The following is a 142287-nucleotide window of genomic DNA, read 5'->3' as shown; positions in this document are numbered from 1 at the left end:
ATGATTATATTTAGGAATAACAGTGAAGAAAATGGTATTAGTGTCAAGAAGCAAAGAACACAGTGTACACTTTATTGATGTAAGGAATATGGGATCAATATAGCTCTTTGAGAATGAGGATTAGATGGAATGAAAGAAGGAAAATGAGTCGTGATGAATTCAGTAAAAAAAAGTATGATGCCCACAGACATGAAGCATGCACACAGACACAATAAGGAAAAACGGTTCCTCTAATTATTAGAACAATGAATCTCCACCATCCTGTCTGCTCAGGTTGAGTGAGTGAGAAGAGCAAGCGGTGTGAAAAAGTTATCCAGTGATTGTTTAGCAACAGGTAAGTTCGGAAACGCAAATAAATACACTGACACCTTTGGACATCCTTAAGGTTTGGAAGAAGTGCACTCAAAGAATGCCTCCCGCTTGAGGCATGATGTCACATAATTCTGTATTGTAAACAAAAAATATTTTAAAATGTTTATTTATTTTCAAAAATAATGATTCTCAGTGGGTTTCCACAAAACATTCTTATAATATTTGCATTTGTGTCATATGCCACACCTGTATTTAGCTGTGCTTCACATTGTGATGCAGCAAATACCAGCTCCTCATCATCATCTTCAGCAGTGGGAATGGAAGTGCCTGGAGCACAAATGTTAAAACTATTACTGTGATCAATACATGGAGACAAACATATGTAAGATGTTGCTTACTTACCAGTAGCGAAAATCTGCTTTGGGACCAAATGTTTGGCTGGGGGTTCTGCTGCCGGAGGAGGTAAAGTGGACTGCAGTAATGGATCTGGAAACAACAAGTGGACAAGTTTGCCATGACGATAAATGAATACATGTAGAACTGCTGTAGGGAAAATTCTATATTTACACTCCTACTCACAGGGTTTAACTGGTGACATTAGTTTTTTTGCCAGCTGTGAAGGTGACAAATGTTTGCCACGCGCCAACAGTGCTTTCACAGTGGCGGTCTGCTGTAAACCAGTTTGGATGGCTGTAGGTGGACGTGCAGAGGCACTAGAGGTTGCAGGTGGACGTGCAGAGGTACTGGAGGCTGCAGGTGGACGTGCAGGCTGATGTACACTGGTGCCCATATCAGAAGCCCGTCTTTTCAGGACATACGCCTTGAAAATGGCCATGTTAGTGTTGGGCCTGGCATCTGCCTTAACCAAGTACCTGATGAGGGATTCGGCCTCATTGCTCTGGTCTTCATAAACATCCTTCATGGACCGGCCCTGAAAGTCACCAAACTCCACCATCAAGCAGCCCTGGTCTCCAGTTGCCCGGGCTTCTGCTTGCATTTTCTGCTTCCTCTTATACTTCTCTACTTCTTCTGCCATCTCTCTAATATGAGAAGTGTACTGTAGGAACAGTTGTTTATTTTCTGACAGGGGGGTTGTCTGCGCTTTCTCACTGGAAATGCTGAGCACCAAATACACTGCGTACCCCAGAGAGTTTTCCAGGAGCCATCTAAATCTCTGACCCTGGTACATCCCAAACTGAAGTTTGCAGTGAGCCAGTACTAAAAACTGGTCACTGGGATCTCCACCGTTTGTGCAGACAAAAGTACTTGCCTCTGCCAGCACCTCCTCCTTCGATTTGGCCCTTCCAGACACCACATTTTGAAGTTGCTTCGCCTCCGCCGATGGCGCCATGAGGAGACGGTTTGATGTTGCTGACTGGCGACGAAAAACGGGGTATGCGTACATTTTCTGAAATGAAAATCAGAAAGAGACTATTACCTGTGTCAATCTAAAAGATACCTGTATGTTAAGTGTGATACAATAATTTAGCAAACTACACAGCAGGACTTAAATCATGTTTTTCAGGCATTTTGGGTGACAATATGGAAAGAAATTATATGAAATATTAGATATTATTATGAAAATCTTGGCAATTACTACTAACTCCCATTATTACACTTCTTTTTTCATTACATGTTGTCCCAAGAATACATTAATATGCAAATTAGATACATAGATACATTGTATAAAATGGGAAAACCCGCTTATGGCCATTTTACACACATATTGCATAAAGCAAAATGGAAGTCTATATCAAATCATTCTGTTATCTTTTATAACATAGTTGGGAATCATCTTCATACAAAGTTTGGTATATAAAATCCTGAAACCTAAACAATTTCAGGATATAAAACACTGATATAATTAAGCTATATCCTCCTGAGACCAAAAAAAGTGTAGTTAATTTAGTATTATGTGTGTCATTACATTGTTTAGAGCATAAGAAAGTTTTTTGCAAAAACGTTTTTTTTTTTTTATAATGTTCATATAGGTTATACTATGTCTTCTGTAGAGGACACTAGGACTCATTTTTTATTATTATTTTATTTAAAGACATGAATAGGCAAAAACAATGTTTTTTTTTTTAGATCACGTCTTTTTAAATAAAATAATAATAAAAAATGAGTCCTAGTAGTGTCCTATACAGAAGACATAGTATAACCTATATGAACATTATAAAAAAAAAAAAAAAACGTTTTTGCAAAAAACTTTCTTATGCTCTAAACAATGTAATGACACACAAAATACTAAATTATTAACTAAACTTTTTTTGGTCTCAGGAGGATATAGCTTAATTAGCGGCCGGCTAATTAACTTAACAGTAGCTACATGTTTTCTTTTCTGTATTTTATCATGGGAAAAGTTACAGGTTCACAGGTACTGAAGTAAACCTGTAATATACACGCTAGCTAGCTATATTGGCATGTCTAATTTTCCAAAAATACACAATGTATATGAATAAATATTAAACGATTATACAGTAATGAAGAATAGCCTTACCTGTTGCAAAGATGACAATAATAGGAGCCGCTGATTGGTCAAAAGTACGTCACAGAAGAGAAACACGATTGGTCAAAAGTAAGCCATGGGAGAGAAACGCGATTGGTCAAAAGTAAGCCACAGGAGAGAAACGCGATTGGTCAAAAGTAAGCCACAGGAGAGAAACGCGATTGGTCAAAAGTAAGCCACAGGAGAGAAACGCGATTGGTCAAAAGTAAGCCACAGCAGAGAAACGCGATTGGCTCACGTGGGCTTACTTTGGGCTTACTTTAGCTCAATCGGTAGGAAGCAGCAAGCGCAAGCGAGAGGTAGTGGGATCGATGCCTGCATTCTCCAAGGCTGTCCATCCTTTTTACGCCCCCCCTTCAAGGGGCACTACCTAGATGAGCTCTTGCGTCTCAGTGCTGCCGAAAAAGTTTTTTTGAACGAGGTACTGCACACATTCCTGGAAAAGCAGGTCCCACCGAGATTTGAACTCGGATCGCTGGATTCAGAGCCCAGATTGCTAACCATTACACCGTGGAACCTTGGCGTGTGTCAAATTTTCCCATGAGCAGCAGAGATTTAAGTCATTGAGTCCAGAAGCACGATAGCAAGGAGCAAATGAAGCCTTTGCTTTTTAAGCCCATGTTTCCCCGATTCCGACTCGGTTTGAGAGTGCCAATTTCACCGCCACGTCAGCAGTTGCGCATCACCTCTGTTTTTTCCCTCCCTTCCACAAAGAACCTAAAAAGGTTCCACCGAGATTTGAACTCGGATCGCTGGAGTCAAAGCGCAATTTTTTGATTAAATTAAATTAAAAGGTAGCCAGTGCAAAGTTGCCAGCACAGAGGAAATGCGGCCTCTTTTTTGTGGTCATTGGAAATCACGCTGCAGCACCTGCACACGTGCTAGGGATCGCGCCTCGTCTTTGTCTTTGAGAGCGATGGACACCTCTTCTCCATCATCGAGGGGAATTAGCTCAAATGGTAGAGCGCTCGCTTAGCATGCGAGAGGTAGCGGGATCGATGCCTGCATTCTCCAGTGCTGTACATCCTTTTTACGCCCCCCTTCAAGGGGCACTACCTAGATGAGCTCTTGCGACTCAGTGCTGCCGAAAATGTTTTTTCGAACGAGGTACTGCACACATTCCTGGCAAATGATGGTCCCACCGAGATTTGAACTCGGATCGCTGGATTCAAAGCCCAGAGTGCTAACCATTACACCATGGAACAAACACACCCTGATAGCTGGCTGTCTGAGAGGCAGATAACGATGAGGCTAGGTGGAATCAGGTAGATAAGAGCTGGCGTTTGGTCAATAGACCGCCTCGACTAAGAGAGGTACGGCCAGGTACTTGTGCGGTTTAGCCAGCAGTCATGTCTGGGAGACCGCCAGTCATTTTCGAGAAGAGCAGAGCGAAGGTCCCAGAGAGAAAATGAGTTGCCCGTACGGGGATCGAACCCTTGACCTTGGCACTATAAGCACCGCGCTCTAACCAACTGAGCTAACCGGCCTCTCTCTGGCTCATTTTATCCCCAATTTCTCATAAATATCCTGGTTGCCCTAATCAGGCTGAAGAGATTAAAAGCAAAGCCTGATAATGGGCTCGTCCGGCATTTGAACCCGGGACCTCTCGCACCCTAAGAGAGAATCATACCCCTAGACCAACGAGCCTAAACATACGTCCTCCCTGCTGCTGCCGGGCCGAAAACATTAAAGCTTGCATGGCTTAAAGCGCAATATTTTAATTAAATCTACAATTAAAAGGTAGCCAGTGCAAAGTTGCCAGCACAGAGGAAATGCGGCCTCTTTTTTGTGGTCATTGGAAATCACGCTGCAGCACCTGCACACGTGCTAGGGATCGCGCCTCGTCTTTGTCTTTGAGAGCGATGGACACCTCTTCTCCATCATCGAGGGGAATCAGCTCAAATGGTAGGGCGCTCGCTGCGCAAAAGAAGGGGCCCAATCTTTGCGCCCCCGCACACAAGCCAAAAAGACGCGAAAAACGAGAATTTGCCCACAAATTTCCCCTGCAACATTATTAGGGCTATATTTTAGTCACATTTAAAACAAGTCACCCTCCGCGGGCTGGATTCGAACCCGTGTTCTGCGTGTGATCAACTGCGCCTGCGTCTTCATTTATCTATGACATCATTATATTGATTTATATTTTTTTGTGTGTATTATTATTATTTTTAAATATTGCACATTACATGTTGTTGATTATTTAATAAAATGAATAAAAATGGAGGGATATGATTTGATTGACATGATTTATCAGATTTGTTTTAAGACACTTCAAATGTTTTATTAAATGTTTTTTTTTGTGTATATTATTTTAAAAAAAATGCTTATTAAATGTTGTTTATGATTGAATAAAATGAATAAAAATGTTTCTTCAAATATGTGTGTTTTTTGTGAGGGATATGATTTGAGAGATATGATTTATTAGATTACTTTAAGACACTTTAAATGTTTTATTAAAATGAATACACACAAATATTTCAATGGCACTTAAAATGTTTTATTAAAATGAATACACAAATATTTAAATGACACTTTAAATGTAAAAAACAAATATTAAAATGAATACACACAAATAATGAAATGAGTACACAGACACAAACACACAAATATACATATATATATATATATATATATATAGGACAATATGAAAGACTGGGTGGAACCATGTACAGTAATATATACAAAATATATACAGGAAAAAAGCTAATTGTTTATTGAGGAGGTGGAGTTTGGCTTGTATTTTGCTGGCGCTGTTCTGCCAACCAGTCATCTAAAGATTTTCCATTTGAGGCACGCAAGCAAAATGTGGCATTACCATATCGGCTATGGCCAAACTCTTTGGTTTTGGGCTGCCCACATTTGCTGCACATGTTAAAGGTTACCCCTCGCACATACTTCCTCTTATGGACTCCGCTTTCCGTCTCCTGGGCCCGCCGGCGCCTGTTCCTCTGGGTGTAACGGGCTGGGCCTGCACCGGATGTTGAAGCACCAGAAGGTGGAATCACCATTGACACGGTCATGTCTGGGTTAAGGACTAGTGACAATGACCCAGGTGCTGAAATGGGCTGCACAACTCCTGATGCTGTGGGGGCATTTGCAATGGGGCACACCATGGTGGTGGCAGCAGCAGGCCGTCGACCTGGTCGCAGAAGAGGAGCCTGTCCTTCTCGATTTGGCGGAAGGGTAAATGTATGTTTTGGGCGTGAGGTCGATGCCGCTTCATCCAATTTTTCCCTCGGTGGAGGAAGCTGCGTATCAGCCACAGCAATTGGGTCAGGTGGAGTCAGTCCCTGAGCGAGGACACTCATTTCCTGTTTTTTCTGCTGCCGTTGAAACCTGAAAATAAATTACATGTATTATATATATGTTTAAAAAAGTATTCAGTTAATTTGAAGAAAATAATGTGCCTTGCTTACCACTGAATGAGTGTCTTCTGGTTTAGCTCAAACAGCTGGATCATTGTTTCATCCATCAGCCTGTGATTGTTAAGCACCAGCTCTCGGATGTGGTGGTAATCCGAGAGGATTTTAGACCACCTGGGGCGGCAAACTCCAGCCTTCTTGGTCGGCGACTTGTGTAAAGCACACAGCTTTGTACAAATGGCCTCAACCAAGCGGCTGGTGCTGGGCCACTGTGCTGGTCCCCCGGGATGTCCAATCAGACACCGTTTTACACTCTCCACACCCGGTGTGACTCCGGACCGCTTTGGTGCCTTAAAGCGTCCATGTGTCAGCTGAGGCTGATGTCGAGGCTGATAGTTGACCCGCTGTTTGTCTATGTCATGGAGAGCTGTCCACAGCTGAATGGCCTCTGTCACCTGCAGGTCAGTGAGGTAAGGAGCCTCACGAAGAACAACCAGGTAACCTGCCATATCCTGGACCTTGTCCCACCCAGCAATGCCATCGGGCCCAATGACTGCTCCCTAGTAAATTCAGATTAATGTTAATATATGTGGAATAAAACGAGATTGAAATTAAATAAAGCCCTTAAAGTGTTTTACCTGAGCCTCGTCGGAGAAACTGCTTCCAGTGTCAGATGGCTGTGACAACACTGAAGGGGCAGGGGCAAGTTGGTGTCCTTCTCTAGTTGATGTGGATGGCTCAGCCAGTGACACGTCAGCCATTGATACATCAGCCAGTGATGCTGGGGACTGAGGCTGAGGCAAAGATGAGGGGCTGTTTGCGAGATCATGGCAGGGGTCATTCTCGTACAGCACTGGAACTGTGATGTCCTCCGTGATCTCTTCCTCAAACCCCTCATCTTGCAGGTCTTGGTCATCAATTTCCTCCACCAGCCTGTCTTCATCCTCTGGGTTCTGGAGCACTGGAGTCAGTGTTTTGCCAGTCTGGCTGTAAAGGTACTCTATTCCTAGCAATTCACCTACGAGAATAAAAGGGGAAAAAATATGTCTTAATATTTTGTCTAGTACATTTAAGGCTAAATTGATACTTAGTAGAGTATTACAAAATAACAAATTAATGAATGTCTTGCCTGTATATGCTCCAGGAGGGCGATAGCGCTCATCCCAGGGCTTCCCAAAGACTGTCTTGCTAAGCTGGTCCACAACCTCTCTCATGGCACTGCCATATGACCGGATGGAGGACGCTCCTTTTATGGCATCTTCCATCCGGTCATCATTCCAACGCATCAAGCCCTCAAGGAGATAGGCTTGAAAATGCGCATCACTGGCACTGGTTCCTAAAAGTAAAAAAAAAAAAAAAAAAAGGGTTTTATATGTCACATATGTACAATATATTTACTACACATGAGGTGCTATGAAGTAGCTGGTTACATGTAATAGAGTTATGTAATTACATAAAAAAATTATTGTCATTATAACCAGAGTTATTAGTGATTTGTGAGGCAAGACAGCTTTGTCAATGCTTTTATGACATCAGAAAAGAACTGTAAAAGTGTGACATTTATTAATGTGACATTAATTTAACGTAATGGAAGCAGTTACAGTGCTTATATTTTTTTACAGTAAATTACTAATCCATATGTATGTAATACCTGGAATAAAACGGTTCAGGTGGAGGTGGAATGACTCCAAGGAGGTAGAGCCTCGAGCACACCTGTAGCAGCACAGCTCCACACCGCCTTTCTTCAGTGTCCCCTTCTTTATGTAGAGCGGAAAGTGCTCTGGGTCTTGGATACACTGTACATGCTTCCGCTGTTCTTTCCATATCTGCTGGATCCGTTCATGGTTCAGAAGAGAACTCCAAGAGTATCCTTCCCGTCCGCACTGTCAAACTGATCAATCAGTGACCCAATCAATATGGTGGTCTCCTCCTCCCCCCTGGTCCTCCTCCGGCAGTGCAGTGCCAACTCCCTCTGGTTAATGCGAGCACTGACCGCCTTTTCTGAGATGTAGCCAGTCTTCTTTGCTGCCAGCTCACCCTCCTTTGCACGGCGAAGAGCAGCCACATCCTCTGAATCCCACTGGAATATGGACATGGATAGACGTGCCATGAAGATCCCATAGAGCGGATGAGCCTCTGTCGTGACACCTGCAGCAAATCGCCGCATGAAATGCCAGATGTCCAGGCGCACTTCAAGCTCATCCCACTCCGAAAACATGGCCTTCACCTGAGACTGGCCGTGTTGACTGCAGCAATCTCTGTCCACGTACATCACCTTTGGGGATGCCTCTCCTGCCTCTCGGTAGCGTTTCATTAGGCCAGCTGCCATGGGGTCCAGTGCATGTCCCTCGGCGGCTGTTAGGACAGAGACAAGGACTTGGCCGTGTTCGTTACCAACATTTGTGCACCAGGAAGCTGTTCCTGAAGCAGCACCGGCAAGTTTTTTTGTGACCTATTGAAGAAAAAAAAGATTTTTAAAAACAAAACAAAATAAAAACTCATAACTGTGCATTATGTACACACACACACACACACACACACATATCCATATCTGGACAATTTCTGGATATAAACAGGGCTGTGATACCTTTTTTGTGGAGTCCATCTTGAGAACCCAGCCAAATACAGATGTTATTTTGGCCTTGACCTCGTCCAGTCGCCCCAGAACATCCCTGGCGTACACAGCTAACAGCCACTTATTATTATTATTATTATTATTAGACTTTATTGTCCACCTTGGTGGAAATTTGTCTTTGACTTCTCCAAACATATATGCATCAGTGACACAACAGTTAAAATGACAAAATACACACAGTTTAAAAGTATGACACTACCACCGTCAACATACAACAACAGAAAATGGAAAGCAGCGCAGCCGATTAGAAGTTATATAAAACACAAAGACGCTTTCAGTTTAAATTAAGTTCCTGTATGGCATGGGGAATAAAGGATCTCTTATAAATGTTCCGGCTCGCCCTTGGGACCCTGAATCTACGGCCAGATGGGAGCAACTCAAACTCTGAGTTGAGTGGGTGTAGGGTGTCTGCTGATATCTGTCTGGCCTTCCTGAGTACCGCCCTATCATACACATCCCCAAGCTGCCTTTGTGACTTGCCAATCACCTTCCCTGCAATATTAACAATTTTGGAAAGCTTGTTTTTGTCTTTCACATTCAGATTGCCATACCAAGCTGTTATATTGAACTGTAAAATGCTTTCTACCAGACCCCTATATGCCATCTCAAGAATGTGTTGACTGACCTTGAAGCTCCTCAGCTTTCTAATTAAAAACAATCGCTGGTTAGCTCTCTTAAAAATACTCTCTGAGTTAACATTAAAACTTAAAGTGCAATCAATGATTGTACCCAAGTACTTAAAATTTTCCACTACTTCCACAGGCTGGCTGTTAAGTACAACAGGGGTGATGTTACTGGCCCCTCTTGGTTTCGTTCGTATTATAAGTTCTTTTGTTTTAGTCACATTAATTTCCAGTTTAACAGTCTGACACCAGTCCTGCAGTAAAGTGACTTGGCTAAAATAAGCTTCCTCATGTGCTGCATTATTTTCTGTGAGAAGTCCTACCAAAGCCATGTCATCAGCATACTTAAGTAAACTAACATTGGTGCTGTGCACAGTCATGTCATTTATATAGATTGAAAACAACAGAGGTGACAACACGCAGCCTTGTGGTGCTCCAGTATTTATGACAAGCTCATCTGAGTAGACCCCATTCATTAAGACTCTCTGAGGGCAGTCAGTTAATAAACTTCTAATCCAGTGAATGAGCCCACCATTCACATTCATCCTATGAAGTTGTTCTAAAAGAATATCAATTTGCATAGTATTAAAAGCAGATGTAAAATCAATAAAAAGAACCCGAGCAAGTGATTTTGGTTGTTGCAGATGTTTAGCTATTTGATTTACAAGAGTAAGAGTTGCGTCCTCTGTGCCCCTGTGTGACCTATAGGCAAATTGAAGGGGGTCAAGTTGATTCCCAACAGAAGCCATAAGATGGGTGCTGACCACTCTCTCCATACACTTGGCTAAGAGTGGAGTGAGTGCCACCGGTCTAAAGTCTCCAAGGTCTGTAGCCCTAGAGACCTTAGGCACAGGTATTATTGTGGACTTCTTCCATACGTTTGGAAAAACACCACAATTCAGCAAAATTTGGAACAGCTGAGTAAGAACCCCTTTAAGCTGTTGAGAGCATACCTTTAGCACCCTTCCTTGGAGGCCATCAGGCCCAGGGGCTTTGTTTGGTCTGATTTTAGAGAGACACATGGCTACTTCTTCTTCAGAAAGCTGTATATGTTCATAACTACCAATCTGATCACAGGTAATATTGCACCCTATTTTTGGGTCTCTCACATCGTATCTTCCATAGAAAATGTTTAATCATTAACAAATTTACCACAATCTGCCACGTTTACACTTTGTTTTTTTCTTTCCCTACCCATTATTGTATTTAATCCCTCCCATGCTTGTTTTGCATTGCCTGTACAAAATCTTTGCTCAACCTTATTCTTAAAATCTATTTTTGCTGTAAAAGCTTTACGCTTGAAATCCTTCTCTTTCTCCTTTACTAAGTCAGCTTCTCCTCTCAAAAATGCAGCCCTTTTCTCATTCAGACACATTTTAAGATCCTTTGAGAGCCATGGCTTGTTATTACTAAACACTTGAACTATCTTGGAAGTGATAACAGTTTCTTCACAGAACTTGATATAGCATGTGATTGTGTCTGTCAATTCGTGATGATCAGAGCATGCGTCAAAAAACATGCGCCAATCTGTAGAGTCAAAACAATCTCTTAGCTCCTCCTCCCAATCCTCAGTCCATTGAAGTACAGTTTTCAGGAGTGGTTTTTCACGCCTGACTTTCTGTCTGTATGTTGGAAGGAGATGAATGACATTGTGATCGGACTTACCAAGAGGAGGGCGACTCACTGCCTTATATGCGTCTGGGATGTTACCGAAGCACTGATCCAGTATGCGAGTGGAGCGAGTGGGCGTGGTGACATACTGCTGCAGAGTGGGTAGATGAGGTGACAGCTGACATGTGTTGAAATCCCCCAAAATAAACACCGGCTGATCTGCTGATCGGGAGAGAGCAGCATTGAAGCTGTCGGTTATTATTTCCGCAGCTTCTTTGTTATTAGGCCCTGGGACATAAACAAGAATAATGGTGATTTGCTCAAACTCCCGCGGAAGGTAAAACGGCCTGATAGATACAGACAGCAGCTCATAGTCTCTAGTGCACACTCTCTTGGGTACTTTGAATTGTGAAGCCCAAGCGCTGTCAATAAACATACAGAGTCCTCCCCCGATGGATTTTTGAGATGACACCTTATCACGATCTGCTCTTATAACTGTAAATCCCTCCATATCAATGCAAGTGCTGTCCTCGTGAAGCCATGTCTCTGTGAAGCAGAGCAAATTACTCCTCCGAAAATCCTCATCAAACCGGAGAAGTGTTGTGATCTCATCCAGTTTATTATTTAATGATCTGACGTTTGACAGAGTTATGATGGGAAGCGGGTGTCTGTTTCCTCGCCTTCTCAACCTGTTACGAACGCCCCCCCTCGAGCCTCTTTTTTTCGTTTTCCTACCTTGGGCTTTTCCATGAGGGGTTGATGATACGTGATTTAAGTCCACAGACACAGCTTTATTCCTTAGGGCAAGAAGAAATTCCCTCGAGTATGTAATCAGTGGCGACGTTTGTTCACTTCCTTCATTGTTCCCGGCTAGGGCAAAGTTCTCTCTAACGACAGCATATAGGATAAAAAAGATCACCACTGCGCGCAAGTAATCCATTTCCATGTTGCTTAACTCAAGGACATGAACAAAACAAAAGTTTACAACACGATTAACGCCAAAAATTCACAAACAACAAACAAACGAACGGAGAAGCACAGGGTCAGCAGCCGTGCCGCGCCCCCTAGTTCCACTTAGGTTTAGGAAGGGCAGGTAAAAGGGGAGGCTCAGCAAACACAGGAGGCTGCACAAGGGAGGACCTTGTGAATGGTTCACAGGCAGTCAGGTACTGCAGGACACGCTGTGTCCATGCCTCACTGTGTTGTTCCATCAGCTTCTTGTAGAGCTGAGTCACACTGTTGCCCAGTGTCCTCTCCCTCATCATCCTCACCACCCGGTTGTCACATGAGTATCTAAAGAAACAACAGTATAATCATGCAAATGCTTTGGTTGGAAAAAATAACACAAATAAAAGCGCCTGATAACGAATGATTGTCATTATGAATTACCTGTATGTCAGCAAAGCTGGAAACTGACTGCGGTGGCCCATATCCAGCTGTCCTAAGATGTCCTCATTCCAAGCTGGATACTTCTTTTTGCAGCGTTTGCACTCCAGATACTCAGTGGCAAGGTCATACCACCCATCAATGTCCAAGACCTTGCGCACGGTACGGTAAAGTCCTGCCGCTGTAAGTCTGTGCTTACCACAGTCTGGGCGAACGCAGACAAGAGGAAACAACCACATCTTTAGCGGCATCCATAAGAAAATGGGCCGACAGAAGAAGAGGTCAGGTGAGGCGGGTGGCTGGGTGTTTATTAAAGGGGGCTGAGGAGGATACCACCAAAGCTTCAGCTGGGACACTATTTCTGGCTTTTCGGTTCGCATGTTGGCCTTAAACAGTGTGTTCCGGATCCACTCATGCTGGAAAGGTGGAAGATGATCTCTCCAGTGACTAGGAAGCTCAGCTGGTGGCTGATGATGAGGAAGAGCTGGTGTCTGTGCTGTTTCCGCTGATGGAGACGGACCGGCACAGGCCTCTGAGTGAACAGTAACATAAACAATATAAGGATGACTGTTATTTGATAGTAATATGCCATAAATGCAGTCCACAAACAGCCGGCGAAGCAGTAATTTTAAACAAGTATTAATAATAATTATGATTATATTTAGGAATAACAGTGAAGAAAATGGTATTAGTGTCAAGAAGCAAAGAACACAGTGTACACTTTATTGATGTAAGGAATATGGGATCAATATAGCTCTTTGAGAATGAGGATTAGATGGAATGAAAGAAGGAAAATGAGTCGTGATGAATTCAGTAAAAAAAAGTATGAGTAAAAAGTATTCACAGACATGAAGCATGCACACAGACACAATAAGGAAAAACTGTTCCTCTAATTATTAGAACAATGAATCTCCACCATCCTGTCTGCTCAGGTTGAGTGAGTGAGAAGAGCAAGCGGTGTGAAAAAATTATCCAGTGATTGTTTAGCAACAGGTAAGTTCGGAAACGCAAATAAATACACTGACACCTTTGGACATCCTTAAGGTTTGGAAGAAGTGCACTCAAAGAATGCCTCCCGCTTGAGGCATGATGTCACATAATTCTGTATTGTAAACAAAAAATATTTTAAAATGTTTATTTATTTTCAAAAATAATGATTCTCAGTGGGTTTCCACAAAACATTCTTATAATATTTGCATTTGTGTCATATGCCACACCTGTATTTAGCTGTGCTTCACATTGTGATGCAGCAAATACCAGCTCCTCATCATCATCTTCAGCAGTGGGAATGGAAGTGCCTGGAGCACAAATGTTAAAACTATTACTGTGATCAATACATGGAGACAAACATATGTAAGATGTTGCTTACTTACCAGTAGCGAAAAGCTGCTTTGGGACCAAATGTTTGGCTGGGGGTTCTGCTGCCGGAGGAGGTAAAGTGGACTGCAGTAATGGATCTGGAAACAACAAGTGGACAAGTTTGCCATGACGATAAATGAATACATGTAGAACTGCTGTAGGGAAAATTCTATATTTACACTCCTACTCACAGGGTTTAACTGGTGACATTAGTTTTTTTGCCAGCTGTGAAGGTGACAAATGTTTGCTACGCGCCAACAGTGCTTTCACAGTGGCGGTCTGCTGTAAACCAGTTTGGATGGCTGTAGGTGGACGTGCAGAGGCACTAGAGGTTGCAGGTGGACGTGCAGAGGTACTGGAGGCTGCAGGTGGACGTGCAGGCTGATGTACACTGGTGCCCATATCAGAAGCCCGTCTTTTCAGGACATACGCATTGAAAATGGCCATGGTAGTGTTGGGCCTGGCATCTGCCTTAACCAAGTACCTGATGAGGGATTCGGCCTCATTGCTCTGGTCATCATAAACATCCTTCATGGACCGGCCCTGAAAGTCACCAAACTCCACCATCAAGCAGCCCTGGTCTCCAGTTGCCCGGGCTTCTGCTTGCATTTCCTGCTTCCTCTTATACTTCTCTACTTCTTCTGCCATCTCTCTAATATGAGAAGTGTACTGTAGGAACAGTTGTTTATTTTTTTGACAGGGGGGTTGTCTGCGCTTTCTCACTGGAAATGCTGAGCACCAAATACACTGCGTACCCCAGAGAGTTTTCCAGGAGCCATCTAAATCTCTGACCCTGGTACATCCCAAACTGAAGTTTGCAGTGAGCCAGTACTAAAAACTGGTCACTGGGATCTCCACCGTTTGTGCAGACAAAAGTACTTGCCTCTGCCAGCACCTCCTCCTTCGATTTGGCCCTTCCAGACACCACATTTTGAAGTTGCTTCGCCTCCGCCGATGGCGCCATGAGGAGACGGTTTGATGTTGCTGACTGGCGACGAAAAACGGGGTATGCGTACATTTTCTGAAATGAAAATCAGAAAGAGACTATTACCTCTGTTAATCTAAAAGATACCTGTATGTTAAGTGTGTTACAATAATTTAGCAAACTACACAGCAGGACTTAAATCATGTTTTTCAGGCATTTTGGGTGACAATATGGAAAGAAATTATATGAAATATTAGATATTATTATGAAAATCTTGGCAATTACTACTAACTCCCATTATTACACTTCTTTTTTCATTACATGTTGCCCCAAGAATACATTAATATGCAAATTAGATACATAGATACATTGTATAAAATGGGAAAACCCGCTTATGGCCATTTTACACACATATTGCATAAAGCAAAATGGAAGTCTATATCAAATCATTCTGTTATCTTTTATAACATAGTTGGGAATCATCTTCATACAGTTTGGTATATAAAATCCTGAAACCTAAACAATTTCAGGATATAAAACACTGATATAATTAAGCTATATCCTCCTGAGACCAAAAAAAGTTTAGTTAATTTAGTATTATGTGTGTCATTACATTGTTTAGAGCATAAGAAAGTTTTTTGCAAAAACGTTTTTTTTTTTTTATAATGTTCATATAGGTTATACTATGTCTTCTGTAGAGGACACTAGGACTCATTTTTTATTATTATTTTATTTAAAGACATGAATAGGCAAAAACAATGTTTTTTTTTAGATCACGTCTTTTTAAATAAAATAATAATAAAAAAATGAGTCCTAGTAGTGTCCTATACAGAAGACATAGTATAACCTATATGAACATTATAAAAATAAAAATAAACGTTTTTGCAAAAAACTTTCTTATGCTCTAAACAATGTAATGACACACAAAATACTAAATTATTAACTAAAATTTTTTTGGTCTCAGGAGGATATAGCTTAATTAGCGGCCGGCTAATTAACTTAACAGTAGCTACATGTTTTCTTTTCTGTATTTTATCATGGGAAAAGTTACAGGTTCACAGGTACTGAAGTAAACCTGTAATATACACGCTAGCTAGCTATATTGGCATGTCTAATTTTCCAAAAATACACAATGTATATGAATAAATATTAAACGATTATACAGTAATGAAGAATAGCCTTACCTGTTGCAAAGATGACAATAATAGGAGCCGCTGATTGGTCAAAAGTACGTCACAGAAGAGAAACACGATTGGTCAAAAGTAAGCCACAGGAGAGAAACGCGATTGGTCAAAAGTAAGCCACAGGAGAGAAACGCGATTGGTCAAAAGTAAGCCACAGCAGAGAAACGCGATTGGTCAAAAGTAAGCCACAGTCAAAAGTAAGCCGCAGCAGAGAAACGCGATTGGCTCACGTGGGCTTACTTTGGGCTTACTTTAGCTCAATCGGTAGGAAGCAGCAAGCGCAAGCGAGAGGTAGCGGGATCGATGCCTGCATTCTCCAGTGCTGTCCATCCTTTTTACGCCCCCCTTCAAGGGGCACTACCTAGATGAGCTCTTGCGGCTCAGTGCTGCCGAAAAAGTTTTTTCGAACGAGGTACTGCACACATTCCTGGCAAAAGCAGGTCCCACCGAGATTTGAACTCGGATCGCTGGATTCAGAGCCCAGAGTGCAAACCATTACACCGTGGAACCTTGGCGTGTGTCAACTTTTCCCATGAGCAGCAGAGATTTAAGTCATTGAGTCCAAAAGCACGATAGCAAGGAGCAAATGAAGCCTTTGCTTTTTAAGCCCATGTTTCCCCAATTCCGACTCTGTTTGAGAGTGCCAATTTCACTTTCACGTCAGCAGTTGCGCATCACCTCTGTTTTTTCCCACCCTTCCGCAAATAACCTGAAATGGTTCTACCGAGATTGGAACTTGGATCGCTGGATTCAAAGCCCAAAGTGCTAACCATTACACCATGGAACCAACACTTCCTGATAGCTGGCTGTCTGAGAGGCAGATAGCGATGAGGCTAGGTGGAATCAGGTAGACTAAAAGAGGCGGACGTGGTTCCTCTGCCGAAACCCGGGATATAAATATCCTGGTTGCCCTAATCAGGCTGAAGAGATTAAAAGCAAAGCCTAATAATGGGCTCGTCCGGGACTTGAACCCGGGACCTCTCGCACCCTAAGCGAGAATCATACCCCTATACCAATGAGCCGAAACATACATCCTCCCTGCTGCTGCCGGGCCGCAAACATTTCAGCTTGCATGGCTTAAAGCGCAATTTTTTGATTAAATCTACAATTAAAAGGTAGCCAGTGCAAAGTTTCCAGCACAGAGGAAATGCGGCCTCTTTTTTTGTGGTCATTGGAAATCACGCTGCAGCACCTGCACACGAATAATGAGAAGCTTACTTACAGGAGCCTGGTCTGCAACACTGGACCCAGTTGATGTTGCAGGAGCAGAGGCAGCACTTGGCTGGACAGAAGGCTGTGGAGGAGACTGCAGAGGAGGCTGAACAGGGCGCAGAGGAGGAGACTGCAGAGGAGGCTGGGCAGGGCGCAGAGGAGGAGACTGCAGAGGAGGCTGGGCAGGGCGCAGAGGAGGAGACTGCAGAGGAGGCTGGGCAGGGCGCAGAGGAGGAGACTGCAGAGGAGGCTGGGCAGGGCGCTGCAGTCCTGTGGGTGGCTGTAGTGAGGATGGTCCTGGTGCAGAGGGACAGGGGTTGAAGGCCTTGCTGGAAAGATGGGAGTTGCTCTTTCCAGTGGACAGGAAGCTCTGCAGGCGACTGGGACACCTGGCCAGGGGTCCACAATGCTGGAGGAGCAGGATAAGGGGCAGGAGCAGGGGCAGTAGCACGAGCCGGGGCAGGAGCAGGGCCTCTCGAGCCTGCAGTGGCTGGAGCGTAAAAAAACACAACAAAATTATCTTATTGTTTTAGACTTTCACTGCATGACTTTCTCAGCTCTGCTGGACAGCTACTGCGATTACAAGGTTTACTGCAAAGCATGTATGATTAGTAGAGAGATGACATGATGATGAAAAGATGGAAGGAAGCAGTGAAAATAATCCTGTTTTTCATCCAAGCACCATTAGAAGAAATACAAGAAGAAAAAAAGATGGGATCAGCCAAGTGTGAAGCGAAGCAGACCAAACACTACAACAGCCACTTATTCCAAGGGGAGTGGGGGAAGTGTGAGATGACAAGAATGAGCTTTAGTCAGTGATTACGATAAAAAATTAAATAAAACCTTTTACATACACCTTTAAATTATCTTTTTTCCTTTGAGGATGTTCACTCAAAGAGTGAATGTAGATTGACACCTGAGAAATGCCATTCCTCTGTGTTGTGAAATAAAATAATATGTCATTTAAAAAATACTGTTTTGTTTTATTTGTAATTGTTTGTAAAATATTGTTTAAGATTTACATACCTTGAGGAAGTTGTTCCTCAGCTTGCGAGGCTACAGTTGCCATCTCCAGGTCATCTTCCTCCTCAAAAAAATCCGTAGCAGCAGAGTCTGTAAAATAACATAAAACACTAAGCACATGTCACCAACACACTTGTATGCGTTAAGTGATACTCACCACATGTAAAGACCTGTCTCCGGGCTGCGGACTCAGACGCAGGATGTACACGTGGTCCTGCAGCTGTTGAACACGTATTTTCGTTAGACATATATACTGCATAATATATACTGTAATGATTTTAAAGCTTGCAAATCACTTACAGGGTTTGGCTGGAGCCAAAATCTTTTGTGCCAGCTGTGAAGCAAATAAATGCTTCCCCCGCGCCAACAGGGCCTTCACATTGGTCGCCAGCAGTGGCCTGTTCTTAGTGGCAGTAGGTGGAGGAGGAACAGACACAGTGGCAGTGGGCACAGCAGCAGTGAGGACAGATGCAGTGGGCACAGTGGTGGTGGGCACGTGGGCTGGAGCCTGCCTGTTCAGCACGTATGCTTTGAAAAGGGCCATATTGGTGTTAGGCCTGCCCTTTGCCTTCTTCAGGTAGGTGATGAGAGCCTGGGCCTCCTTGCTTGGGTCCTCATACACCTCCTTCATTGACCTACCCTTAAAATCCCCAAACTCCACCATCAGACATCCAGAGTCTCCTGTCCTCTGGGCCTCCTGCAGCATGGCCTGTTTTATATGATACACCTCCACAGCCTCGCCTACCTCCCTGATCTGCGAGGTGTATCTGAGGAACAGGTGTTTGTTGTCCGACAGCGGGTTGTCCCTCTCCTCCTCCCCCAAAATGCTGCTGACCAGATAGCAGGCATACCCCAGTGAGTTCTCCAGCAGCCACAGGAAAATCTGACCCTGGTGTTTCCCAAACTGGATCTTGCAGTGAGCCAGAACCAGGAACTGGTCTCCAGGATTCCCTCCATTCTGCCTCACAAAGGCAGTGGCCTCAGCCAGGACCTCCTCCTTATGTAGAAGATTTTATTATTTAGAAAACAAGTAATTTTGCTATATATATGGACACAATTATATTATAAAAGACCTTTACCCAAAACTATCTATAGTGTGTGTTACCTTCTTTGGAAGAAGAAGTATGTATATAACTCTGAACCAAAATGTACTCGGGAGCGCACTGGAAGGCCAGAGGGCCAGAGAGTGTTAGAGCGCCATTCTATGGAACGGGACGGCGTTCGAAAATAAAGTCTAATTATTTCTGGCATCAAAGATCTCTGTGAAGTTATTTTTCAGAAAGATTGAAAACCACAACATTTGGCGACCCCGGCAGGCCTTGGGTTGAGGCTGAAGGAACCACGAAAGGCAACACTGGTGACCGACACAGACAACAGTGGCCACTGTAATTTGAGGTGAGCAATTTTTGCTTTTGAAAAAGTATGTGTTGTCACCAGTGAGCCAGAGTGGTAAGACCCTTTAAAATGCTTCTCCAAGTTTAAAGAACTAAAAAATTGAAAAGAGGATCTTTGATTATAGAAATAAGTGTCTATTGTTGTTGATGATATCAAGTACTGTGTTATAGCGCGGCGGAGCTCCCGTTAGTGTTTGCCAGTGTTTATATAATCTGATGCAGGTTGTATGAATATTGGTACTGCTGACGTGCCGCTAAAGGTTTTGTCGTACGTATGTAAGAATCTGTGTTTGCTAAATCAAGAGGGCCTGGATGGATGATTAGCAAGAGTTTGAGTTTATTGGTAAAGGTTACCAACTTATTGTAGATTTTAATGGTATTGGGTATCATTAAGTATACTGGTAAAGGTTACCAACTTATTGTAGATTTTAATGGTATTGGGTATCATTAAGTATACTGGTAAAGGTTACCAGAACTCTGTGTTACTTATTAAGAGGGCCTTGAGGATAATAAGTTAATTGCATGTGCACGGATTAAGTTTGGTTTATTGTTACCGCCTTGTTATAGGTTAACAAGGGACTGGGTAAGTTTTATGTGGATTTCGCCAAGAGGGCCTGGAAGGATGGCGAATATTGCACAGATAAGTTTAGCTTTTGGTTACCGCCTTGTTATAGGTTAACAAGGGACTGTACGGAAAAGCTATGTAGTATATGACTCTGTTGTGTCGGAGGAAGTGAATCGCAGAGGTCTTATAGTTTAAAGTTATTGTATTGTCAATGTGTTGTGTGAGTAGAGTGAATGTAGGATCCTGTCCTGTGTGTCTGCTTGACTGTGACTGTGGTTAAAAATAGGTGACAAGGAATGTGTGAATGTGCTTGAGAGACAAGTACTTTATAAATGAGTATTAAAAGTAAAGGAAATAGTAAAAGAAAACAATTGTTTCAAGATATTAGTCTTGCAGATTATTGTAGTATAAATAAGTTAAAGTATAAAATATATATTAATAAATGGACTGATATATATTAATGGATAAATAAATAAGAATGCACGTGCTTAATATATTATATCTTATATCTGAAGACGTCTAAAATTTGTATCTCATTATCCCTGAAGACAAAGTGAGAAAAATGATTCCATTGTAGATAATTAAGGTTGTGCTAAGAAAAAATAACTTGTGCAGTGTGCTAAAAGTGAACAAGATTGAGTGACAAAGTTTCAACAGTCATAAATAATTTACAGCAATCTTAGAATTGTAGTAAATGGGAATTGTTGGGAATGGGTGAGGAAAAATGTATTCACCATGTTAGATTATTTTGAGCACAGCATGCAAATACAGAAGAACGATTGAAGGCTGATTTTATGATAGGGAAATTATTTAATTGTATTATACTCAGAAAATCAAAGTTAGATTATTGCTGATATTGCAATGAAGAAATAGCTTGCTTTTTCCTGCAACGAAGAACTTGCTTTACTAAAAATAGAATGGGAGAACTGCTGTTGTCAACCAGTGATTATTATATAGTAAAAAAGAACTAGGAAAAAGATGGTTAAAAGTGGAATTTAGATAAAGAGCTAATAGCTCAGGAACAAATATTTATAAAGACTAATTTGATCTATGCAGCTCTCTGAGTGTTCAAGTTTCAGATGGCTTCAGTGTCGAATGGAAGAGGTGAAAGGTCAAAGACGACTGCAGAGAGAAGAAGAAGAGAGGGTGAGGGGCTTTCAGCTCCCCTTCTGAAGATGACCACTTTCTGGCATGGAGAAAGACTGATTTAATGCTGGAAAAGGTGAAACGTTCACTATTTCACTGGAGACTTTTTCCTGAGGACAAGAGGAAAATCCTGAGATGCAAAGCTGTGGCAAAATCTATCAAAGCCCAAACTGAGAAGGGGCAGAGAAACAACAGAGCCTATATTCCTGTTTACACCAAGCCTTGAGTGACAGCTAGGCTGACGACACATGCAGAGCGACAGCCAAGAAGCTTCAACAGACTGATCATCTAAAAACAGAAGAACTGACCGAAACCCTTCCCTTACGGGCAACACAGGTGTGGCAACTTCAATGATCACTCTAGAGACTGCTTCAAATTTAGTTATTATATTAACTTTATTCATTCTGATTATTCACTGGTCTCATAAGCAATTCTTTATATTCTCTGCTAAACTAACCCTCTTTGCTTTTCCAGTAGGTTCAAGTCCAGCCATATAAAAAAGAAAGAGAATACACTGAAAGAGAGAAGTGGGTGCTCAACTCACTAGTTCAAACTGAGGTTGGATTTGTTATAGTGAGGGCTATTATATTAAACAATTATAGGGCTAAAAGCATGAAAAATTATTCTGTAGCAAAGAAAAAGATAGACGCAAAATGTCAAAGATTTATTATTATTGTTTGCAAAACAATGACACTGGACACTCCATTTTGTTTTGCTAAGTTTTTAGAGATATAGATTGGAGAAAAAATTACTCCAAAAGTCCAAGCTTATGAAATCGCAAAAAATGCTGTCAGAACTGGGATAATGAGATGGAAATGTTGTTGGCCATGGATCCAAGATTACGCAGAGATCTCCAATTTCTTAAAGCAGCTCATGAGCAAAAAAACAAAAAAAAAAGATTAGGAAAAATCAGAAAAACAAATGACAAAATGTATTTGAAAAATTACAATTGGCAGGCTTATTATTCTAAAATACTTAGTCTATTAGAATTTGTAAAAAGAAAAAAAGGATTATAACAACGGTGTTAAACTAAACCTTATGATCATTGACACTTCACAGTAGTGTTTGAGATAGCTGTGTTGACCTGATCAACCCTTGGCTAAAATTATAGGATGCCACATTTAGAGCACAACCTGTAAGAGTGTATGCTGGCCAGCGTGTGTGAGAGAGACACTGAGTGTGAATGAGTGAGAGATGGTGTCTGAAGAGACACTAAGGCAAATCAATTATTTTGCCAATACAGCTGTATTTAAAATTTAACATGTGGGCCCACAGGGCAAATTCTGCCCAATAAAATAATGACCATGGATGCATATGGTTAAATTTCCTGGTCAGGAACGGAAGTAACAATATGAAAAAACAAAGAATAAAAAGAGAAAAATAAAAATAGAAAAAACAGTGCCACATTTGCGCAGCGCATAACATATCTGACTTCCTTTGCAGCATAACACGTCTGCCTTTCTTTTCAGCATATCATGATGGAGCTGATCTTTGTCAAAAGTATGAAATATTGTCTTGTAACTTTTGTCAAAGTGGGTTGAGTATTGTCCAAGATGCCTAATAAATAATGTGCTTATAGTGGAACTCAAGACAAAGAGATAACTGAGTTGAATTGCCTAATTATAAGAGTACATTGAAATTTATTGTGAGAAAAATGCAAAAAGTTGCAAATAATGATCAAAAGTCAAATTTATGAAAAACAAATGAGAATATATGGATTAAAGTCCTGCTGTTAATGAAGGCAGAAAGGACACCACTCAGCCCACATGACCTTTCTACAGGTAACATCGAGAAGGACAATGGGACAGATGAGCAGATGATTGAAATTATATGTTGTTGTCACTAACAAAAATAATTAAGCTTTAATTTACAGATAGCAGCAGCTCAATTCCAGGAAGGATTCTGGGACGAGTCTGACAAAAAGAACCAGTAACTATGCTTTGTAATTTCAGAAGAAGTGATCAACAGTGTGACATTTGAGTCCATGCCTCTCAACTTAAAATAAACCAACTGACTTCAGCAAGCCCCCACAACTGAAGTGAGGGATCAAGGACATGCTGACAATGAGAGAAAGAGTCCATTGCAACGAACGACTCACTGGAGACACCCTGGTGAAAGATGTAATGATTGATGACAAGGTTAACAGAATAATCAAATCATGAATGGAAGAAAAGACAAACTTAACCAGAAACACAGGAATGAGAAGAACTGTGCAAAAGAGAGACTCAACAGAGATGAGTACAAGCTCAAACAATAGTCAACATCAACCAACTTTCCTATGATTGAATGTTCAGCCCTTGAATAGATTCAGTAGCAACTTAATAATAACCCCACCATAACAAAAATGATTGAAAGTAAAAATATATTAAAGCAACATAGAAAACAATGATAATGAAAAAAAGAAAAGAAACTAAAATAATGTTAACAATTAATTTAAGAAATTGATATAGCATAATGGGAATTAAGACAATACATGAAGGAAAATTTTAGAACTAAAAATAACTTTAAAATAAATCTTAATGGGTACTCAGATGTAACTTGTCAATACAAGGATATACTTAATTAATTTAAGGCTACAGTTGAAATTAAAGCAAGTATTAACACTGGGTATTAACAAATATTCAATGTCAAAATTGAATTTATAAGATTTGATTCAATATGCAATTGACTAATATTAAGTAGTACTTATAGAAAGTTTATAGACTTACAAGAAGTTATTGAAATTCAGTAACAAACAAGCCCTTGTGAACAATCTAAATGGCACCAGAGGGGGGTCAAAAATAGATATTTGGCATTTCACATGAAGGACAGATTGTCGAACCAATGAATACTTTTGAATATTCTCATTCAATAAAATTCAATAAAATTAAAGGCATTTTAAATTAAAAGGCATTTTTGCAAAGTTTTGTGAAATTTGTGGCAAAAACAAAGTTAAGAAAAGAACAGCGACAAAAATAGGCCATATATCAGTATACCATGTGGACATGATATAGATGGGTAAAAGCAATGAAATCAACAGAGGAGGGCAGGAACAGAAATTAAATCTCTGACAGAGAAGTAATCCTTAGATTGGAAGTCTAAGCAAAAATAACGTCAGATAATGGGTCAACTAAACAGAAGTATTGAAGATTGAAAATAAATTGCATACGAATACAAGGAAGTTTTAATAATAATTATTATTTTATTAGTTATAATGCTAATGGTTTAAAAGGATGATAGACAAACTTTTAGATTGTTAGATATAAAGAAAAAGAAATGTACATATAAGGAATATGTAAGAGTGCAAAAAGTTGTTCTCTAGAGTTATTTTTCTAATTGTCTAATAAGTTTATTGAATGACTTTTATGAGATAAATGTAAAATTGCTCTGAAGCTTTCTTAGTTAGAGTGATTACATGACACATAATTAGTTTATTCATGATAGTTTATTTAGAAATTAGTAGAAACGAAGAAAATGTATTCAGTTTAGTCTTGAACTGAGGAGCTACAATGAGAATGAGAAGCAACACGCAAGATTAAAAAGGTCAAAATGGAATTTATTGTTTAAATTTGGTAATAAAATAGAAAGTAAGTGAAATGTATTGCAATTTATTAGATGGGTGTAAAGTGTTCTGTTCACTAAAATTGACTGACTAAAAGATGGATTCTTCGAATCTAAGAAATGATATTCTCTCATAAGAAGTGATAAAAATGAGAGAGTTATGTTTACCCAGCCATATTTGGAATTAATAGTCATATGGATCAAGTAGAACAAAAATGCATAATAAATCAATTAGACTACTATAATAAGCAGATATTTATTATAATGCTTTGTCTGCATTAGGAGAAAAACAATTATATGAAAAAAGTAGAATGACTTATTTTTGGTGATCAGTGTTGCACTTTTACTAAATAATATTGCGCAGGGAGGAAAATTTAGCGATTATGATCATGTTAAAAAACCTTAAGAGCAAAAGTTAAGGAAAACTTAATGTAAAGTCTGGAAAATTATGATTTTCTCAATTAGAGATATTGAAAGTGGGTTATTATTCTGTTGTGTACTTTGTATATTAAGATCACTAGTTGGAAAACCACGGTTAAACGAATGAAAATGCGGAAAAAAGATAATGAAAACTAATTTGAGAGGGCAACCGAATTGATATTTACAAACCCTGGATGTTGATTCCATTAAATGAGGAATTGAGGACGAAGAAGATAATTGATGAGCCAGACCCTAGAGGACATCTGCACCGCAAGAAAACTTTCAATAGTATAAGAGACTTTTATGTTTGATATAGTCTACATAACTGTGACAATAACATGCAATGCAAGAACAAAGGTATACACACACTTATAACAATGTTTCAGTTTGTCTGACTAGGAGACCTCGATTCTTTTACTTTTTCCAATAAACAAAAAAGAAAGAACAACTAAAAGAAATAAAATGTATGGAAGAAGATGTTTGGCTCGAGTGCTCCTCCGGAGTGTGGTGGCTTAATCCAGTAATTGGAAAGGAGAATGAGTGACTCAAATTGAGTCACCAGGTAGCATAACTGAGGGAGCTGGATTTTGAAATTACACTCTGGAAAAAGCTAGTGAAAGTGAGGCTTAGATAAGCCTCAGAGGAGGGAATGTAGAAGATTTTATTATTTAGAAAACAAGTAATTTTGCTATATATTTGGACACAATTATTTCTTCTGTCTGTGACTTTGGATTTCCTCTGTGTATGTGAAAGACCTTGAATGGAATGTTGTTTGCTGCAGAAAATTCTATTCTGAGAAGTCACATGGTAAAAGACCTTTACCCAAAACTATCTATAGGGTGTGTTACCTTCTTTGGAAGAAGAAGTATATATATAACTCTGAACCAAAATGTACTCGGGAGCGCACTGGAAGGCCAGAGGGCCAGAGAGCGTTAGAGCGCCGTTCTATGGAACGGGACGGCGTTCGAAAATAAAGTCTAATTATTTCTGGCATCAAAGATCTCTGTGAAGTTATTTTTCAGAAAGATTGAAAACCACAACATTGGCCCTCCCTGCCAACACGATCTTCCTCCTATTGGCCTCCTCAGTTGGCCCCATAAGGAGTCGACCCTCAGAGGTTCTTCGTAAAACCGGGTATGCATACATAATCTGAAAGGACACAGGCATAAACAGAATGTTACATAGCTGTCATATTCCTACTGAAAGTATTTTACTACAGCATTTCTTTTTTATGTAATTAATTATTATAATATTATAATAATTAATGAATATTATTATTATTATTATGAGCATAAGCATTATTTTTTTTTATACAATTGTGAATCACTTTGAATTGCCTTGTGTACAAATTGTAAATAGTGTGATGAACTTATTAATAAGAAAATAAATAACACTTCTTGGTACAATCTTGCTGGTATCATGCCATGCTTAAATCGTTTTGTTTTGTTTAGCTTTTGTGGCAGAGATTACTAAGAAACACCAAATATAACATAAAGGCGTTTATGACAATTCATAATAATATGATCATCAAACAGATCTAAAACTTAAAATGGTATATCAAATCGTTTTGGTATATCTTTTATAACATAGTTGAGAATCATTTGTTGAAACAAAAAAACACTTGTTTTTGCCTATTCATGTCTTTTTAAATATGTATAACATAGTATTTAAAAAGATAACATAAATATGTATACTGGTGTATAACATAGTATAGTATAACATGAATTAAACTTTTTTTTTTAAAGGTTTTAGTAAAAATCTTCTTGTGGTCAAAATAATGTAATGAATGACACAAAAAAATACTAAATTAACAACAACAAAAAAATGGTTTAAGGAGGATATAGCTTAATTAGCGGTCGGCTAATTATCTTGACAGTAGTGGCATGTTTTTTACTGTATATCATGGTAAAGTTGCAGGTTCACATGTACAGAAGAAAACGTGTGCTATTACACGCTAGCTAGCTTTATTGGCATGTTTAATTGTCTAAAAACAAACACTGTTTATGAATAAATAATGATCGATTATACAGTCGTGAAGAATAGACTTACCTATTGCAAAGATGACGATAATTACTACTGATGACGACTACTTCCTGCTCAGCTACTGTTCGGACGCTCTCGCTTACTGCTCCGCGCTTTGCTCTATTGCTTTTATATTTCTATAATTTATCTCCTTTTATCACCTAATTTTAACTTCAGCAAATCAGCACAGTGCTCAAACGCTTGGATTACTACAAAAAAAGCAGAATTATTTAATTCGACCAGCCTCCCACTGAAAGCTTACATTCCGGGGAAGAGAAAACACAACTGCCTACATTCATAAGGATAAGAAAATGCCTCCTCTGGAATCTACTTGCTGCTCCAACTGCCACAGACTTTTACAAAGGATTGCAATTCTTGAAACAAAGTTAATTGCGGGACCACCAAACCAGACGGAACACACAACAGAGCTTCGTCATGGACGTCCTCAGCATACAGCCGGTGAGTCCCATGAATCTAGTGCTTCTCGACAGGCCATACTGAGTGTAGAGAAACAAGCCGATCGTTTTACTAATCGATGGCACAAACAGGGTGCGAGACCCAAAGGCACTCGAGACATCAGATTGTCACGAGCATCACATATTACTGCAGTAGCATCCTCTACCCCAGATACGGCTCTGACAAGGACTGCAAACACTGGTCTCCTACCACCGCCTATACATCTTGAGAACAGATTTGAAGTATTAATGAATGAGGAATCCCCAAATTTGATGAATGTGATCGCACACAGACAGAATCAGCCAGTAGCTAACACTGATGCTAACTGGGGCTCAAGGTCGAGCAGACAGCGGCACTCAGCTCACAGTGCAGCCGAGCCCAGGACTCTGATAGTGGGCGACTCCGTAATCAGAAACATTAATAGCAGGGATACAACAACGTGCTGCCTTCCACAAGCAACAACTTCTGATGTAAACAGGGAACTTCAGAACATTCTGATGAAACATAAGACTGCAAATCGACTCATCATTCATGTGGGGAAGAATGATATTCATAAAGAGCAGTCGGAACTTCTTAAAAAGGATTTCAATGAACTTTTTGAAACACTTAAAAGACTGAAAGTTCAAACATTCATCAGTGGACCACTCCCAGCAAGAGGAACAAACAGGTTTTCACGGTTGCTTGGGCTTAATACATGGCTGCAAAAAACCTGCAATATAAAAGGAGTGAACTTTATTGACAACTTCAATCTTTTCTGGAGTCAGAGGCAACTGTTTCAACAGGATGGCCACCACCCAAACAAACTTGGTTCAAGAGTGCTAAAGGACAATATCTACTTCTCCCTCCGTCATCCTTCTGCAATGTGTGCCAATCCACTCAACCTGAATGGCACACACACACCTGGATACAGTATGAATGACCACAGGATTTCACTTCAGCACCTGAATGGACATGCGGTTGACACATCACACAAGGACAGTGATAACACCACTCAGCCACAACAACCTCTGCTCACGGACACAATCTCACCTGAGCCCTGCCCACAGAGCTCACCACAGACAGACTGTGACATACCAGCACTGCTCCAAGATACAGCACCCATAGACGACTTTCTGGAAAACAGCCAGGGAAACCAGGACAGCATATTACAGCCTCCAATAACACCAGAGCAAAAATCCCTCTCACCGGAAACATTATCACTCTCTCCAGCATCTCCACTTCTGTGCTTCTCAGAGAAAATGGAACAACTGGTGCATGCTGGAACTAGACTATCCCACTCTTTTGCTGCGAGCTCCCAGATACCAACCAAAAAACGCCAGGCCCCACAACCACCAAAGCCTGCGGGCCCAGCTCGCCCTCCCCCTCCTCCTGTGAGAGCTCTTCGGCCTCTGCCACAGCGCCAGGGCCCACACCCTCCCCCAGCGGCTCGAGGTGAACCAAAAACAACTGATACCAGCTCTCAGTGATATGTGTCGGGTCCCCGCTATGATAACAATAACTTTCTCAAATGTTTACAGAACAAGCGGGAACCCAGTGTGCCTGTATCTTTTTCTATTGCTGTTCGATTACATGATAGAAAGTCTAAGGCCTTCAAAAGCCGTACAGCAAACCCATCTAATCTGGTGCCTATTACACGACATACCAAGATTGCTGTGGGGACAAAAAGTAAGACTGTTAAGTTAGCACTTTTAAACATCCGCTCACTTAAAAATAAATCACTTTTAGGCAACGACTTAATAACCACATACAACCTGGAATTTATGTTGCTAAATGAAACTTGGCTAGAAGAAAGTTGCAGTGCAACAGTCCTCAATGAAACAGCCCCTCCTAACTTTACTTTTATGAGTGTCTGCAGAGCTGTCAGAAGAGGCGGAGGTTTAGCTGCTCTTTATAAAGATGTCTATCAATGTAAGCAAATATCATTTGGGAATTACCCGTCTTTCGAGTATCTCGGTATTGTGTTAAAAGGTGCTCCACGCATTTTACTTATCAATGTTTACAGGCCTCCAAAATACTCTCCAGCTTTTGCTGAGAACTTAACAGAACTGTTATCAACAATTTCCTCAGAGTTTGACTGCTTTGCCATTGCAGAGATTTTAACATTCACATAGATAATGCAGAAAACAATATGGCAAAAGAAATCAAAACTGTTTTAAAAACTTTTGATCTGACTCAGCATGTACATGGACCCACACATAATCGTGGACACACTCTAGATTTACTTATCAGTAAGGGTCTAAACTTTTCATCAATTGTTATTAAGGATGTAGCACTGTCTGATAATTTTTGTATTTTCTTTGATATATTGATCTCTCCTGCCATTGAAGCTAGATCTGTGTCTGTCAAGAAGAGATGCTTAAATGAGAACACTAGTGTACTATTTATGAAGGCTATATCTTTAACACCAAGCATATCTGCTGACTCTGTTGATTTTCTCCTTGATTCTTTTAACTCAAAAGTTAAGAGTGTAATTGATGATATTGCTCCTGTGAAAGTCAGGAAGAAGAGTGGCAGACAAAAAGCACCTTGGAGAAACTCAACAGCAGTGCAAAATATGAAAAGACAATGCAGAAAAGCAGAGCGCATGTGGCGGAAGACAAAACGTGTAGTCCATTATAACATCTACAAAGACAGCATCCATGCTTTCAATAAGGAACTAAGCAAAGCTAGACAGACTTTTTTCTCGAATATTATAAACAGCAATATAAACAACACGCGCACTCTTTTTGCTACTGTAGAGAGACTGACAACCCCCCCAAGCCAGATTCCCAGTGAAATGCTCTCAGTGAGAAAGTGCAGTGAGTTTACTTCTTTCTTCTCTGAGAAAATCAATAATATCAGAAAGGTGATCAGCTCATCCTTGAGTTGCGCTGGGGTCAGGCAGATCAGACAACAGCACGAGAAAGTAGCCACTATGTCTGATTTCGAAGAAATTGATGGCAAAATTTTGGAAGAAACCGTACAGCAACTAAAAACATCAACCTGCGCCCTTGACGCACTTCCCTCATCTTTTTTCAAAAATGTGTTACACAGCTTAGAAGCAGATCTCCTGGAAGTGGTAAATGCCTCACTTCTCTCTGGGAGTTTTCCGACCTCCCTGAAAACTGCTGTCGTCAAGCCCCTCCTGAAAAAGAACAATCTGGATAAGACCATATTAAAAAACTATAGACCGATATCAAATCTTCCTTTCATAGGCAGGACATTGAAAAAGTTGTCTTCAATCAGCTGATCAAATTCTTACGCTCGAATGGATACTTTGACCATTTTCACTCTGGTTTCCGACCGCACCACAGTACAGAGACCGCGCTCATAAAGATAATAAATGATATTCGATTAAATACTGATACAGGCTAATTATCAGTGCTGGTACTACTCGACCTCAGTACTGCATTTGACACTGTCGATCACAAAATACTTCTTGACAGGCTGGAAAACTGGGTCGGGCTTTCTGGGATAGTCCTAAAATGGTTCAGGTCATACTTACGAGGCAGAGGTTATTATGTGAGTATAGGAGACCATAAGTCTGAGTGGACATCCATGACATGCGGAGTCCCTCAAGGCTCAATTCTTGCGCCACTCCTATTCAACCTGTACATGCTCCCAATGAGCCAAATAATGAGAAAGAACCAAAATCGCTTACCATAGCTATGCAGACGACACACAGCTCTACTTATCCCTATCGCCTAACGATTACAGCCCCATTGACTCCCTTTGCCAATGCATTGATGAAGTAAACAATTGGATGTGCCAAAACTTTCTTCAGTTAAACAAAGACAAAACTGAAGTCATTGCGTTTGGAAACAAAGATGAAGTTCTCAAGGTGAACGCATACCTTCAGTCTAGGGGTCAAACAACTAAAAATCAAGTCAGGAATCTGGGTGTGTCTCTAGAGTCAGACCTTAGTTTCATTAGTCATGTCAAAGCAATAACTAAATCAGCATATTATCACCTGAAAAATATTGCAAGAATTAGATGCTTTGTTTCCAGTCAAGACTTAGAAAAACTTGTGCATGCTTTCATCACCAGTAGGGTGGATTATTGTAATGGACTTCTCACTGGCCTTCCCAAAAAGACCATAAGACAGTTGCAGCTCATACAGAACGCTGCTGCTAGGATTCTGAGCAGAACCAGAAAATATGAACACATCACACCAGTCCTCAGGTCTTTACACTGGCTGCCAGTTACATTTAGGATTGATTTTAAAGTATTATTACTGGTATATAAATCATTCAATGGCCTAGGTCCTCAATACATTGCAGATATGCTCAGTGAATATAAACCCAACAGATCACTCAGATCATTAGGATCACATCGGCTAGAAATACCAAGGGTTCACTCTAAGCATGGCGAGTCTGCTTTTAGCTACTATGCCAGCCGCAGCTGGAACCAGCTTCCAGAAGAGATCAGATGTGCTCCTACAGTAGTCACATTCAAATCCAGACTCAAAACACATCTGTTTAACTGTGCATTTACTGAATGAGCACTGTGCCACTGTTCGTCCGACTGTTTGCACTGTATTTTATTTTATGTTTTAATTATTCTGATTTCATTTGATTATTTCTGTATTTTATCTTTTATTCCAAACTGTTTTAATTATTCTGATTTCTTTTGATTATTTTAATTTCTTCTATGTAAAGCACTTTGAATTACCATTGTGTATGAAATGTGCTATATAAATAAACTTGCCTTGCCTAATAATAGCGGTCGCCGATTGGTCAAAAGTAAGCCACAGGAGCAGAGCCAGGAGAGAAACGCGATTGGTCAAAAGTAAGCCACAGGAGAGAAAGGCGATTGGTCAAAAGTAAGCCACAATAGAGAAACACGATTGGTCAAAAGTAAGCCACAGGAGAGAACGCGATTGGTCAAAAGTAAGCCACAGCAGAGAAACACGATTGGCTCACGTGGGCTTACTTTGGGCTTAATTTGGCTCAATCGGTAGGAAGCAGTAGGCGCAAGCGAGAGGTAGTGGGATCGATGCCTGCATTCTCCAGTGCTGTCCATCCTTTTTACGCCCCCCTTCAAGGGGCACTACCTAGATGAGCTCTTGCGGCTCAGTGCTGCCGAAAAAGTTTTTTCAAACGAGGTACTGCACACATTCCTGGCAAAAGCAGGTCCCACCGAGATTTGAACTCGGATCGCTGGATTCAGAGCCCAGAGTGCTAACCATTACACCATGGAACCTTGGCGTGTGGCAACTTTTCCCATGAGTACCAGGATTTAAGTCATCGAGTCCAGAAGCACGATAGCAAGGATTTAAGTCATTGAGTCCAGAAGCACGATAGCAAGGAGCAAATGAAGCCTTTGCTTTTTAAGCCCATGTTTCCCCAATTCCGACTCGGTTTGAGAGTGCCAATTTCACCGCCACGTCAGCAGTTGCGCATCACCTCTGTTTTTTCCCTCCCTTCCGCAAAGAACCTAAAAAGGTTCCACCGAGATTTGAACTCGGATCGCTGGATTCAAAGCGCAATTTTTTGATTAAATCTACAATTAAAAGGTAGCCAGTGCAAAGTTGCCAGCAGAGAGGAAATGCGTCCTGTTTTTTGTGGTCATTGGAAATCATGCTGCAGCACCTGCACACGTGCTAGGGATCGCGCCTCGTCTTTGTCTTTGAGAGCGATGGACACCTCCTCTCTATCATCGAGGGGAGTTAGCTCAAATGGTAGAGCGCTCGCTTAGCATGTGAGAGGTAGCGGGATCGATGCCTGCATTCTCCAGTGCTGTCCATCCTTTTTATGCCCCCCTTCAAGAGGCACTACCTAGATGAGCTCTTGCGGCTCAGTGCTGCCGAAAAAGTTTTTTCGAACGAGGTACTGCACACATTCCTGGCAAAAGCAGGTCCCACCGAGATTTGAACTCGGATCGCTGGATTCAGAGCCAAGAGTGCAAACCATTACACCATGGAACCTTGGCGTGTGTCAACTTTTCCCATGAGCAGCAGAGATTTAAGTCATTGAGTCCAAAAGCACGATAGCAAGGAGCAAATGAAGCCTTTGCTTTTTAAGCCCATGTTTCCCCAATTCCAACTCTGTTTGAGATTGCCAATTTCACTGCAACGTCAGCAGTTGCGCATCACCTCTGCTTTTTCCCATCCTTCCGCAAAGAACCTAAAAAGGTTCTACCGAGATTGGAACTTGGATCGCTGGATTCAAAGCCCAAAGTGCTAACCATTACACTATGGAACCAACACTTCCTGATAGCTGGCTGTCTGAGAGGCAGATAGCGATGAGGCTAGGTGGAATCAGGTAGACTAAACGAGGCGGACGTGGTTCCTCTGCCGAAACCCGGGATATAAATATCCTGGTTGCCCTAATCAGGCTGAAGAGATTAAAAGCAAAGCCTAATAATGGGCTCGTCCGGGATTTGAACCCGGGACCTCTCGCACCCTAAGCGAGAATCATACCCCTATACCAATGAGCCGAAACATACATCCTCCCTGCTGCTGCCGAGCCATTTCAGCTTGCATGGCTTAAAGCGCAATTTTTTGATTAAATCAACAATTAAAAGGTAGCCGGTGCAAAGTTTCCAGCACAGAGGAAATGGGGCCTCTTTTTTTGTGGTCATTGGAAATCACGCTGCAGGACCTGCACACGAATAATGAGAAGCTTACTTACAGGAGCCTGGTCTGCAACACTGGACCCAGTTGATGTTGCAGGAGCAGAGGCAGCACTTGGCTGGACAGAAGGCTGTGGAGGAGACTGCAGAGGAGGCTGAGCAGGGCGCAGAGGAGGAGACTGCAGAGGAGGCTGGGCAGGGCGCAGAGAAGGAGACTGCAGAGGAGGCTGGGCAGGGTGAACAGGAGGAGACTGCAGAGGAGGCTGGGCAGGGTGCAGAGGAGGAGACTGCAGAGGAGGCTGGGCAGGGCGCTGCAGTCCTGTGGGTGGCTGTAGTGAGGATGGTCCTGGTGCAAAAGGACAGGGGTTGAAAGCCTTGCTGGAAAGATGGGAGATGCTCTTTCCAGTGGACAGGAAGCTCTGCAGGCGACTGGGACACCTGGCCAGGGGTCCACAATGCTGGAGGAGCAGGATAAGGGGCAGGAGCAGGGGCAGTAGCACGAGCCGGGGCAGGAGCAGGGCCTCTCGAGCCTGCAGTGGCTGGAGAAAAAAGAAAAAACTTACCCACTTACAGGGTATGGCTGGAGACAAAATCTTTTGTGCCAGCTGTGAAGCAAATAATTGCCTCCCCCGCGCCAACAGGGCCTTCACATTGGTCGCCAGCAGTGGGCTGTTTTTAGTGGCAGTAGGTGGAGGAGGAACAGACACAGTGGCAGTGGGCACAGCAGCAGTGAGGACAGATGCAGTGGGCACAGTGGCGGTGGGCACGTGGGCTGGAGCCTGCCTCTTCAGCACGTATGCTTTGAAAAGGGCCATATTGGTGTTAGGCCCGGCCTTTGCCTTCTTCAGGTAGGTGATGAGAGCCTGGGCCTCCTTGCTTGGGTCCTCATACACCTCCATTATTGACCTACCCTTAAAATCCCCAAACTCCACCATCAGACACCAAGAGTCTCCTGTCCTCTGGGCCTCCTGCAGCATGGCCTGTTTTTTTCTGATACACCTCTACAGCCTCGCCTACCTCCCTGATCTGCGAGGTGTATCTGAGGAACAGGTGTTTGTTGTCCGACAGCGGGTTGTCCCTCTCCTCCTCCCCCAAAATGCTGCTGACCAGATAGCAGGCATACCACAGTGAGTTCTTCAGCAGCCACAGGAACCTCTGACCCTGGTGTTTCCCAAACTGGATCTTGCAGTGAGCCAGAACCAGGAACTGGTCTCCAGGATTCCCTCCATTCTGCCTCACAAAGGCAGTGGCCTCAGCCAGGACCTCCTCTTTACACCTGGCCCTCCCTGCCAACACGATCTTCCTCCTATTGGCCTCCTCAGTTGGCCCCATAAGGAGTCGACCCTCAGAGGTTCTTCGTAAAACCGGGTATGCATACATAATCTGAAAGGACACAGGCATAAACAGAACGTTACATAGCTGTCATATTCCAACTGAAAGTATTTTACTACAGCATTTTTTTTATGTAATTAATTATTATAATATTATAATAATTAATGATTATTATTATTATGAGCATAAGCATTATTGTTTTTTATACAACTGTGAATCACTTTGAATTGCCTTGTGTACAAATTGTAAATAGTGTGATGAACTAATTAATAAGAAAATAAATAACACTTCTTGGTACAATCTTGCTGGTATCATGCCATGCTTAAATCGTTTTGTTTTGTTTAGCTTTTGTGGCAGAGATTACTAAGAAACACCAAATATAACATAAAGGCGTTTATGACAATTCATAATACTATGATCATCAAACAGATCTAAAACTTAAAATGGTATATCAAATCGTTTTGGTATATCTTTTATAACATAGTTGAGAATCATTTGTTGAAACAAAAAAACACTTGTTTTTGCCTATTCATGTCTTTTTAAATATGTATAACATAGTATTTAAAAAGATAACATAAATATGTATACTGGTGTATAACATAGTATAGTATAACATATATGAATTAAACTTTTTTTTTTAAAGGTTTTAGTAAAAATCTTCTTGTGCTCAAAATAATGTAATGAATGACACAAAAAATACTAAATTAACAACAACAAAAAAATGGTTTAAGGAGGATATAGCTTAATTAGCGGTCGGCTAATTATCTTGACAGTAGTGACATGTTTTTTACTGTATATCATGGTAAAGTTGCAGGTTCACATGTACAGAAGAAAACGTGTGCTATTACACGCTAGCTGGCTTTATTGCCATGTTTAATTGTCTAAAAACAAACACTGTTTATGAATAAATAATGATCGATTATAGAGTCGTGAAGAATAGACTTACCTGTTGCAAAGATTGCAAAGATGACGATAATAACAGTGGTCGCCGATTGGTCAAAAGTAAGCCACAGGAGCAGAGCCAGGAGAGAAACGCGATTGGTCAAAAGTAAGCCACAGGAGAGAAAGGCGATTGGTCAAAAGTAAGCCACAGGAGAGAAACACGATTGGTCAAAAGTAAGCCACAGGAGAGAACGCGATTGGTCAAAAGTAAGCCACAGCAGAGAAACACAATTGGCTCACGTGGGCTTACTTTGGGCTTACTTTGGCTCAATCGGTAGGAAGCAGTAGGCGCAAGCGAGAGGTAGTGGGATCGATGCCTGCATTCTCCAGTGCTGTCCATCCTTTTTACGCCCCACTTCAAGGGGCACTACCTAGATGAGCTCTTGCGGCTCAGTGCTGCCGAAAAAGTTTTTTCGAACGAGGTACTGCACATATTCCTGGCAAAAGCAGGTCCCACCGAGATTTGAACTCGGATTGCTGGATTCAGAGCCCAGAGTGCTAACCATTACACCATGGAACCTTGGCGTGTGTCAACTTTTCCCATGAGCAGCAGAGATTTAAGTCATTGAGTCCAGAAGCACGATAGCAAGGATTTAAGTCATTGAGTCCAGAAGCACGATAGCAAGGAGCAAATGAAGCCTTTGCTTTTTAAGCCCATGTTTCCCCAATTCCGACTCAGTTTGAGAGTGCCAATTTCACCGCCACGTCAGCAGTTGCGCATCACTTCTGTTTCTTCCCTCCCTTCCGCAAAGAACCTAAAAAGGTTCCACCGAGATTTGAACTCGGATTTCTGGATTCAAAGCCCAGAGTGCTAATCATTACACCATGGAACCAACACACTCTGCTAGCTGGCTGTCTGAGAGGGAGATAGCGATGAGGCTAGGTGGAATCAGGTTGACTAAAAGAGGCGGACGTGGTTCCTCTGCCGAAACCCGGTATTGAACCAGGGACCTTTAGATCTTCAGTCTAACGCTCTCCCAACTGAGCTATTTCGGCCAGATACTTGTATGGTTTAGCCAGCAGGGATGTCTGGGAGACCGCCCGTCATTTTCGAGAAGAGCAGAGCGAAGGTCCCAGAGAGAAAATGAGTGGCCCGTACGGGGATGAAAACCCACCACCTTGGCGTTATTAGCACCACGCTCTAAGCAACTGAGCTAACCGGCCTCTCTCTGGCACATTTTATCCCCAATTTCTCACAAATATCCTGGTTGCCCTAATCAGGCTGAAGAGATTAAAAGCAAAGCCTAATAATGGGCTCGTCTGGGATTTGAACCCGGGACCTCTCGCACCCTAAGCGAGAATCATACCCCTAGACCAACGAGCCGAAACATACATCCTCCCTGCTGCTGCCGGGCCGCAAACATTTCAGCTTCCATGGCTTAAAGCGCAATTTTTTGATTAAATCTACTATTAAAAGGTAGCCAGTGCAAAGTTTCCAGCACAGAGGAAAAGCGGCCTCTTTTTTTGTGGTCATTGGAAATCACGCTGCAGGACCTGCACACGAATAATGAGAAGCTTACTTACAGGAGCCTGGTCTGCAACACTGGACCCAGTTGATGTTGCAGGAGCAGAGGCAGCACTTGGCTGGACAGAAGGCTGTGGAGGAGACTGCAGAGGAGGCTGAGCAGTGCGCAGAGGAGGAGACTGCAGAGGGGCTGGGCAGGGCGCAGAGGAGGAGACTGCAGAGGAGGCTGGGCAGGCCGCAGAGGAGGAGACTGCAGAGGAGGCTGGGCAGGGCGCTGCAGTCCTGTGGGTGGCTGTAGTGAGGATGGTCCTGGTGCAAAAGGAACAGGGGTTGAAGGCCTTGCTGGAAAGATTGGAGTTGCTCTTTCCAGTGGACAGGAAGCTCTGCAGGCAGTGGTGGTAAGTAACGAAGTAGAAATACTTCGTTACTTTACTTAAGTATTTTTTTCGGGGATCTGTACTTTACTTGAGTATGTTTTATTTGCATCTACTTTTACTCTTACTCCACTACAATATTAAAGACAAAGTTTACTTTTTACTCCGTTACATTTCCCAATGCTCGCTCCAAGTATTTAATACACTGGCTTTCCAAACCAATGAAAAACTTGGTTTTATTTTGAAAAAAAAAACGCACGAGCTCTTTGCAAGCATACACTCTCATTAGCAGTCAGTTCGCCATTGTGGAAGATGACCGCAGAAACAGGTGAAGGTGCAGCTCTGCCCAGCAATGATCCTGAGATCCCTTGTATCTTGCACATCTTCTGTTTGATGCAGCTAATGTTATGGAACATGTCTATTGCAGAGCTGCCAACTCTCACTCATTCAGTGTGAGACTCACGCAATTGACACTTTCCACACGCTCTCACGACACACATCCATTTTCTCACACAGAGAAAAATCGCGAAGCAAAGAGGACATTGACACCGACAGACAGGACAGAGTGGGTTACTTTTGATATGAAATAAATTCTCAGCTCTCAGATTCTGTCAATTTTATTACGAAATTCAAACAATAAATACCATTTTGGAGCTTTTAAATGTGACGTGACAGATAGCTAGCGCCTGCTATGGGGTGCCGTTAATCTCTTTACTACTAGTTAATTGTAAATAAAAGCAAATGAACAATAATAGGTAGCCTGTGTTGAAAGATACAGTACAACTTACCGAAATGTATATACCTTATGCATAATATCAATAAATCAGTGTTTTTCAACCGCAGGAAGAGGTCAGTAAAACAGCTGGAGAACAATATATTACATAACGTTACATTTACCTCAGAAAAAAAAAAAAAAAAACATTTAATGACCATAGCACGTTAGTTTGCTAGAAAAATTTGTATTTTATAATATATTTAATATTAGTATAAATTAGTATTTTGCTAAATATGTGCACTATATATTTATTATATTTTTTACTTATATCATTAAAATATTATAAAGTTGTTATTATAATAAAAATCACATGTATTTTTAACATGTAATAATACCAGCTGACAGGGCTCTCTGTAGCCTATGTTTACAGAATTAGGTGAGATTTTCTTAATTTAAAAATTAACATGCATCTACTGTACCAAATATTTATGAAAATGAATCTATATTGAATCAAGATCGGAATCAAACCACAATAATTGAATTGAAATTGTAAAATTTGTATCAAAGAATGGCCTACCAGTCATTGCACCATAATATGCTGTCACTAAACTTAATGAAATTGTTTAGAATTGATGCAAGGTGCTTCATTGTCTCTTATGATTGCAAATCTAACAAATTCTTAATTGCAGTATCTAATAATTTGTTCAATTAAAACATTGCATATCACTCCCAAAACAATTGATCTGTTTAATTATTTATATTTATAGTTTGAATATTTACTTTTTACTTTCGGTACTTAAGTACGTTTTAAATCGGATACTTTTGTACTTTTACTCAAGTGATGTTTGAATGGAGGACTTTCTACTTTTACTGGAGTAATTTTTTATTTAGGTATATATACTTTTACTCGAGTATAATTTTTGAGTACTTTTACCACCCCTGTCTGCAGGCGACTGGGACACCTGGCCAGGGGTCCACAATGCTGGAGGAGCAGGATAAGGGGCAGGAGCAAGGGCAGTAGCACGAGCCGGGGCAGGAGCAGGGCCTCTGGAGCCTGCAGTGGCTGGAGAAAAAAGAAAAAACTTACCCACTTACAGGGTTTGGCTGGAGACAAAATCTTTTGTGCCAGCTGTGAAGCAAATAAATGCTTCCCCCGCGCCAACAGGGCCTACACATTGGTCGCCAGCAGTGGCCTGTTCTTAGTGGCAGTAGGTGGAGGAGGAACAGACACAGTGGCAGTGGGCACAGCATCAGTGAGGACAGATGCAGTGGGCACAGTGGTGGTGGGCACGTGGGCTGGAGTAATGTATATAATAATGTAATGAATGACACAAAAAAATACTAAATTAACAACAACAAAAAAATGGTTTAAGGAGGATATAGCTTAATTAGCGGTCGGCTAATTATCTTGACAGTAGTGGCATGTTTTTTACTGTATATCATGGTAAAGTTGCAGGTTCACATGTACAGAAGAAAACGTGTGCTATTACACGCTAGCTGGCTTTATTGCCATGTTTAATTGTCTAAAAACAAACACTGTTTATGAATAAATAATGATCGATTATAGAGTCGTGAAGAATAGACTTACCTGTTGCAAAGATTGCAAAGATGACGATAATAACAGTGGTCGCCGATTGGTCAAAAGTAAGCCACAGGAGCAGAGCCAGGAGAGAAACGCGATTGGTCAAAAGTAAGCCACAGGAGAGAAAGGCGATTGGTCAAAAGTAAGCCACAGGAGAGAAACACGATTGGTCAAAAGTAAGCCACAGGAGAGAACGCGATTGGTCAAAAGTAAGCCACAGCAGAGAAACACAATTGGCTCACGTGGGCTTACTTTGGGCTTACTTTGGCTCAATCGGTAGGAAGCAGTAGGCGCAAGCGAGAGGTAGTGGGATCGATGCCTGCATTCTCCAGTGCTGTCCATCCTTTTTACGCCCCACTTCAAGGGGCACTACCTAGATGAGCTCTTGCGGCTCAGTGCTGCCGAAAAAGTTTTTTCGAACGAGGTACTGCACACATTCCTGGCAAAAGCAGGTCCCACCGAGATTTGAACTCGGATTGCTGGATTCAGAGCCCAGAGTGCTAACCATTACACCATGGAACCTTGGCGTGTGTCAACTTTTCCCATGAGCAGCAGAGATTTAAGTCATTGAGTCCAGAAGCACGATAGCAAGGATTTAAGTCATTGAGTCCAGAAGCACGATAGCAAGGAGCAAATGAAGCCTTTGCTTTTTAAGCCCATGTTTCCCCAATTCCGACTCAGTTTGAGAGTGCCAATTTCACCGCCACGTCAGCAGTTGCGCATCACTTCTGTTTCTTCCCTCCCTTCCGCAAAGAACCTAAAAAGGTTCCACCGAGATTTGAACTCGGATTTCTGGATTCAAAGCCCAGAGTGCTAATCATTACACCATGGAACCAACACACTCTGCTAGCTGGCTGTCTGAGAGGGAGATAGCGATGAGGCTAGGTGGAATCAGGTAGACTAAAAGAGGCGGACGTGGTTCCTCTGCCGAAACCCGGTATTGAACCAGGGACCTTTAGATCTTCAGTCTAACGCTCTCCCAACTGAGCTATTTCGGCCAGATACTTGTATGGTTTAGCCAGCAGGGATGTCTGGGAGACCGCCCGTCATTTTCGAGAAGAGCAGAGCGAAGGTCCCAGAGAGAAAATGAGTGGCCCGTACGGGGATGAAAACCCGCCACCTTGGCGTTATTAGCACCACGCTCTAAGCAACTGAGCTAACCGGCCTCTCTCTGGCACATTTTATCCCCAATTTCTCACAAATATCCTGGTTGCCCTAATCAGGCTGAAGAGATTAAAAGCAAAGCCTAATAATGGGCTCGTCTGGGATTTGAACCCGGGACCTCTCGCACCCTAAGCGAGAATCATACCCCTAGACCAACGAGCCGAAACATACATCCTCCCTGCTGCTGCCGGGCCGCAAACATTTCAGCTTCCATGGCTTAAAGCGCAATTTTTTGATTAAATCTACTATTAAAAGGTAGCCAGTGCAAAGTTTCCAGCACAGAGGAAAAGCGGCCTCTTTTTTTGTGGTCATTGGAAATCACGCTGCAGGACCTGCACACGAATAATGAGAAGCTTACTTACAGGAGCCTGGTCTGCAACACTGGACCCAGTTGATGTTGCAGGAGCAGAGGCAGCACTTGGCTGGACAGAAGGCTGTGGAGGAGACTGCAGAGGAGGCTGAGCAGGGCGCAGAGGAGGAGACTGCAGAGGGGCTGGGCAGGGCGCAGAGGAGGAGACTGCAGAGGAGGCTGGGCAGGCCGCAGAGGAGGAGACTGCAGAGGAGGCTGGGCAGGGCGCTGCAGTCCTGTGGGTGGCTGTAGTGAGGATGGTCCTGGTGCAAAAGGAACAGGGGTTGAAGGCCTTGCTGGAAAGATTGGAGTTGCTCTTTCCAGTGGACAGGAAGCTCTGCAGGCGACTGGGACACCTGGCCAGGGGTCCACAATGCTGGAGGAGCAGGATAAGGGGCAGGAGCAAGGGCAGTAGCACGAGCCGGGGCAGGAGCAGGGCCTCTGGAGCCTGCAGTGGCTGGAGAAAAAAGAAAAAACTTACCCACTTACAGGGTTTGGCTGGAGACAAAATCTTTTGTGCCAGCTGTGAAGCAAATAAATGCTTCCCCCGCGCCAACAGGGCCTACACATTGGTCGCCAGCAGTGGCCTGTTCTTAGTGGCAGTAGGTGGAGGAGGAACAGACACAGTGGCAGTGGGCACAGCATCAGTGAGGACAGATGCAGTGGGCACAGTGGTGGTGGGCACGTGGGCTGGAGTAATGTATATAATAATGTAACGAATGACACAAAAAAATACTAAATTAACAACAACAAAAAAATGGTTTAAGGAGGATATAGCTTAATTAGCGGTCGGCTAATTATCTTGACAGTAGTGGCATGTTTTTTACTGTATATCATGGTAAAGTTGCAGGTTCACATGTACAGAATAAAACGTGTGCTATTACACGCTAGCTAGCTTTATTGGCATGTTTAATTGTCCAAAAACAAACACTGTTTATGAATGAATAATGATCGATTATACAGTCGTGAAGAATAGACTTACCTGTTGGAAAGATTGCAAAGATGACGATAATAATAGCGGTCGCCGATTGGTCAAAAGTAAGCCACAGGAGCAGAGCCAGGAGAGAAACGCGATTGGTCAAAAGTAAGCCACAGGAGAGAAAGGCGATTGGTCAAAAGTAAGCCACAGGAGAGAAAAACGATTGGTCAAAAGTAAGCCACAGGAGAGAACGCGATTGGTCAAAAGTAAGCCACAGCAGAGAAACACGATTGGCTCACGTGGGCTTACTTTGGGCTTACTTTGGCTCAATCGGTAGGAAGCAGTAGGCGCAAGCGAGAGGTAGTGGGATCGATGCCTGCATTCTCCAGTGCTGTCCATCCTTTTTACGCCCCCCTTCAAGGGGCACTACCTAGATGAGCTCTTGCGGCTCAGTGCTGCCGAAAATGTTTTTTCGAACGAGGTACTGCACACATTCCTGGCAAAAGCAGGTCCCACCGAGATTTGAACTCGGATCGCTGGATTCAGAGCCAAGAGTGCAAACCATTACACCATGGAACCTTGGCGTGTGTCAACTTTTCCCATGAGCAGGAGAGATTTAAATCATTGAGTCCAAAAGCACGATAGCAAGGAGCAAATGAAGCCTTTGCTTTTTAAGCCCATGTTTCCCCAATTCCGACTCTGTTTGAGATTGCCAATTTCACTGCCACATCAGCAGTTGCGCATCACCTCTGCTTTTTCCCACCCTTCCGCAAAGAACCTAAAAAGGTTCTACCGAGATTGGAACTTGGATCGCTGGATTCAAAGCCCAAAGTGCTAACCATTACACCATGGAACCAACACTTCCTGATAGCTGGCTGTCTGAGAGGCAGATAGCGATGAGGCTAGGTGGAATCAGGTAGACTAAAAGAGGCGGACGTGGACGTCATTGGAAATCACGCTGCAGCACCTGCACACGAATAATGAGAAGCTTAGATACAGGAGCCTGGTCTGCAACACTGGACCCACTTGATGTTGCAGGAGCAGAGGCAGCACTTGGCTGGACAGAAGGCTGTGGAGGAGACTGCAGAGGAGGCTGAACAGGGCGCAGAGGAGGAGACTGCAGAGGAGGCTGGGCAGGGCGCAGAGGAGGAGACTGCAGAGGAGGCTGGGCAGGGCGCAGAGGAGGAGACTGCAGAGGAGGCTGGGCAGGGCGCAGAGGAGGAGACTGCAGAGGAGGCTGGGCAGGGCGCTGCAGTCCTGTGGGTGGCTGTAGTGAGGATGGTCCTGGTGCAGAGGGACAGGGGTTGAAGGCCTTGCTGGAAAGATGGAAGTTGCTCTTTCCAGTGGACAGGAAGCTCTGCAGGCGACTGGGACACCTGGCCAGGGGTCCACAATGCTGGAGGAGCAGGATAAGGGGCAGGAGCAGGGGCAGTAGCACGAGCCGGGGCAGGAGCAGGGCCTCTCGAGCCTGCAGTGGCTGGAGCGTAAAAAAACACAACAAAATTATCTTATTGTTTTAGACTTTCACTGCATGACTTTCTCAGCTCTGCTGGACAGCTACTGCGATTACAAGGTTTACTGCAAAGCATGTATGATTAGTAGAGAGATGACAAGATGATGAAAAGATGGAAGGAAGCAGTGAAAATCATCCTGTTTTTCATCCAAGCACCATTAGAAGAAATACAAGAAGAAAAAAAGATGGGATCAGCCAAGTGTGAAGCGAAGCAGACCAAACACTACAACAGCCACTTATTCCAAGGGGAGTAAGGGAACCCAGGCTGTTCGTGGTATTTTGCCCATTAATTTAAGTTGCCATTGTCAGCACCGACACTTCGAGGTCCGCGTGCTCGAAATGGACGACACGAGCTGCTTATTCAGCGGTGCCGTGTCACTTTTCCAAAATCGCATATAAAGTGGCCGAGATTAGCATATATTACCATAGGCTCTCTGTGGACGCCTCTGGGGGTGCCATTGCACCGCGTGGGAGTCCACCAAGTGCTTTTGGGGTCCGCCAACTACCTACTCTTCACCATAGTCCTCCTCAGTACCACGAAGTGCCTATTTTGACCCCTAACCACCTATTTTCTTCTTCATTGCCACGAAGTGCCTATGGGGTCCCCTAACCACCTAAACTTCACCATAGTCTTCCTCAGTGCCACGAAGTGCCTATTTTGACCCCTAACCACCTATTTTCTTCTTCATTGCCACGAAGTGCCTATGGGGTCCCCTAACCACCTAAACTTCACCGTAGTCTTCCTCAGTACCACGAAGTGCCTATTTTGACCCCTAACCACCTATTTTCTTCTCCATTGCCACAAAGTGCCTATGGGGTCCCCTAACCACCTAAACTTCACCGTAGTCTTCCTCAGTACCACAAAGTGCCTATTTTGACCCCTAACCACCTGTTTTTTGTCTCAAGTCACTGTGTCTCTAACTCTGAGCCGAAAAGTCACAGGGCCTCGAAATTCGGCGTGAGGGTAGCCCAGCGGGCCCCGGGGCGAGATCCTTAGTTTCAAGGTTCTACGTGGTTCCCAAGTGTGCGTTTCGGCGGTTCGGCCTGATCCACACATGGTTCAGCTTTCTCCATCCCCCAGGGTCTTTCTGGGCCCCAGTGACAGCAGGCAGATCAAGTTTGGGGCCGCCAGGGCCCCCGGGGGCCGAACGGCAAAGCGTCCCACGTACAACTTATCCCATTGATTTTCATAGGTGTTCTGTGGACATTGGGCCACAAGTGGTTTTTTTGTGTGACTAGACGCTCCCCTCTCTGTGTGCCTTCCGGGGCCGAGTGACGCAGCTTTCCAAGAAGTTTCGGGCCCCTAGCACCTCCAGGGGCCGAACGAGGTTCAGTGACACGTGCAACTTATTCAATGCGATTTCACAGGTACTTGGTGGACGGTGGTCCGATCGGCCCGAAATTGACACGTACGTCCCGTCACGGGCCCCTGGGACGGGTTCTAGAGTTCCGCGTCCCTCTGACCTTTTTTCGCGCTAATTGGCCACCAATAGCCCCATGGAACAAGTTGCACGTGAGACGTCAAAAAAACAGGGGCCAAAAGGGGTCGAAAGGCACGGCGGTGGTCCGGGGGCCCCGGGTTCTAGATCACGGGTTTGGTGGTTCTAAATCGGTTCCGAGTATGTGTTTCAGCAAAACGGTTCGAAGGAAACGCCCGATCGGCCCGAAACTGACGTATGCGTCCCGTCACGGGCCCCTGGGACGGGTTCTAGAGTTCCGCGTCCAGAGCTGCTCGTTTGGCCAAAAAACACCCCCTTGACCTGGAAGCGCCTGTGAAGTTTGAACTGAACAAGTTGCACGTGGGAGGCCGAAAACACAGGGGTCGAAAGGTCGAACCGCCTCCAAATTCGGCGCCCTGGTAGTCGAGGGGCCCCCGGTTCTAGATCCCGGATCGCAGGGTTCTAGATCGGTTCCAAGTGTATCGTTTTTTTGTGCAAAAATCTCCTCACTTTTGGTTCTACAGAGCATATGTCTTTCTGTGTGTGCAAGAGGGCTGCCATTCATTGGACCATGTGCTCGGTGAAGGGTGGACAGAAAGGTCCGATCGGCCCGAAACCGACGTATGCATCCCGTCACGGGGCCCTGGGACGGGTTCTAGAGTTCCGAGTCCCTCTGACCTTTTTTCGCACTAATTGGCCACCAACAGCCCCATGGAATAAGTTGCACGTGGGACGTCAAATAAACAGGGGCCAAAAGGGGTCGAAAGGTCGCAGCGGCCCCAAATTCGGCACGACGGTTGTCCGGGGGCCCCCGGTTCTAGATCACGGGTTTGGTGGTTCTAGATCGGTTCTAAGTATGTGTTTCAGCAAAACGGTTCGAAGGAAACGCCCGACCGGCCCGAAACAGACATATGCGTCCCTTCACGGGCCCCGGGGACGGGGTTCTAGAGTTCCGTGCCCAAAACTGCTCGTTTGGCCGAAAAAAGCCCCCCTTGACCTGGAAGCGCCTGTGAAGTTTAAACTGAATAAGTTGCACGTGGGAGGGCGGAAATACAGGGGTCGAAAGGTCGCACCGCCTCCAAATTCGCCGCCCTGGTAGTCGAGGGGCCCCCGGTTCTAGATCCCGGATCGCAGGGTTCTAGATCGGTTCCAAGCGTATCATTTTTTAGTGCAAAAATCTCCTCACTTTGGTTCTACTGAGCATATGTCTTTCTGTGTGTGCAAGAGGGCTGCCATTAATTGGGCCATGTGCTCGGTGAAGGGTGGACAGAAAGGTCCGATCGCCCCGAAACTGACGTATGCGTCCCGTCACGGGGCCCTGGGACGGGTTCTAGAGTTCCGCGACCCTCTGACCTTTTTTCACGCTAATTGGCCACCAACAGCCCCATGGAATAAGTTGCACGTGGGACGTCAAAAAAACAGGGGCCAAAAGGGGTCGAAAGGTCGCAGCGGCCCCAAATTCGGCACGGCGGGGGTCCGGGGGCCCCCGGTTCTAGATCACGGATTTGGTGGTTCTAGGTCGGTTCTAAGTATGTGTTTCAGCCAAACGGTTTGAAGGAAACGCCCGATCGCCCCGAAACCGACACACGCGTCTCGTCACGGGCCCCGGGGACGGGTTCTAGAGTTCCCCGTCCCTCTGACTTTTTTTGGCGCTTATTGGCCACCAACAGCCCCATGGAATAAGTTGCACGTGGGACGTCAAATAAACAGTCGCCCTAAGGGGTCAAAAGGTCGTAGGACCTCGAGATTCGTCACGGACGACCGCCACGGGCCCCCGAATCGGGCCCCAGAGTATCGTGGCTCTAGATGCTCCCTGAGCCTAGTAGGCCCTCTAATCCTAACTGCTGAATTAACCCTAGCAGACACATGCTCCCATAGAGATCAATGGGAGACAGAGAGGTGCATAAAAAATAGCTAAAAATAAACTTGGCATGTCTCAACCTAGCCCGCTCGGTCTGTCGCAGAGGGCCACGCGACGCAACTTTATGCCGAGTTTGGGGCCCCTCGGACCCCCGGGGGCTGCGCGGGAGCCACTGACACGTGCAACTTATCCCATTCATTTTCATAGGCGTTTGGTGGACATCCGCACGTAACGGTCCCAATAGCTCCGAATGGCTCCAATTTGAAATCTGTGGCCCCTCAGGGTCCCCTCAGACGGTCCGCAAAGACTGGGGTCCGTAGTACCCCGTTAAGTGCGTTAGAGTCAAAAACAGCATCCCACCTGTAACCTATTTGACTGGTGCCCTAAATGCTGTCCGTGGACAGTCCATTTTTAGGCTAATTATGCATAATTAATAGCTTTAATGTACATCAGTGTGTTGTATTGTGGCCCCTGTGTGGTGTACAGTAGGTTTCACCTAATAAAACCACTGTAATTATGAAATATGACCTATTAATGCATTGACCACGGGCAGCCTATTTGGACCCCGTCAAATAAGTTGCAGGTGGGACTTCACCACATGTGATGAAATCGCCTAATCTTTACGGGGATTCACCCGCTGAAAATGTCTAAGTAAAAAACAGCATCCCACCTGTAGCTTATTCGACAGGGTCCAAATAGGCTGTTCATGGACAGTCCATTCGTGATCACATATGCGGTCAGTGGGACGAATAGGCTGTCCATGGTCAGTGGGCAGGGCCACGGGCTGTCACTTAGATTGGCCGTGGACGAACAGGCCGTTCGTGGTCACACAGGCTGTCAGTGGGATGAATAGGCTGTTCGTGGTCACATATGCGGTCAGTGGGATGAATAGGCTGTTCGTGGTCACATAGGTGGTCAGTGGGATGAATAGGCTGTTCGTGGTCACATAGGCGGTCAGTGGGATGAATAGGCTGTACGTGGTCAGTGGGCAGGGCCACAGGCTGTCATTTAGATTGGCCGTGGACGAACAGGCCGTTCGTGGTCAAATAGGCGGTCAGTGGGACGAATAGGCTGTCCATGGTCAGTGGGCAGGGCCACATGCTGTCACTTAGATTGGCCGTGGACCTAACAGGCCGTTCGTGGTCACATAGGCAGTCAGTGGGATGAATAGGCTATTCGTGGTCACATAGGCGGTCAGTGGGATGAATAGGCTGTCCATGGTCACTGGGCAGGGCCACGGGCTGTCACTTAGATTGGCCGTGGACCTAACAGGCCGTTCGTTGTCACATAGGCAGTCAGTGGGACGAACAGGCTGTTCGTGGTCACATATGCGGTCAGTGGGATGAATAGGCTGTTCGTGGTCACTTAGGTGGTCAGTGGGATGAATAGGCTGTTCGTGGTCACATAGGCGGTCAGTGGGATGAATAGGCTGTACGTGGTCAGTGGGCAGGGCCACGGGCTGTCATTTAGATTGGCCGTGGACGAACAGGCCGTTCGTGGTCACATAGGCTGTCAGTGGGACGAATAGGCTGTCCTTGGTCACTGAGCAGGGCCACGGGCTGTCATTTAGATTGGCCGTGGACGAACAGGCCGTTCGTGGTCACACAGGCGGTCAGTGGGACGAATAGGCTGTCCGTGGTCACACAGGCGGTCAGGGGGACGAATAGGCCGTTCGTGGTCACATAGGTGGTCAGTGGGATGAATAGGCTGTTCGTGGTCACACAGGCGGTCAGGGGGACGAATAGGCCGTTCGTGGTCACATAGGTGGTCGGTGGGATGAATAGGCTGTTCGTGGTCACACAGGCGGTCAGGGGGACGAATAGGCCGTTCGTGGTCACATAGGTGGTCGGTGGGATGAATAGGCCGTTCGTGGTCACACAGGCGGTCAGGGGGACGAATAGGCCGTTCGTGGTCACATAGGTGGTCGGTGGGATGAATAGGCCGTTCGTGGTCACATAGGTGGTTAGGGGGACGAATAGGCTGTTCGTGTCAGTGGGCGGGGCCCCGGGCCGTCACTTTGGTTGGCCGTGGGCGAAAAGGCCGTTCGTGGTCACACAGGCGGTAAGGGGGACGAATAGGCTGTTCGTGTCAGTGGGCGTGGTCAGGGGGCGGTCCCAGGCTGTTCGCAGGTCACAGGTGGGACGAACGGGCGCTTCGTGGTCAGTGGGTGTGGTCAGGGAATTGCGCGAAAAGGCGGTCAGGGGGATGCGCGTGCGCTCCGTGGACGCCCGCCCGCAACCTGTTCGCCGCGCGTCGGATCGACTGCGGGTGGTCGGCGAGTCGCCCCCTTGTGGCCGATGCCCGGATTGCGAGCGAGGGGGCCGGATTTCGTCGTCCTCCCGCGGGGCCCCCGAGGCCCCCGGGCCCGAGGCGACGCCTCTGGCCCGCCCCGTCGGGCCCCCCCTGCGGCCTGGCGCCGTCGGCCGGGCCCCGAAAAATCATCTAGGGGGCGTCGCGCGGGGGTCCACTAACCTCCTACCACGAACTACCTTTTAAGCTGTCCGCGGACCCCTTCCCTAACGTGGTGGCCTAAAGAGAGTGGGGGAAGTTTGAGATGACAAGAATGAGCTTTAGTCAATGATTACGATAAAAAATGAAATAAAACCTTTTACATACACCTTTAAATTATCTTTTTTCCTTTGAGGATGTTCACTCAAAGAGTGAATGTAGATTGACACCTGAGAAGTGCCATTCCTCTGTGTTGTGAAATAAAATAATATGTCATTTAAAAAATACTGTTTTGTTTTATTTGTAAATGTTTGTAAAATATTGTTTAAGATTTACATACCTTGAGGAAGTTGTTCCTCAGCTTGCGAGGCTACAGTTGCCATCTCCAGGTCATCTTCCTCCTCAAAAAAATCCGTAGCAGCAGAGTCTGTAAAATAACATAAAACACTAAGCACATGTCACCAACACACTTGTATGCGTTAAGTGATACTCACCACATGTAAAGAGCTGTCTCCGGGCTGCGGACTCAGACGCAGGTGGTACACGTGGTCCTGCAGCTGTTGAACACGTATTTTCGTTAGACATATATACTGCATAATATATACTGTAATGATTTTAAAGCTTGCAAATCACTTACAGGGTTTGGCTGGAGACAAAATCTTTTGTGCCAGCTGTGAAGCAGATGAATGCTTCCCCCACGCCAACAGGGCCTTCACATTGGTCGCCAGCAGTGGGCTGTTCTTAGTGGCAGTAGGTGGAGGAGGAACAGACACAGTGGCAGTGGGCACAGCAGCAGTGAGGACAGATGCAATGGGCACAGTGGTGGTGGGCACGTGGGCTAGAGCCTGCCTCTTCAGCACGTATGGTTTGAAAAGGGCCATATTGGTGTTAGGCCTGGCCTTTGCCTTCTTCAGGTAGGTGATGAGAGCCTGGGCCTCCTTGCTTGGGTCCTCATACACCTCCTTCATTGACCTACCCTTAAAATCCCCAAACTCCACCATCAGACATCCAGAGTCTCCTGTCCTCTGGGCCTCCTGCAGCATGACCTGTTTTTTTCTGATACACCTCTACAGCCTCGCCTACCTCCCTGATCTGCGAGGTGTATCTGAGGAACAGGTGTTTGTTGTCCGACAGCGGGTTGTCCCTCTCCTCCTCCCCCAAAACGCTGCTGACCAGATAGCAGGCATACCACAGTGAGTTCTTCAGCAGCCACAGGAACCTCTGACCCTGGTGTTTCCCAAACTGGATCTTGCAGTGAGCCAGAACCAGGAACTGGTCTCCAGGATTCCCTCCATTCTGCCTCACAAAGGCAGTGGCCTCAGCCAGGACCTCCTCTTTACACCTGGCCCTCCCTGCCAACACGATCTTCCTCCTATTGGCCTCCTCAGTTGGCCCCATAAGGAGTTGACCCTCAGAGGTTCTTCGTAAAACCGGGTATGCATACATAATCTGAAAGGACACAGGCATAAACAGAACGTTACATAGCTGTCATATTCCAACTGAAAGTATTTTACTACAGCATTTTTTTTATGTAATTAATTATTATAATATTATAATAATTAATGATTATTATTATTATGAGCATAAGCATTATTGTTTTTTATACAACTGTGAATCACTTTGAATTGCCTTGTGTACAAATTGTAAATAGTGTGATGAACTAATTAATAAGAAAATAAATAACACTTCTTGGTACAATCTTGCTGGTATCATGCCATGCTTAAATCGTTTTGTTTTGTTTAGCTTTTGTGGCAGAGATTACTAAGAAACACCAAATATAACATAAAGGCGTTTATGACAATTCATAATAATATGATCATCAAACAGATCTAAAACTTAAAATGGTATATCAAATCGTTTTGGTATATCTTTTATAACATAGTTGAGAATCATTTGTTGAAACAAAAAAACACTTGTTTTTGCCTATTCATGTCTTTTTAAATATGTATAACATAGTATTTAAAAAGATAACATAAATATGTATACTGGTGTATAACATAGTATAGTATAACATATATGAATTAAACTTTTTTTTTTAAAGGTTTTAGTAAAAATCTTCTTGTGCTCAAAATAATGTAATGAATGACAAAAATGAGGATGGAGGAATCGAATGAAAGCTTTTTTATACATTGGAATACTTGATCACTCGAGCGTCACTTCATAGCGTCATCAGCAGCGCACAAAGGATCTGCCCTCATGTTGTTGCAGTTTGTTTATTTAAGAAATTCATAATAAATAATAATAAAGCAAGATACCCTGTTGAAATATGTGTAATGTGTGGTTTATATAAACTGCAAAGGTAAAGTATACTTTAAAACAGATTGTGACCGATGTGAAGGGGGAGGAGAATGTATACGTGCGTCACGTTTAGTCAATAAAACACTTCCGCATAGGATACACCTGTGTATCCTCGCTCATGACTCCTCTGAAAGCCTCCTCACTCCTCGATCCTCGCCTCCTCGCGGTGCAATTAGGTAATTGAGATGTCCTTCAAGATGGCTGAGCTCGATCGGTTTCCGGGTCATAGGATGGAGGACAGAGGAACGAGGAGACGAGGAGGGATATTGAGAAGCACCCTATGTTTCCCCAATTCCGACTCGGTTTGAGAGTGCCAATTTCACCGCCACGTCAGCAGTTGCGCATCACCTCTGTTTTTTCCCTCCCTTCCGCGAAGAACCTAAAAAGGTTCTACCGAGATTTGAACTCGGATCGCCACCTAGCCCAGAGTGCTAACCATTACACCATGGAACCAACACACCCTCCCAGCTGTCTGTCTGAGAGGCAGATAGCGATGAGGCTAGGTGGAATCAGGTAGCCTAAAGGAGGCGGGCGTGGTTCCTCTGCCGAAACCCGAGATTGAACCAGGGACCTTTAGATCTTCAGTCTAACACTCTCCCAACTGAGCTATTTCGGCCAGGTACTTGTGCTGTTTAGCCTGGCAAATGAAGGTCCCACCGAGATTTGAATTCGGATCACTGGATTCAGAGCCCAGAGTGCGAACCCTTACACCATGGAACCTCGGCGTGTGTCAACTTTTCCCATGTGGTGCAGAGATGTAAGTCATTCAGTCCAGAAGCGCGATAGCAAGGAGCAAAAGAAGCCTTTGCTTTTTAAGCCCATGTTTCCCCAATTCCGACTCGGTTTGAGAGTGCCAATTTCACCGCCACGTCAGCAGTTGCACATCACCTCTGTTTTTCCCCTCCCTTCCGCAAAGATCCTAAAAAGGTTCCACCGAGATTTTAACTCGAATCGCTGGATTCAAAGTCCCAGGAGTCCTGTGGGTGGCTGTAGTGAGGATGGTCTTGGTGCAGAGGGACAGGGGTTGAAAGCCTTGCTGGAAAGATGGGAGTTGCTCTTTCCAGTGGACAGGAAGCTCTGCAGGCGACTGGGACACCTGGCCAGGGGTCCACAATGCTGGAGGAGCAGGATAAGAGGCAGGAGCAGGGGCAGTAGCACGAGCCGGGGCAGGAGCAGGGCCTCTCGAGCCTGCAGTGGCTGGAGAAAAAAGAAAAAACTTACCCACTTACAGGGTTTGGCTGGAGACAAAATCTTTTAAGCCAGCTGTGAAGCAAATAAATGCTTCCCCCGCGCCAACAGGGCCTTCACATTGGTCGCCAGCAGTGGGCTGTTCTTAGTGGCAGTAGGTGGAGGAGGAACAGACACAGTGGCAGTGGGCACAGCAGCAGTGAGGACAGATGCAGTGGGCACAGTGGCGGTGGGCACGTGGGCTGGAGCCTGCCTCTTCAGCACGTATGCTTTGAAAAGGGCCATATTGGTGTTAGGCCCGGCCTTTGCCTTCTTCAGGTAGGTGATGAGAGCCTGGGCCTCCTTGCTTGGGTCCTCATACACCTCCTTTATTGACCTACCCTTAAAATCCCCAAACTCCACCATCAGACACCAAGAGTCTCCTGTCCTGTGGGCATCCTGCAGCATGGCCTGTTTTTTTCTGATACACCTCTACAGCCTCGCCTACCTCCCTGATCTGCGAGGTGTATCTGAGGAACAGGTGTTTGTTGTCCGACAGCGGGTTGTCCCTCTCCTCCTCCCCCAAAATGCTGCTGACCAGATAGCAGGCATACCACAGTGAGTTCTTCAGCAGCCACAGGAACCTCTGACCCTGGTGTTTCCCAAACTGGATCTTGCAGTGAGCCAGAACCAGGAACTGGTCTCCAGGATTCCCTCCATTCTGCCTCACAAAGGCAGTGGCCTCAGCCAAGACCTCCTCTTTACACCTGGCCCTCCCTGCCAACACGATCTTCCTCCTATTGGCCTCCTCAGTTGGCCCCATAAGGAGTCGACCCTCAGAGGTTCTTCGTAAAACCGGGTATGCATACATAATCTGAAAGGACACAGGCATAAACAGAACGTTACATAGCTGTCATATTCCAACTGAAAGTATTTTACTACAGCATTTTTTTTATGTAATTAATTATTATAATATTATAATAATTAATGATTATTATTATTATGAGCATAAGCATTATTGTTTTTTTATACAACTGTGAATCACTTTGAATTGCCTTGTGTACAAATTGTAAATAGTGTGATGAACTAATTAATAAGAAAATAAATAACACTTCTTGGTACAATCTTGTTGGTATCATGCCATGCTTAAATTGTTTTGTTTTGTTTAGCTTTTGTGGCAGAGATTACTAAGAAACACCAAATATAACATAAAGGCGTTTATGACAATTCATAATAATATGATCATCAAACAGATCTAAAACTTAAAATGGTATATCAAATCGTTTTGGTATATCTTTTATAACATAGTTGAGAATCATTTGTTGAAACAAAAAAACACTTGTTTTTGCCTATTCATGTCTTTTTAAATATGTATAACATAGTATTTAAAAAGATAACATAAATATGTATACTGGTGTATAACATAGTATAGTATAACATATATGAATTAAACTTTTTTTTTGAAGGTTTTAGTAAAAATCTTCTTGTGCTCAAAATAATGTAATGAATGACACAAAAAATACTAAATTAACAACAACAAAAAAATGGTTTAAGGAGGATATAGCTTAATTAGCGGTCGGCTAATTATCTTGACAGTAGTGACAATTTTTTTTACTGTATATCATGGTAAAGTTGCAGGTTCACATGTACAGAAGAAAACGTGTGCTATTACACGCTAGCTGGCTTTATTGCCATGTTTAATTGTCTAAAAACAAACACTGTTTATGAATAAATAATGATCGATTATAGAGTCGTGAAGAATAGACTTACCTGTTGCAAAGATTGCAAAGATGACGATAATAACAGCGGTCGCCGATTGGTCAAAAGTAAGCCACAGGAGCAGAGCCAGGAGAGAAACGCGATTGGTCAAAAGTAAGCCACAGGAGAGAAAGGCGATTGGTCAAAAGTAAGCCACAGGAGAGAAACACGATTGGTCAAAAGTAAGCCACAGGAGAGAACAAGATTGGTCAAAAGTAAGCTACAGCAGAGAAACACAATTGGCTCACGTGGGCTTACTTTGGGCTTACTTTGGCTCAATCGGTAGGAAGCAGTAGGCGCAAGCGAGAGGTAGTGGGATCAATGCCTGCATTCTCCAGTGCTGTCCATCCTTTTTACGCCCCACTTCAAGGGGCACTACCTAGATGAGCTCTTGCGGCTCAGTGCTGCCGAAAAAGTTTTTTCGAACGAGGTACTGCACACATTCCTGGCAAAAGCAGGTCCCACCGAGATTTGAACTCGGATCGCTGGATTCAGAGCCCAGAGTGCTAACCATTACACGATAGAACCTTGGCGTGTGTCAACTTTTCCCATGAGCAGCAGAGATTTAAGTCATTGAATCCAGAAGCACGATAGCAAGGATTTAAGTCATTGAGTCCAGAAGCACGATAGCAAGGAGCAAATGAAGCCTTTGCTTTTTAAGCCCATGTTTCCCCAATTCCGACTCGGTTTGAGAGTGCCAATTTCACCGCCACGTCAGCAGTTGCGCATCACCTCTGTTTTTTCCCTCCCTTCCGCAAAGAACCTAAAAAGGTTCCACCGAGATTTGAACTCAGATTTCTGGATTCAAAGCCCAGAGTGCTAATCATTACACCATGGAACCAACACACTCTGCTAGCTGGCTGTCTGAGAGGCAGATAGCGATGAGGCTAGGTGGAATCAGGTAGACTAAAAGAGGCGGACGTGGTTCCTCTGCCGAAACCCGGTATTGAACCAGGGACCTTTAGATCTTCAGTCTAACGCTCTCCCAACTAAGCTATTTCGGCCAGATACTTGTATGGTTTAGCCAGCAGAGATGTCTGGGAGACCGCCCGTCATTTTCGAGAAGAGCAGAGCGAAGGTCCCAGAGAGAAAATGAGTGGCCCGTACGGGGATGAAAACCCGCCACCTTGGCGTTATTAGCACCACGCTCTAAGCAACTGAGCTAACCGGCCTCTCTCTGACACATTTTATCCCCAATTTCTCACAAATATCCTGGTTGCCCTAATCAGGCTGAAGAGATTAAAAGCAAAGCCTAATAATGGGCTCGTCTGGGATTTGAGCCCGGGACCTCTCGCACCCTAAGCGAGAATCATACCCCTAGACCAACGAGCCGAAACATACATCCTCCCTGCTGCTGCCGGGCCGCAAACATTTCAGCTTCCATGGCTTAAAGCGCAATTTTTTGATTAAATCTACTATTAAAAGGTAGCCAGTGCAAAGTTTCCAGCACAGAGGAAATGCGGCCTCTTTTTTTGTGGTCATTGGAAATCACGCTGCAGGACCTGCACACGAATAATGAGAAGCTTACTTACAGGAGCCTGGTCTGCAACACTGGACCCAGTTCATGTTGCAGGAGCAGAGGCAGCACTTGGCTGGACAGAAGGCTGTGGAGGAGACTGCAGAGGAGGCTGAGCAGGGCGCAGAGGAGGAGACTGCAGAGGGGCTGGGCAGGGCACAGAGGAGGAGACTGCAGAGGAGGCTGGGCAGGCCGCAGAGGAGGAGACTGCAGAGGAGGCTGGGCAGGGCGCTGCAGTCCTGTGGGTGGCTGTAGTGAGGATGGTCCTGGTGCAGAGGGACAGGGGTTGAAGGCCTTGCTGGAAAGATTGGAGTTGCTCTTTCCAGTGGACAGGAAGCTCTGCAGGCGACTGGGACACCTGGCCAGGGGTCCACAATGCTGGAGGAGCAGGATAAGGGGCAGGAGCAGGGGCAGTAGCACGAGCCGGGGCAGGAGCAGGGCCTCTCGAGCCTGCAGTGGCTGGAGAAAAAAGAAAAAACTTACCCACTTACAGGGTTTGGCTGGAGACAAAATCTTTTGTGCCAGCTGTGAAGCAAATAAATGCTTCCCCCGCGCCAACAGGGCCTACACATTGGTCGCCAGCAGTGGCCTGTTCTTAGTGGCAGTAGGTGGAGGAGGAAAAGACACAGTGGCAGTGGGCACAGCATCAGTGAGGACAGATGCAGTGGGCACAGTGGTGGTGGGCACGTGGGCTGGAGTAATGTATATAATAATGTAATGAATGACACAAAAAAATACTAAATTAACAACAACAAAAAAATGGTTTAAGGAGGATATAGCTTAATTAGCGGTCGGCTAATTATCTTGACAGTAGTGGCATGTTTTTTACTGTATATCATGGTAAAGTTGCAGGTTCACATGTACAGAATAAAACGTGTGCTATTACACGCTAGCTAGCTTTATTGGCATGTTTAATTGTCCAAAAACAAACACTGTTTATGAATGAATAATGATCGATTATACAGTCGTGAAGAATAGACTTACCTGTTGCAAAGATTGCAAAGATGACGCTAATAATAGCGGTCGCCGATTGGTCAAAAGTAAGCCACAGGAGCAGAGCCAGGAGAGAAACGCGATTGGTCAAAAGTAAGCCACAGGAGAGAAAGGCGATTGGTCAAAAGTAAGCCACAGGAGAGAAAAACGATTGGTCAAAAGTAAGCCACAGGAGAGAACGCGATTGGTCAAAAGTAAGCCACAGCAGAGAAACACGATTGGCTCACGTGGGCTTACTTTGGGCTTACTTTGGCTCAATCGGTAGGAAGCAGTAGGCGCAAGCGAGAGGTAGTGGGATCGATGCCTGCATTCTCCAGTGCTGTCCATCCTTTTGACGCCCCCCTTCAAGGGGCACTACCTAGATGAGCTCTTACGGCTCAGTGCTGCCGAAAATGTTTTTTCGAACGAGGTACTGCACACATTCCTGGCAAATGCAGGTCCCACCGAGATTTGAACTCGGATCTACAATTAAAAGGTAGCCAGTGATCGCACCTCGTCTTTGTCTTTGAGAGCGATGGACACCTCCTCTCCATCATCGAGGGGAATTAGCTCAAATGGTAGAGCGCTCGCTTAGCATGCGAGAGGTAGCGGGATCGATGCCTGCATTCTCCAGTGCTGTCCTTCCTTTTTACGCCCCCTTTCAAGAGGCACTACCTAGATGAGCTCTTCCGGCTCAGTGCTGCCGAAAATGTTTTTTCGAACGAGGTACTGCACACATTCCTGGCAAAAGCAAGTCCCACCGAGATTTGAACTCGGATCGCTGGATTCAGAGCCAAGAGTGCAAACCATTACACCATGGAACCTCGGCGTGTGTCAACTTTTCCCATGAGCAGCAGAGATTTAAGTCATTGAGTCCAAAAGCACGATAGCAAGGAGCAAATGAAGCCTTTGCTTTTTAAGCCCATGTTTCCCCAATTCCGACTCTGTTTGAGATTGCCAATTTAACTGCCACGTCAGCAGTTGCGCATCACCTCTGCTTTTTCCCACCCTTCCGCAAAGAACCTAAAAAGGTTCTACCGAGATTGGAACTTGGATCGCTGGATTCAAAGCCCAAAGTGCTAACCATTACACCATGGAACCAACACTTCCTGATAGCTGGCTGTCTGAGAGGCAGATAGCGATGAGGCTAGGTGGAATCAGGTAGACTAAAAGAGGCGGACGTGGTTCCTCTGCCGAAACCCGGGATATAAATATCCTGGTTGCCCTAATCAGGCTGAAGAGATTAAAAGCAAAGCCTAATAATGGGCTCATCCGGGATTTGAACCAGGGACCTCTCGCACCCTAAGCGAGAATCATACCCCTATACCAATGAGCCGAAACATACATCCTCCCTGCTGCTGCCGAGCCGCAAACATTTCAGCTTGCATGGCTTAAAGCGCAATTTTTTGATTAAATCTACAATTAAAAGGTAGCCAGTGCAAAGTTTCCAGCACAGAGGAAATGCGGCCTCTTTTTTTGTGGTCATTGGAAATCACGCTGCAGCACCTGCACACGAATAATGAGAAGCTTACTTACAGGAGCCTGGTCTGCAACACTGGACCCAGTTGATGTTGCAGGAGCAGAGGCAGCACTTGGCTGGACAGAAGGCTGTGGAGGAGACTGCAGAGGAGGCTGAACAGGGCGCAGAGGAGGAGACTGCAGAGGAGGCTGGGCAGGGCGCAGAGTAGGAGACTGCAGAGGAGGCTGGGCAGGGCGCAGAGGAGGAGACTGCAGAGGAGGCTGGGCAGGGCGCAGAGGAGGAGACTGCAGAGGAGGCTGGGCAGGGCGCTGCAGTCCTGTGGGTGGCTGTAGTGAGGATGGTCCTGGTGCAGAGGGACAGGGGTTGAAGGCCTTGCTGGAAAGATGGGAGTTGCTCTTTCCAGTGGACAGGAAGCTCTGCAGGCGACTGGGACACCTGGCCAGGGGTCCACAATGCTGGAGGAGCAGGATAAGGGGCAGGAGCAGGGGCAGTAGCACGAGCCGGGGCAGGAGGAGGGCCTCTCGAGCCTGCAGTGGCTGGAGAAAAAAGAAAAAACTTACCCACTTACAGGGTTTGGCTGGAGACAAAATCTTTTGTGCCAGCTGTGAAGCAAATAAATGCTTCCCCCGCGCCAACAGGGCCTTCACATTGGTCGCCAGCAGTGGGCTGTTCTTAGTGGCAGTAGGTGGAGGAGGAACAGACACAGTGGCAGTGGGCACAGCAGCAGTGAGGACAGATGCAGTGGGCACAGTGGCGGTGGGCACGTGGGCTGGAGCCTGCCTCTTCAGCACGTATGCTTTGAAAAGGGCCATATTGGTGTTAGGCCCGGCCTTTGCCTTCTTCAGGTAGGTGATGAGAGCCTGGGCCTCCTTGCTTGGGTCCTCATACACCTCCTTTATTGACCTACCCTTAAAATCCCCAAACTCCACCATCAGACACCAAGAGTCTCCTGTCCTGTGGGCATCCTGCAGCATGGCCTGTTTTTTTCTGATACACCTCTACAGCCTCGCCTACCTCCCTGATCTGCGAGGTGTATCTGAGGAACAGGTGTTTGTTGTCCGACAGCGGGTTGTCCCTCTCCTCCTCCCCCAAAATGCTGCTGACCAGATAGCAGGCATACCACAGTGAGTTCTTCAGCAGCCTGAGGAACCTCTGACCCTGGTGTTTCCCAAACTGGATCTTGCAGTGAGACAGAACCAGGAACTGGTCTCCAGGATTCCCTCCATTCTGCCTCACAAAGGCAGTGGCCTCAGCCAAGACCTCCTCTTTACACCTGGCCCTCCCTGCCAACACGATCTTCCTCCTATTGGCCTCCTCAGTTGGCCCCATAAGGAGTCGACCCTCAGAGGTTCTTCGTAAAACCGGGTATGCATACATAATCTGAAAGGACACAGGCATAAACAGAACGTTACATAGCTGTCATATTCCAACTGAAAGTATTTTACTACAGCATTTTTTTTATGTAAGTAATTATTATAATATTATAATAATTAATGATTATTATTATTATGAGCATAAGCATTATTGTTTTTTATACAACTGTGAATCACTTTGAATTGCCTTGTGTACAAATTGTAAATAGTGTGATGAACTAATTAATAAGAAAATAAATTACACTTCTTGGTACAATCTTGCTGGTATCATGCCATGCTTAAATCGTTTTGTTTTGTTTAGCTTTTGTGGCAGAGATTACTAAGAAACACCAAATATAACATAAAGGCGTTTATGACAATTCATAATAATATGATCATCAAACAGATCTAAAACTTAAAATGGTATATCAAATCGTTTTGGTATATCTTTTATAACATAGTTGAGAATCATTTGTTGAAACAAAAAAACACTTGTTTTTGCCTATTCATGTCTTTTTAAATATGTATAACATAGTATTTAAAAAGATAACATAAATATGTATACTGGTGTATAACATAGTATAGTATAACATATATGAATTAAACTTTTTTTTTAAAGGTTTTAGTAAAAATCTTCTTGTGCTCAAAATAATGTAATGAATGACACAAAAAATACTAAATTAACTACAACAAAAAAATGGTTTAAGGAGGATATAGCTTAATTAGTGGTCGGCTAATTATCTTGACAGTAGTGACAATTTTTTTTACTGTATATCATGGTAAACTTGCAGGTTCACATGTACAGAAGAAAACGTGTGCTTTTACACGCTAGCTGGCTTTATTGCCATGTTTAATTGTCTAAAAACAAACACTGTTTATGAATAAATAATGATCGATTATAGAGTCGTGAAGAATAGACTTACCTGTTGCAAAGATTGCAAAGATGACGATAATAACAGCGGTCGCCGATTGGTCAAAAGTAAGCCACAGGAGCAGAGCCAGGAGAGAAACGCGATTGGTCAAAAGTAAGCCACAGGAGAGAAAGGCGATTGGTCAAAAGTAAGCCACAGGAGAGAAACACGATTGGTCAAAAGTAAGCCACAGGAGAGAACAAGATTGGTCAAAAGTAAGCCACAGCAGAGAAACACAATTGGCTCACGTGGGCTTACTTTGGGCTTACTTTGGCTCAATCGGTAGGAAGCAGTAGGCGCAAGCGAGAGGTAGTGGGATCGATGCCTGCATTCTCCAGTGCTGTCCATCCTTTTTACGCCCCACTTCAAGGGGCACTACCTAGATGAGCTCTTGCGGCTCAGTGCTGCCGAAAAAGTTTTTTCGAACGAGGTACTGCACACATTCCTGGCAAAAGCAGGTCCCACCGAGATTTGAACTCGGATCGCTGGATTCAGAGCCCAGAGTGCTAACCATTACACGATGGAACCTTGGCGTGTGTCAACTTTTCCCATGAGCAGCAGAGATTTAAGTCATTGAGTCCAGAAGCACGATAGCAAGGATTTAAGTCATTGAGTCCAGAAGCACGATAGCAAGGAGCAAATGAAGCCTTTGCTTTTTAAGCCCATGTTTCCCCAATTCCGACTCGGTTTGAGAGTGCCAATTTCACCGCCACGTCAGCAGTTGCGCATCACCTCTGTTTCTTCCCTCCCTTCCGCAAAGAACCTAAAAAGGTTCCACCGAGATTTGAACTCAGACTTCTGGATTCAAAGCCCAGAGTGCTAATCATTACACCATGGAACCAACACACTCTGCTAGCTGGCTGTCTGAGAGGCAGATAGCGATGAGGCTAGGTGGAATCAGGTAGACTAAAAGAGGCGGACATGGTTCCTCTGCCGAAACCCGGTATTGAACCAGGGACCTTTAGATCTTCAGTCTAACGCTCTCCCAACTGAGCTATTTCGGCCAGATACTTGTATGGTTTAGCCAGAAGGGATGTCTGGGAGACCGCCCGTCATTTTCGAGAAGAGCAGAGCGAAGGTCCCAGAGAGAAAATGAGTGGGCCGTACGGGGATGAAAACCCGCCACCTTGGCGTTATTAGCACCACGCTCTAAGCAACTGAGCTAACCGGCCTCTCTCTGGCACATTTTATCCCCAATTTCTCACAAATATCCTGGTTGCCCTAATCAGGCTGAAGAGATTAAAAGCAAAGCCTAATAATGGGCTCGTCTGGGATTTGAGCCCGGGACCTCTCGCACCCTAAGCGAGAATCATACTCCTAGACCAACGAGCCGAAACATACATCCTCCCTGCTGCTGCCGGGCCGCAAACATTTCAGCTTCCATGGCTTAAAGCGCAATTTTTTGATTAAATCTACTATTAAAAGGTAGCCAGTGCAAAGTTTCCAGCACAGAGGAAATGCGGCATCTTTTTTTGTGGTCATTGGAAATCACGCTGCAGGACCTGCACACGAATAATGAGAAGCTTACTTACAGGAGCCTGGTCTGCAACACTGGACCCAGTTGATGTTGCAGGAGCAGAGGCAGCACTTGGCTGGACAGAAGGCTGTGGAGGAGACTGCAGAGGAGGCTGAGCAGGGCGCAGAGGAGGAGACTGCAGAGGGGCTGGGCAGGGCGCAGAGGAGGAGACTGCAGAGGAGGCTGGGCAGGCCGCAGAGGAGGAGACTGCAGAGGAGGCTGGGCAGGGCGCTGCAGTCCTGTGGGTGGCTGTAGTGAGGATGGTCCTGGTGCAGAGGGACAGGGGTTGAAGGCCTTGCTGGAAAGATTGGAGTTGCTCTTTCCAGTGGACAGGAAGCTCTGCAGGCGACTGGGACACCTGGCCAGGGGTCCACAATGCTGGAGGAGCAGGATAAGGGGCAGGAGCAGGGGCAGTAGCACGAGCCGGGGCAGGAGCAGGGCCTCTCGAGCCTGCAGTGGCTGGAGCGTAAAAAAACACAACGAAATTATCTTATTGTTTTAGACTTTCACTGCATGACTTTCTCAGCTCTGCTGGACAGCTACTGCGATTACAAGGTTTACTGCAAAGCATGTACGATTAGTAGAGAGATGACATGATGATGAAAAGATGGAAGGAAGCAGTGAAAATCATCCTGTTTTTCATCCAAGCACCATTAGAAGAAATACAAGAAGAAAAAAAGATGGGATCAGCCAAGTGTGAAGCGAAGCAGACCAAACACTACAACAGCCACTTATTCCAAGGGGAGTGGGGGAAGTGTGAGATGACAAGAATGAGCTTTAGTCAGTGATTACGATAAAAAATGAAATAAAACCTTTTACATACACCTTTAAATTATCTTTTTTCCTTTGAGGATGTTCACTCAAAGAGTGAATGTAGATTGACACCTGAGAAGTGCCATTCCTCTGTGTTGTGAAATAAAATAATATGTCATTTAAAAAATACTGTTTTGTTTTATTTGTAATTGTTTGTAAAATATTGTTTAAGATTTACATACCTTGAGGAAGTTGTTCCTCAGCTTGCGAGGCTACAGTTGCCATCTCCAGGTCATCTTCCTCCTCAAAAAAATCCGTAGCAGCAGAGTCTGTAAAATAACATAAAACACTAAGCACATGTCACCAACACACTTGTATGCGTTAAGTGATACTCACCACATGTAAAGAGCTGTCTCCGGACTGCGGACTCAGACGCAGGTGGTACACGTGGTCCTGCAGCTGTTGAACACGTATTTTCGTTAGACATATATACTGCATAATATATACTGTAATTATTTTAAAGCTTGCAAATCACTTACAGGGTTTGGCTGGAGACAAAATCTTTTGTGCCAGCTGTGAAGCAGATAAATGCTTCCCCCACGCCAACAGGGCCTTCACATTGGTCGCCAGCAGTGGCCTGTTCTTAGTGGCAGTAGGTGGAGGAGGAACAGACACAGTGGCAGTGGGCACAGCAGCAGTGAGGACAGATGCAGTGGGCACAGTGGTGGTGGGCACGTGGGCTGGAGCCTGCCTCTTCAGCTCGTATGCTTTGAAAAGGGCCATATTGGTGTTAGGCCCGGCCTTTGCCTTCTTCAGGTAGGTGATGATAATAGCCTGGGCCTCCTTGCTTGGGTCCTCATACACCTCCTTCATTGACCTACCCTTAAAATCCCCAAACTCCACCATCAGACATCCAGAGTCTCCTGTCCTCTGGGCCTCCTGCAGCATGGCCTGTTTTATATGACACACCTCCACAGCCTCGCCTACCTCCCTGATCTGCGAGGTGTATCTGAGGAACAGGTGTTTGTTGTCAGACAGCGGGTTGTCCCTCTCCTCCTCCCCCAAAATGCTGCTGACCAGATAGCAGGCATACCCCAGTGAGTTCTCCAGCAGCCACAGGAACCTCTGACCCTGGTGTTTCCCAAACTGGATCTTGCAGTGAGCCAGAACCAGGAACTGGTCTCCAGGATTCCCTCCATTCTGCCTCACAAAGGCAGTGGCCTCAGCCAGGACCTCCTCCTTACACCTGGCCCTCCCTGCCAACACGATCTTCCTCCTATTGGCCTCCTCAGTTGGCCCCATAAGGAGTCGACCCTCAGAGGTTCTTCGTAAAACCGGGTATGCATACATAATCTGAAAGGACACAGGCATAAACAGAACGTTACATAGCTGTCATATTCCAACTGAAAGTATTTTACTACAGCATTTATTTTTTATGTAATTAATTATTATAATATTATAATAATTAATGATTATTATTATTATGAGCATAAGCATTATTGTTTTTATACAACTGTGAATCACTTTGAATTGCCTTGTGTACAAATTGTAAATAGTGTGATGAACTTATTAATAAGAAAATCAATAACACTTCTTGGTACAATCTTGCTGGTATCATGCCATGTATCATGTATCATGGTAAAGTTGCAGGTTCACATGTACAGAAGAAAACGTGTGCTATTACACGCCAGCTAGCTTTATTGGCATGTTTAATTGTGTAAAAACAAACACTGTTTATGAATAAATAATGATCGATTATACAGTCGTGAAGAATAGACTTACCTGTTGCAAAGATGACGATAATTACTAATGATGACGACTACTTCCTGCTCAGCTACTGTTCGGACGCTCTCGCTTACTGCTCCACGCTTTGCTCTATCGCTTTTATATTTCTATAATTTATCTCCTTTTATCACCTAATTTTAACTTCAGCAAATCAGCACAGTGCTCAAACGCTTGGATTACTACAAAAAAAAGCAGAATTATTTTATTCGACCAGCCTCCCACTGAATCTAGTGCTTCTCGACAGGCCATACTGAGTGTAGAGAAACAAGCCGATCGTTTTACTAATCGATGGCACAAACAGGGTGCGAGACCCAAAGGCACTCGAGACATCAGATTGTCACGAGCATCACATATTACTGCAGTAGCATCCTCTACCCCAGATACGGCACTGACAAGGACTGCAAACACTGGTCTCCTACCACCGCCTATACATCTTGAGAACAGATTTGAAGTATTAATGAATGAGGAATCCCCAAATTTGATGAATGTGATCGCACACAGACAGAATCAGCCAGTAGCTAACACTGATGCTAACTGGGGCTCAAGGTCGAGCAGACAGCGGCACTCAGCTCACAGTGCAGCCGAGCCCAGGACTCTGATAGTGGGCGACTCCGTAATCAGAAACATTAATAGCAGGGATACAACAACGTGCTGCCTTCCACAAGCAACAACTTCTGATGTAAACAGGGAACTTCAGAACATTCTGATGAAACATAAGACTGCAAATCGACTCATCATTCATGTGGGGAAGAATGATATTCATAAAGAGCAGTCGGAACTTCTTAAAAAGGATTTCAATTAACTTTTTGAAACACTTAAAAGACTGAAAGTTCAAACATTCATCAGTGGACCACTCCCAGCAAGAGGAACAAACAGGTTTTCACGGTTGCTTGGGCTTAATACATGGCTGCAAAAAACCTGCAATATAAAAGGAGTGAACTTTATTGACAACTTCAATCTTTTCTGGAGTCAGAGGCAACTGTTTCAACAGGATGGCCACCACCCAACCAAACTTGGTTCAAGAGTGCTAAAGGACAATATCTACTTCTCCCTCCGTCATCCTTCTGCAATGTGTGCCAATCCACTCAACCTGAATGGCACACACACACCTGGATACAGTATGAATGACCACAGGATTTCACTTTAGCACCTGAATGGACATGCGGTTGACACATCACACAAGGACAGTGATAACACCACTCAGCCACAACAACCTCTGCTCACGGACACAATCTCAGCTGAGCCCTGCCCACAGAGCTCACCACAGACAGACTGTGACATACCAGCACTGCTCCAAGATACAGCACCCATAGACGACTTTCTGGAAAACAGCCAGGGAAACCAGGACAGCATATTACAGCCTCCAATAACACCAGAGCAAAAATCCCTCTCACCGGAAACATTATCACTCTCTCCAGAATCTCCACTTCTGTGCTTCTCAGAGAAAATGGAACAACTGGTGCATGCTGGAACTAGACTATCCCACTCTTTTGCTGCGAGCCCCCAGATACCAACCAAAAAACGCCAGGCCCCACAACCACCAAAGCCTGCGGGCCCAGCTCGCCCTCTCCCTCCTCCTGTGAGCTCTTCGGCCTCTGCCACAGCGCCAGGGCCCACACCCTCCCCCAGCGGCTCGAGGTGAACCAAAAACAACTGATACCAGCTCTCAGTGATATGTGTCGGGTCCCCGCTATGATAACAATAACTTTCTCAAATGTTTACAGAACCAGCGGGAACCCAGTGTGCCTGTATCTTTTTCTATTGCTGTTCGATTACATGATAGAAAGTCTAAGGCCTTCAAAAGCCGTACAGCAAACCCATCTAATCTGGTGCCTATTACACGACATACCAAGTTTGCTGTGGGGACAAAAAGTAAGACTGTTAAGTTAGCACTTTTAAACATCCTTTCACTTAAAAATAAATCACTTTTAGTCAACGACTTAATAACCACATACAACCTGGATTTTATGTTGCTAAATGAAACTTGGCTAGAAGAAAGTTGCAGTGCAACAGTCCTCAATGAAACAGCCCCTCCTAACTTTACTTTTATGAGTGTCTGCAGAGCTGTCAGAAGAGGCGGAGGTTTAGCTGCTCTTTATAAAGATGTCTCTCAATGTAAGCAAATATCATTTGGGAATTACCCGTCTTTCGAGTATCTCGGTATTGTGTTAAAAGGTGCTCCACGCATTTTACTTATCATTGTTTACAGGCCTCCAAAATACTCTCCAGCTTTTGCTGAGAACTTAACAGAACTGTTATCAACAATTTCCTCAGAGTTTGACTGCTTTGCCATTGCTGGAGATTTTAACATTCACATAGATAATGCAGAAAACAATATTGCAAAAGAAATCAAAACTGTTTTAAAAACTTTTGATCTGACTCAGCATGTACATGGACCCACACATAATCGTGGACACACTCTAGATTTACTTATCAGTAAGGGTCTAAACATTTCATCAATTGTTATTAAGGATGTAGCACTGTCTGATCATTTTTGTATTTTCTTTGATATATTGATCTCTCCTGCCATTGAAGCTAGATCTGTGTCTGTCAAGAAGAGATGCTTAAATGAGAACACTAGTGTACTATTTATGAAGGCTATATCTTTAACACCAAGCATATCTGCTGACTCTGTTGATTTTCTCCGGGATTCTTTTAACTCAAAAGTTAAGAGTGTAATTGATGATATTGCTCCTGTGAAAGTCAGGAAGAAGAGTGGCAGACAAAAAGCACCTTGGAGAAACTCAACAGCAGTACAAAATATGAAAAGACAATGCAGAAAAGCAGAGCGCATGTGGCGGAAGACAAAACTTGTAGTCCATTATAACATCTACAAAGACAGCCTCCATGCTTTCAATAAGGAACTAAGCAAAGCTAGACAGACTTTTTTCTCGAATATTATAAACAGCAATATAAACAACACGCGCACTCTTTTTGCTACTGTAGAGAGACTGACAACCCCCCCAAGCCAGATTCCCAGTGAAATGCTCTCAGTGAGAAAGTGCAGTGAGTTTACTTCTTTCTTCTCTGAGAAAATCAATAATATCAGAAAGGTGATCAGCTCATCCTTGAGTTGCGCTGGGGTCAGGCAGATCATACAACAGCACGAGAAAGTAGCCACTATGTCTGATTTCGAAGAAATTGATGGGAAAATTTTGGAAGCAACTAAAAACATCAACCTGCGCCCTTGACGCACTTCCCACATCTTTTTTCAAAAATGTGTTACACAGCTTAGAAGCAGATCTCCTGGAAGTGGTAAATGCCTCACTTCTCTCTGGGAGTTTTCCGACCTCCCTGAAAACTGCTGTCGTCAAGCCCCTCCTGAAAAAGAGCAATCTGGATAAGACCATATTAAACAACTATAGACAGATATCAAATCTTCCTTTCATAGGCAAGATCATTGAAAAAGTTGTCTTCAATCAGCTGAACAAATTCTTAAGCTCGAATGGATACTTTGACCATTTTCAATCTGGTTTCCGACCGCACCACAGTACAGAGGACGCGCTCATAAAGATAATAAATGATATTCGCTTAAATACTGATACAGGCAAATTATCAGTGCTGGTACTACTCGACCTCAGTGCTGCATTTGACACTGTCGATCACAAAATACTTCTTGACAGGCTGGAAAACTGGATCGGGCTTTCTGGGATAGTCCTAAAATGGTTCAGGTCATACTTAGGAGGCAGAGGTTATTATGTGAGTATAGGAGACCATAAGTCTGAGTGGACATCCATGACATGCGGAGTCCCTCAAGGCTCAATTCTTGCGCCACTCCTATTCAACCTGTACATGCTCCCAATGAGCCAAATAATGAGAAAGAACCAAATCGCTTACCATAGCTATGCAGACGACACACAGCTCTACTTATCCCTATCGCCTAACGATTACAGCCCCATTGACTCCCTTTGCCAATGCATTGATGAAGTAAACAATTGGATGTGCCAAAACTTTCTTCAGTTAAACAAAGACAAAACTGAAGTCATTGCGTTTGGAAACAAAGATGAAGTTCTCAAGGTGAACGCATACCTTCAGTCTAGGGGTCAAACAACTAAAAATCAAGTCAGGAATCTGGGTGTGTCTCTAGAGTCAGACCTTAGTTTCAGTAGTCATGTCAAAGCAATAAATAAATCAGCATATTATCACCTGAAAAATATTGCAAGAATTAGATGCTTTGTTTCCAGTCAAGACTTAGAAAAACTTGTGCATGCTTTCGTCACCAGTAGGGTTGATTATTGTAATGGACTTCTCACTGGCCTTCCCAAAAAGACCATAAGACAGTTGCAGCTCATACAGAACGCTGCTGCTAGGATTCTGAGCAGAACCAGAAAATATGAACACATCACACCAGTCCTCAGGTCTTTACACTGGCTGCCAGTTACATTTAGGATTGATTTTAAAGTATTATTACTGGTATATAAATCATTCAATGGCCTAGGACCTCAATACATTGCAGATATGCTCAGTGAATATAAACCCAACAGATCACTCAGATCATTAGGATCACATCAGCTAGAAATACCAAGGGTTCACTCTAAGCATGGCGAGTCTGCTTTTAGCTACTATGCCAGCCGCAGCTGGAACCAGCTTCCAGAAGAGATCAGATGTGCTCCTACAGTAGTCACATTCAAATCCAGACTCAAAACACATCTGTTTAACTGTGCATTTACTGAATGAGCACTGTGCCACTGTTCGTCCGACTGTTTGCACTGTATTTTATTTTATGTTTTAATTATTCTGATTTCATTTGATTATTTCTGTATATTATCTTTTATTCCAAACTGTTTTAATTATTCTGATTTATTTTGATTATTTTAATTTCTTCTATGTAAAGCACTTTGAATTACCATTGTGTATGAAATGTGCTATATAAATAAACTTGCCTTGCCTTGCCTAATAATAGCGGTCGCCGATTGGTCAAAAGTAAGCCACAGGAGAGAAACGCGATTGGTCAAAAGTAAGCCACAGGAGAGAAAGGCGATTGGTCAAAAGTAAGCCACAGGAGAGAAACACGATTGGTCAAAAGTAAGCCACAGGAGAGAACGCGCTCAATAGGTTGGAAGCAGTAGGCGCAAGCGAGAGGTAGTGGGATCGATGCCTGCATTCTCCAGTGCTGTCCATCCTTTTTACGCCCCCCTTCAAGGGGCACTACCTAGATGAGCTCTTGCGGCTCAGTGCTGCCGAAAAAGTTTTTTCGAACGAGGTACTGCACACATTCCTGGCAAAAGCAGGTCCCACCGAGATTTGAACTCGGATCGCTGGATTCAGAGCCCAGAGTGCTAACCATTACACCATGGAACCTTGGCGTGTGTCAACTTTTCCCATGAGCAGCAGAGATTTAAGTCATTGAGTCCAGAAGCACGATAGCAAGGATTTAAGTCATTGAGTCCAGAAGCACGATAGCAAGGAGGAAATGAAGCCTTTGCTTTTTAAGCCCATGTTTCCCCAATTCCGACTCGGTTTGAAAGTGCCAATTTCACCGCCACGTCAGCAGTTGGGCATCACCTCTGTTTTTTCCCTCCCTTCCGCAAAGAACCTAAAAAGGTTCCACCGAGATTTGAACTCGGATCGCTGGATTCAAAGCGCAATTTTTTGATTAAATCTACAATTAAAAGGTAGCCAGTGCAAAGTTGCCAGCACAGAGGAAATGCGGCCTGTTTTTTTGTGGTCATTGGAAATCGCGCTGCAGCACCTGCACACGTGCTAGGGATCGCGCCTCGTCTTTGTCTTTGAGAGCGATGGACACCTTCTCTCCATCATCGAGGGGAATTAGCTCAAATAGTAGAGCGCTCGCTTAGCATGCGAGGGGTAGCGGGATCGATACCTGCATTGTCCAGTGCTGTCCATCCTTTTTACGCCCCCCTTCAAGGGGCACTAACTAGATGAGCTCTTGCGGCTCAGTGCTGCCGAAAATGGTTTTTCGAACGAGGTACTGCACACATTCCTGCAAATGCAGGTCCCACCGAGATTTGAACTTGGATCGCTGGATTCAAAGCCCAGAGTGCTAACCATTACACCATGGAACGAACACACCCTGCTAGCTGGCTGTCTGAGAGGCAGATAGCGATGAGGCTAGGTGGAATCAGGTAGATAGGAGCTGGCGATTGGTCAATGGACCACCTCGACTGAGAGAGGCAGACGTGGTTCCTCTGCCGAAACCCGAGATTGAACCAGGGACCTTTAGATCTTCAGTCTAACGCTCTCCCAACTGAGCTATTTCGGCCAGGTACTTGTGCGGTTTAGCCAGCAGGCATGTCTGGGAGACCGCCAGTCATTTTCGAGAAGAGCAGAGTGAAGGTCCCAGAGAGAAAATGAGTTGCCCGCACGGGGATTGAACCCTTGACCTTGGCGCTATTAGCACCACGCTCTAACCAACTGAGCTAAACGGCCTCTCTCTGGCTCATTTTATCCCCAATTTCTCAGAAATATCCTGGTTGCCCTAATCAGGCTGAAGAGATTAAAAGCAAAGGCTGATAATGGGCTCGTCCGGGATTTGAACCCGGGACCTCTCGCACCCTAAGCGAGAATCATACCCCTAGACCAACGGGCCGAAAACATTTCAGCTTGCATGGCTTAAAGTGCAATACTTTAATTAAATCTACAATTAAAAGGTAGCCAGTGCAAAGTTACCAGCACAGAGGAAATGCGGCCTCTTTTTTTGTGGTCATTGGAAATCACGCTGCAGCACCTGCACACGTGCTAGGGATCGCGTCTCGTCTTTTTTATTTTTAGAGCGATGGACACCTCCTCTCCATCATCGAGCAGAATTAGCTCAAATGGGGCACTACCTAGATGAGCTCTTGCGGCTCAGTGCTGCCGAAAAAGTTTTTTCGAACGAGGTACTGCACGTATTCCTGGCAAAAGCAGGTCCCACCGAGATTTGAACTCGGATCGCTGGATTCAGAGCCCAGAGTGCTAACCATGACACCATGGAACCTTGGCGTGTGTCAACTTTTCCCATGAGCAGCAGAGATTTAAGTCATTGGCTGCGTTCCAAACCGCATACTCAATGAGTAGGTACTTAATTTCAATGAGTACTTACTTAACGAGCGCTAAAAGAGTAGGTACTTTATAGCCAAATCTCGTTGAGTATGGCTGCGTCCGAAACCGCATACTCAATGAGTAGGTACTTAATTTCAATAAGTACTTACTTAACGAGCGCTAAAAGAGTAGGTACTTTATAGCCAAATCTCGTTTAGTATGAATGCGAACCGGACATCTGCCATGTTGACGTTATCATGTGACCTACGACGCGTTATCACAAGTGCAACAACTTAAAAGATATGAACGACACGTTTAATTAATCTCTGTAATATCTTGATATTGATTAAACCTGCTTATTTTGTGATTGTAGTATAACCAATACATTTAGGGTCGATTTAAGTTCTTATTTGTAACGCTTCTAATGTGACCCACAGTTTAAATATGCTATATATATATATATATATATATATATATATATATATATATATATATATATATATATTAATACTTATATATAACACCTTAAATATATAATTTTTCATTACAAAAAACCTAAATCGTCATCTCTTGAATATGTTTTTAATTTCTTTATTTTAAATCCAAAATGTTCACCCACAAGCAAAAAGCCCTTTTGGGCCCCTAAGGGCTGTCCTTTATGTTTTCCTCTTTTTCTTGTTGAATGTTTCATCCCTCTGGATTATAAATAACAACAACAACATCAGTTTGTTTGTACCGCTATTATTCAAAGATATTTAAACTTGTCATTGTTCTTTTTTTCCTGTGTATATAATATCATATTATGATGGATGCAAACCCATATTTATGTTTTCTGTCATTATGATTGTTCATCCTGATCTTGTATGTAACTATAAGTTCTGCAATAAAAAATGATATGAGCGACAGGTGCACTAACACCTCATAACATCAGTAACTCGACAGCCATACCTAGAACAGTTTTCCTCAGCGTTTGTAATGTCTGCACATTGCTCACAGCACACGACTGCTCGAAGATCTCACCTTTGGAGAAGACTGTTGATTTTTATACTAGAAAAATGTAAGTATCACTCCTTAAAAAACAAGATTACCCCAGAATGAATTGCATCGCTAGCCCACCCCAAAACTTACACAATAATAATGATAAATGCTGACCAAAACTTGTTTTTACTGAAAATTGTATATTTTAGTAAAAACAAGCAAAATGTAATTTGTTTTGTCATATGACATATGCATGAATACACACTAGATAAATGCAGTAAATACAGTTATAGTCAAACAATGAATTAAAGCATAAATATATTAAATAATTGTATTTTATTTACTGACAACAACAATAAGAAACATGGATAAGTAAAATAATGAATAAAAGTAACCATCAGAATAAACAAATGCATATACAAGTCAACAACACAAACAAAGCTTTATTCAAACTACAAGCATGTATTTACAGGCGCTGAACCCCACATCCTACTGCCATCTCCACACAGCGGTTCTCATTCTGTGGCTTTATTCTGATGAATCAGCTGACCACCAGGTGACCGTGCCTCCGTGCCGGAGGTTGTTCTGAGGCGATAAGGGCCGGTGGAGTGATGGAGGGTCTCATCCATGGCACCATTTCCAGGATTCAGCTCCGGGCTCTCCATCCTCAGTGCTCACACCAGTCTGCAGACATTTCAGATCCGAATGAGAAAAGTGCTGTAATAACTGTGTTTGAAATTACAATAATTAAAATAAACTACAACTTAAGATTTAAATAGATTTTGTTATTCATTTCTGTAGTATACTCATTCAAAGCCTTTGATGCAGCATTCAGCTTCATGAGCCACTCTCCTCTCCCCCAAATGTTCCTAAATTTATCAACAGTACTAATGGACAAATAAAATAGATAACATGTTTAGTTACTTTATAGATTTGTGTATTTACCTTACTTACAGCACATTTATCTAATGTAAACAGTGTTGCCACAACAGTAAATTCTAAAATAGCACACATACATCAGATGTCTATTTCATGTTGTGATGTGCTCATCTGCAATACTTATAGAAGATTTTCCTGTCAGATGTAAATAGACATTTAAAATAAGCATCTTTAAGAGGTATATGGTTTATGTACATCTACTTTGGAGATGTGTGCTTACTGGAGCTCTCCTGATAGCAATACACAATAACGTGTTTTTACAGCAAAATCACAACTATACTATACTGTCTAACGTCTTTAAACCTTCAACAATTCGACAGTTTACTCTAGTCTTCTGTATTTCAACACGTTTTAACACAAGGAACCGTGTTTACTCACATTTGAAAACACCCGCGTCGCTGATCGTAATGTTGGATAATGACGTATCCTCTCCCGTGGCCTCCTGGGATAGAAAAGTATCCGTCGATGGTTGCTTCAGAATCTGGGCTGAAGCAGTAAGCCATCCGGGAACTTCTCGCCTACTCTTTTATGAGTACTGAGGTTTCGGACATACTACTCCTTTCAAATACTGTTTTCGCCTACTATATAGTAGGAAAGTAGGAATATTCGGACGCACTATAAGTATACGTGAGCCGAATCTCGCGATAATTAGTATGTCACTCTGGTAATTCTCGCCTACTCTTTTATGGATACTAAGGATTCGGACATACTTATTCGCTCGCCTACTGCTTTTTCCCTACTACATAGTAGGGAAGTATGCGGTTTCGGACGCAGCCTATGAATGCGATCCGGACATCATCCGCCATGTTGATGCTATCATGTGACCTACGACACGTTATCACAAGCGCAACAACTTAAAAGATGAACGACACGTTTAATTCATCTATCTGTAAACATCTTGATATTGATGAAACTTGCTCATTTTGTGGTATTGTTGAAGAAACAGCTGCCAATTTATTTTGTGAATACATTTAGGGTTGATTTAAGTTGTTATATTTTAAACCCTTCTAATGTGACCCACAGTTCCTTATAACGATTTTTTTAAGAAACCCCAAAATCGTTATCTCTTGAATATGTTGTTAATTTCTTTATTTTATACCCAAAAAGTTTCTCCTTCAAGTTTTCCTCTTTTCTTGATGAATTTACCTCTCGTTTCATCCCTCAGACAATAACAACAAAACTATTTTTTAATGTATTATGAAGAACTATTTATATTTAAAGATATTTAGCCTTGTTATTGTTCTTTTTTCCTGTGTATAAATATCATATTATGATGTACACAAACCAATGATCTTTATGTTTTCTGTTTTGTCATTATGATTGTTCATTGTTAGATACAACTAGTATCTTTCCATGATCTTTATGTAATAAGTTTATAAGTTTAAATTATATGAGCGACAGGTGCACTAACACTTCATAACATCAGTAACTCGACAGCACAACCTAGAACAGTTTTCCTCTGCGTTTACTGTCTGCAGTGCACAAGGAGACGGGCCGCTGCTCGAAGATCTCCTTTGGAGAAACTGTTGACTTTATGCTCGAAAAATGCAAGTATCGCTCATAAAAAATTAATATTACCTCAGAATGAATTGCATTGTTAGCCCACCCCAAAACTTAAACAAAATAATATTAAATGCTGACCAATACTTAAGTATATTACTTTTTTTTATATACTAAAAATGATATAATTTAATAAAACAAGCAAAATGTAATTTGTTTTGTCATATGAGTTATGGATGAATACACGTGAACATCTCAATTGTCAGTCAAGCAATGAATTAATGCATACATTAAATAATTATATTTTATATACTGACAACAATAAGAAACATGAGTAAATGAGTAAAAGAACAAATAAAAGTAACCATCACACAATAAACAAATGCATGCACATGAAACAAATCTTTATTCAAACTACAAGCATGTATTTGGGCGCTGAAGCCCACATCCTACTGCCATCTCAACACAGCGGTTCCCATTCTGCGGCTTTATTCTGATGAATTCACCAGAGGTGACCGTGCCTTCGTGCCGGAGCTTGTTGCTGCTCTGCGCATCACAATCTGAGGCGATAAGGGCAGATGGAGAGATCTTATGACAGTCTCATCCATGGCACCGTTTCCAGGATTCAGCTCTGGGCTCCTCATCCTCAGTGCTCACACCAGTCTGAATAAAAACATGTTTAGTTACTTTATAGATTTGTTTATTTACCTTATTTACAGCACATTAGTCTAATGTCAACAGTGTTGACAACAGTGAATTAACGTTATCCTATCCTATGATAATGCCACACATACATCACTCAGATGTCTTTTTCATGTTGTGATGTGCTCATCTGCAATATGTCAATACTTACAATATTTTCCTTTCAGATGTAAATAGACATTTTAAATAAGCGTGTTTAAGATGTATATGGTTATGTAAATCCACTTTAGAGACGTTACATGTGCTTAGAGCTCCCCTGTTAGCTAGCTATACAAAACATGTTTTTACAGCAAAATCACAACTATACTATACTGTCTAACTACTTTACACCTTCAACAGTTAAAACGTCTACTCTATTGTAGTTTAACACATAAGGAACCGTGTTTACTCACATTTGAAAACCCCCGGCGTCGCTGATCTCCGTGATGTTTGATAATGACGTATGCTCTCGCGTGGCCTACTGGGATAGATGAGTACAAGCTGAAAAGCACTCAAATGTCTGGGCGAAAGCAGGAGATCATCCGGGAACTTCTCGCCTACTCTTTTAGGAATACTGATGTTTCGAACGTACTGCTTCTTTCACGTACTGTTTTCGCCTACTATATAGTAGGAAAGTAGGCATATTGGAACGCACTATCGTCCAAATCTCGCGATAATTAGTACGTCAACCAGGTAATTCTCGCCTACTCTTTTATGAATAGTGAGGATTCGAACTTACTTTTTTTGCTCGCCTACTCTTTTTCCCATACTATATAGTAGGGAAGTATGCGGTTTGGAACGCAGCAATTGAGTCCAGAAGCAAGATAGCAAGGAGCAAATGAAGCCTTTGCTTTTTAAGCCCATGTTTCCCCAATTCCGACTCGGTTTGAGAGTGTCAATTTCACTGCCATGTCAGCAGTTGCGCATCACCTCTGTTTTTTCCCTCCCTTCCGCAAAGAACCTAAAAAGATTCCACCGAGATTTGAACTCGGATCGCTGGATTCAAAGCCCAGAGTGCTAACCATTAGACCATGGAACCAACACACTCTGTTAGCTGGCTGTCTGAGAGGCAGATAGCGATGAGGCTAGGTGGAATCAGGTAGACGTGGTTCCTCTGCTGAAACCCAGGATTGAACCAGGGACCTTCAGATCTTCAGTCAAACGGTCTCCCAACTGAGCTATTTCGGCCAGGTACTTGTATGGTTTAGCCAGCAGGGATGTCTGGGAGACCGCCCATCATTTTCGAGAAGAGCAGAGCGAAGGTCCCAGAGAGAAAATGAGTGGCCCGTACGGGGATCGAACCCGTGACCTTGGAGTTATTAGCACCACGCTCTAACCAACTGAGCTAACCGGCCTCTCTCTGGCACATTTTATCCCCAATTTCTCAGAAATATCCTGGTTGCCCTAATCAGGCCGAAGAGATTAAAAGAAAAGCCTAATAATGGGCTCGTCCGGGATTTGAACCCGGGACCCCTCGCACCCTAAGCAAGAATCATACCCCTAGACCAACGAGCCGAAACATACATCGCCCCTGCTGCTGCCGGGCCGCAAACATTTCAGCTTGCATGGCTTAAAGCTCAATTTTTTGATTAAATCTACAATTAAAAGGTAGCCAGTGCAAAGTTTCCAGCACAGAGGAAATGCGGCCTCTTTTTTTGTGGTCATTGGAAATCACGCTGCAGCACCTGCACACGAATAATGAGAAGCTTACTTACAGGAGCCTGGTCTGCAACACTGGACCCAGTTGATGTTGCAGGAGCAGAGGCAACACTTGGCTGGACAGAAGGCTGTGGAGGAGACTGCAGAGGAGGCTGAGCAGGGCGCAGAGGAGGAGACTTCAGAGGAGGCTAGGCAGGGCGCAGAGGAGGAGACTGCAGAGGAGGCTGGGCAGGGCGCTGCAGTCCTGTGGGTGGCTGTAGTGAGGATGGTCCTGGTGCAGAGGGAAAGGGGTTGAAGGCCTTGCTGGAAAGATGGGAGTTGCTCTTTCCAGTGGACAGGAAGCTCTGCAGGCGACTGGGACACCTGGCCAGGGGTCCACAATGCTGGAGGAGCAGGATAAGGGGCAGGAGCAGGGGCAGTAGCACGAGCTGGGGCAGGAGCAGGGCCTCTCGAGCCTGCAGTGGCTGGAGCGTAAAAAAACACAACAAAATTATCTTATTGTTTTAGACTTTCACTGCATGACTTTCTCAGCTCTGCTGGACAGCTACTGCGATTACAAGGTTTACTGCAAAGCATGTATGATTAGTAGAGAGATGACATGATGATGAAAAGATGGCAGGAAGCAGTGAAAATCATCCTGTTTTTCATCCAAGCACCATTAGAAGAAATACAAGAAGAAAAAAAGATGGGATCAGCCAAGTGTGAAGCGAAGCAGACCAAACACTACAACAGCCACTTATTCCAAGGGGAGTGTGAGATGACAAGAATGAGCTTTAGTCAGTGATTACGATAAAAAATGAAATAAAACCTTTTTACATACACCTTTAAATTGTCTTTTTTCCTTTGAGGATGTTCACTCAAAGAGTGAATGTAGATTGACACCTGAGAAGTGCCATTCCTCTGTGTTGTGAAATAAAATAATATGTCATTTAAAAAATACTGTTTTGTTTTATTTGTAATTGTTTGTAAAATATTGTTTAAGATTTACATACCTTGAGGAAGTTGTTCCTCAGCTTGCGAGGCTACAGTTGCCATCTCCAGCTCATCTTCCTCCTCAAAAAAATCCGTAGCAGCAGAGTCTGTAAAATAACATAAAACACTAAGCACATGTCACCAACACACTTGTATGCGTTAAGTGATACTCACCACATGTAAAGAGCTGTCTCCGGGCTGCGGACTCAGACGCAGGATGTACACGTGGTCCTGCAGCTGTTGAACACGTATTTTCGTTAGACATATATACTGCATAATATATACTGTAATGATTTTAAAGCTTGCAAATCACTTACAGGGTTTGGCTGGAGCCAAAATCTTTTGTGCCAGCTGTGAAGCAAATAAATGCTTCCCCCGCGCCAACAGGGCCTTCACATTGGTCGCCAGCAGTGGCCTGTTCTTAGTGGCAGTAGGTGGAGGAGGAACAGACACAGTGGCAGTGGGCACAGCAGCAGTGAGGACAGATGCAGTGGGCACAGTGGTGGTGGGCAAGGGGCTGGAGCCTGCCTCTTCAGCACGTATGCTTTGAAAAGGGCCATATTGGTGTTAGGCCTGGCCTTTGCCTTCTTCAGGTAGGTGATGAGAGCCTGGGCCTCCTTGCTTGGGTCCTCATACACCTCATTCATTGACCTACCCTTAAAATCCCCAAACTCCACCATCAGACATCCAGAGTCTCCTGTCCTCTGGGCCTCCTGCAGCATGGCCTGTTTTATATGATACACCTCCACAGCCTCGCCTACCTCCCTGATCTGCGAGGTGTATCTGAGGAACAGGTGTTTGTTGTCCGACAACGGGTTGTCCCTCTCCTCCTCCCCCAAAATGCTGCTGACCAGATAGCAGGCATACCCCAGTGAGTTCTCCAGCAGCCACAGGAAAATCTGACCCTGGTGTTTCCCAAACTGGATCTTGCAGTGAGCCAGAACCAGGAACTGGTCTCCAGGATTCCCTCCATTCTGCCTCACAAAGGCAGTGGCCTCAGCCAGGACCTCCTCCTTACACCTGGCCCTCCCTGCCAACACGATCTTCCTCCTATTGGCCTCCTCAGTTGGCCACATAAGGAGTCGACCCTCGGAGGTTCTTCGTAAAACCGGGTATGCATACATAATCTGAAAGGACACAGGCATATACAGAACGTTACATAGCTGTCATATTCCAACTGAAAGTATTTTACTACAGCATTTCTTTTTTATGTAATTAATTATTATAATATTATAATAATTAATGAATATTATTATTATTATTATGAGCATAAGCATTATTGTTTTTTATACAACTGTGAATCACTTTGAATTGCCTTGTGTACAAATTGTAAATAGTGTGATGAACTTATTAATAAGAAAATAAATAACACTTCTTGGTACAATCTTGCTGGTATCATGCCATGCTTAAATCGTTTAGTTTTGTTTAGCTTTTGTGGCAGAGATTACTAAGAAACACCAAATATAACATAAAGGCGTTTATGACAATTCATAATAATATGATCATCAAACAGATCTAAAACTTAAAATGGTATATCAAATCGTTTTGGTATATCTTTTATAACATAGTTGAGAATCATTTGTTGAAACAAAAAAACACTTGTTTTTGCCTATTCATGTCTTTTTAAATATGTATAACATAGTATTTAAAAAGATAATGTAGGATTACAAATTTATTTAAATGTTTAATTTAGATTGCCAATACAATAGTATTTTATATTGAGAAAGTTTAGAAATGATGAGACCAGGAAATCTCTGCAAACGGTAGGGGTTCTCAGCGGGATATTCCTGACTGTCCCATCTCAGTACGAGAAGGCTAGGCTTTTCCTGTTCTCGTTGTTTACCGGGGGAAGAGTCATGCTGAGCAAGTTTGAACACCTGTTATTTTATTACTGAGACCATTTGTCTCATCTCAGTACGAGAAGTCTATGCCTTTTCCTGTTCTCGTTGTCTCAGCTCATTTACATCACAATGTAATCCCTCCCCCTTGAAATGTATATATGAACTCAATGTATACTGCCTTAGTTAGACTTCACTTGACTTGGGTCCGGAGCAGACTACAGCAAATAAAGAATCCTGCTTAAATAAGTCTCCTGGTTTTCGCTTCTGAGTTTTTCTACACTGAAGAAGGAAGAAGTTTACAACAGATGGTGCCTGTGACCCGGATGGAGAAACTGAAACTCAACAAAGAATGAACTTTTGAAACTTCAAAGCTCAAAGATCTCAACAAAGATCTGACTTTCCAGTTCCAGACTGAATCTTTTGAATCCAGAAAGATCTCAACAAAGCTGCCTGAGTTCGCGAACTGAATCTCAACAAAGATCTCAACAAAGCTGACTGTGTTCCAGAACTGAATCTCAACAAAGATCTCAACAAAGCTAACTGAGTTCCAGAACCAAGCTCAACAAAGATCTCTGACTGAGTTTCCAGACGGAATTTTTTCCATACAACAATAATTTGGTGAGTTTCACTCCATTCAAAGAACCGTTGAAAAACCAGTAAAAATTATCCTCTGTGCCGTCAGAGAAAGAGTTATCAGACAGCTGTAGTGTTTGATTACCTAAAGTTATCCTTTAAAAGTTGTCTTTTAAAGATGAAAATATATCCTCTGTTCAGGCAGGGACGTTTTTAACATCACATGTTAAAAAGATATCCTCTGTGTCAGGCAGGGAAGATTAGTATTATTTTGCTAATTATTTGTTTTGTTGTTTGTTACCTTGTGGTGTTACCCTCTAAAAAATTTCTTTTAGAGAAGAGAGTTTGATCCTCTGAATAGTCAGGGAAGTTGTTGGTATCCTCTGTGCAGACAGGGAAGATTTTAGCATTCAAGTTAAAATATTGTTAGCCTCTGTGCAAGCAGAGAAGAGGTAGTCTTACAGGCTATTTATTTTGGTTACCCTTTTAAAAGTTTTTCTTTTAGAGAGGAAAGTTTGATCATCTGTTTCAGGCAGGGAAGCGTTAGCAATACATGCTAGTAATTTTGTTTTATCCTCTAAAAAGTTAGGAAGGTGAAAGATCCTTTCCGTTTCTTTCAGGGAAGATTAGCGTAACGTGCTAATATTTTGTGTTTCATCCTCTGTTTCTGGCAGGGAAGTTAAATGTGATGTGTTGGTAACAAGGAAGGTTTATCAACAGTTTGATCTGTGACATAAGTGTAGACCCTCTGTAATCAGAGAAGTTTAGTGTTTGTTTGTGTGGTAACAAAGAAATCCACAAAATGATTAAGAAAAGTGCTAGACCAATCTCCACAACTAAAAAAGGTGGTCTTGCTAATCCTTTGTGGTCAGATAGCGAATTTAAAACACTGTTAGGAGAACAGATGGATCTAATAGTCACTGAAAAAGTTAGACAAGAACTAACACAGAAATATGAGATTCATCCAGATAAGATTTGGTCTATTGAAGAATGCAAGAAGGTGTTAGGTGCATGTATCAGAAAGAAAAACATGAAAGGCATAATCTGTTGCCATAGGGAATTTAGCTTATCCATTGCACAAGAACAATCTAGGTGTATAGCTAAATTAAAAGAACAGAACAAACAAATGCACACTAAGGTGGGCCATAACAAGGCCTCAACCAAATGTGACTCAGAAGACCAACAGTCAGATGAAACTTATCCTGACTTAAAAGCATTCTTTGAAACAGATGTAGACATCCCATCAGTAACTGATAAGCCTGTAGATTCAGTAAAGGTTTGTGTTGCAAGAAGATCTCAGGGAATTGAGGGAACTGAAAGTGTTCCTACCTACTCTTCTGTTGTCCAAAACCAAACTGTTGCCAAAGCACTCGGACCTAGAGATATAGAAAGACTATCCCAAAGCTTACCTTCAGTACGCACTGATGTTTCTGAATTTAGAAGGGCATTGATCAGTAAAATGCGTCTTTACGACATGTCGTTGGCAGAAGTCACACAGCTGATGTCACAAATTCTAACTGAATCTGAATTCAACAGTTTTGAGTCTGCTGTTACTTCTGAACTACAACATGCCAGAAAAGATGAATTGAGAGAGGGAGTTCTGAAAGCGTTGAAGAACATTGTTGGACCTAAAATTGACTGGTCGAAGATCACTAGTTCTTTACAGAAGAAGGGTGAAACTGTTAGTGAATACACTCAAAGATTTTGCCAGTCAGCAGCAGCATACAGTGGTATAGCTGGCACTTCAGAGAAGGTGCTAGAAGATAATGGTCCCCTAGTTCGCACATGGTTTGATGGTCTGTTGTCAGAACATAGAAAAGCATTGCCTTTCTTAGACTTAACATGGTCCACTAGAACCATACAAAACAACTTAGACAGTTTGGCTGCATGGGAAAGAGACTCTGATGTCAAGGAAAGAGTAAAAATTGCAACAGCATCCTTTAAGGTCAACACAGAGAATCAACAGAAACGCAAATGTCCTAAGAGAGAGGGCAGTAGTTGTTATTATTGTGGTAAACATGGACATTGGGGAAAAGAGTGTAGGAAAAACAAAAAGAACTTTAAACAAGTTAACAATGTTACTCAGCTCCTACTCAGTCTGCTTGCTACTATGAAGCAGCCCCTCCCCTCATCATTAAACTGGGGCAGCTGGTTGACGTGTTAACCATTTGGGCTGTGAGTGCTTTATTTCCCCACTAACTTGCAACAGAGATAAAAGACTTCTGTTTTTGTTTAATAGAACAAAAGGGAAGTGACTATCTCAGTTTTTCCTTTGAGGGACTCTGGTTAAAGTAGACTCACAGCCTTAAATGTTATTTTACAGCACAGGCCTTTCATCATTAATAGTGTTAGGTCAGACTGTAAATGTAAAAAAGCCCTCATGCAGTGTCCACAATAATGCCAAATATTGTCTTACAGCGTGCACCTGTCACAAATCCGTCCTCATGTATGATGTCTGCTATGACTGAAGTTTTGTTAGAGGATGAAGGAGAAATAACTCACAATTGTGTTACGCTTACATATACACCTATGAGTGAAGTAAAAGAAAAAGGTAACAGACGAGCAGGTTATGCAGTAACGTCCACCACGGAAGTGTTAGCTTCAGGACGTCTTCCAGATCATTTTTCAGCTCAAGCTGCAGAACTAGTAGCCCTAACAAGAGCATGCATGGTAGCTTCAGGATCAGTTGCTAATATCTACACAGATTCCAGGTATGCTTTTGGGGTAATTCATGATTTTGGTGTCATTTTGCAAACCAGACAGTTTCTAACTTCTGCTGGATCCCCCATTAAGCATGCTGAATTAGTGAAAGATCTAATGTTTTCCATGAAACTTCCAAAGAAATTAGCAGTGATCAAAGTGAAAGCACATCTCACAACTAATACTACAGAAGCTAAAGGTAATGCTCTTGCTGATATGGCAGCTAAACAGTCTTGTTTCTATGCAACTGTACAAGTGTGTTCAGGTAGTGAAGCACAGAAGAAAATGATGCCTCCTGAATCAATAATTGATCTGTACAAAGACGTTTCCTCCATTAGAACCAAAGTGACATGGGCCACATCAAGTGATGTTGATTACAGCAGCTGCAGTATTGTGTCAGGGAAGGAAAACCTAGACTCATGTGTCACACTGTAAGGTTGTTCCTGCACCAACAGGGATAGGTTAGGACACAGAACCAGTGAGGAGCCCCAGGAAGAACCGAATGCAATAGGCTTCGGGGGTTAACCCTGGGGTGAAGACTTCCCTCATAGGCCCTATCCTAGTCCATCCTTACCTCACTGTTCTTTAGATGTCAAAGGAATTAAGAAATAGGGAGAGATGGAACGACAATAGCAGACAGAGAAAAAGTTTACAACCCTAGTGTTTGAACAAATACTGCTCTACTGCTTAGCAGACTCGGAAGTTTACAACCCTAGTGTTTGAACAAATACTGCTCTCCTGTCTTTTGTTTTCTTTCTTACTCTGTGCAGATACCACTGATGACTTCCCGAGACCCATACGCACTGACCTCGTCATCTGCGTATGAAGCCACAAGAAAACCTCAAGAAACAACTTGACCCTCTTCCGAGCCAACTATCACAAAAGGATAAAGAAAAGAAAAAGAAAAAAATACACAACGCAGAGACTCACATACGAAACCTTCAGTCATCCATCAACATGATCAAGATTGTCGTACCAGTAACATCACAGACACTCTCGCTTCGCACAAGATAATGATCTTACAGAACAGAGTGGCCTTAGATTACATTCTAGCAACGGAAGGAGCCTGCACCATCATCGGACCTGAGTGCTGCACCGGGTTTTAATGGATCCAACAGAGAACTTGAACAAAATCCAACAAGACATTCTTGATCTTTCAGCAAAATTACACCAGATGACTGAAGTACATTTTTCATGGTTCGGAAACTTGATTGGGAAACCCTGGCTGTGGATAAAGGAAATAGCAATTCTGCTGTTATTTCTTCTAATAGCGTACTATCTATGCGTCCACAGTATCAAGTGTTTCATTCAACAAATGACTCACGCCCCTCACAAAGAAATGACAGTCCCAAACAGAAAAGACTATTACCCTTAAGAACTTAACGGACCCTAAATTTGCATGTTTGTTTCTGTGTCAGCATGCAATTGCAGAAACAGCAACACAGAAGCATGAGCCTGTAATGATCACAAGTTACAAGAATTTAACTTTTAAGTGTCTAAATTTGTATTTTGTGAGAGTTATTTAGAACTCTCAAAGGGGGAAATGTAGGATTACAAATTTATTTAAATGTTTAATTTAGATTGCCAATACAATAGTATTTTATATTGAGAAAGTTTAGAAATGATGAGACCAGGAAATCTCTGCAAACGGTAGGGGTTCTCAGCGGGATATTCCTGACTGTCCCATCTCAGTACGAGAAGGCTAGGCTTTTCCTGTTCTCGTTGTTTACCGGGGGAAGAGTCATGCTGAGCAAGTTTGAACACCTGTTATTTTATTACTGAGACCATTTGTCTCATCTCAGTACGAGAAGTCTATGCCTTTTCCTGTTCTCGTTGTCTCAGCTCATTTACATCACAATGTAATCCCTCCCCCTTGAAATGTATATATGAACTCAATGTATACTGCCTTAGTTAGACTTCACTTGACTTGGGTCCGGAGCAGACTACAGCAAATAAAGAATCCTGCTTAAATAAGTCTCCTGGTTTTCGCTTCTGAGTTTTTCTACACTGAAGAAGGAAGAAGTTTACAACAATAACATAACTATGTATACTGGTGTATAACATAGTATAGTATAACATATATGAATTAAACTTTTTTTTTAAAAGGTTTTAGTAAAAATCTTCTTGTGCTCAAAATAATGTAATGAATGACACCAAAAAATACTAAATTAACAACAACAAAAAAAATGGTTTAAGGAGGATATAGCTTATTAGCGGTCGGCTAATTATCTTGACAGTAGTGGCATGTTTTTTACTGTATATCATGGTAAAGTTGCAGGTTCACATGTACAGAGGAAAACGTGTGCTATTACACGCTAGCTAGCTTTATTGGCATGTTTAATTGTCCAAAATCAAACACTGTTTATGAATGAATAATGATCGATTATACAGTCGTGAAGAATAAACTTACCTGTTGCAAAGATTGCAAAGATGACGATAATAATCGCGGTCGCCGATTGGTCAAAAGTAAGCCACAGGAGCAGAGCCAGGAGAGAAACGCGATTGGTCAAAAGTAAGCCACAGGAGAGAAAGGCGATTGGTCAAAAGTAAGCCACAGGAGAGAAACACGATTGGTCAAAAGTAAGCCACAGGAGAGAACGCGATTGGTCAAAAGTAAGCCACAGCAGAGAAACACGATTGGCTCACGTGGGCTTACTTTGGGCTTACTTTGGCTCAATCGGTAGGAAGCAGTAGGCGCAAGCGAGAGGTAGTGGGATCGATGCCTGCATTCTCCAGTGCTGTCCATCCTTTTTACGCCCCCCTTCAAGGGGCACTACCTAGATGAGCTCTTGCGGCTCAGTGCTGCCGAAAATGTTTTTTCGAACGAGGTACTGCACACATTCCTGGCAAATGCAGGTCCCACCGAGATTTGAACTCGGATCTACAATTAAAAGGTAGCCAGTGATCGCGCCTCGTCTTTGTCTTTGAGAGCGATGGACACCTCCTCTCCATCATCGAGGGGAATTAGCTCAAATGGTAGAGCGCTCGCTTAGCATGCGAGAGGTAGCGGGATCGATGCCTGCATTCTCCAGTGCTGTCCATCCTTTTTACGCCCCCCTTCAAGAGGCACTACCTAGATGAGCTCTTGCGGCTCAGTGCTGCCGAAAAAGTTTTTTCGAACGAGGTACTGCACACATTCCTGGCAAAAGCAGGTCCCACCGAGATTTGAACTCGGATCGCTGGATTCAGAGCCAAGAGTGCAAACCATTACACCATGGAACCTTGGCGTGTGTCAACTTTTCCCATGAGCAGCAGAGATTTAAGTCATTGAGTCCAAAAGCACGATAGCAAGGAGCAAATGAAGCCTTTGCTTTTTAAGCCCATGTTTCCCCAATTCCGACTCTGTTTGAGATTGCCAATTTCACTGCCACGTCAGCAGTTGCGCATCACCTCTGCTTTTTCGCACCCTTCCGCAAAGAACCTAAAAAGGTTCTACCTAGATTGGAACTTGGATCGCTGGATTCAAAGCCCAAAGTGCTAACCATTACACCATGGAACCAACACTTCCTGATAGCTGGCTGTCTGAGAGGCAGATAGCGATGAGGCTAGGTGGAATCAGGTAGACTAAAAGAGGCGGACGTGGTTCCTCTGCCGAAACCCGGGATATAAATATCCTGGTTGCCCTAATCAGGCTGAAGAGATTAAAAGCAAAGCCTAATAATGGGCTCGTCCAGGATTTGAACCCGGGACCTCTCGCACCCTAAGCGAGAATCATACCCCTATACCAATGAGCCGAAACATACATCCTCCCTGCTGCTGCCGAGCCGCAAACATTCCAGCTTGCATGGCTTAAAGCGCAATTTTTTTATTAAATCTACAATTAAAAGGTAGCCAGTGCAACGTTTCCAGCACAGAGGAAATGCGGCCTCTTTTGTTGTGGTCATTGGAAATCACGCTGCAGCACTTGCATACGAATAATGAGAAGCTTACTTACAGGAGCCTGGTCTGCAACACTGGACCCAGTTGATGTTGCAGGAGCAGAGGCAGCACTTGGCTGGACAGAAGGCTGTGGAGGAGACTGCAGAGGAGGCTGAACAGGGCGCAGAGGAGGAGACTGCAGAGGAGGCTGGGCAGGGCGCAGAGGAGGAGACTGCAGAGGAGGCTGGGCAGGGCGCAGAGGAGGAGACTGCAGAGGAGGCTGGGCAGGGCGCAGAGGAGGAGACTGCAGAGGAGGCTGGGCAGGGCGCTGCAGTCCTGTGGGTGGCTGTAGTGAGGATGGTCCTGGTGCAGAGGGACAGGGGTTGAAGGCCTTGCTGGAAAGATGGGAGTTGCTCTTTCCAGTGGACAGGAAGCTCTGCAGGCGACTGGGACACCTGGCCAGGGGTCCACATTGCTGGAGGAGCAGGACAAGGGGCAGGAGCAGGGGCAGTAGCACAAGCCGGGGCAGGAGCAGGGCCTCTCGAGCCTGCAGTGGCTGGAGCGTAAAAAAACACAACAAAATGATCTTATTGTTTTAGACTTTCACAGCATGACTTTCTCAGCTCTGCTGGACAGCTACTGCGATTACAAGGTTTACTGCAAAGCATGTATGATTAGTAGAGAGATGACATGATGATTAAAAGATGGAAGGAAGCAGTGAAAATCATCCTGTTTTTCATCCAAGCACCATTAGAAGAAATACAAGAAGAAAAAAAGATGGGATCAGCCAAGTGTGAAGCGAAGCAGACCAAACACTACAACAGCCACTTATTCCAAGGGGAGTGGGGGAAGTGTGAGATGACAAGAATGAGCTTTAGTCAGTGATTACGATAAAAAATGAAATAAAACCTTTTACATACACCTTTAAATTATCTTTTTTCCTTTGAGGATGTTCACTCAAAGAGTGAATGTAGATTGACACCTGAGAAGTGCCATTCCTCTGTGTTGTGAAATAAAATAATATGTCATTTAAAAAATACTGTTTTGTTTTATTTGTAATTGTTTGTAAAATATTGTTTAAGATTTACATACCTTGAGGAAGTTGTTCCTCAGCTTGCGAGGCTACAGTTGCCATCTCCAGGTCATCTTCCTCCTCAAAAAAATCCGTAGCAGCAGAGTCTGTAAAATAACATAAAACACTAAGCACATGTCACCAACACACTTGTATGCGTTAAGTGATACTCACCACATGTAAAGAGCTGTCTCCGGGCTGCGGACTCAGACGCAGGTGGTACACGTGGTCCTGCAGCTGTTGAACACGTATTTTCGTTAGACATATATACTGCATAATATATACTGTAATGATTTTAAAGCTTGCAAATCACTTACAGGGTTTGGCTGGAGACAAAATATTTTGTGCCAGCTGTGAAGCAGATAAATGCTTCCCCCACGCCAACAGGGCCTTCACATTGGTCGCCAGCAGTGGTCTGTTCTTAGTGGCAGTAGGTGGAGGAGGAACAGACACAGTGGCAGTGGGCACAGCAGCAGTGAGGACAGATGCAGTGGGCACAGTGGTGGTGGGCACGTGGGCTGGAGCCTGCCTCTTCAGCACGTATGCTTTGAAAAGGGCCATATTGGTGTTAGGCCCGGCCTTTGCCTTCTTCAGGTAGGTGATGATAATAGCCTGGGCCTCCTTGCTTGGGTCCTCATACACCTCCTTCATTGACCTACCCTTAAAATCCCCAAACTCCACCATCAGACATCCAGAGTCTCCTGTCCTCTGGGCCTCCTGCAGCATGTTCTGTTTTATATGACACACCTCCACAGCCTCGCCTACCTCCCTGATCTTCGAGGTGTATCTGAGGAACAGGTGTTTGTTGTCAGACAGCGGGTTGTCCCTCTCCTCCTCCCCCAAAATGCTGCTGACCAGATAGCAGGCATACCCCAGTGAGTTCTCCAGCAGCCACAGGAACCTCTGACCCTGGTGTTTCCCAAACTGGATCTTGCAGTGAGCCAGAACCAGGAACTGGTCTCCAGGATTCCCTCCATTCTGCCTCACAAAGGCAGTGGCCTCAGCCAGGACCTCCTCCTTACACCTGGCCCTCCCTGCCAACACGATCTTCCTCCTATTGGCCTCCTCAGTTGGCCCCATAAGGAGTCGACCCTCAGAGGTTCTTCGTAAAACCGGGTATGCATACATAATCTGAAAGGACACAGGCATAAACAGAACGTTACATAGCTGTCATATTCCAACTGAAAGTATTTTACTACAGCATTTCTTTTTTATGTAATTAATTATTATAATATTATAATAATTAATGATTATTATTATTATGCGCATAAGCATTATTGTTTTTATACAACTGTGAATCACTTTGAATTGCCTTGTGTACAAATTGTAAATAGTGTGATGAACTTTTTAATAAGAAAATCAATAACACTTCTTGGTACAATCTTGCTGGTATCATGCCATGCTTAAATCGTTTTGTTTTGTTTAGCTTTTGTGGCAGAGATTACTAAGAAACACCAAATATAACATAAAGGCGTTTATGACAATTCATAATAATATGATCATCAAACAGATCTAAAACTTAAAATGGTATATCAAATCGTTTTGGTATATCTTTTATAACATAGTTGAGAATCATTTGTTGAAACAAAAAAACACTTGTTTTTGTCAGGAATCAATCAGATTCATTCCCATCCACCACTCAAAGGTCACTCTCCCCGGAATATTAACCAGTCACACCTGTTCACAATCAGTCACCTCGTTACCCAGCCCTATAAAACACTCACGCACACCCCAGTCATTGTCAAGCCTCCAACAGGAGAAGACCGTTACCCACGATTTCCCGAAGTTTCCAAGTCTGCCAACGAAGATCCATCACGTAACTATACTCACCCCTGAATATACTCACCTTTGTCTCCCTGTCTTGCTGTCTCCAGTATTCCAGTCTGGTTCCCTGTTTCCCGAGTCCTGCCATTTGAATCCAAGTGCTCCACGTGTCCACCGAGATCTCCCTGTTCCTCCCTGGATCTGAAACAGAAAAGTATTCGTATCACTGGACATTGTCTACCCACGTCCAACTCTCTGAAGAAGGGTCTGCTCACCTGGGATCCTCTGCACGACGTGATCGTCAACGCACCTGCACATGAACTTTGTATCTGCACATATATCACTGTAAATAAACTCACGTTTGCTTTCACTTACCTCCGCCTCTGTGCCTGTATCCTGACAGAAGGCTTGACCAGAACAGAAAAGTTAAACAGCGCGATGGAAGCTACCCGCCATGGTGATAACCCTGTACAGTCTAAAGCCGCTGTTCAAAATTCCGGTCAGTCTACGCTCAGCACTTCCGCAGACTCCACTTCTTCGATGATATGCTTCGCTAACCAAGCATCACGTCCAGCGCCATTCTCCGGACGGGTGGAGGATTGCAACGGGTTCCTGCTTCAGTGTTCGCTCGCTCTGGAACAGCAAAATCAGTTATATCCCACAGAAAGATCGAAAATCGCTTTTATCATCCAACAGTTATCCGGGGCTGCTTTAAGATGGGCTGAAACCATGTGGTTACAGGAGTCCACTACAACCTCATCGGTACAAGGGTTTGTAGACCATTTTAAAGAAGTTTTCGGACGACCAGTTGATGATTCTTCCACCAGTGACAAACTACTGCAACTATACCAAGGTCGAAAATCGGTTTCTGAGTATTCGTTGGAATTTCACACTTTAGCCTCTGCAAGTGGGTGGAACGAGAAGGCGCTCATTTCTGTTTACTGACGTGGTCTGAATCCTGCTCTCCGTCTGCAAATGGCGATATATGATGACAGTCTGGGTGTTGAAAAATTTATCCAACAAGCTCTCCGTGTGCATCAACGATCTCAGGGCTGTTATCTAGAAAATCGCCGACCCACTAGTAATTCTCAGTATCCCACGGAAGCTCCGCCCGAAGCAGATGGAGAAAAGATGCAATTGGATACTTACCGACTGTCCCCAGCGGAACGTGCCCGGCGCCGTGAACTCAGGTTATGTCTGTATTGTGGAATGGGAGGACACTTTCGTCAGTCATGTCCGACTCGACCCCCCAGAATGCTTGTGAGTTCTGTCTTTACGGCCGATTCGGTATCAGCCCCACTAACTATTTCAGTGATCTTAAAATCCACGACTTTCCATGTTTCTGCCACAGCCATAGTGGACTCCGGGTCGGCAGGAAACTTCATTTCCGGAAGGCTCTGCCAAAAACTCCAGCTCGAGAAATCAGCCACCGCCAGACCATACTCCATCCATGCAGTGACGGGTGAAACCATAAATAAGGGGTATGTCACAGCTCAGATTAAACCCATCATCCTGGGTGTCGAAAATACACATCACGAACTTTTTGAACCTTTCATATTAGAGAACAGTCAGACTGATCTAATTCTGGGTCGCCCATGGCTTATTCGACATCAACCCAATATCAACTGGTCATCTGGTAAGATCCTGAACTGGGGGTGTAGGTGTGCATCCAGAACTGCCGAGTTGGCGACCACATCCATCGTTGATGCACCTAACATTGTCCCAGTAAACTCAACCTCCATCGAAAGCCCCACTGAGAGTCTGTCCGTTTCCATACCTACCTGTTATTCCTCGTTTGCAGATGTGTTCAATCCTGTCGAGGCTGCTAAATTACCCCCTCATCGAGCTTGGGATTGTGCGATCGACCTTGTTCCAGGAGAACCCATTCCTAAGGGACGAATCTACTCCCTGTCTATTCCCGAACAGAAAGCCATGCAACAGTACATTGAAGAGGCTCTGAAACAGGGGTATAGCCGTTCCTCCACGTCACCTGCTGCTGCCAGCTTTTTCTTTGTTCCTAAGAAGGATGGCGGACTACGTCCTTGTATCGACTATCGAACCCTGAACAGAATAACCTTGAAGTTCAGCTATCCACAACCGTTGGTTCCTTCCTCACTGGAGCAGCTGCGTGAGGCCAAGATGTTCACTAAACTGGACTTGAGGAGCGCATATAACCTCATCCGAATTCGAGAAGGCGACGAATGGAAAACCGCGTTCATCACCCCTGCTGGCCACTACGAATATTTGGTTATGCCGTATGGACTGGTCAACGCTCCTTCCATCTTTCAAAGCTTTATGGACGAGGTACTCCGAGATTATCTGAACCGATTCGTAATAATCTACATCGATGACATTTTAATCTATTCCAAGGATCCAGTGGAACACCAACGACACGTCTCCTTAGTCCTCCAACGGCTACGTGAGTTCTCTTTGTTCCTAAAAGCAGAAAAATGCTCATTTCACCAAACTTCAGTCGAATTCCTAGGCTATCAACTCAGTGAAAGAGGAGTACAGATGGACGATCGCAAGACCAAGGCGATCACTTCCTGGCCAACCCCACAGACGGTAAAAGAATTGCAAAGATTCCTTGGCTTTGCCAACTTTTATCGGGGGTTCGTTCACCAGTACAGCCTGCTAACAGCTCCTCTAACGTCACTCCTAAAGGGAAAGCCAAAAACGCTGCTCTGGACTGAGGAAGCCGACCACGCATTCCAGTCTTTGAAAACCGCCTTCACCACTGCCCCTCTACTCCGACATCCTAATCCCGAAGAGATGTTCATCGTAGAAGTCGATGCCTCCACCACTGGAGTAGGAGCAGTGTTGTCTCAGTATTCCAATTTGTCACCCAAACCTATGCCATGTGCGTTCTTCTCCCACAAGTTGTCACCCGCCGAAGTAAACTATGATATCGGCAATCGGGAACTCCTGGCGGTAAAACTTGCGCTTGAAGAATGGCGACACTGGTTGGAGGGCGCCAAACACCCCTTCCTGGTTCTCACCGACCATAAGAACCTCCAGTATCTGAAAGAAGCAAAACGACTCAATCCACGCCAGGCTAGATGGGCGCTTTTCTTCACTCGATTTCACTTCCAGATCTCCTATCGTCCAGGCTCCAAGAACGTCCGAGCGGATGCTTCTGTCTCGTCTCCATGCTCCTGAAACTCACCATGAAGAACCCGAGAACATCTTTCCAGAGAAAATCTTTGTCAATCCCATTCAGTGGGACTTAAACGAACAACTGATGGAATTGTCTCGAAACCAACCCAGTCCTACGGAATGCCCAGCTGGGAAAATCTACGTACCCGATGAATTCCGTATATCACTTATCTCCTCAGCGCACTCCTCCGTTGGTACGGGTCACCCAGGAGTCACCAAAACCTGCTCCACTCTCCAAAACTGCTACTGGTGGCCCAACATGCTCCGAGACGTCAAATCATTCATCCAGGGGTGCATCCTATGTGCAATGAACAAAAACCCTCGTCATTTGCCCGCAGGAAAACTCATGCCTCTACCCGTTCCCCAAAGACCCTGGTCGCACATTGGGGTGGATTTTGTGACTGATCTTCCACCCTCCGAAGAGAACACCTGCATCCTGGTGGCCGTCGACCGCTTTTCGAAAGCGTGTAAGCTGATTCCCCTGAGAAACTTACCCACAGCATTTGCAACCGCAGAACTTTTAATGGAACATGTCTTCCAGAATTTCGGCCTCCCAGAGGACATTGTATCAGATAGGGGGCCTCAATTCATTTCAAAAGTTTGGCGAGCCTTCTTTGCACTGATGAATGTCACCGTAAGTCTCACTTCAGGGTATCACCCACAGGCTAATGGTCAGGCAGAACGAAAAATCCAGGATGTCAGCCGTTTCCTCCGAACTTTCTGCCATGCCAATCAGCACCTCTGGAGTCGTTACCTCGTGTGGGCAGAGTATGCCCAAAATTCCCTTAGACAAACCTCCACCAACCTGACTCCGTTCCAATGCATTCTGGGTTACCAACCTCCACTGTTCCCGTGGTCCGGGGAACCCTCAGAAGTCCCAGCAGTTAACGCCTGGTTCCGGGACAGTGAGAGAATATGGAACCAAGCTCACCATCACCTCCAACAAGCCATAAACCGTCACAGTCACTTTGCAGACACTCACCGAAGCAACACCCCCGAATACCAACCTGGACAATTGGTTTGGCTCTCAACAAAAGATATCCGGTTGAGACTACCCTGTCGCAAGTTAAGTCCAAGATACATCGGTCCGTTTCCCATAACAAGACAAATCAATCCAGTTACCTACCAGCTCCGTCTGCCAAGTCACTACCGCATCCACCCCTCATTCCATGTTTCCCTCCTGAAGCCCCATCACTCACCTGTTCCAGTCCCCTCTACAGATCTAGCACAAGATGAAAATCCTCCGGTACCCCCCATTGAAACAGAATCCATCTTCGCTGTAAGAGAGATCCTGGACTCCCGACGTCGGGGTGGTCTACTCGAGTATCTGGTTGACTGGGAAAATTATGGACCGGAAGAGAGGTGTTGGATACCTCGTAAGGACATCCTTGATCCCATGCTACTCACTGCCTTCCACGAACAACACCCTGACAAACCTGCTCCTCGACCTCGAGGTAGACCCCCACGACGTCGGGGTCCTAGGTCCGCTGGCGCGGACGCTGGAGGAGGGGGTAGTGTCAGGAATCAATCAGATTCATTCCCATCCACCACTCAAAGGTCACTCTCCCCGGAATATTAACCAGTCACACCTGTTCACAATCAGTCACCTCGTTACCCAGCCCTATAAAACACTCACGCACACCCCAGTCATTGTCAAGCCTCCAACAGGAGAAGACCGTTACCCACGATTTCCCGAAGTTTCCAAGTCTGCCAACGAAGATCCATCACGTAACTATACTCACCCCTGAATATACTCACCTTTGTCTCCCTGTCTTGCTGTCTCCAGTATTCCAGTCTGGTTCCCTGTTTCCCGAGTCCTGCCATTTGAATCCAAGTGCTCCACGTGTCCACCGAGATCTCCCTGTTCCTCCCTGGATCTGAAACAGAAAAGTATTCGTATCACTGGACATTGTCTACCCACATCCAACTCTCTTATGAAGGGTCTGCTCACCTGGGATCCTCTGCACGACGTGATCGTCAACGCACCTGCACATGAACTTTGTCTCTGCACATATATCACTGTAAATAAACTCACGTTTGCTTTCACTTACCTCCGCCTCTGTGCCTGTATCCTGACAGTTTTTGCCTATTCATGTCTTTTTAAATATGTATAACATAGTATTTAAAAAGATAACATAAATATGTATACTGGTGTATAACATAGTATAGTATAACATATATGAATTAAACTTTTTTTTTAAAGGTTTTAGTAAAAATCTTCTTGTGCTCAAAATAATGTAATGAATGACACAAAAAAATACTAAATTAACAACAACAAAAAAAATGGTTTAAGGAGGATATAGCTTAATTAGCGGTCGGCTAATTATCTTGACAGTAGTGGCATGTTTTTTACTGTATATCATGGTAAAATTGCAGGTTCACATGTACAGAAGAAAACGTGTGCTATTACACGCTAGCTAGCTTTATTGGCATGTTTAATTGTCTAAAAACAAACACTGTTTATTAATAAATAATGATCGATTATACAGTCGTGAAGAATAGACTTACCTGTTGCAAAGATGACGATAATTACTACTGATGACGACTACTTCCTGCTCAGCTACTGTTCGGACGCTCTCGCTTACTGCTCCGCGCTTTGCTCTATCGCTTTTATATTTCTATATTTTATCTCCTTTTATCACCTAATTTTAACTTCAGCAAATCAGCACAGTGCTCAAACGCTTGGAATACTACAAAAAAAAAGCAGAATTATTTTATTCGACCAGCCTCCCACTGAAAGCTTACATTCCGGGGAAGAGAAAACACAACTGCCTACATTCATAAGGATAAGAAAATGCCTCCTCTGGAATCTACTTGCTGCTCCAACTGCCACAGACTTTTACAAAGGATTGCAATTCTTGAAACAAAGTTAATTGCGGGACCACCAAACCAGACGGAACACACAACAGAGCTTCGTCATGGACGTCCTCAGCATACAGCCGGTGAGTCCCATGAATCTAGTGCTTCTCGACCGGCCATACTGAGTGTAGAGAAACAAGCCGATCGTTTTACTAATCGATGGCACAAACAGGGTGCGAGACCCAAAGGCACTCGAGACATCAGATTGTCACGAGCATCACATATTACTGCAGTAGCATCCTTTACCCCAGATACGGCTCTGACAAGGACTGCAAACACTGGTCTCCTACCACCGCCTATACATCTTGAGAACAGATTTGAAGTATTAATGATTGAGGAATCCCCAAATTTGATGAATGTGATCGCACACAGACAGAATCAGCCAGTAGCTAACACTGATGCTAACTGGGGCTCAAGGTCGAGCAGACAGCGGCACTCAGCTCACAGTGCAGCCGAGCCCAGGACTCTGATAGTGGGCGACTCCGTAATCAGAAACATTAATAGCAGGGATACAACAACGTGCTGCCTTCCACAAGCAACAACTTCTGATGTAAACAGGGAACTTCAGAACATTCTGATGAAACATAAGACTGCAAATCGACTCATCATTCATGTGGGGAAGAATGATATTCATAAAGAGCAGTCGGAACTTCTTAAAAAGGATTTCAATTAACTTTTTGAAACACTTAAAAGACTGAAAGTTCAAACATTCATCAGTGGACCACTCCCAGCAAGAGGAACAAACAGGTTTTCACGGTTGCTTGGGCTTAATACATGGCTGCAAAAAACCTGCAATATAAAAGGAGTGAACTTTATTGACAACTTCAATCTTTTCTGGAGTCAGAGGCAACTGTTTCAACAGGATGGCCACCACCCAAACAAACTTGGTTCAAGAGTGCTAAAGGACAATATCTACTTCTCCCTCCGTCATCCTTCTGCAATGTGTGCCAATCCACTCAACCTGAATGGCACACACACACCTGGATACAGTATGAATGACCACAGGATTTCACTTCAGCACCTGCATGGACATGCGGTTGACACATCACACAAGGACAGTGATAACACCACTCAGCCACAACAACCTCTGCTCACGGACACAATCTCAGCTGAGCCCTGCCCACAGAGCTCACCACAGACAGACTGTGACATACCAGCACTGCTCCAAGATACAGCACCCATAGACGACTTTCTGGAAAACAGCCAGGGAAACCAGGACAGCATATTACAGCCTCCAATAACACCAGAGCAAAAATCCCTCTCACCGGAAACATTATCACTCTCTCCAGCATCTCCACTTCTGTGCTTCTCAGAGAAAATGGAACAACTGGTGCATGCTGGAACTAGACTATCCCACTCTTTTGCTGCGAGCCCCCAGATACCAACCAAAAAATGCCAGGCCCCACAACCACCAAAGCCTGCGGGCCCAGCTCGCCCTCCCCCTCCCCCTCCTCCTCCTCCTCCCCCTCCTCCTGTGAGAGCTCTTCGGCCTCTGCCACAGTGCCAGGGCCCACACCCTCCTCCAGCGGCTCGAGGTGAACCAAAAACAACTGATACCAGCTCTCAGTGATATGTGTCGGGTCCCCGCTATGATAACAATAACTTTCTCAAATGTTTACAGAACAAGCGGGAACCCAGTGTGCCTGTATCTTTTTCTATTGCTGTTCGATTACATGATAGAAAGTCTAAGGCCTTCAAAAGCCGTACAGCAAACCCATCTAATCTGGTGCCTATTACACGACATACCAAGATTGCTGTGGGGACAAAAAGTAAGACTGTTAAGTTAGCACTTTTAAACATCCGCTCACTTAAAAATAAATCACTTTTAGTCAACGACTTAATAACCACATACAACCTGGAATTTATGTTGCTAAATGAAACTTGGCTAGAAGAAAGTTGCAGTGCAACAGTCCTCAATGAAACAGCCCCTCCTAACTTTACTTGTATGAGTATCTGCAGAGCTGTCAGAAGAGGCGGAGGTTTAGCTGCTCTTTATAAAGATGTCTATCAATGTAAGCAAATATCATTTGGGAATTACCCGTCTTTCGAGAATCTGGGTATTGTGTTAAAAGGTGCTCCACGCATTTTACTTATCATTGTTTACAGGCCTCCAAAATACTCTCCAGCTTTTGCTGAGAACTTAACAGAACTGTTATCAACAATTTCCTCAGAGTTTGACTGCTTTGCCATTGCTGGAGATTTTAACATTCACATAGATAATGCAGAAAACAATATGGCAAAATAAATCAAAACTGTTTTAAAAACTTTTGATCTGACTCAGCATGTACATGGACCCACACATAATCGTGGACACACTCTAGATTTACTTATCAGTAAGGGTCTAAACATTTCATCAATTGTTATTAAGGATGTAGCACTGTCTGATCATTTTTGTATTTTCTTTGATATATTGATCTCTCCTGCCATTGAAGCTAGATCTGTGTTTGTCAAGAAGAGATGCTTAAATGAGAACACTAGTGTACTATTTATGAAGGCTATATCTTTAACACCAAGCATATCTGCTGACTCTGTTGATTTTCTCCTTGATTCTTTTAACTCAAAAGTTAAGAGTGTAATTGATGATATTGCTCCTGTGAAAGTCAGGAAGAAGAGTGGCAGACAAAAAGCACCTTGGAGAAACTCAACAGCAGTGCAAAATATGAAAAGACAATGCAGAAAAGCAGAGCGCATGTGGCGGAAGACAAAACTTGTAGTCCATTATAACATCTACAAAGACAGCATCCATGCTTTCAATAAGGAACTAAGCAAAGCTAGACAGACTTTTTCTCGAATATTATAAACAGCAATATAAACAACACGCGCACTCTTTTTGCTACTGTAGAGAGACTGACAACCCCCCCAAGCCAGATTCCCAGTGAAATGCTCTCAGTGAGAAAGTGCAGTGAGTTTACTTCTTTCTTCTCTGAGAAAATCAATAATATCAGAAAGGTGATCAGCTCATCCTTGAGTTGCGCTGGGGTCAGGCAGATCAGACAACAGCACGAGAAAGTAGCCACTATGTCTGATTTCGAAGAAATTGATGGCAAAATTTTGGAAGAAACCGTACAGCAACTAAAAACATCAACCTGCGCCCTTGACGCACTTCCCACATCTTTTTTCAAAAATGTGTTACACAGCTTAGAAGCAGATCTCCTGGAAGTGGTAAATGCCTCACTTCTCTCTGGGAGTTTTCCGACCTCCCTGAAAACTGCTGTCGCCAAGCCCCTCCTGAAAAAGAGCAATCTGGATAAGACCATATTAAACAACTATAGACCGATATCAAATCTTCCTTTCATAGGCAAGATCATTGAAAAAGTTGTCTTCAATCAGCTGAACAAATTCTTAAGCTCGAATGGATACTTTGACCATTTTCAATCTGGTTTCCGACCGCACCACAGTACAGAGGCCGCGCTCATAAAGATAATAAATGATATTCGCTTAAATACTGATACAGGCAAATTATCAGTGCTGGTACTACTCGACCTCAGTGCTGCATTTGACACTGTCGATCACAAAATACTTCTTGACAGGCTGGAAAACTGGGTCGGGCTTTCTGGGATAGTCCTAAAATGGTTCAGGTCATACTTAGGAGGCAGAGGTTATTATGTGAGTATAGGAGACCATAAGTCTGAGTGGACATCCATGACATGCGGAGTCCCTCAAGGCTCAATTCTTGCGCCACTCCTATTCAACCTGTACATGCTCCCAATGAACCAAATAATGAGAAAGAACCAAATGGCTTACCATAGCTATGCAGACGACACACAGCTCTACTTATCCCTATCGCCTAACGATTACAGCCCCATTGACTCCCTTTGCCAATGCATTGATGAAGTAAACAATTGGATGTGCCAAAACTTTCTTCAGTTAAACAAAGACAAAACTGAAGTCATTGCGTTTGGAAACAAAGATGAAGTTCTCAAGGTGAACGCATACCTTCAGTCTAGGGGTCAAACAACTAAAAATCAAGTCAGGAATCTGGGTGTGTCTCTAGAGTCAGACCTTAGTTTCAGTAGTCATGTCAAAGCAATAACTAAATCAGCATATTATCACCTGAAAAATATTGCAAGAATTAGATGCTTTGTTTCCAGTCAAGACTTAGAAAAACTTGTGCATGCTTTCATCACCAGTAGGGTGGATTATTGTAATGGACTTCTCACTGGCCTTCCCAAAAAGACCATAAGACAGTTGCAGCTCATACATAACGCTGCTGCTAGGATTCTGAGCAGAACCAGAAAATATGAACACATCACACCAGTCCTCAGGTCTTTACACTGGCTGCCAGTTACATTTAGGATTGATTTTAAAGTATTATTACTGGTATATAAATCATTCAATGGCCTAGGATATGCTCAGTGAATATAAACCCAACAGATCACTCAGATCATTAGGATCACATCGGCTAGAAATACCAAGGGTTCACTCTAAGCATGGCGAGTCTGCTTTTAGCTACTATGCCAGCCACAGCTGGAACCAGCTTCCAGAAGAGATCAGATGTGCTCCTACAGTAGTCACATTCAAATCCAGACTCAAAACACATCTGTTTAACTGTGCATTTACTGAATGAGCACTGTGCCACTGTTCGTCCGACTGTTTGCACTGTATTTTATTTTATGTTTTAATTATTCTGATTTCATTTGATTATTTCTGTATTTTATCTTTTGTTCCAATCTGTTTTAATTATTCTGATTTCTTTTGATTATTTTAATTTCTTCTATGTAAAGCACTTTGAATTACCATTGTGTATGAAATGTGCTATATAAATAAACTTGCCTTGCCTTGCCTAATAATAGCGGTCGCCGATTGGTCAAAAGTAAGCCACAGGAGAGAAACGCGATTGGTCAAAAGTAAGCCACAGGAGAGAAAGGCGATTGGTCAAAAGTAAGCCACAGGAGAGAAACACGATTGGTCAAAAGTAAGCCACAGGAGAGAACGCGATTGGTCAAAAGTAAGCCACAGCAGAGAAACACGATTGGCTCACGTGGGCTTACTTTGGGCTTACTTTGGCTCAATCGGTAGGAAGCAGTAGGCGCAAGCGAGAGGTAGTGGGATCGATGCCTGCATTCTCCAGTGCTGTCCATCCTTTTTACGCCCCCCTTCAAGGGGCACTACCTAGATGAGCTCTTGCGGCTCAGTGCTGCCGAAAAAGTTTTTTCAAACGAGGTACTGCACACATTCCTGGCAAAAGCAGGTCCCACCGAGATTTGAACTCGGATCACTGGATTCAGAGCCCAGAGTGCTAACCATTACACCATGGAACCTTGGCGTGTGTCAACTTTTCCCATGAGCAGCAGGATTTAAGTCATTGAGTCCAGAAGCACGATAGCAAGGATTTAAGTCATTGAGTACAGAAGCACGATAGGAAGAAGCAGATGAAGCCTTTGCTTTTTAAGCCCATGTTTCCCCAATTCCGACTCGGTTTGAGAGTGCCAATTTCACCGCCACGTCAGCAGTTGCGCATCACCTCTGTTTTTTCCCTCCCTTCCGCAAAGAACCTAAAAAGGTTCCACCGAGATTTGAACTCGGATCGCTGGATTCAAAGCGCAATTTTTTGATTAAATCTACAATTAAAAGGTAGCCAGTGCAAAGTTGCCAGCAGAGAGGAAATGCGTCCTGTTTTTTTGTGGTCATTGGAAATCACGCTGCAGCACCTGCACACGTGCTAGGGATCGCGCCTCGTCTTTGTCTTTGAGAGCGATGGACACCTTCTCTCCATCATGGAGGGGAATTAGCTCAAATGGTAGAGCGCTTGCTTAGCATGCGAGAGGTAGTGGGATCGATGCCTGCTTTCTCCAGGGCTGTCCATCCTTTTTACGCCCCCCCTTCAAGGGGCACTACCTAGATGAGCTCTTGCGGCTCAGTGCTGCCGAAAAAGTTTTTTTGAACGAGGTACTGCACACATTCCTGGAAAAGCAGGTCCCACCGAGATTTGAACTCGGATCGCTGGATTCAGAGCCCAGACTGCTAACCATTACACCATGGAACCTTGGCATGTGTCAACTTTTCCCATGAGCAGCAGAGATTTAAGTCATTGAGTCCAGAAGCACGATAGCAAGGAGCAAATGAAGCCTTTGCTTTTTAAGCCCATGTTTCCCCGATTCCGACTCGGTTTGAGAGTGCCAATTTCACCGCCACGTCAGCAGTTGCGCATCACCTCTGTTTTTTCCCTCCCTTCCACAAAGAACCTAAAAAGGTTCCACCGAGATTTGAACTCGGATCGCTGGAGTCAAAGCGCAATTTTTTGATTAAATCTACAATTAAAAGGTAGCCAGTGCAAAGTTGCCAGCACAGAGGAAATGCGGCCTCTTTTTTGTGGTCATTGGAAATCACGCTGCAGCACCTGCACACGTGCTAGGGCTCGCGCCTCGTCTTTGTCTTTGAGAGCGATGGACACCTGTTCTCCATCATCGAGGGGAAGTAACTCAAATGGTAGAGCGCTCGCTTAGCATGCGAGAGGTAGAGGGATCGATGCCTGCATTCTCCAGCGCTGTCCATCCTTTTTACGCCCCCCTTCAAGGGGCACTACCTAGATGAGCTCTTTCGGCTCAGTGCTGCCGAAAAAGTTTTTTCGAACGAGGTACTGCACACATTCCTGGCAAAAGCAGGTCCCACCGAGATTTGAACTCGGATCGCTGGATTCAGAGCCCAGAGTGCAAACCATTACACCGTGGAACCTTGGCGTGTGTCAACTTTTCCCATGAGCAGCAGAGATTTAAGTCATTGAGTCCAAAAGCACGATAGCAAGGAGCAGATGAAGCCTTTGCTTTTTAAGCCCATGTTTCCCCAATTCCGACTCTGTTTGAGAGTGCCAATTTCACTGCCACGTCAGCAGTTGCGCATCACCTCTGTTTTTTCCCACCCTTCCGCAAAGAACCTGAAAAGGTTCTACCGAGATTGGAACTTGGATCGTTGGATTCAAAGCCCAAAGTGCTAACCATTACACCATGGAACCAACACTTCCTGCTAGCTGGCTGTCTGAGAGGCAGATAGCGATGAGGCTAGGTGGAATCAGGTAGACTAAAAGAGGCGGACGTGGTTCCTCTGCCGAAACCCGGGATATAAATATCCTGGTTGCCCTAATCAGGCTGAAGAGATTAAAAGCAAAGCCTAATAATGGGCTCGTCCGGGATTTGAACCCGGGACCTCTCGCACCCTAAGCGAGAATCATACCCCTAGACCAACGAGCCGAAATATACATCCTCCCTGCTGCTGTCGGGCTGCAAACATTTCAGCTTGCATGGCTTAAAGCTCAATTTTTTGATTAAATCTACAATTAAAAGGTAGCCAGTGCAAAGTTTCCAGCACAGAGGAAATGCGGCCTCTTTTTTTGTGGTCATTGGAAATCACACTGCAGCACCTGCACACGAATAATGAGAAGCTTACTTACAGGAGCCTGGTCTGCAATACTGGACCCAGTTGATGTTGCAGGAGCAGAGGCAGCACTTGGCTGGACAGAAGGCTGTGGAGGAGACTGCAGAGGAGGCTGAACAGGGCGCAGAGGAGGAGACTGCAGAGGAGGCTGGGCAGGGCGCAGAGGAGGAGACTGCAGAGGAGGCTGGGCAGGGCGCAGAGGAGGAGACTGCAGAGGAGGCTGGGCAGGGCGCAGAGGAGGAGACTGCAGAGGAGGCTGGGCAGGGCGCTGCAGTCCTGTGGGTGGCTGTAGTGAGGTGGTCCTGGTGCAGAGGGACAGGGGTTGAAGGCCTTGCTGGAAAGATGGGAGTTGCTCTTTCCAGTGGACAGGAAGCTCTGCAGGCGACTGGGACACCTGGCCAGGGGTCCACAATGCTGGAGGAGCAGGATAAGGGGCAGGAGCAGGGGCAGTAGCACGAGCCGGGGCAGGAGCAGGGCCTCTCGAGCCTGCAGTGGCTGGAGCGTAAAAAAACACAACAAAATTATCTTATTGTTTTAGACTTTCACTGCATGACTTTCTCAGCTCTGCTGGACAGCTACTGCGATTACAAGGTTTACTGCAAAGCATGTATGATTAGTAGAGAGATGACATGATGATGAAAAGATGGAAGGTAGCAGTGAAAATCATCCTGTTTTCCATCCAAGCACCATTAGAAGAAATACAAGAAGAAAAAAAGATGGGATCAGCCAAGTGTGAAGCGAAGCAGACCAAACACTACAACAGCCACTTATTCCAAGGGGAGGGGGGGAAGTGTGAGATGACAAGAATGAGCTTTAGTCAGTGATTACGATAAAAAATGAAATAAAACCTTTTACATACACCTTTAAATGATCTTTTTTCCTTTGAGGATGTTCACTCAAAGAGTGAATGTAGATTGACACCTGAGAAGTGCCATTCCTCTGTGTTGTGAAATAAAATAATATGTCATTTAAAAAATACTGTTTTGTTTTATTTGTAATTGTTTGTAAAATATTGTTTAAGATTTACATACCTTGAGGAATTTGTTCCTCAGCTTGCGAGGCTACAGTTGCCATCTCCAGGTCATCTTCCTCCTCAAAAAAATCCGTAGCAGCAGAGTCTGTAAAATAACATAAAACACTAAGCACATGTCACCAACACACTTGTATGCGTTAAGTGATACTCACCACATGTAAAGAGCTGTCTCCGGGCTGCGGACTCAGACGCAGGATGTACAGCTGGTCCTGCAGCTGTTGAACACGTATTTTCGTTAGACATATATACTGCATAATATATATACTGTAATGATTTTAATGCTTGCAAATCACTTACAGGGTTTGGCTGGAGCCAAAATCTTTTGTGCCAGCTGTGAAGCAAATAAATGCTTCCCCCGCGCCAACAGGGCCTTCACATTGGTCGCCAGCAGTGGCCTGTTCTTAGTGGCAGTAGGTGGAGGAGGAACAGACACAGTGGCAGTGGGCACAGCAGCAGTGAGGACAGATGCAGTGGGCACAGTGGTGGTGGGCACGTGGGCTGGAGCCTGCCTCTTCAGCACGTATGCTTTGAAAAGGGCCATATTGGTGTTAGGCCTGGCCTTTGCCTTCTTCAGGTAGGTGATGAGAGCCTGGGCCTCCTTGCTTGGTTCCTCATACACCTCCTTCATTGACCTACCCTTAAAATCCCCAAACTCCACCATCAGACATCCAGAGTCTCCTGTCCTCTGGGCCTCCTGCAGCATGGCCTGTTTTATATTATTCACCTCCACAGCCTCGCCTACCTCCCTGATCTGCGAGGTGTATCTGAGGAACAGGTGTTTGTTGTCCGACAGCGGGTTGTCCCTCTCCTCCTCCCCCAAAATGCTGCTGACCAGATAGCAGGCATACCCCAGTGAGTTCTCCAGCAGCCACAGGAACCTCTGACCCTGGTGTTTCCCAAACTGGATCTTGCATTGAGCCATAACCAGGAACTGGTCTCCAGGATTCCCTCCATTCTGCCTCACAAAGGCAGTGGCCTCAGCCAGGACCTCCTCCTTACACCTGGCCCTCCCTGCCAACACGATCTTCCTCCTATTGGCCTCCTCAGTTGGCCGCATAAGGAGTCGACCCTCAGAGGTTCTTCGTAAAACCGGGTATGCATACATAATCTGAAAGGACACAGGCATAAACAGAACGTTACATAGCTGTCATATTCCAACTGAAAGTATTTTACTACAGCATTTCTTTTTATGTAATTAATTATTATAATATTATAATAATTAATGAATATTATAATTATTATTATGAGCATAAGCATTATTGTTTTTTATACAACTGTGAATCACTTTGAATTGCCTTGTGTACAAATTGTAAATAGTGTGATGAACTTATTAATAAGAAAATCAATAACACTTCTTGGTACAATCTTGCTGGTATCATGCCATGCTTAAATCGTTTTGTTTTGTTTAGCTTTTGTGGCAGAGATTACTGAGAAACACCAAATATAACATAAAGGCGTTTATGACAATTCATAATAATATGATCATCAAACAGATCTAAAACTTAAAATGGTATATCAAATCGTTTTGGTATATCTTTTATAACATAGTTGAGAATCATTTGTTGAAACAAAAAAACACTTGTTTTTGCCTATTCATGTCTTTTTAAATATGTATAACATAGTATTTAAAAAGATAACATAAATATGTATACTGGTGTATATCATAGTATAGTATAACATATATGAATTAAACTTTTTTTTTAAAGGTTTTAGTAAAAATCTTCTTGTGCTCAAAATAATGTAATGAATGACACAAAAAAATACTAAATTAACAACAACAAAAAAATGGTTTAAGGAGGATATAGCTTAATTAGCGGTCGGCTAATTATCTTGACAGTAGTGGCATGTTTTTTACTGTATATCATGGTAAAGTTGCAGGTTCACATGTACAGAAGAAAACGTGTGCTATTACACGCTAGCTAGCTTTATTGGCATGTTTAATTGTCTAAAAACAAACACTGTTTATGAATAAATAATGATCGATTATACAGTCGTGAAGAATAGACTTACCTGTTGCAAAGATGACGATAATTACTACTGATGACGACTACTTCCTGCTCAGCTACTGTTCGGACGCTCTCGCTTACTGCTCCGCGCTTTGCTCTATCGCTTTTATATTTCTATAATTTATCTCCTTTATCATCTAATTTTAACTTCAGCAAATCAGCACAGTGCTCAAACGCTTGGATTACTACAAAAAAAAGCAGAATTATTTTATTCGACCAGCCTCCCACTGAAAGCTTACATTCCGGGGAAGAGAAAACACAACTGCCTACATTCATAAGGATAAGAAAATGCCTCCTCTGGAATCTACTTGCTGCTCCAACTGCCACAGACTTTTACAAAGGATTGCAATTCTTGAAACAAAGTTAATTGCGGCACCACCAAACCAGACGGAACACACAACAGAGCTTCGTCATGGACGTCCTCAGCATACAGCCGGTGAGTCCCATGAATCTAGTGCTTCTCGACAGGCCATACTGAGTGTAGAGAAACAAGCCGATCGTTTTACTAATCGATGGCACAAACAGGGTGCGAGACCCAAAGGCACTCGAGACATCAGATTGTCACGAGCATCACATATTACTGCAGTAGCATCCTCTACCCCAGATACGGCTCTGACAAGGACTGCAAACACTGGTCTCCTACCACCGCCTATACATCTTGAGAACAGATTTGAAGTATTAATGAATGAGGAATCCCCAAATTTGATGAATGTGATCACACACAGACAGAATCAGCCAGTAGCTAACACTGATGCTAACTGGGGCTCAAGGTCGAGCAGACAGCGGCACTCAGCTCACAGTGCAGCCGAGCCCAGGACTCTGATAGTGGGCGACTCCGTAATCAGAAACATTAATAGCAGGGATACAACAACGTGCTGCCTTCCACAAGCAACAACTTCTGATGTAAACAGGGAACTTCAGAACATTCTGATGAAACATAAGACTGCAAATCGACTCATCATTCATGTGGGGAAGAATGATATTCATAAAGAGCAGTCGGAACTTCTTAAAAAGGATTTCAATGAACTTTTTGAAACACTTAAAAGACTGAAAGTTCAAACATTCATCAGTGGACCACTCCCAGCAAGAGGAACAAACAGGTTTTCACGGTTGCTTGGGCTTAATACATGGCTGCAAAAAACCTGCAATATAAAAGGAGTGAACTTTATTGACAACTTCAATCTTTTCTGGAGTCAGAGGCAACTGTTTCAACAGGATGGCCACCACCCAAACAAACTTGGTTCAAGAGTGCTAAAGGACAATATCTACTTCTCCCTCCGTCATCCTTCTGCAATGTGTGCCAATCCACTCAACCTGAATGGCACACACACACCTGGATACAGTATGAATGACCACAGGATTTCACTTCAGCACCTGAATGGACATGCGGTTGACACATCACACAAGGACAGTGATAACACCACTCAGCCACAACAACCTCTGCTCACGGACACAATCTCACCTGAGCCCTGCCCACAGAGCTCACCACAGACAGACTGTGACATACCAGCACTGCTCCAAGATACAGCACCCATAGACGACTTTCTGGAAAACAGCCAGGGAAACCAGGACAGCATATTACAGCCTCCAATAACACCAGAGCAAAAATCCCTCTCACCGGAAACATTATCACTCTCTCCAGCATCTCCACTTCTGTGCTTCTCAGAGAAAATGGAACAACTGGTGCATGCTGGAACTAGACTATCCCACTCTTTTGCTGCGAGCTCCCAGATACCAACCAAAAAACGCCAGGCCCCACAACCACCAAAGCCCTCCCCCTCCTCCTGTGAGAGCTCTTCGGCCTCTGCCACAGCGCCAGGGCCCACACCCTCCCCCAGCGGCTCGAGGTGAACCAAAAACAACTGTTACCAGCTCTCAGTGATATGTGTCGGGTCCCCGCTATGATAACAATAACTTTCTCAAATGTTTACAGAACAAGCGGGAACCCAGTGTGCCTGTATCTTTTTCTATTGCTGTTCGATTACATGATAGAAAGTCTAAGGCCTTCAAAAGCCATACAGCAAACCCATCTAATCTGGTGCCTATTACACGACATACCAAGATTGCTGTGGGGACAAAAAGTAAGACTGTTAAGTTAGCACTTTTAAACATCCGCTCACTTAAAAATAAATCACTTTTAGTCAACGACTTAATAACCACATACAACCTGGAATTTATGTTGCTAAATGAAACTTGGCTAGAAGAAAGTTGCAGTGCAACAGTCCTCAATGAAACAGCCCCTCCTAACTTTACTTTTATGAGTGTCTGCAGAGCTGTCAGAAGAGGTGGGGGTTTAGCTGCTCTTTATAAAGATGTCTATCAATGTAAGCAAATATCATTTGGGAATTACCCGTCTTTCGAGTATCTCGGTATTGTGTTAAAAGGTGCTCCACGCATTTTACTTATCATTGTTTACAGGCCTCCAAAATACTCTCCAGCTTTTACTGAGAACTTAACAGAACTGTTATCAACAATTTCCTCAGAGTTTGACTGCTTTGCCATTGCTGGAGATTTTAACATTCACATAGATAATGCAGAAAACAATATGGCAAAAGAAATCAAAACTGTTTTAAAAACTTTTGATCTGACTCAGCATGTACATGGACCCACACATAATCGTGGACACACTCTAGATTTACTTATCAGTAAGGGTCTAAACATTTCATCAATTGTTATTAAGGATGTAGCACTGTCTGATCATTTTTGTATTTTCTTTGATATATTGATCTCTCCTGCCATTGAAGCTAGATCTGTGTCTGTCAAGAAGAGATATTTAAATGAGAACACTAGTGTACTATTTATGAAGGCTATATCTTTAACACCAAGCATATCTGCTGACTCTGTTGATTTTCTCCTTGATTCTTTTAACTCAAAAGTTAAGAGTGTAATTGATGATATTGCTCCTGTGAAAGTCAGGAAGAAGAGTGGCAGACAAAAAGCACCTTGGAGAAACTCAACAGCAGTGCAAAATATGAAAAGACAATGGAGAAAAGCAGAGCGCATGTGGCGGAAGACAAAACTTGTAGTCCATTATAACATCTACAAAGAGAGCATCCATGCTTTCAATAAGGAACTAAGCAAAGCTAGACAGACTTTTTTCTCGAATATTATAAACAGCAATATAAACAACACGCGCACTCTTTTTGCTACTGTAGAGAGACTGACAACCCCCCCAAGCCAGATTCCCAGTGAAATGCTCTCAGTGAGAAAGTGCAGTGAGTTTACTTCTTTCTTCTCTGAGAAAATCAATAATATCAGAAAGGTGATCAGCTCATCCTTGAGTTGCGCTGGGGTCAGGCAGATCAGACAACAGCACGAGAAAGTAGCCACTATGTCTGATTTCGAAGAAATTGATGGCAAAATTTTGGAAGCAACTAAAAACATCAACCTGCGCCCTTGACGCACTTCCCACATCTTTTTTCAAAAATGTGTTACACAGCTTAGAAGCAGATCTCCTGGAAGTGGTAAATGCCTCACTTCTCTCTGGGAGTTTTCCGACCTCCCTGAAAACTGCTGTCGTCAAGCCCCTCCTGAAAAAGAGCAATCTGGATAAGACCATATTAAACAACTATAGACCGATATCAAATCTTCCTTTCATAGGCAAGATCATTGAAAAAGTTGTCTTCAATCAGCTGAACAAATTCTTAAGCTCGAATGGATACTTTGACCATTTTCAATCTGGTTTCCGACCGCACCACAGTACAGAGGCCGCGCTCATAAAGATAATAAATGATATTCGCTTAAATACTGATACAGGCAAATTATCAGTGCTGGTACTACTCGACCTCAGTGCTGCATTTGACACTGTCGATCACAAAATACTTCTTGACAGGCTGGAAAACTGGATCGGGCTTTCTGGGATAGTCCTAAAATGGTTCAGGTCATACTTAGGAGGCAGAGGTTATTATGTGAGTATAGGAGACCATAAGTCTGAGTGGACATCCATGACATGCGGAGTCCCTCAAGGCTCAATTCTTGCGCCACTCCTATTCAACCTGTACATGCTCCCAATGAGCCAAATAATGAGAAAGAACCAAATGGCTTACCATAGCTATGCAGACGACACACAGCTCTACTTATCCCTATCGCCTAACGATTACAGCCCCATTGACTCCCTTTGCCAATGCATTGATGAAGTAAACAATTGGATGTGCCAAAACTTTCTTCAGTTAAACAAAGACAAAACTGAAGTCATTGCGTTTGGAAACAAAGATGAAGTTCTCAAGGTGAACGCATACCTTCAGTCTAGGGGTCAAACAACTAAAAATCAAGTCAGGAATCTGGGTGTGTCTCTAGAGTCAGACCTTAGTTTCAGTAGTCATGTCAAAGCAATAACTAAATCAGCATATTATCACCTGAAAAATATTGCAAGAATTAGATGCTTTGTTTCCAGTCAAGACTTAGAAAAACTTGTGCATGCTTTCATCACCAGTAGGGTGGATTATTGTAATGGACTTCTCACTGGCCTTCCCAAAAAGACCATAAGACAGTTGCAGCTCATACAGAACGCTGCTGCTAGGATTCTGAGCAGAATCAGAAAATATGAACACATCACACCAGTCCTCAGGTCTTTACACTGGCTGCCAGTTACATTTAGGATTGATTTTAAAGTATTATTACTGGTATATAAATCATTCAATGGCCTAGGATATGCTCAGTGAATATAAACCCAACAGATCACTCAGATCATTTGGATCACATCGGCTAGAAATACCAAGGGTTCACTCTAAGCATGGCGAGTCTGTTTTTAGCTACTATGCCAGCCGCAGCTGGAACCAGCTTCCAGAAGAGATCAGATGTGCTCCTACAGTAGTCACATTCAAATCCAGACTCAAAACACATCTGTTTAACTGTGCATTTACTGAATGAGCACTGTGCCACTGTTCGTCCGACTGTTTGCACTGTATTTTATTTTATGTTTTAATTATTCTGATTTCATTTGATTATTTCTGTATTTTATCTTTTATTCCAAACTGTTTTAATTATTCTGATTTCTTTTGATTATTTTAATTTCTTCTATGTAAAGCACTTTGAATTACCATTGTGTATGAAATGTGCTATATAAATAAACTTGCCTTGCCTTGCCTTGCCTTGCCTAATAATAGCGGTCGCCGATTGGTCAAAAGTAAGCCACAGGAGCAGAGCCAGGAGAGAAACGCGATTGGTCAAAAGTAAGCCACAGGAGAGAAAGGCGATTGGTCAAAAGTAAGCCACAGGAGAGAAACACGATTGGTCAAAAGTAAGCCACAGGAGAGAACGCGATTGGTCAAAAGTAAGCCACAGCAGAGAAACACGATTGGCTCACGTGGGCTTACTTTGGGCTTACTTTGGCTCAATCGGTAGGAAGCAGTAGGCGCAAGCGAGAGGTAGTGGGATCGATGCCTGCATTCTCCAGTGCTGTCCATCCTTTTTACGCCCCCCTACAAGGGGCACTACCTAGATGAGCTCTTGCGGCTCAGTGCTGCCGAAAAAGTTTTTTCGAACGAGGTACTGCACACATTCCTGGCAAAAGCAGGTCCCACCGAGATTTGAACTCGGATCGCTGGATTCAGAGCCCAGAGTGCTAACCATTACACCATGGAACCTTGGCGTGTGTCAACTTTTCCCATGAGCAGCAGGATTTAAGTCATTGAGTCCAGAAGCACGATAGCAAGGATTTAAGTCATTGAGTCCAGAAGTACGATAGCAAGGAGCAAATGAAGCCTTTGCTTTTTAAGCCCATGTTTCCCCAATTCCGACTCGGTTTGAGAGTGCCAATTTCACCGCCACGTCAGCAGTTGCGCATCACCTCTGTTTTTTCTCTCCCTTCCGCAAAGAACCTAAAAAGGTTCCACCGAGATTTGAACTCGGATCGCTGGATTCAAAGCGCAATTTTTTGATTTATTCTACAATTAAAAGGTAGCCAGTGCAAAGTTGCCAGCAGAGAGGAAATGCGTCCTGTTTTTTTGTGGTCATTGGAAATCACGCTGCAGCACCTGCACACGTGCTAGGGATCGCGCATCGTCTTTGTCTTTGAGAGCGATGGACACATTCTCTCCATCATCGAGGGGAATTAGCTCAAATGGTAGAGCGCTTGCTTAGCATGCGAGAGGTAGCAGGATCGATGCCTGCATTCTCCAGGGCTGTCCATCCTTTTTGCGCCCCCCCTTCAAGGGGCACTACCTAGATGAGCTCTTGCGGCTCAGTGCTGCCGAAAAAGTTTTTTTGAACGAGGTACTGCACACATTCCTGGAAAAGCAGGTCCCACCGAGATTTGAACTCGGATCGCTGGATTCAAAGCCCAGAGTGCTAACCATTACACCATGGAACAAACACACCCTGATAGCTGGCTGTCTGAGAGGCAGATAGCGATGAGGCTAGGTGGAATCAGGTAGATAAGAGCTGGCGTTTGGTCAATAGACCGCCTCGACTCAGACGTGGTTCCTCTGCCGAAACCCAGGATTGAACCAGGGACCTTTAGATCTTCAGTCTAACCCTCTCCCAACTGAGCTATTTCGGCCAGGTACTTGTGCGGTCTAGCCAGCAGCCATGTCTGGGAGACCGCCAGTCATTGTCGAGAAGAGCAGAGCGAAGGTCCCAGAGAGAAAATGAGTTGCCCGTACGGGGATCGAACCCTTGACCTTGGCACTATTAGCACCACGCTCTAACCAACTGAGCTAACCGGCCTCTCTCTGGCTCATTTTATCCCCAATTTCTCAGAAATATCCTGGTTGCCCTAATCAGACTGAAGAGATTAAAAGCAAAGCCTGATAATGGGCTCGTCCGGGATTTGAACCCGGGACCTCTCGGGATTCAAGAGATTTAAGTCATTGAGTCCAAAAGCACGATAGCAAGGAGCAAATGAAGCCTTTGCTTTTTAAGCCCATGTTTCCCCAATTCCGACTCTGTTTGAGATTGCCAATTTCACTGCCACGTCAGCAGTTGCGCATCACCTCTGCTTTTTCCCACCCTTCCGCAAAGAACCTAAAAAGGTTCTACCGAGATTGGAACTTGGATCGCTGGATTCAAAGCCCAAAGTGCTAACCATTACACCATGGAACCAACACTTCCTGATAGCTGGCTGTCTGAGAGGCAGATAGCGATGAGGCTAGGTGGAATCAGGTAGACTAAAAGAGGCGGACGTGGTTCCTCTGCCGAAACCCGGGATATAAATATCCTGGTTGCCCTAATCAGGCTGAAGAGATTAAAAGCAAAGCCTAATAATGGGCTCGTAATCGCAAAGCCTAATAATCCTTTTTTGTGGTCATTGGAAATCACGCTGCAGGACCTGCACACGAATAATGAGAAGCTTACTTACAGGAGCCTGGTCTGCAACACTGGACCCAGTTGATGTTGCAGGAGCAGAGGCAGCACTTGGCTGGACAGAAGGCTGTGGAGGAGACTGCAGAGGAGGCTGAGCAGGGCGCAGAGGAGGAGACTGCAGAGGGGCTGGGCAGGGCGCAGAGGAGGAGACTGCAGAGGACAGTAGCACGAGCCGGGGCAGGAGCAGGGCCTCTCGAGCCTGCAGTGGCTGGAGCGTAAAAAAACACAACAAAATTATCTTATTGTTTTAGACTTTCACTGCATGACTTTCTCAGCTCTGCTGGACAGCTACTAAGATTACAAGGTTTACTGCAACGCATGTATGATTAGTAGAGAGATGACATGATGATGAAAACATGGAAGGAAGCAGTGAAAATCATCCTGTTTTTCATCCAAGCACCATTAGAAGAAATACAAGAAGAAAAAAAGATGGGATCAGCCAAGTGTGAAGCGAAGCAGACCAAACACTACAACAGCCACTTATTCCAAGGGGAGGGGGGGAAGTGTGAGATGACAAGAATGAGCTTTAGTCAGTGATTACGATAAAAAATGAAATAAAACCTTTTACATACACCTTTAAATGATCTTTTTTCCTTTGAGGATGTTCACTCAAAGAGTGAATGTAGATTGACACCTGAGAAGTGCCATTCCTCTGTGTTGTGAAATAAAATAATATGTCATTTAAAAAATACTGTTTTGTTTTATTTGTAATTGTTTGTAAAATATTGTTCAAGATTTACATACCTTGAGGAAGTTGTTCCTCAGTTTGCGAGGCTACAGTTGCCATCTCCAGGTCATCTTCCTCCTCAAAAAAATCCGTAGCACAGAGTCTGTAAAATAACATGAAACACTAAGCACATGTCACCAACACACTTGTATGCGTTAAGTGATACTCACCACATGTAAAGAGCTGTCTCCGGGCTGCGGACTCAGACGCAGGATGTACACGTGGTCCTGCAGCTGTTGAACACGTATTTTCGTTAGACATATATACTGCATAATATATACTGTAATGATTTTAAAGATTGCAAATCACTTACAGGGTTTGGCTGGAGCCAAAATCTTTTGTGCCAGCTGTGAAGCAAATAAATGCTTCCCCCGCGCCAACAGGGCCTTCACATTGGTCGCCAGCAGTGGCCTGTTCTTAGTGGCAGTAGGTGGAGGAGGAAGAGACACAGTGGCAGTGGGCACAGCAGCAGTGAGGACAGATGCAGTGGGCACAGTGGTGGTGGGCACGTGGGCTGGAGCCTCCCTCTTCAGCACGTATGCTTTGAAAAGGGCCATATTGGTGTTAGGCCTGGCCTTTGCCTTCTTCAGGTAGGTGATGAGAGCCTGGGCCTCCTTGCTTGGGTCCTCATACACCTCCTTCATTGACCTACCCTTAAAATCCCCAAACTCTACCATCAGACATCCAGAGTCTCCTGTCCTCTGGGCCTCCTGCAGCATGGCCTGTTTTATATGATACACCTCCACAGCCTCGCCTACCTCCCTGATCTGCGAGGTGTATCTGAGGAACAGGTGTTTGTTGTCAGACAGCGGGTTGTCCCTCTCCTCCTCCCCCAAAATGCTGCTGACCAGATAGCAGGCATACCCCAGTGAGTTCTCCAGCAGCCACAGGAACCTCTGACCCTGGTGTTTCCCAAACTGGATCTTGCAGTGAGCCAGAACCAGGAACTGGTCTCCAGGATTCCCTCCATTCTGCCTCACAAAGGCAGTGGCCTCAGCCAGGACCTCCTCCTTACACCTGGCCCTCCCTGCCAACACGATCTTCCTCCTATTGGCCTCCTCAGTTGGCCCCATAAGGAGTCGACCCTCAGAGGTTCTTCGTAAAACCGGGTATGCATACATAATCTGAAAGGACACAGGCATAAACAGAACGTTACATAGCTGTCATATTCCAACTGAAAGTATTTTACTACAGCATTTCTTTTTTATGTAATTAATTATTATATTATTATAATAATTAATGATTATTATTATTATGAGCATAAGCATTATTGTTTTTTATACAACTGTGAATCACTTTGAATTGCCTTGTGTACAAATTGTAAATAGTGTGATGAACTTATTAATAAGAAAATAAATAACACTTCTTGGTACAATCTTGCTGGTATCATGCCATGCTTAAATCGTTTTGTTTTGTTTAGCTTTTGTGGCAGAGATTACTAAGAAACACCAAATATAACATAAAGGCGTTTATGACAATTCATAATAATATGATCATCAAACAGATCTAAAACTTAAAATGGTATATCAAATCGTTTTGGTATATCTTTTATAACATAGTTGAGAATCATTTGTTGAAACAAAAAAACACTTGTTTTTGCCTATTCATGTCTTTTTAAATATGTATAACATAGTATTTAAAAAGATAACATAAATATGTATACTGGTGTATAACATAGTATAGTATAACATATATGAATTAAACTTTTTTTTTAAAGGTTTTAGTAAAAATCTTCTTGTGCTCAAAATAATGTAATGAATGACACAAAAAAATACTAAATTAACAACAACAAAAAAATGGTTTAAGGAGGATATAGCTTAATTAGCGGTCGGCTAATTATCCTGACAGTAGTGGCATGTTTTTTACTGTATATCATGGTAAAGTTGCAGGTTCACATGTACAGAAGAAAACGTGTGCTATTACACGCTAGCTAGCTTTATTGGCATGTTTAATTGTCTAAAAACAAACACTGTTTATTAATAAATAATGATCGATTATACAGTTGTGAAGAATAGACTTACCTGTTGCAAAGATGACGATAATTACTACTGATGACGACTACTTCCTGCTCAGCTACTGTTCGGACGCTCTCGCTTACTGCTCCGCGCTTTGCTCTATCGCTTTTATATTTCTATATTTTATCTCCTTTTATCACCTAATTTTAACTTCAGCAAATCAGCACGGTGCTCAAACGCTTGGATTACTACAAAAAAAGCAGAATTATTTTATTCGACCAGCCTCCCACTGAAAGCTTACATTCCGGGGAAGAGAAAACACAACTGCCTACATTCATAAGGATAAGAAAATGCCTCCTCTGGAATCTACTTGCTGCTCCAACTGCCACAGACTTTTACAAAGGATTGCAATTCTTGAAAAAAAGTTATTTGCGGGACCACCAAACCAGACGGAACACACAACAGAGCTTCGTCATGGACGTCCTCAGCATACAGCCGGTGAGTCCCATGAATCTAGTGCTTCTCGACAGGCCATACTGAGTGTAGAGAAACAAGCCGATCGTTTTACTAATCGATGGCACAAACAGGGTGCGAGACCCAAAGGCACTCGAGACATCAGATTGTCACGAGCATCACATATTACTGCAGTAGCATCCTCTACCCCAGATACGGCTCTGACAAGGACTGCAAACACTGGTCTCCTACCACCGCCTATACATCTTGAGAACAGATTTGAAGTATTAATGAATGAGGAATCCCCAAATTTGATGAATGTGATCGCACACAGACAGAATCAGCCAGTAGCTAACACTGATGCTAACTGGGGCTCAAGGTCGAGCAGACAGCGGCACTCAGCTCACAGTGCAGTCGAGCCCAGGACTCTGATAGTGGGCGACTCCGTAATCAGAAACATTAATAGCAGGGATACAACAATGTGCTGCCTTCCACAAGCAACAACTTCTGATGTAAACAGGGAACTTCAGAACATTCTGATGAAACATAAGACTGCAAATCGACTCATCATTCATGTGGGGAAGAATGATATTCATAAAGAGCAGTCGGAACTTCTTAAAAAGGATTTCAATGAACTTTTTGAAACACTTAAAAGACTGAAAGTTCAAACATTCATCAGTGGACCACTCCCAGCAAGAGGAACAAACAGGTTTTCATGGTTGCTTGGGCTTAATACATGGCTGCAAAAAACCTGCAATATAAAAGGAGTGAACTGTATTGACAACTTCAATCTTTTCTGGAGTCAGAGGCAACTGTTTCAACAGGATGGCCACCACCCAAACAAACTTGGTTCAAGAGTGCTAAAGGACAATATCTACTTCTCCCTCCGTCATCCTTCTGCAATGTGTGCCAATCCACTCAACCTGAATGGCACACACACACCTGGATACAGTATGAATGACCACAGGATTTCACTTCAGCACCTGAATGGACATGGGGTTGACACATCACACAAGGACAGTGATAACACCACTCAGCCACAACAACCTCTGCTCACGGACACAATCTCAGCTGAGCCCTGCCCACAGAGCTCACCACAGACAGACTGTGACATACCAGCACTGCTCCAAGATACAGCACCCATAGACGACTTTCTGGAAAACAGCCAGGGAAACCAGGACAGCATATTACAGCCTCCAATAACACCAGAGCAAAAATCCCTCTCACCGGAAACATTACCACTCTCTCCAGCATCTCCACTTCTGTGCTTCTCAGAGAAAATGGAACAACTGGTGCATGCTGGAACTAGACTATCCCACTCTTTTGCTGCGAGCCCCCAGATACCAACCAAAAAAACGCCAGGCCCCACAACCACCAAAGCCTGCGGGCCCAGCTCGCCCTCCCCCTCCTCCTGTGAGAGCTCTTCGGCCTCAAATGGTAAATTAGCTCAAATGGTAGAGCGCTTGCTTAGCATGCGAGAGGTAGCGGGATTGATGGCTGCATTCTCCAGGGCTGTCCATCCTTTTTACGCCCCCCCTTCATGGGGCACTACCTAGATGAGCTCTTGCGGCTCAGTGCTGCCGAAAAAGTTTTTTTGAACGAGGTACTGCACACATTCCTGGAAAAGCAGGTCCCACAGAGATTTGAACTCGGATCGCTGGATTCAGAGCCAAGAGTGCTAACCATTACACCATGGAACCTTGGCGTGTGTCAACTTTTCCCATGAGCAGCAGAGATTTAAGTCATTGAGTCCAGAAGCACGATAGCAAGGAGAAAATGAAGCCTTTGCTTTATAAGCCCATGTTTCCCCGATTCCGACTCGGTTTGAGAGTTCCAATTTCACCGCCACGTCAGCAGTTGCGCATCACCTCTGTTTTTTCCCTCCCTTCCACAAAGAACCTAAAAAGGTTCCACCGAGATTTGAACTCGGATCGCTGGAGTCAAAGCGCAATTTTTTGATTAAATCTACAATTAAAAGGTAGCCAGTGCAAAGTTGCCAGCACAGAGGAAATGCGGCCTGTTTTTTTGTGGTCATTGGAAATCACGCTGCAGCACCTGCACACGTGCTAGGGATCGCGCCTCGTCTTTGTCTTTGAGAGCGATGGACACCTTCTCTCCATCATTGAGGGGAATTAGCTCAAATGGTAGAGCGCTCGCTTAGCATGCGAGAGGTAGCGGGATTGATGCCTGCATTCTCCAGTGCTGTCCATCCTTTTTACGCCCCCCTTCAAGGGGCACTACCTAGATGAGCTCTTGCGGCTCAGTGCTGCCGAAAATGTTTTTTCGAACGAGGTACTGCACACATTCCTGGCAAATGCAGGTCCCACCGAGATTTGAACTCGGATCGCTGGATTCAAAGCCCAGAGTGCTAACCATTACACCATGGAACAAACACAACCTGATAGCTGGCTGTCTGAAAGGCAGATAGCGATGAGGCTAGGTGGAATCAGGTAGATAAGAGCTGGCGTTTGGTCAATAGACCGCCTCGACTAAGAGAGGCGGACGTGGTTCTTCTGCCGAAACCCGTGATTGAACCAGGGACCTTTAGATCTTCAGTCTAACGCTCTCCCAACTGAGCTATTTCGGCCAAGTACTTGTGCGTCTTTGTCTTTGAGAGCGATGGAGACCTCTTCTCCATCATCGAGGGGAATTAGCTCAAATGGTAGAGCGCTCGCTTAGCATGCGATAGGTAGCGGGATCGATGCCTGCATTCTCCAGTGCTGTCCATCCTTTTTACGCCCCCCTTCAAGGGGCACTACCTAGATGAGCTCTTGCGGCTCAGTGCTGCCGAAAAAGTTTTTCCGAACGAGGTACTGCACACATTCCTGGCAAAAGCAGGTCCCACCGAGATTTGAACTCGGATCGCTGGATTCAGAGCCCAGAGTGCAAACCATTACACCGTGGAACCTTGGCGTGTGTCAACTTTTCCCATGAGCAGCAGAGATTTAAGTCATTGAGTCCAAAAGCACAATAGCAAGGAGCAAATGAAGCCTTTGCTCTTTAAGCCCATGTTTCCCCCAGTTCCGACTCTGTTTGAGAGTGCCAATTTCACTGCCACGTCAGCAGTTGCGCATCACCTCTGTTTTTTCCCACCCTTCCGCAAAGAACCTGAAAAGGTTCTACCGAGATTGGAACTTGGATCGCTGGATTCAAAGCCCAAAGTGCTAACCATTACACCGTGGAACCAACACTTCCTGATAGCTGGCTGTCTGAGAGGCAGATAGCGATGAGGCTAGGTGGAATCAGGTAGACTAAAAGAGGCGGACGTGGTTCCTCTGCCGAAACCCGGGATATAAATATCCTGGTTGCCCTAATCAGGCTGAAGAGATTAAAAGCAAAGCCTAATAATGGGCTCGTCCGGGATTTGAACCCGGGACCTCTCGCACCCTAAGCGAGAATCATACCCCTAGACCAACGAGCCGAAACATTCATCCTCCTTGCTGCTGCCGGGCCGGAAACATTTCAGCTTCCATGGCTTAAAGCGCAATTTTTTGATTAAATCTACAATTAAAAGGTAGCCGGTGCAAAGTTTCCAGCACAGAGGAAATGCGGCCTCTTTTTTTGTGGTCATTGGAAATCACGCTGCAGGACCTGCACACGAATAATGAGAAGCTTACTTACAGGAGCCTGGTCTGCCACACTGGACCCAGTTGATGTTGCAGGAGCAGAGGCAGCACTTGGCTGGACAGAAGGCTGTGGAGGAGACTGCAGAGGAGGCTGAGCAGGGCGCAGAGGAGGAGACTGCAGAGGAGGCTGGGCAGGGCGCAGAGGAGGAGACTGCAGAGGAGGCTGGGCAGGGCGCAGAGGAGGAGACTGCAGAGGAGGCTGGGCAGGGCGCAGAGGAGGAGACTGCAGAGGAGGCTGGGCAGGGCGCTGCAGTCCTGTGGGTGGCTGTAGTGAGGATGGTCCTGGTGCAGAGGGACAGGGGTTGAAGACCTTGCTGGAAAGATGGGAGTTGCTCTTTCCAGTGGACAGGAAGCTCTGCAGGCGACTGGTACACCTGGCCAGGGGTCCACAATGCTGGAGGAGCAGGATAAGGGGCAGGAGCAGGGGCAGTAGCACGAGCCGGGGCAGGAGCAGGGCCTCTCGAGCCTGCAGTGGCTGGAGAAAAAAGAAAAAACTTACCCAATTACAGGGTTTGGCTGGAGACAAAATCTTTTGTGGCAGCTGTGAAGCAAATAAATGCTTCCCCCGCGCCAACAGGGCCTTCACATTGGTCGCCAGCAGTGGCCTGTTCTTAGTGGCAGTAGGTGGAGGAGGAACAGACACAGTGGCAGTGGGCACAGCAGCAGTGAGGACAGATGCAACGGGCACAGTGGTGGTGGGCACGTGGGCTAGAGCCTGCCTCTTCAGCACGTATGCTTTGAAAAGGGCCATATTGGTGTTAGGCCTGGCCTTTGCCTTCTTCAGGTAGGTGATGAGAGCCTGGGCCTCCTTGCTTGGGTCCTCATACACCTCCTTCATTGACCTACCCTTAAAATCCCCAAACTCCACCATCAGACATCCAGAGTCTCCTGTCCTCTGGGCCTCCTGCAGCATGACCTGTTTTTTTCTGATACACCTCTACAGCCTCGCCTACCTCCCTGATCTGCGAGGTGTATCTGAGGAACAGGTGTTTGTTGTCCGACAGCGGGTTGTCCCTCTCCTCCTCCCCCAAAACGCTGCTGACCAGATAGCAGGCATACCCCAATGAGTTCTCCAGCAGCCACAGGAACCTCTGAGCCTGGTGTTTCCCAAACTGGATCTTGCAGTGAGCCAGAACCAGGAACTGGTCTCCAGGATTCCCTCCATTCTGCCTCAAAAAGGCAGTGGCCTCAGCCAGGACCTCCTCCTTACACCTGGCCCTCCCTGCCAACACGATCTTCCTCCTATTGGCCTCCTCAGTTGGCCCCATAAGGAGTCGACCCTCAGAGGTTCTTCGTAAAACCGGGTATGCATACATAATCTGAAAGGACACAGGCATAAACAGAATGTTACATAGCTGTCATATTCCAACTGAAAGTATTTTGCTACAGCATTTGTTTTTTATGTAATTAATTATTATAATATTATAATAATTAATGATTATTATTATTATTATTATGAGCATAAGCATTATTGTTTTTTATACAACTGTGAATCACTTTGAATTGCCTTGTGTACAAATTGTAAATAGTGTGATGAACTTATTAATAAGAAAATAAATAACACTTCTTGGTACAATCTTGCTGGTATCATGCCATGCTTAAATCGTTTTGTTTTGTTTAGCTTTTGTGGCAGAGATTACTAAGAAACACCAAATATTACATAAAGGCGTTTATGACAATTCATAATAATATGATCATCAAACAGATCTAAAACTTAAAATGGTATATCAAATCGTTTTGGTATATCTTTTATAACATAGTTGAGAATCATTTGTTGAAACAAAAAAACACTTGTTTTTGCCTATTCATGTCTTTTTAACCCTTCGGAGTCTTGGGCTATTTTGGACGTTTTTGAGTACTTTTATTTTTTTTAAATTTTGCAACATAAACAAATGTTTACCATACCAATGTTTGGTATAATTTTTTTCAGCACAACATCACCTATATGACCAGAGAATTAGTTGTTCACTTTGATGTACTGTATCAACATACTGGACCCAAAATCGCACAAAAAACACAAAATCCGAATAGAAAAATTATAGCTTTTCTACTACAAAAAACACAAACATGCTCAATGAAGCATTTTAAAAGGTTTAAAATGTAAACACAAGTTGTAAATGTCAACATATATAGGTACAATTCAGATATAATCAACCTATATACAAAAAAAATATGATTTACAAAAAAAAGCGGGTGTAGCCATAGGCTTTTTTTCTTTCTTATTAGCTCAGCCACTTTTTAAAAAAATGTTGTGCACACAATTATTCAGAGAGCTATATTTAAGGCCTTGCATTCCCAGAGTATGAGGGTTCGCAAATAGTGCAAAAACAACATAAAAAAAATGTAAAATTGAGATAAAATTAAACTAAATGCAGCAAAAAGCAGGTGTGGCAATAGGCGTTTTTTCTTTTCTTTTTTGCTTAGAAACTCTACAAAACACTTCATGTACAATTACACAGATATCTACATTACAGGGCTTTCATTCCTTGAGTAAGAGGGGTTCCTCAATAGTGCAAATATACCATACAAAAGGTAAAATGAACACAAAATCAAATTATACATACAACTATTTACAACAAATATCAGGTGTTTTTTTATTTTTTATCTGTGCCTCTCCTCAAAACAGTTTATCTAAATCTACTCCTACACTACTCCTAAACTACTCCTAAACTACTCCTAAACTACTCCTAAACTACCTAAACTATCTACACTACTCCTAAACTATCTACACTACTCCTAAACTATCTACACTACTCCTAAACTATCTACACTACTCCTAAACTATCTACACTACTCCTAAACTACTCTCAAAATCTACTCAAACTCTTCCAAAAACTAGCAATAATCTCTCTATATATATATAACGTATATATGTCTCTCTTTGTCAACTCCGTAAATCCTCTGCCTTTCAATTTTGCTTCTTAGCTCAGTTGGCTCCTCCTCCATTCCCTAAAATGTGCAGCCTGAATAGCAGAGTCAGCAGATTCACACATTTTTCTCCGTTTTGTTTTATGACAAAAACCGACAAAGTTATTAGAATAAATGCAACGCCTGTCGCATCACATCTGGCGTTCTTTTACGAACGCGTCAGTATTTTTTTATATAAAGTTTAAATATTTCCGTTTTTACTTGGTCTATCAACACAAAACAAAAAGTAAAATAGAATTTAAAGCCAGCACTTTCGACAGAAGTGGACGGCAGCGCTCAACGTGACTTTGTTTTTATGCTTCGACGTCTTAAACTGGTCATGTAACTTGATCACGCCGGCGTGATCGGCGACCCCGAAGAGTTAAATATGTATAACATAGTATTTAAAAAGATAACATAAATATGTATACTGGTGTATAACATAGTATAGTATAACATATATGAATTAAACTTTTTTTTTTAAAGGTTTTAGTAAAAATCTTCTTGTGCTCAAAATAATGTAATGAATGACAAAAATGAGGATGGAGGAATCGAATGAAAGCTTTTTTATACATTGGAATACTTGATCACTCGAGCGTCACTTCATAGCGTCATCAGCAGCGCTCAAAGTATCTGCCCTCATGTTGTTGCAGTTTGTTTATTTAAGAAATTCATAATAAATAATAATAAAGCAAGATACCCTGTTGAAATATGTGTAATGTGTGGTTTATATAAACTGCAAAGGTAAAGTATACTTTAAAACAGATTGTGACCGATGTGAAGGGGGAGGAGAATGTATACGTGCGTCACGTTTAGTCAATAAAACACTTCCGCATAGGATACACCTGTGTATCCTCGCTCATGACTCCTCTGAAAGCCTCCTCACTCCTCGATCCTCGCCTCCTCGCGGTGCAATTAGAGAATTGAGATGTCCTTCAAGATGGCTGAGCTCGATCGGTTTCCGGGTCATAGGATGGAGGACAGAGGAACGAGGAGACGAGGAGGGATATTGAGAAGCACCCTATGTTTCCCCAATTCCGACTCGGTTTGAGAGTGCCAATTTCACCGCCACGTCAGCAGTTGCGCATCACCTCTGTTCTTTCCCTCCCTTCCGCGAAGAACCTAAAAAGGTTCTACCGAGATTTGAACTCGGATCGCTGGATTCAAAGCCCAGAGTGCTAACCATTACACCATGGAACCAACACACCCTCCCAGCTGTCTGTCTGAGAGGCAGATAGCGATGAGGCTAGGTGGAATCAGGTAGCCTAAAGGAGGCGGTCGTGGTTCCTCTGCCGAAACCCGAGATTGAACCAGTGTAGGGTCTGGACCAATCAGACACACACTAATTATTCATATTCACTATATTTAATGAATATAAAGGTCTATGAAACTCTCCCCCAAAACTAACCTCACAAATGAAGTTACTTTGTCAGCCGGGTGTCCGGTTACAGAACACTTTAAGACTGATAACAGACTTTACGACCTCAAAGGAATGTGGCCACATGCGCCACATGCTTAAGAGAGAGAGACCATCTTTAATTAAATAAACTTTGCGGTGTTACTCTAATCTATGAAGGAACATGCCTCACAGAAACTGTGATGATTTACTGTCTCGTGTACTATTAGGTATAACAACATGGTATGTTTGATTGGGGTGTATGTGGTTGAACAACCACCCAACGGTCAATATAACCTCACCTGTATCATGCTTCCTAGCAAATTAATCCTCATTTAATGACACACACTTTGATGTACATCACCTTCTCTTAGAATGCAATGTGAATTTGTTATGTCTATTTGAGCTTGAATGAACAGTCTAAGCATGCTGGGGACAAAGACCATAAATCAACTAAGAGCCGCTTCCCCTCTCGGACATGTCACCTTACTCATAGGTCCATTCAAACCTTAGGGGTTGGTTCTTTCTCAAGGTATATCAGAGGCAGGCAACAGTGACCGCCCTCTCTTAGTTTTTTCATCCAGCCGCAACACTGTTCTGGTGAGACTGGGGAGCCCCCTCCCCCTCCACGGGGGCCCCAAGGGCCCAGCAGGCCTCGATTCCAACCAGAGGTGGGCTCAGGCAGGAGAGAGAAGACTCTCTCACAAAGAACCAAGGACAATCTTAGGAGTTTTGGAACAAAGACTCCAACCAACAACGACTCCAATCACCCATCCTTTTGACTTCCTCACTTCCAATCATGCGTTCCTGGAGAAAGAGAACGCTCAACCAACTTCCACTTGACGCTGCCGGAACCATCAACGACTTCAATTTTCAACAACTTCAAGAATTGTTCCCATTACAAATGCAAGTATTCAATTCAATGAAATGTGAAAATGAAATTCTGATGGTTCTTCTCATAGACCCTCTTCCGGTTTCCAATTTCATCCTATCACTAACCTATTTATGTATTCATGTGTGTATGTTGTTTAGTTTATTTATATTCATATAAATATCTATATTTTGTTAATAAAACTTGTACATAATATGTATTTGGTTCTGTTTTGTTTGCAATACAAGTCACTTTACGATCACGGTTTTTGCTACTGGCTCAAAGTACTGTACAGACGAAGAAATAATTATTCTTCGGTGGCCATGGAAGATACCCTTTATTAGAATAAATTAATAATCAAAATAGTTTGTTGGAAGAACTGATTAATTGATTGTAATATTAATTCAGCCACATCAAGTTAATCCAATTAACTGACCCAAATATTTATAATTAATAATAACAAGATATTATTGATTATTAATATTTCCAAAAAGCTGAGTTCCTTACACCAGGGACCTTTAGATATTCAGTCTAACACTCTCCCAACTGAGCTATTTCGGCCAGGTACCTGTGCTGTTTAGCCTGGCAAATGAAGGTCCCACCGAGATTTGAATTCGGATCACTGGATTCAGAGCCCAGAGTGCTAACCCTTACACCATGGAACCTCGGCGTGTGTCAACTTTTCCCATGTGGTGCAGAGATTTAAGTCATTCAGTCCAGAAGCGCGATAGTAAAGAGCAAAAGAAGCCTTTGCTTTTTAAGCCCATGTTTCCCCAATTCCGACTCGGTTTGAGAGTGCCAATTTCACCGCCACGTCAGCAGTTGCGCATCACCTCTGTTTTTCCCCTCCCTTCCGCAAAGATCCTAATAAGGTTCCACCGAGATTTTAACTCGGATCGCTGGATTCAAAGCCCAGAGTGCTAACCATTACACCATGGAACCAAAACACCCTGCTAACTGGCTGTCTGAGAGGTGGAATCAGGTAGACTAAAAGAGGCGGAGGTTGTTCCTCTGTCGAAACCCGGGATTGAACTAGGGACCTTTAAATCTTCAGTCTAACGCTCCCCCAACTGAGCTATTTCGGACAGGTACTTGTGTGGTTTAGCCAGCATGGATGTATGGGAGACCGCCCGTCATTTTCGAGAAGAGCAGAGCGAAGGTCACAGAGAGAAATTGAGTGGCCCGTACGGGGATCGAACTCTCGACCTTGGCGTTATTAGCACCACGCTCTAACCAACTGAGCTAACCGGCCTCTCTCTGGCACATTTTATCCCCAATTGCTCAGAGATATCCTGGTTGCCCTAATCAGGCTGAAGAGATTAACAGCAAAGCCTAATAATGGGCTCGTCCGGGATTTGAACCCGGGACCTCTCGCACCCTAAGCGAGAATCATACCCCTAGACCAACGAGCCGAAATATACATCTTCCCTGCTGCTGCCGGGCCGCAAACATTTCAGCTTCCATGGCTTAAAGCGCAATTTTTTGATTAAATCAACAATTAAAAGGTAGCCAGTGCAAAGTTTCCAGCACAGAGGAAATGGGGCCTCTTTTTTTGTGGTCATTGGAAATCACGCTGCAGGACCTGCATACGAATAATGAGAAGCTTACTTACAGGAGCCTGGTCTGCAACACTGGACCCAGTTGATGTTGCAGGAGCAGAGGCAGCACTTGGCTGGACAGAAGGCTGTGGAGGAGACTGCAGAGGAGGCTGAGCAGGGCGCAGAGGAGGAGACTGCAGAGGAGGCTGGGCAGGGCGCAGAGGAGGAGACTGCAGAGGAGGCTGGGCAGGGCGCAGAGGAGGAGACTGCAGAGGAGGCTGGGCAGGGTGCAGAGGAGGAGACTGCAGAGGAGGCTGGGCAGGGCGCTGCAGTCCTGTGGGTGGCTGTAGTGAGGATGGTCTTGGTGCAGAGGGACAGGGGTTGAAAGCCTTGCTGGAAAGATGGGAGTTGCTCTTTCCAGTGGACAGGAAGCTCTGCAGGCGACTGGGACACCTGGCCAGGGGTCCACAATGCTGGAGGAGCAGGATAAGGGGCAGGAGCAGGGGCAGTAGCACGAGCCGGGGTAGGAGCAGGGCCTCTCGAGCCTGCAGTGGCTGGAGAAAAAAGAAAAAACTTACCCACTTACAGGGTTTGGCTGGAGACAAAATCTTTTGTGCCAGCTGTGAAGCAAATAAATGCTTCCCCCGCGCCAACAGGGCCTTCACATTGGTTGCCAGCAGTGGGCTGTTCTTAGTGGCAGTAGGTGGAGGAGGAACAGACACAGTGGCAGTGGGCACAGCAGCAGTGAGGACAGATGCAGTGGGCACAGTGGCGGTGGGCACGTGGGCTGGAGCCTGCCTCTGCAGCACGTATGCTTTGAAAAGGGCCATATTGGTGTTAGGCCCGGCCTTTGCCTTCTTCAGGTAGGTGATGAGAGCCTGGGCCTCCTTGCTTGGGTCCTCATACACCTCCTTTATTGACCTACCCTTAAAATCCCCAAACTCCACCATCAGACACCAAGAGTCTCCTGTCCTGTGGTCATCCTGCAGCATGGCCTGTTTTTTTCTGATACACCTCTACAGCCTCGCCTACCTCCCTGATCTGCGAGGTGTATCTGAGGAACAGGTGTTTGTTGTCCGACAGCGGGTTGTCCCTCTCCTCCTCCCCCAAAATGCTGCTGACCAGATAGCAGGCATACCACAGTGAGTTCTTCAGCAGCCACAGGAACCTCTGACCCTGGTGTTTCCCAAACTGGATCTTGCAGTGAGCCAGAACCAGGAACTGGTCTCCAGGATTCCCTCCATTCTGCCTCACAAAGGCAGTGGCCTCAGCCAGGACCTCCTCTTTACACCTGGCCCTCCCTGCCAACACGATCTTCCTCCTATTGGCCTCCTCAGTTGGCCCCATAAGGAGTCGACCCTCAGAGGTTCTTTGTAAAACCGGGTATGCATACATAATCTGAAAGGACACAGGCATAAACAGAACGTTACATAGCTGTCATATTCCAACTGAAAGTATTTTACTACAGCATTTTTTTATGTAATTAATTATTATAATATTATAATAATTAATGATTATTATTATTATGAGCATAAGCATTATTGATTTTTATACAACTGTGAATCACTTTGAATTGCCTTGTGTACAAATTGTAAATAGTGTGATGAACTAATTAATAAGAAAATAAATAACACTTGTTGGTACAATCTTGCTGGTATCATGCCATGCTTAAATCGTTTTGTTTTGTTTAGCTTTTGTGGCAGAGATTACTAAGAAACACCAAATATAACATAAAGGCGTTTATGACAATTCATAATAATATGATCATCAAACAGATCTAAAACTTAAAATGGTATATCAAATCGTTTTGGTATATCTTTTATAACATAGTTGAGAATCATTTGTTGAAACAAAAAAACACTTGTTTTTGCCTATTCATGTCTTTTTAAATATGTATAACATAGTATTTAAAAAGATAACATAAATATGTATACTGGTGTATAACATAGTATAGTATAACATATATGAATTAAACTTTTTTTTTTAAAGGTTTTAGTAAAAATCTTCTTGTGCTCAAAATAATGTAATGAATGACAAAAATGAGGATGGAGGAATCGAATGAAAGCTTTTTTATACATTGGAATACTTGATCACTCGAGCGTCACTTCATAGCGTCATCAGCAGCGCTCAAAGGATCTGCCCTCATGTTGTTGCAGTTTGTTTATTTAAGAAATTCATAATAAATAATAATAAAGCAAGATACCCTGTTGAAATATGTGTAATGTGTGGTTTATATAAACTGCAAAGGTAAAGTATACTTTAAAACAGATTGTGACGGATGTGAAGGGGGAGGAGAATGTATACGAGGGTCACGTTTAGTCAATAAAACACTTCCGCATAGGATACACCTGTGTATCCTCGCTCATGACTCCTCTGAAAGCCTCCTCACTCCTCGATCCTCGCGGTGCAATTAGATAATTGAGATGTCCTTCAAGATGGCTGAGCTCGATCGGTTTCCGGGTCATAGGATGGAGGACAGAGGAACGAGGAGACGAGGAGGGATATTGAGAAGCACCCTATGTTTCCCCAATTCCGACTCGGTTTGAGAGTGCCAATTTCACCGCCACGTCAGCAGTTGCGCATCACCTCTGTTCTTTCCCTCCCTTCCGCGAAGAACCTAAAAAGGTTCTACCGAGATTTGAACTCGGATCGCTGGATTCAAAGCCCAGAGTGCTAACCATTACACCATGGAACCAACACACCCTCCCAGCTGTCTGTCCGAGAGGCAGATAGCGATGAGGCTAGGTGGAATCAGGTAGCCTAAAGGAGGCGGGCGTGGTTCCTCTGCCGAAACCCGAGATTGAACCAGGGACCTTTAGATCTTCAGTCTAACACTCTCTCAACTGAGCTATTTCGGCCAGGTACTTGTACTGTTTAGCCTGGCAAATGAAGGTCCCACCGAGATTTGAATTCGGATCACTGGATTCAGAGCCCAGAGTGCTAACCCTTACACCATGGAACCTCGGCGTGTGTCAACTTTTCCCATGTGGTGCAGAGATGTAAGTCATTCAGTCCAGAAGCGCGATAGCAAGGAGCAAAAGAAGCCTTTGCTTTTTAAGCCCATGTTTCCCCCAATTCCGACTCGGTTTGAGAGTGCCAATTTCACCGCCACGTCAGCAGTTGCGCATCATCTCTGTTTTTCCCCTCCCTTCCGCAAAGATCCTAAAAAGGTTCCACCGAGATTTTAACTCGGATCGCTGGATTCAAAGCCCAGAGTGCTAACTATTACACCATGGAACCAAAACACCCTGCTAACTGGCTGTCTGAGAGGTGGAATCAGGTAGACTAAAAGAGGCGGAGGTTGTTCCTCTGCCGAAACCCGGGATTGAACCAGGGACCTTTAAATCTTCAGTCTAACGCTCTCCCAACTGAGCTATTTTGGCCAGGTACTTGTGCGGTTTAGCCAGCATGCATGTATGGGAGACCGCCTGTCATTTTCGAGAAAAGCAGAGCGAAGGTCACAGAGAGAAAATCAGTGGCCCGTACGGGGATCGAACCCGCGACCTTGGCGTTATTAGCACCACGTTCTAACCATTTGAGCTAACCGGCCTCTCTCTGGCACATTTTATCCCCAATTGCTCAGAGATATCCTGGTTGCCCTAATCAGGCTGAAGAGATTAACAGCAAAGCCTAATAATGGGCTCGTCCGGGATTTGAACCCGGGACCTCTCGCTCCCTAAGCGAGAATCATACCCCTAGACCAACGAGCCGAAATATACATCCTCCCTGCTGCTGTCGGGCCGCAAACATTTCAGCTTCCATGGCTTAAAGCGCAATTTTTTGATTAAATCAACAATTAAAAGGTAGCCAGTGCAAAGTTTCCAGCACAGAGGAAATGCGGCCTCTTTTTTTGTGGTCATTGGAAATCACGCTGCAGGACCTGCACACGAATAATGAGAAGCTTACTTACAGGAGCCTGGTCTGCAACACTGGACCCAGTTGATGTTGCAGGAGCAGAGGCAGCACTTGGCTGGACAGAAGGCTGTGGAGGAGACTGCAGAGGAGGCTGCCCTGCTCAGGCTGGGCAGGGCGCAGATGAGGAGACTGCAGAGGAGGCTGGGCAGGGCGCAGAGGAGGAGACTGCAGAGGAGGCTGGGCAGGGTGCAGAGGAGGAGACTGCAGAGGAGGCTGGGCAGGGCGCTGCAGTCCTGTGGGTGGCTGTAGTGAGGATGGTCTTGGTGCAGAGGGACAGGGGTTGAAAGCCTTGCTGGAAAGATGGGAGTTGCTCTTTCCAGTGGACAGGAAGCTCTGCAGGCGACTGGGACACCTGGCCAGGGGTCCACATTGCTGGAGGAGCAGGACAAGGGGCAGGAGCAGGGACAGTAGCACGAGCCGGGGCAGGAGCAGGGCCTCTCGAGCCTGCAGTGGCTGGAGCGTAAAAAAACACAACAAAATTATCTTATTGTTTTAGACTTTCACTGCATGACTTTCTCAGCTCTGCTGGACAGCTACTGCGATTACAAGGTTTACTGCAAAGCATGTATGATTAGTTGAGAGATGACATGATGATTAAAAGATGGAAGGAAGCAGTGAAAATCATCCTTTTTTTCATCCAAGCACCATTAGAAGAAATACAAGAAGAAAAAAAGATGGGATCAGCCAAGTGTGAAGCGAAGCAGACCAAACACTACAACAGCCACTTATTCCAAGGGGAGTGGGGGAAGTGTGAGATGACAAGAATGAGCTTTAGTCAGTGATTACGATAAAAAAAAAAAAAAAACCTTTTACATACACCTTTAAATTATCTTTTTTCCTTTGAGGATGTTCACTTAAAGAGTGAATGTAGATTGACACCTGAGAAGTGCCATTCCTCTGTGTTGTGAAATAAAATAATATGTCATTTAAAAAATACTGTTTTGTTTTATTTGTAATTGTTTGTAAAATATTGTTTAAGATTTACATACCTTGAGGAAGTTGTTCCTCAGCTTGTGAGGCTACAGTTGCCATCTCCAGGTCATCTTCCTCCTCAAAAAAATCCGTAGCAGCAGAGTCTGTAAAATAATATAAAACACTAAGCACATGTCACCAACACACTTGTATGCGTTAAGTGATACTCACCCCATGTAAAGAGCTGTCTCCGGGCTGCGGACTCAGACGCAGGTGGTACACGTGGTCCTGCAGCTGTTGAACACGTATTTTCGTTAAACATATATACTGCATAATATATACTGTAATGATTTTAAAGCTTGCAAATCACTTACAGGGTTTGGCTGGAGACAAAATCTTTTGTGCCAGCTGTGAAGCAGATAAATGCTTCCCCCACGCCAACAGGGCCTTCACATTGGTCGCCAGCAGTGGCCTGTTCTTAGTGGCAGTAGGTGGAGGAGGAACAGACACAGTGGCAGTGGGCACAGCAGCAGTGAGGACAGATGCAGTGGGCACAGTGGTGGTGGGCACGTGGGCTGGAGCCTGCCTCTTCAGCACGTATGCTTTGAAAAGGGCCATATTGGTGTTAGGCCCGGCCTTTGCCTTCTTCAGGTAGGTGATGATAATAGCCTGGGCCTCCTTGCTTGGGTCCTCATACACCTCCTTCATTGACCTACCCTTAAAATCCCCAAACTCCACCATCAGACATCCAGAGTCTCCTGTCCTCTGGGCCTCCTGCAGCATGGCCTGTTTTATATGACACACCTCCACAGCCTCGCCTACCTCCCTGATCTTCGAGGTGTATCTGAGGAACAGGTGTTTGTTGTCAGACAGCGGGTTGTCCCTCTCCTCCTCCCCCAAAATGCTGCTGACCAGATAGCAGGCATACCCCAGTGAGTTCTCCAGCAGCCACAGGAACCTCTGACCCTGGTGTTTCCCAAACTGGATCTTGCAGTGAGCCAGAACCAGGAACTGGTCTCCAGGATTCCCTCCATTCTGCCTCACAAAGGCAGTGGCCTCAGCCAGGACCTCCTCCTTACACATGGTAAAGTTGCAGGTTCACATGTACAGAAGAAAACGTGTGCTATTACACGCTAGCTACCTTTATTGACATGTTTAATTGTCCAAAAACAAACACTGTTTATGAATGAATAATGATCGATTATACAGTCGTGAAGAATAGACTTACCTGTTGCAAAGATTGCAAAGATGACGATAATAATAGCGGTCGCCGATTGGTCAAAAGTAAGCCACAGGAGCAGAGCCAGGAGAGAAACGCGATTGGTCAAAAGTAAGCCACAGGAGAGAAAGGCGATTGGTCAAAAGTAAGCCACAGGAGAGAAACACGATTGGTCAAAAGTAAGCCACAGGAGAGAACGCGATTGGTCAAAAGTAACCCACAGCAGAGAAACACGATTGGCTCACGTGGGCTTACTTTGGGCTTACTTTGGCTCAATCGGTAGGAAGCAGTAGGCGCAAGCGAGAGGTAGTGGGATCGATGCCTGCATTCTCCAGTGCTGTCCATCCTTTTTACGCCCCCCTTCAAGGGGCACTACCTAGATGAGCTCTTGCGGCTCAGTGCTGCCGAAAATGTTTTTTCGAACGAGGTACTGCACACATTCCTGGCAAATGCAGGTCCCACCGAGATTTGAACTCGGATCTACAATTAAAAGGTAGCCAGTGATCGCGCCTCGTCTTTGTCTTTGAGAGCGATGGACACCTCCTCTCCATCATCGAGGGGAATTAGCTCAAATGGTAGAGCGCTCGCTTAGCATGCGAGAGGTAGCGGGATCGATGCCTGCATTCTCCAGTGCTGTCCATCCTTTTTACGCCCCCCTTCAAGAGGCACTACCTAGATGAGCTCTTGCGGCTCAGTGCTGCCGAAAAATTTTTTTCGAACGAGGTACTGCACACATTCCTGGCAAAAGCAGGTCCCACCGAGATTTGAACTCGGATCGCTGGATTCAGAGCCAAGAGTGCATACCATTACACCATGGAACCTTGGCGTGTGTCAACTTTTCCCATGAGCAGCAGAGATTTAAGTCATTGAGTCCAAAAGCACGATAGCAAGGAGCAAATGAAGCCTTTGCTTTTTAAGCCCATGTTTCCCCAATTCCGACTCTGTTTGAGATTGCCAATTTCACTGCCACGTCAGCAGTTGCGCATCACCTCTGCTTTTTCCCACCCTTCCGCAAAGAACCTAAAAAGGTTCTACCGAGATTGGAACTTGGATCGCTGGATTCAAAGCCCAAAGTGCTAACCATTACACCATGGAACCAACACTTCCTGATAGCTGGCTGTCTGAGAGGCAGATAGCGATGAGGCTAGGTGGAATCAGGTAGACTAAAAGAGGCGGACATGGTTCCTCTGCCGAAACCCGGGATATAAATATCCTGGTTGCCCTAATCAGGCTGAAGAGATTAAAAGCAAAGCCTAATAATGGGCTCGTCCGGGATTTGAACCCGGGACCTCTCGCAACGTAAGCGAGAATCATACCCCTATACCAATGAGCCGAAACATACATCCTCCCTGCTGCTGCCGAGCCGCAAACATTTCAGCTTGCATGGCTTAAAGCGCAATTTTTTTATTAAATCTACAATTAAAAGGTAGCCAGTGCAAAGTTTCCAGCACAGAGGAAATGCGGCCTCTTTTTTTGTGGTCATTGGAAATCACGCTGCAGCGCCTGCATACGAATAATGAGAAGCTTACTTACAGGAGCCTGGTCTGCAACACTGGACCCAGTTGATGTTGCAGGAGCAGAGGCAGCACTTGGCTGGACAGAAGAATGTGGAGGAGACTGCAGAGGAGGCTGAACAGGGCGCAGAGGAGGAGACTGCAGAGGAGGCTTGGCAGGGCGCAGAGGAGGAGACTGCAGAGGAGGCTGGGCAGGGCGCAGAGGAGGAGACTGCAGAGGAGGCTGGGCAGGGCGCAGAGGAGGAGACTGCAGAGGAGGCTGGGCAGGGCGCTGCAGTCCTGTGGGTGGCTGTAGTGAGGATGGTCCTGGTGCAGAGGGACAGGGGTTGAAGGCCTTGCTGGAAAGATGGGAGTTACTCTTTCCAGTGGACAGGAAGCTCTGCAGGCGACTGGGACACCTGGCCAGGGGTCCACATTGCTGGAGGAGCAGGACAAGGGGCAGGAGCAGGGACAGTAGCACGAGCCGGGGCAGGAGCAGGGCCTCTCGAGCCTGCAGTGGCTGGAGCGTAAAAAAACACAACAAAATTATCTTATTGTTTTAGACTTTCACTGCATGACTTTCTCAGCTCTGCTGGACAGCTACTGCGATTACAAGGTTTACTGCAAAGCATGTATGATTAGTTGAGAGATGACATGATGATTAAAAGATGGAAGGAAGCAGTGAAAATCATCCTTTTTTTCATCCAAGCACCATTAGAAGAAATACAAGAAGAAAAAAAGATGGGATCAGCCAAGTGTGAAGCGAAGCAGACCAAACACTACAACAGCCACTTATTCCAAGGGGAGTGGGGGAAGTGTGAGATGACAAGAATGAGCTTTAGTCAGTGATTACGATAAAAAAAAAAAAAAAACCTTTTACATACACCTTTAAATTATCTTTTTTCCTTTGAGGATGTTCACTTAAAGAGTGAATGTAGATTGACACCTGAGAAGTGCCATTCCTCTGTGTTGTGAAATAAAATAATATGTCATTTAAAAAATACTGTTTTGTTTTATTTGTAATTGTTTGTAAAATATTGTTTAAGATTTACATACCTTGAGGAAGTTGTTCCTCAGCTTGTGAGGCTACAGTTGCCATCTCCAGGTCATCTTCCTCCTCAAAAAAATCCGTAGCAGCAGAGTCTGTAAAATAATATAAAACACTAAGCACATGTCACCAACACACTTGTATGCGTTAAGTGATACTCACCCCATGTAAAGAGCTGTCTCCGGGCTGCGGACTCAGACGCAGGTGGTACACGTGGTCCTGCAGCTGTTGAACACGTATTTTCGTTAGACATATATACTGCATAATATATACTGTAATGATTTTAAAGCTTGCAAATCACTTACAGGGTTTGGCTGGAGACAAAATCTTTTGTGCCAGCTGTGAAGCAGATAAATGCTTCCCCCACGCCAACAGGGCCTTCACATTGGTCGCCAGCAGTGGCCTGTTCTTAGTGGCAGTAGGTGGAGGAGGAACAGACACAGTGGCAGTGGGCACAGCAGCAGTGAGGACAGATGCAGTGGGCACAATGGTGGTGGGCACGTGGGCTGGAGCCTGCCTCTTCAGCACGTATGCTTTGAAAAGGGCCATATTGGTGTTAGGCCCGGCCTTTGCCTTCTTCAGGTAGGTGATGATAATAGCCTGGGCCTCCTTGCTTGGGTCCTCATACACCTCCTTCATTGACCTACCCTTAAAATCCCCAAACTCCACCATCAGACATCCAGAGTCTCCTGTCCTCTGGGCCTCCTGCAGCATGGCCTGTTTTATATGACACACCTCCACAGCCTCGCCTACCTCCCTGATCTTCGAGGTGTATCTGAGGAACAGGTGTTTGTTGTCAGACAGCGGGTTGTCCCTCTCCTCCTCCCCCAAAATGCTGCTGACCAGATAGCAGGCATACCCCAGTGAGTTCTCCAGCAGCCACAGGAACCTCTGACCCTGGTGTTTCCCAAACTGGATCTTGCAGTGAGCCAGAACCAGGAACTGGTCTCCAGGATTCCCTCCATTCTGCCTCACAAAGGCAGTGGCCTCAGCCAGGACCTCCTCCTTACACCTGGCCCTCCCTGCCAACACGATCTTCCTCCTATTGGCCTCCTCAGTTGGCCCCATAAGGAGTCGACCCTCAGAGGTTCTTCGTAAAACCGGGTATGCATACATAATCTGAAAGGACACAGGCATAAACAGAACGTTACATAGCTGTCATATTCCAACTGAAAGTATTTTACTACAGCATTTCTTTTTTATGTAATTAATTATTATAATATTATAATAATTAATGATTATTATTATTATGCGCATAAGCATTATTGTTTTTATACAACTGTGAATCACTTTGAATTGCCTTGTGTACAAATTGTAAATAGTGTGATGAACTTTTTAATAAGAAAATCAATTACACTTCTTGGTACAATCTTGCTGGTATCATGCCATGCTTAAATCGTTTTGTTTTGTTTAGCTTTTGTGGCAGAGATTACTAAGAAACACCAAATATAACATAAAGGCGTTTATGACAATTCATAATAATATGATCATCAAACAGATCTAAAACTTAAAATGGTATATCAAATCGTTTTGGTATATCTTTTATAACATAGTTGAGAATCATTTGTTGAAACAAAAAAACACTTGTTTTTGTCAGGAATCAATCAGATTCATTCCCATCCACCACTCAAAGGTCACTCTCCCCGGAATATTAACCAGTCACACCTGTTCACAATCAGTCACCTCTTTACCCAGCCCTATAAAACACTCACGCACACCCCAGTCATTGTCAAGCCTCCAACAGGAGAAGACCGTTACCCACGATTTCCCGAAGTTTCCAAGTCTGCCAACGAAGATCCATCACGTAACTATACTCACCCCTGAATATACTCACCTTTGTCTCCCTGTCTTGCTGTCTCCAGTATTCCAGTCTGGTTCCCTGTTTCCCGAGTCCTGCCATTTGAATCCAAGTGCTCCACGTGTCCACCGAGATCTCCCTGTTCCTCCCTGGATCTGAAACAGAAAAGTATTCGTATCACTGGACATTGTCTACCCACGTCCAACTCTCTGAAGAAGGGTCTGCTCACCTGGGATCCTCTGCACGACGTGATCGTCAACGCACCTGCACATGAACTTTGTCTCTGCACATATATCACTGTAAATAAACTCACGTTTGCTTTCACTTACCTCCGCCTCTGTGCCTGTATCCTGACAGAAGGCTTGACCAGAACAGAAAAGTGAAACAGCGCGATGGAAGCTACCCGCCATGGTGATAACCCTGTACAGTCTACAGCCGCTGTTCAAAATTCCGGTCAGTCTACGCTCAGCACTTCCGCAGACTCCACTTCTTCGATGATATGCTTCGCTAACCAAGCATCACGTCCAGCGCTATTCTCCGGACGGGCGGAGGATTGCAACGGGTTCCTGCTTCAGTGTTCGCTCGCTCTGGAACAGCAAAATCAGTTATATCCCACAGAAAGATCGAAAATCGCTTTTATCATCCAACAGTTATCCGGGGCTGCTTTGAGATGGGCTGAAACCATGTGGTTACAGGAGTCCACTACAACCTCATCGGTACAAGGGTTTGTAGACCATTTTAAAGAAGTTTTCGGACGACCAGTTGATGATTCTTCCACCAGTGACAAACTACTGCAACTATACCAAGGTCGAAGATCGGTTTCTGAGTATTCGTTGGAATTTCGCACTTTAGCCTCTGCAAGTGGGTGGAACGAGAAGGCGCTCATTTCTGTTTACCGACGTGGTCTGAATCCTGCTCTCCGTCTGCAAATGGCGATATATGATGACAGTCTGGGTGTTGAAAAATTCATCCAACAAGCTCTCCGTGTGCATCAACGATCTCAGGGCTGTTATCTAGAAAATCGCCGACCCACTAGTAATTCTCAGTATCCCACGGAAGCTCCGCCCGAAGCAGATGGAGAAAAGATGCAATTGGATACTTACCGACTGTCCCCAGCGGAACGTGCCCGGCGCCGTGAACTCAGGTTATGTCTGTATTGTGGAATGGGAGGACACTTTCGTCAGTCATGTCCGACTCGACCCCCCAGAATGCTTGTGAGTTCTGTCTTTACGGCCGATTCGGTATCAGCCCCACTAACTATTTCAGTGGGGGTGTAGGTGTGCATCCAGAACTGCCGAGTTGGCGACCACATCCATCGTTGATGCACTTAACATTGTCCCAGTAAACTCAACCTCCATCGAAAGCCCCACTGAGAGTCTGTCCGTTTCCATACCTACCTGTTATTCCTCGTTTGCAGATGTGTTCAATCCTGTCGAGGCTGCTAAATTACCCCCTCATCGAGCTTGGGATTGTGCGATCGACCTTGTTCCAGGAGAACCCATTCCTAAGGGACGAATCTACTCCCTGTCTATTCCCGAACAGAAAGCCATGCAACAGTACATTGAAGAGGCTCTGAAACAGGGGTATATCCGTTCCTCCACGTCACCTGCTGCTGCCAGCTTTTTCTTTGTTCCTAAGAAGGATGGCGGACTACGTCCTTGTATCGACTATCGAACCCTGAACAGAATAACCTTGAAGTTCAGCTATCCACTACCGTTGGTTCCTTCCTCACTGGAGCAGCTGCGTGAGGCCAAGATGTTCACTAAACTGGACTTGAGGAGTGCATATAACCTCATCCGAATTCGAGAAGGCGACGAATGGAAAACCGCGTTCATCACCCCTGCTGGCCACTACGAATATTTGGTTATGCCGTATGGACTGGTCAACGCTCCTTCCATCTTTCAAAGCTTTATGGACGAGGTACTCTGAGATTATCTGAACCGATTCGTAATAATCTACATCGATGACATTTTAATCTTTTCCAAGGATCCAGTGGAACACCAACGACACGTCTCCTTAGTCCTCCAACGGCTACGTGAGTTCTCTTTGTTCCTAAAAGCAGAAAAATGCTCATTTCACCAAACTTCAGTTGAATTCCTAGGCTATCAACTCAGTGAAAGAGGAGTACAGATGGACGATCGCAAGACCAAGGCGATCACTTCCTGGCCAACCCCACAGACGGTAAAAGAATTGCAAAGATTCCTTGGCTTTGCCAACTTTTATCGGAGGTTCGTTTACCAGTACAGCCTGCTAACAGCTCCTCTAACGTCACTCCTAAAGGGAAAGCCAAAAACGCTGCTCTGGACTGAGGAAGCCGACCACGCATTCCAGTCTTTGAAAACCGCCTTCACCACTGCCCCTCTACTCCGACATCCTAATCCCGAAGAGATGTTCATCGTAGAAGTCGATGCCTCCACCACTGGAGTAGGAGCAGTGTTGTCTCAGTATTCCAATTTGTCACCCAAACCTATGCCATGTGCGTTCTTCTCCCACAAGTTGTCACCCGCCGAAGTAAACTATGATATCGGCAATCGGGAACTCCTGGCGGTAAAACTTGCGCTTGAAGAATGGCGACACTGGTTGGAGGGCGCCAAACACCCGTTCCTGGTTCTCACCCACCATAAGAACCTCCAGTATCTGAAAGAAGCAAAACGACTCAATCCACGCCAGGCTAGATGGGCGCTTTTCTTCACTCGATTTCACTTCCAGATCTCCTATCGTCCAGGCTCCAAGAACGTCCGAGCGGATGCTCTGTCTCGTCTCCATGCTCCTGAAACTCACCATGAAGAACCCGAGAACATCTTGCCAGAGAAAATCTTTGTCAATCCCATTCAGTGGGACTTAAACGAACAACTGATGCAATTGTCTCGAAACCAACCCAGTCCTACGGAATGCCCAGCTGGGAAAATCTACGTACCCGATGAATTCCGTATATCACTTATCTCCTCAGCGCACTCCTCCGTTGGTACGGGTCACCCAGGAGTCACCAAAACCTGCTCCACTCTCCAAAACTGCTACTGGTGGCCCAACATGCTCCGAGACCTCAAATCATTCATCCAGGGGTGCATCCTATGTGCAATGAACAAAAACCCTCGTCATTTGCCCGCAGGAAAACTCATGCCTCTACCCGTTCCCCAAAGACCCTGGTCGCACATTGGGGTGGATTTTGTGACTGATCTTCCACCCTCCGAAGAGAACACCTGCATCCTGGTGGCCGTCGACCGCTTTTCGAAAGCGTGTAAGCTGATTCCCCTGAGAAACTTACCCACAGCATTTGCAACCGCAGAACTTTTAATGGAACATGTCTTCCAGAATTTCGGCCTCCCAGAGGACATTG

The 142287-nt window shown here is 44.3% G+C and overlaps 2 long non-coding RNA genes and 38 other non-coding genes across 40 annotated transcripts; 1 reads left to right on the top strand and 39 right to left on the bottom strand.

Moving 5' to 3' along the window:
• Nucleotides 1–3954: 3954 nt before the first annotated feature.
• trnaq-uug (transfer RNA glutamine (anticodon UUG)) lies at nt 3955–4026 on the bottom strand. The gene has a single exon. It is a non-coding gene; the product is annotated as a tRNA-Gln (tRNA).
• A 28767-nt stretch (nt 4027–32793) lies between these two features.
• Nucleotides 32794–32865, bottom strand: trnaq-cug (transfer RNA glutamine (anticodon CUG)). The gene has a single exon. It is a non-coding gene; the product is annotated as a tRNA-Gln (tRNA).
• Nucleotides 32866–36958: 4093 nt separating this feature from the next.
• On the bottom strand, nt 36959–37030 carry trnaq-cug (transfer RNA glutamine (anticodon CUG)). Its single transcript has one exon. It is a non-coding gene; the product is annotated as a tRNA-Gln (tRNA).
• Nucleotides 37031–37271: 241 nt separating this feature from the next.
• trnaq-uug (transfer RNA glutamine (anticodon UUG)) lies at nt 37272–37343 on the bottom strand. The gene has a single exon. It is a non-coding gene; the product is annotated as a tRNA-Gln (tRNA).
• Nucleotides 37344–37433: 90 nt separating this feature from the next.
• On the bottom strand, nt 37434–37506 carry trnaf-gaa (transfer RNA phenylalanine (anticodon GAA)). Its single transcript has one exon. It is a non-coding gene; the product is annotated as a tRNA-Phe (tRNA).
• A 256-nt stretch (nt 37507–37762) lies between these two features.
• Nucleotides 37763–37834, bottom strand: trnap-agg (transfer RNA proline (anticodon AGG)). The gene has a single exon. It is a non-coding gene; the product is annotated as a tRNA-Pro (tRNA).
• A 3262-nt stretch (nt 37835–41096) lies between these two features.
• Nucleotides 41097–41168, bottom strand: trnaq-cug (transfer RNA glutamine (anticodon CUG)). The gene has a single exon. It is a non-coding gene; the product is annotated as a tRNA-Gln (tRNA).
• A 241-nt stretch (nt 41169–41409) lies between these two features.
• Nucleotides 41410–41481, bottom strand: trnaq-uug (transfer RNA glutamine (anticodon UUG)). The gene has a single exon. It is a non-coding gene; the product is annotated as a tRNA-Gln (tRNA).
• Nucleotides 41482–41571: 90 nt separating this feature from the next.
• On the bottom strand, nt 41572–41644 carry trnaf-gaa (transfer RNA phenylalanine (anticodon GAA)). Its single transcript has one exon. It is a non-coding gene; the product is annotated as a tRNA-Phe (tRNA).
• A 256-nt stretch (nt 41645–41900) lies between these two features.
• Nucleotides 41901–41972, bottom strand: trnap-agg (transfer RNA proline (anticodon AGG)). Its single transcript has one exon. It is a non-coding gene; the product is annotated as a tRNA-Pro (tRNA).
• Nucleotides 41973–53180: 11208 nt separating this feature from the next.
• Nucleotides 53181–53253, bottom strand: trnaf-gaa (transfer RNA phenylalanine (anticodon GAA)). Its single transcript has one exon. It is a non-coding gene; the product is annotated as a tRNA-Phe (tRNA).
• A 2765-nt stretch (nt 53254–56018) lies between these two features.
• Nucleotides 56019–56090, bottom strand: trnaq-cug (transfer RNA glutamine (anticodon CUG)). The gene has a single exon. It is a non-coding gene; the product is annotated as a tRNA-Gln (tRNA).
• Nucleotides 56091–56493: 403 nt separating this feature from the next.
• On the bottom strand, nt 56494–56566 carry trnaf-gaa (transfer RNA phenylalanine (anticodon GAA)). Its single transcript has one exon. It is a non-coding gene; the product is annotated as a tRNA-Phe (tRNA).
• A 5683-nt stretch (nt 56567–62249) lies between these two features.
• Nucleotides 62250–62321, bottom strand: trnaq-cug (transfer RNA glutamine (anticodon CUG)). The gene has a single exon. It is a non-coding gene; the product is annotated as a tRNA-Gln (tRNA).
• A 241-nt stretch (nt 62322–62562) lies between these two features.
• Nucleotides 62563–62634, bottom strand: trnaq-uug (transfer RNA glutamine (anticodon UUG)). The gene has a single exon. It is a non-coding gene; the product is annotated as a tRNA-Gln (tRNA).
• A 90-nt stretch (nt 62635–62724) lies between these two features.
• On the bottom strand, nt 62725–62797 carry trnaf-gaa (transfer RNA phenylalanine (anticodon GAA)). The gene has a single exon. It is a non-coding gene; the product is annotated as a tRNA-Phe (tRNA).
• An 8279-nt stretch (nt 62798–71076) lies between these two features.
• On the bottom strand, nt 71077–71148 carry trnaq-cug (transfer RNA glutamine (anticodon CUG)). Its single transcript has one exon. It is a non-coding gene; the product is annotated as a tRNA-Gln (tRNA).
• Nucleotides 71149–71997: 849 nt separating this feature from the next.
• trnaf-gaa (transfer RNA phenylalanine (anticodon GAA)) lies at nt 71998–72070 on the bottom strand. The gene has a single exon. It is a non-coding gene; the product is annotated as a tRNA-Phe (tRNA).
• Nucleotides 72071–72325: 255 nt separating this feature from the next.
• trnap-agg (transfer RNA proline (anticodon AGG)) lies at nt 72326–72397 on the bottom strand. Its single transcript has one exon. It is a non-coding gene; the product is annotated as a tRNA-Pro (tRNA).
• Nucleotides 72398–72712: 315 nt separating this feature from the next.
• On the bottom strand, nt 72713–72784 carry trnaq-cug (transfer RNA glutamine (anticodon CUG)). The gene has a single exon. It is a non-coding gene; the product is annotated as a tRNA-Gln (tRNA).
• A 565-nt stretch (nt 72785–73349) lies between these two features.
• Nucleotides 73350–74582, top strand: LOC143741462 (uncharacterized). The gene is made up of 2 exons (XR_013205054.1): nt 73350–73885; nt 74279–74582. It is a non-coding gene; the product is annotated as an uncharacterized LOC143741462 (long non-coding RNA).
• Nucleotides 74124–74658, bottom strand: LOC143741463 (uncharacterized). Its single transcript, XR_013205055.1, has 2 exons — nt 74613–74658; nt 74124–74490 (listed from the first exon to the last, which is right to left on the bottom strand). It is a non-coding gene; the product is annotated as an uncharacterized LOC143741463 (long non-coding RNA).
• Nucleotides 74659–78207: 3549 nt separating this feature from the next.
• trnai-aau (transfer RNA isoleucine (anticodon AAU)) lies at nt 78208–78281 on the bottom strand. Its single transcript has one exon. It is a non-coding gene; the product is annotated as a tRNA-Ile (tRNA).
• An 88-nt stretch (nt 78282–78369) lies between these two features.
• trnap-agg (transfer RNA proline (anticodon AGG)) lies at nt 78370–78441 on the bottom strand. The gene has a single exon. It is a non-coding gene; the product is annotated as a tRNA-Pro (tRNA).
• Nucleotides 78442–102569: 24128 nt separating this feature from the next.
• On the bottom strand, nt 102570–102641 carry trnaq-cug (transfer RNA glutamine (anticodon CUG)). Its single transcript has one exon. It is a non-coding gene; the product is annotated as a tRNA-Gln (tRNA).
• A 653-nt stretch (nt 102642–103294) lies between these two features.
• trnaq-cug (transfer RNA glutamine (anticodon CUG)) lies at nt 103295–103366 on the bottom strand. The gene has a single exon. It is a non-coding gene; the product is annotated as a tRNA-Gln (tRNA).
• Nucleotides 103367–104495: 1129 nt separating this feature from the next.
• Nucleotides 104496–104567, bottom strand: trnap-agg (transfer RNA proline (anticodon AGG)). Its single transcript has one exon. It is a non-coding gene; the product is annotated as a tRNA-Pro (tRNA).
• Nucleotides 104568–113303: 8736 nt separating this feature from the next.
• Nucleotides 113304–113375, bottom strand: trnaq-cug (transfer RNA glutamine (anticodon CUG)). The gene has a single exon. It is a non-coding gene; the product is annotated as a tRNA-Gln (tRNA).
• Nucleotides 113376–114028: 653 nt separating this feature from the next.
• Nucleotides 114029–114100, bottom strand: trnaq-uug (transfer RNA glutamine (anticodon UUG)). The gene has a single exon. It is a non-coding gene; the product is annotated as a tRNA-Gln (tRNA).
• Nucleotides 114101–120545: 6445 nt separating this feature from the next.
• On the bottom strand, nt 120546–120617 carry trnaq-uug (transfer RNA glutamine (anticodon UUG)). The gene has a single exon. It is a non-coding gene; the product is annotated as a tRNA-Gln (tRNA).
• A 124-nt stretch (nt 120618–120741) lies between these two features.
• Nucleotides 120742–120814, bottom strand: trnaf-gaa (transfer RNA phenylalanine (anticodon GAA)). Its single transcript has one exon. It is a non-coding gene; the product is annotated as a tRNA-Phe (tRNA).
• A 762-nt stretch (nt 120815–121576) lies between these two features.
• On the bottom strand, nt 121577–121648 carry trnap-agg (transfer RNA proline (anticodon AGG)). Its single transcript has one exon. It is a non-coding gene; the product is annotated as a tRNA-Pro (tRNA).
• A 4240-nt stretch (nt 121649–125888) lies between these two features.
• Nucleotides 125889–125960, bottom strand: trnaq-uug (transfer RNA glutamine (anticodon UUG)). Its single transcript has one exon. It is a non-coding gene; the product is annotated as a tRNA-Gln (tRNA).
• A 1937-nt stretch (nt 125961–127897) lies between these two features.
• On the bottom strand, nt 127898–127969 carry trnaq-uug (transfer RNA glutamine (anticodon UUG)). Its single transcript has one exon. It is a non-coding gene; the product is annotated as a tRNA-Gln (tRNA).
• A 236-nt stretch (nt 127970–128205) lies between these two features.
• trnai-aau (transfer RNA isoleucine (anticodon AAU)) lies at nt 128206–128279 on the bottom strand. Its single transcript has one exon. It is a non-coding gene; the product is annotated as a tRNA-Ile (tRNA).
• An 88-nt stretch (nt 128280–128367) lies between these two features.
• On the bottom strand, nt 128368–128439 carry trnap-agg (transfer RNA proline (anticodon AGG)). The gene has a single exon. It is a non-coding gene; the product is annotated as a tRNA-Pro (tRNA).
• A 2749-nt stretch (nt 128440–131188) lies between these two features.
• Nucleotides 131189–131260, bottom strand: trnaq-uug (transfer RNA glutamine (anticodon UUG)). The gene has a single exon. It is a non-coding gene; the product is annotated as a tRNA-Gln (tRNA).
• A 615-nt stretch (nt 131261–131875) lies between these two features.
• trnaf-gaa (transfer RNA phenylalanine (anticodon GAA)) lies at nt 131876–131948 on the bottom strand. Its single transcript has one exon. It is a non-coding gene; the product is annotated as a tRNA-Phe (tRNA).
• A 93-nt stretch (nt 131949–132041) lies between these two features.
• Nucleotides 132042–132115, bottom strand: trnai-aau (transfer RNA isoleucine (anticodon AAU)). The gene has a single exon. It is a non-coding gene; the product is annotated as a tRNA-Ile (tRNA).
• Nucleotides 132116–132203: 88 nt separating this feature from the next.
• On the bottom strand, nt 132204–132275 carry trnap-agg (transfer RNA proline (anticodon AGG)). The gene has a single exon. It is a non-coding gene; the product is annotated as a tRNA-Pro (tRNA).
• Between the last annotated feature and the right edge of the window lie 10012 nt (nt 132276–142287).

Source organism: Siphateles boraxobius, unplaced genomic scaffold (genome assembly GCF_051911475.1).
Source record: "Siphateles boraxobius isolate OS27281-9 unplaced genomic scaffold, OSU_SipBor_1 19, whole genome shotgun sequence".
NCBI classification, from domain to species: Eukaryota; Metazoa; Chordata; class Actinopteri; order Cypriniformes; family Leuciscidae; genus Siphateles; species Siphateles boraxobius.
The sequence above is the reverse complement of the archived record's forward strand: the minus strand, read 5'-3'. Positions and strand labels throughout refer to the sequence as shown.